Raw genomic sequence first — 135,159 nt, 5'->3', positions numbered from 1 at the left:
GGGAGGGGTGAAATAGAAGGAAAATGGGAAGGGTGAAAATAGGAGAGAAAGGAAAATGGAAGGAAAAAAGGAAAGAAGGATGGGAGTGGAAGGAAAATGGGTAGTGGGAAGGAAGGGAGAGGAAGGAAAATGGGAGGGGTGAAAATAGGAGAGAAAGGAAAATGGAAGGGAAAAAGGAAAGAAGGATGGGAGTGGAAGGAAAATGGGTAGTGGGAAGGAAGGGAGAGGAAGGAAGATGGGAGGGGTGAAAATAGGAGAGAAAGGAAAATGGAAGGGAAAAAGGAAAGAAGGATGGGAGTGGAAGGAAAATGGGTAGCGGGAAGGAAGGGAGAGGAAGGAAAATGGGAGGGGTGAAAATAGGAGAGGAAGGAAAAAAAGGAGAGAAGGATGGGAGTGGAAGGAAAATGGGTTGTGGGAAGGAAAATGGGTAGCGGGAAGGAAGGGAGAGGAAGGAAAATGGGAGCGGTGAAAATAGGAGAGGAAGGAAAAAAGGAGAGAAGGATGGGAGTGGAAGGAAAATGGGTAGTGGGAAGGAAGGGAGGAGCAGGAAAATGGGAGGGGCGAAAGAAGGGAGAGGAAGAAAAACGGGAGGGGTGAAAATAGGAGAGGAAGAAAAATGGGAGGGGTGAAATAGAAGGAAAATGGGAAGGGTGAAAATAGGAGAGAAAGGAAAATGGAAGGAAAAAAGGAAAGAAGGCTGGGAGTGGAAGGAAAATGGGTAGCGGGAAGGAAGGGAGGAGCAGGAAAATGGGAGAGGTAGATAGAAGGAAAAAAAGAGAGAAGGATGGGAGGGGAAAAAGAAGGGAGAGGAAGGAAAACAGGAGAGGAAGATGGAAGGAAAAAAAGGAGAGAAGGATGGGAGGGGAAGGAAAATGGGAGGGGTGAAGGAAGGGGAGGAGGGGTTGAGCCAGGGGAGAGATGGAGGAGGGGTCGAGCCGGGCATGGAGCCGGAGTGGGGGAGGAAGCGGGGGAGAGGGGAGGGGGCAGGAGAGGGAGAGGGGAGGGGGGAGCCATGGGGGGGGGAAACAGAACAGGAGAAGGGGGAGGGGGGAGCGGGGGAGAGACAGAGGGGGGCGAGCGGGGGGGGGGTGGGGGCGAGCCTGAGGGGAGGCGAGCAGGGGAGAGACGTAACAGGCGAGCCGGGGAGGGTGGGAGCGGGGGAAGGGGGGCTGCCAGCGAGGGAGTGAGGGGAAAGGGGGGGCTCCCCGAATCTCGGCTCTGGTCCCCCACACACACGCCGCCTCCCCCCCCGCCCCCGGTCCCCGGTCCGGCTCACCTGCAGCCCAGGAAGATGTGGTTGGTCCATGCGGACGAGAGAGCCAGCAGCTGGTCGAGCGCGGCCCCGGGGTACTTGTGCAGGTGGCGGCAGATAAAGGTGCGCCGCAGCCCCCACTGCCAGTCGCTTTCGTGGCTGTAGCGCCACTGGCTCACCACAGCCTCGGGCGGCATCACCGAAGAGGAGGGCGGCGGCAACAAGTCGCCCTCCCGCAGCAGCCCATCGCCACCCTGCGCCATCGCCAACTCGGGTCTCCGCGGCCACCCGCGCAGCTGCCAACGACCGAAGCGGGGGTGGCTGGCTGGATGGAAGGCGGGGCTCGAGGGCTGCGGCGCCGGGGCGGTCCCCAGAGACCACTCTCAGGGCGGGGAGCACAAGCCGGCGAGCCGAAGTCGCGGGACGAGACGACGACTGTGGCACATGGGGAGAGGAGCGGAGATGTGGGGAGACGGCGAGCAAGGGAGCTTGGGAGCAGGGGGCGGGGGGAGAGAGGGGCGGGGCGCTGGGGAGACAGGGGCGCGTGCGCCGGAAGAGGGCCGACTGGGCTGAGTGCCTCCCCCCTCCTTGCCTCACGCAAACTCACACACTACGCGAGACCATCCGCTTTCCTTCACTCTCCTCGGCATGCGGCCCGAGAGCCCCGCTGCGCACGCGCCTCTTCCTCCCCACCTTTCTAAACTCCCAATCAAGAGTCTCGCGACACTAGAACCAAACCAAATGGGACAGAATAATGGCTGGTCACTCCCCGCTGTGACGCCGCTATACTGCAAACAGGGGGGCTCGAGGAACTTGGGAGAATGTTCTAGAGAGGAGCAAACCCCCCCCGCCCCCCCGCCCAGCCCTGGAAAGGAGTCGACTGATGTCCCTCCCGCGGTGGGTGGTGGTGGTGGTCACAGACGGCCATGGGCGCGAGATCCCTAGATCTCCGCAGTCACGTGGGCGACTCGGCCCTCCAGCGGGGCGGGGCTTAAGGCTCTCAAGCTTCATTTTGACACTTGCCGCAGTGTATGTTGCGAAATGCGACAGAAAGAAAGAGACCTCATTGATCTTCTCCCCGCCCCCAACCACCCCCAGGAAAGAGGTGCTGCAGGGATTATAAACCCCATTTTATAAACGAGGAAGCGGGCTTAGAGTGCAGGAGGACCGAGGATAGCTCTTGAACCCAAATCTACGTGATTCCCAAAACCAGCACTCCAACAACACCACACCCTTCGCTCCCTAGAAATCAAACAAACATTTATCAAACACCCACTATGTGCCAGGCCCTGGAGATACAAAGACACAAATGAAAATGGATTCTGTTCCAGGAGAGACAACATGAACACAAGTATACACAGAATGTATAGAACCTGACCCTGCAATTTCACTAAGAGAGGGAATATCTCTACCAATGGAGGTCAATAAACATTTATTAAATGCCTACTATGTGCCAGGCACTGTGCTAAACTCTGGGGATACAAAAAGGGAAAAGAGACCCTGTCCTCATCGAGGTCAGTCTAATGGGGGAGACGACATCCAAATAAATATATACAAAGCAAACCATATGCAGGATAAATGGGAAATAATTGAGAGAGCTGGCTCTAGAATTAAGAAGGGCTGGGAAAGGCTTTCTGCAGAAAACAGGATTTTAGTTGGGACTTGCATTGTACATAAATAGGTGCCTGAAAGATACATGCAGAGTAGATGGATGCTAACCTTAAAGGAGAAGGCTTCAGCATCTGAAGGGACTGGGAATGGCTTCCTGAAGAAGGTGGCATTTGGAATGAGTCTTGATGGAAGCCAGAGATTCTAAGAGGTGGAGATGAAGGAGAGCCTTCCAGCCATGGAAGAAAGCCAGGCACAGAGATGGGTGATGGTCTGTGTATGAAGGATCAGCAAATAGGTCATGACAGTTATCCAGTATTGACATGTTCTTTCTCAAAGGAATGGGAGATTTGATTACTGTATCCAGAAAAGGGGTGGGGGATAGAAGGAAGATAGTATTAAAGCCTGGTGGAGGTGGAGGGGACAAAATATATGGGAAACTCTCCCTAATCCAGCCAGCATGACCATGACTGGAAGGCAGGAGCTGGGGTTGTGGTTGGAAGGGCACAGGTTTTCATCACCAAGCCAATCCCAACCCCATGGTGGCCAGCCAGAGTCAGAGCCACTTCACCAATCAATCAGACAGCTAATAAGCACTTGTTCTCTGCCTAATTACTACCAGTCAGGCACTGTGTGAAGTACTGGGAATACAAAGAAAGTCAAAAGACGGTCTCTGCTCTTAAGTAGCTTGGCAGAGACAACATGGAAACAGCTATGTACAAACAAGATACATACAGGGTAAATTGGTGATAACCAGGGAAATCAGGAAAGACGTTTCCTGGAAGGCAGGATTTTAGCTGAGACTTGAAGGGAGCCTAGGAAGCCAGGAGGTGGAAATGAGGAGGCAGAGAATTTCAGACATGGGAAACAACCAGTGAAAATTCCTGGAGTAGGGAGAGGGATTGTCCTGTTCAAGGAACAGCTAGGAGGCCATTATCACTGGACCTCAGAGTATGTAGAGGTGAGTAAGATAGAAGAAAACTGGAGGGGGGGGCAGGTTGTGGAGAGCTGTAAAAGCCAAAAAGAGGATTATATATTTAATCCTGAAGATGATAGAAAACCATTGGAGTTTATTGAGTAGGGGAAGATATGGCCAGACCTGTACTTTAAGAAGATCACTTTGACAACTAAGTGGAGGGGTGAGAAGATTAGACTTCAGGCAAAGCGATGCAACCAGCAGGGTATTGCGATTGATCAGGCCTAAGGTGATGAGAACCTGCACCAGAGTGATGACAATGCCAGAAGAGAGAAAAGGACCTGTACAAGAGATTTTATGAAGAGAAAATAATCAAGGCTTGGCAAGATTGGATATTGGGGGGGGCGGGGTGAGAGTGAAGGAGGAGCTGAGGATTACAATGAGGGTGGGAGCCTGGGTGACTGGGAGGTTGGTAGTGCCATCAACAGTAATGAGGAAATTAGGATGAGAGGAAGGTTTGGGCAGGGAGGCAAGAGAAACATAATGGATCAATTGGGACAAACTGAGTTTAAGATATCTACAACATTGTTTTCTAGAAATTATCAAGGGAAAGTTGTAATTCCTTAAACCTATTGTTCTTTAATCTCAAGGACATTCCCCTAGGCACTGGAAAATCTAGACAAAAAGAAAATTTATACTTTGTTTTCAGCTTATCTGGGTAATAAAGTTGTAATGTAATTTCACTGCTTTGTCTAATCTGAGAAGATTCTTCTATCTTTCCCAAAGCATGACCATGCTATTTTCTGCCCAAATTTTTTTTTTAGCACTTCATCCGAAACATATTTTCCCATCCTAAGCTGAAATAAGAAAATGAGCCTTTAGATTCCAAGTTGGCTATCCCGTCCAGCTAACCACTACTTTAGAATCTCTGGGAACTAGAAAAACAAACCATTCCAAATGTGTGTCAGAATTGGGACCATTTTCTAGTACAAAGAGAGGGAAAGCAGATATGCCATTTGGTGCCAGTACCTGGATGTAACACTAGGAACTGCTTATCCCTGTTCTTCTCCCTCCCCCATAGATCTGAGGCCTTAGCTTTGGCTGAATGGTGGTAGAAAGCCAGCCACTTTGGGTGCCCCAAACTTCAGACCCCTCCTCCTCCTCCCGCCTCTGAAGTTTCCACTGAATTCTTTACTAGCCATTTGGGGGACTGTCACCCCTCTCACTGCCTTCTCCACTAAGAAATCTGGGATCCCAGACCTCTGCTCAGAGAGCCGGTGGAACTAATTGTAGGCACAGACCTGAGGACCCTGTCTTTTTTCCTAGTTCCCCTACTGGCTTCAAAGAATATCCTTCAACAAACCTCATTAGGTTTAGTGCCTATGGCCTGTTTCCCTGTGAATGGTGGTTAGTTGATCACAAAGATCACTGAATCAAAAAATCATTTAGTGGCAATTGTCCATGAAAGTAACAAAGAATTGCTGTCAGAGTACACTATTGCCTAGATCAAAACAAACAAACAAAAAGCTCTGCCTGCATCACACAGTTCTTGGAAAAGTACATGAGAATCTGAGGGAGGGAAGCTTCAGTCTAGCAGAAAATACAGCACCTGGGTAATGTCCCTTAACAAAACAGAATCATTGGACCTCTCTGGGTACATTTGCATGTCTGGATACAAGTTATAAATACTTGCCCTGAGGCTTGTTAGAAACTTGAAACCAGAGTATTAAGAAGTCATTTCCCATAGAAAGAGGGAGTAATCTGAAAGAAAGGCCTTGCTGGTGGTGTAAAGTAAATCAGTGGAGATCAGAGCTGGGAAAGGCCTCCACTTTCACCTCATTTTGCATATGAAGAAATGGAGACCCAGAAAAGTGAAGTGAAATGCCCTAAGTTACATGGGTAGAGAGTAACAAGAGGTAGAATCCGAACTCAAGACTTGGGAAGCTAAGGCTCCACTCCATGTGCCACTATTCCCTCCTGCCATGAAGCTAGATAAAGAAAGCAAGACAGTCCCTACCCTCTTACATTCAAATGGGAGAAATGGTTTATAGCTATTACATCTTTATATTGATTCTATTGCATCCTTTATACTTTCTTATACTGGAGTTTGGGGCATATTGTGCAGAGAAGACTAAGAAGGCCTAAGAGTGTTCACATAGATGCCCTTCCCCCTCCACTCCTCAATTTTGTACTAACTTCACTCCTCCCACTGGTTTAAGGCACATCTGGCCCCCATTAGACTATTCCGGACTATTCCAAGAGCTAAAGTGATTGACACACCCTAGTCACTGGAGGCAAGAAGAGGCTAAATTTGATTGGTTTTCGAGAAGGGCTAATTACCTCTCTCCAGCTGGGTCTCTTGATAGTTTCCAGAGCCTTCTTTAAGGAGGGGAGAGAGGGAGGCTCATAGGAAGACGAGGGAAAAGATAGAACAGGGATGGGACCTTCCCCCCTACTTCATGCTCCAATTCTTTCCACCTTTATATAGCTTGATTGCACTCCACTAATTGTTCTTCCTTTCCCTAGATGAGATCCAGTGGGGTTGACAGTGTTGAGGGGGTATGGAGAAAATGGTCTGTGCTCTCCTACCCACCCAACACCACTGTGCTGCCCCCTCTCCCCATTTAAAATTTCCTTGACCTTATTCCAGTGGGTTTAATAGCCAAGCCTGTGATGGGCCAGGTAGAATGCCCCTTCTTTGAGGGAGAAAAATCAGTGAATCTTCGAGGAATATTGCCTCCTGTTTATTCAGTCCAAAAAAAGATTTCTTAAGCATTTACTATGTATCCAGCTCTGTGCTGAGACCAGAGATACAAAATAAGTCCAACTCTCAAGAAGTTTACATTCTATTGGGTGAGCCAATGTTTCAACAACTAGGTAAATACAAAGTGTACCTAGTGTTGAGGGAAAGTAATCTGAGAGGCAAAGGGATTAGCTACTGGGAGAACCCCAAAAAGCCTACGGAACGTGGGCTTTGAGTGGAGTCTAGAAGGAAGCTGCCAAAAGCAAGAGGTAGGGGTGAGGGGGCAGAGCATCCTCAGCGTGGGGGACAGTGTTTGCAAAAGCAGGGAGATGGGAAATGGAGTGTCCTGTGTGAGGAAGGACTGTGGAATGAATGGAGAGGCATAAGATGTTAGAAAATTGGAAAGAAAGAACAGCCCAAGTTGTGAAGAGCTGTAAATGCCAAACAAAGACTTTTATATTTGGATTAGAATGGGGAGAGCTGAGGCAGGGAGTCTTAAAAGTCTGCTTCAGTAGGCCAGGCCATAGAAGACCTATTGGGGGAGGGGGGGAGAGAGGAGAGAGAGGGGGGAGAAAGGGGGGAGACAGTGGGAAGAAGAGTAGGGGGAAGAGGGGGAGAGAAAGGGGAGGAGGGGAGAAGAGAGGGAGAGAGGGGAAGAGAGAGGGGAAAAGAGGGGGGAAAGAGAGAGGGAGGGGGGAGGAGAGAGGGGGAGAGAGATCAAGGGTATAATACTTAAGATCTAAGCCTGGGTGACTGGGAAGGATGTGGAGGTATCCTCAACAGTAACTGGCAGTTTAGGAAAAGGAGAGGCTGGGAGGAGGATGAGTTCTGTTTTGGATATTATTGAGGCTGAGATGCCTACAGGACAATCTGTTTCAAACTATCCAAAAGCAGTTGGTGATTCAGGACTAGAGCTTAGGAGAAAGGTTAGTTTTGGATGCATAGAGGCAAACATCATCTGCATAGAGATAACTGAATTCATGGGAGCTGATGAGATCACTCAGGGAGAGAATATATAATGAAAAGAGAAGAGAATCCAGGACAGAGCTTTGGGTTTTTCTAAAATTAGCGGGCAAGACATAGATAAAGAACCAGTCTAGGAGATTGAGAAGGAATGGTCAGACAGCTAGGAGGAAAAGCAGGGAAGAGCAGTGTCACCAAAACCTAGGAGTTTTTCTCCCCTAGAAGGGAGACTCTATAGGAGAGGAGGTTGATCAGTAGTGTCAAAGATGGCAGAGAGGTCATGAAGAATAAGGGTTGAGAAAAGACCATCGGATTGGACAAACTCCACTTAGACAGCTTCTCCTGAATTCCATCTAGGACTTTGTTCTGTTTCCCTTTGGTGAAAGTCCCTAGGACTTTAGCTTGTTTCCCCAGTGGGCCCCCCATTGAGTGGGTGGCATACAAGGAATCATTAACTAGTTCTCCATGTAGTCCTGGAAATGCCAAAAGGGGGGCTGGGGTTGGAGTCAGAAGATCTGGGTTCAAAGCTCTATCACTTACAAGTCATTTCACCTCTGCCTCAGTTTCCTCATCAGCAAAATGAAAGGTCTTGGATCTGATGGTCTTTTAGGTCCCATCTAGATCTAGGAGCCTACAGTCCTTCAAAAACAACATAATCACAGCTGATCTTGCCAACCTTCTTAAACACCCAGGACACTGGTAGATAATAATCGTAGCTACATTTATTTAGCACTTGAAGGTTTGCAAAGCAAATCTCCTGCCAACAACTCTGGGAGATAGGTGTTATTCTTATCCCCATTTTCCAAATAAAAAAACTGAGGCTTAGAGAGGTTAACTGGCCTCTGACCTAGGATTTAAACTCATCTTCCTGATTTGAGGTCTGGCACTATTAGTACCATGCCAAAATTGCCTCTCAGTACTGGCTGAAGGATGGTTTGTGCTTCTTAGTGCTGTTCTCCTCCAGGCTCATACATGTAGAGCTTGCAAATGAGAGGCCATTGGATCCAACCCCTTGTACCTCCCCCCATCTTACAGATGGGGGAACTGAGGTCCAGAGGGAGATTAAGCGACTTACCCCATAGGATCCTAGGTCTGAAGCTGGAAGAAACTTTGGAGGCCAACCCCTCCCCCAACCCCGCCACCCTGTGTTACAGGGTAGTGAAGAGATAATAAATGCTCAACGGGATTCAAACCCGACCCTCTAACTTCAGGGTCAGTGCTCTTTCCACTGTACTAAGCTACCTCCCTTATCTGATGATGTTTGTGCTGCATCTTCACTCTTCCCATTTTTCTAAGCTGTACTCTGTTTTTATCCCTCAGGGGCCAACAGGACTGTTGTGGAGTCTGTTGCTGGGCTTTAAAGGGGTGTCACAAAAGAATTAGACATTAGTGTTGAAAGTAACATTCCCTTTTATTTGGCTTGTTTAAAGAGAGGCTTAACTGGAGATATCCAGGGTGAGAGATATAAGTATGGGGCAGGGGTAACAAGAGAAGATCCGAGGGCACTAACTTCCCACAGTAGGGAATGATGGGCCAAGACCTCCAAAGTAGGACAGGGAAGGGATACACCCAGGGATCTTCCCAGGCCAATTTGGCTCCACAGTCTTCAGGCCTTGGCCTGAAGGAGGAGGGGCCCCATGATAGTGTTGGGAGCACACAGCTCCCCACATCCATAAGTAGGATTCCTGGCTCTGAGATCACCTCATGCTGCAGAGGTGCTCAAGGGAGCTAAACAGAGCCAGGTTGTGGAGGAGAGAGGGGGAAGGGTTTCTCTTAGGTTCAGCTGATTGGTTTCCCATCTTTGACGTCACAGACAAGGAGATGCCAATTAGCTAGGAAACTGGAATTTTCTAGCTTGGAAGGTTCCAGACATAGGCGATTTCAGAAACTGAGCAGAGAAGGAGGGAGGGGACATGTCTATGGAGGGGTTAGACTGTGCAAATCAGGGTTGGTTTGTTTTTCAAACTACAAGGATTTTGTACATAGCAGACACTGACATGTTCTATCCTATAGTGAACAATGGCTGATCCCCCTACACTCCACACTAGCACTGGAGCACTCGAGCGCACACACACACACACACATACACACACACACACACACACACACACACACACACACATACATACACACACCTTGAGTAAAATACGAAAAGTCACAAATAGGGTCTGGCTTCCTTTTGCCTTGTGGCCTCTTGCTGTTCTGTACTTTTGTTTCATAAAAAAAGACACTAGGTAGAGAACTATATTTTTTAAAAGTTTTATTGATGCCTTTTAAAAAATATTACAGTTATTTCTAGATATCTGCCTTCCCACCCCCACCCCAGAAGCCCTGGCTTGTGACAAAGAAAACCAGTTAAGGAAAACCAACTAATAACTATGTCAATGCCTGACAGCATATTCAACATTTTGTACCACTAGTTCCCGCCTCTCTGCCAAAAGGAGAGAAATTTCAGCATCTATTCATCTGTTGTCAAGAGCCAAGATTGGTCATTACCAGTGGCAGGATTCAAATTAACAACTGGTTCTCCACAGAATCTCTGAGGCACTGCTGCCGCCGATGGCATGAAGGGCGCAGGCCTCGCCCCTGCTAACAGCTGGTTCACTGAACTCAACCTAAAATTAGGTATTGGTTCTACCAAACTGGTTTGAACTGGCTGAATCCCACCACTGGACCATTTCAATTGGCTACTACCATCATTCAGTTTCTCCAGGTTTATTGCTGTCTCTATAGTCTCCCTCTCACCAAACTGAAGCCTACCTGACCTTTGCCTCATTCCTTCCAGCTGAAGCTCTCTTGACTTTTAGCTAAATTCAGCCACACTAATGCGAGAAGGGCCCAGGAAGCACCCTTCCCACCCCCAAACAGCTGTGACCTTGGCTACAAGCTGGATATGGGTCAACGATGTGGCATGTCAGTCATGAAAGTTAATGCAATCTTGGGCTGCCTTCCAAGAGGCACAGTGTGAGGACTAGCAGCCCATCTTACCCTTCCTGGGGCACCTCACATCTGCAGTGTTACATTTGTTTCTGGGTGCTCCATTTAATAAAGATAATAGATAGTACTACTAGATAGTAGCCAGGATGCCAAGTGGCCTGAAGCCCAGGTCATTCAAGAAGTAGTACTAGGGGTGTTTAGCCTAAGGAAGAAGAGACTTGCAGAGATAAGATGGCATTCTTTGAGTATATGAAGGGCTAGATAGATGGAAAACATATTAGAATTGCTTTAGGCCAGAGGTTCCCAAACTTATTTGGCCTACTGCCCCCTTTAAAAAAATTACTCAGTGGCCCCCTGGAAATCTGCTTTCTTTAGCCTTTTAATGTTTTTTTTTAATTTGTGTAATTTCAAAAAAATATAAAATATTTTTAAAATGACACATCTTAAATTTAATAATTTATTGTAAATTTGTGGGCTTTTTTCCTGCATTGACATTTTGATGACACAGTATTGCTTATAGTATTGTATTGTAAAATAAGTCATCACACACATATTCCTGCTGACGCATGCTGGATTTCCCATCAATGTGAGACACACTCACTTGCCAACACTCGCTTGTTAAGAACTGTAGTCGGACTTGACCATTGATCAATGGTCTTGCATTTTGTGTGTTTAGTTAGAAAATAATGTAATGACTATGACTTTAACTCTGCTATACAACAGATAAAACATGTATGAATGGTTTTTCAAAATTTTCTTCTCTTCTTTCCTTGTGCTTCCACTGTCCCCTTATTTTTATTCAATGCCCCCCAATTGAACCCGAGGCTAATATAGCAGCCCTGCCTCCCATTGTTCCAGTGCCCCACAGGGGGTGGTATTGCTCACTTTGGAAACCTCTGGATTAGGCAAACCAATCTAGAAGAAGCAGCAAGGTACCTGGAGGAGGAGACAGGAGGTAGCATGGCAGTCTGTCAAAAAGCACTTATTATGATGTCAGGTACTATGCTAAGTGCTGGGGATACAAAGAAAGGCAAAAGAAATCCCTGCTCCCAATGGAATGGAGGAGATAGCATGCAAAAACTAACTGCAGAGAAATGATATACAGCATATATTGGAGATAAGCAATAGAGGGAAGGCACTAGCATTAAGGTGGATTGGAAATGCTTCCTGGAGAAGGTGGGATTTAGTTGGAAGGAACCAGCTTGGCCAGCTTTAACTTAAGAGAAGCCAGGTGGCAGAGATGAGGAGGGAGCGAATTCCAGGCATGGTGGAAACAGCCAGTGAAAACACCCCAAGTCAGGCATGATGGAAATGCCTTGTTTGAAGAATAGCAAGGAGGCTGGGGTCATTGGATCACAGAATAACTGGGGAGAATGGGAAGGTAGGAGGGGGCCAGGTTGAGAAAGGCAATTTTTAAGGACAAACAAAAGATTTTATATTTGATCCTGGAGGTAAGCTACTGGAGTTTTTTGAGCAGGGGGAGGTGGTGGTGATATGGCTATATCTGAACTATAGGAAGATGAATTTGACAATTGAGTGAAGGATAGACTCGAGTGCAGAGAGACTTGAAGTAGAGAGACCAATCAGAAAGCTACTACAATAGTCCAATAGAGTTGTGTGAGTGGAGAGTAGGGGTCGGATAGGAGAAATGTTACGAAGGTAGAAATGACAAATCATGGCAACAGATTGGGTATGTACAGTAAGTGAGAGTGAAGAGTTGAGAATGACACAGATTTTGAAGAGTCAGCCATCACCAGAGCTTCCCCACAGGTCCAATAAAGACAGCTTAGGACCCTGAAAGCAAGGGCCCCTTCCAGACTGGCCTTCCAAAACCATCATTGAGGGAAGCAATCCTTGTAGTAAAGGGGCCCACTTTCCTCGATACCACCAACACCAACCACTGATCAACTACCAGCAGTGGGCAGGTAAGCTCAAGAGCCCCAGGAACAGCAGTGCGCCACAGACCCAGAGACTTAAACCACCACCACCACCACCATCTCAATCACCAGCCCTGCTTCCAACTTTGGCCTCTGAGCCATCAACCCAGGAACCAGCCCCCAAGGAGATGAAATCTGGGGACTGCTTATGGAGGTGCTGGATCCCCACCCCCCTCTCATCAGCAACCTCAGCTGCTAAAGCCCTGGAAAAGAAAGCTCTCACCACCAGAGTCCTTGGCATTGTCAAACAGTTCGATATCAGGAACAGATATGATTTTATCAATGGAAACATTATAGAAGAGACATTACCATCTGTTTTGCTGCTGCACCTTCAGGACCATGGGACCATTCCATCTGACTTGAGGCTGAAACTGCATTTCTATTGTCTCCCCCATTAGAATTTGAGCTCCTTGGGAGCAGGGACTGTCTTACTTTCCTACTTCTATTTGGATCGGTTTGCTCACTGCTTTGCACATAGTAAGTGCTTAATAAATCCTCGTTCATTCATTTGTTCTGCTTTGCCCCAGAGGACAGAACAGGATTAGTGGCTGAGAGTTAGAGGCAGAATTGGGCTCTACATAAAGGAAAAATAAATAAACAAATAAATGATATGATATAGCTAGCATTTCTATAGTACTTTATGATTCACAAAGTGTTTTATGTGTCGTCTCATTTAATACTCTGAATAGCCCTGTGAGGCTGGTGTGCTTATTATCCCCAAGACCATTAAAGATATCCCCAAGTGTCTAAGCTGGTACTGGTATTCCCCTCACCAGTAATCTTCCAGAATTGGCTGGACCATCATTTATCGAAGGATATTACAGAGTAGAAGTTCTTGTCTTTGAAGATATTGGAGTGGTGGGGCGATTAGGGAGGCTCACCTTTCAAAACTCCTCAAATGCTATATACCCTGCCACTTGAAATCTGGCCTTGACACAGATCCTTCCTCAGGATTCTGGGGTAGCTGCTCATTCTTACCTCACATCCCTCGAATTTGTTTTCTTTCTTTTTGTCTGTCCCACTCAACATGGTATTTATGGTTACATTAACTTGGGCTACACTCAGCTCATCTTGGAGTGGATAGCATCGTTCCCCTGCTGTTTGACCAGATGAACCCAGGCTGGCAAAATTGCCTCTGTTCCCATGGGGTCACCCACCCTCCTTTCCTAGCAGATGCCAATTATGGGTGACAGTGGATGCAACATGCCCTTTGTCTGTAGGGCAGATTATCTTCCTGATGGACTGGGCCTTTCCAAACAGCTAGAAGGGGAGGGTGAGGCCATGGCGGGGCATTGAGGGAGATGTTAGAAGGGTGGGGGTACCATAACAATGCCCCATCAAATCACACACCCTGTATGTGGCCTCTCAATTTGCTTGACCACTTCATTTGAAAGCCCATCTTGAGCCCTGGGACATTAGCTTACCCTGTGCCTCCCCCAACCAAAATCTCTTCCTCAAATAGAAACTGGCAATTCAGAAGGCCATAACTCAGGTATGCTGTACAAGTTAGAATTGATCACCATAACTGACTAATCTCATTCCCCAGGCAAGAATTTAAATTGCCTCTTCCCTGGTAATCCTAATGGCATGGTGTGCTTGAGATAGCAGGTGAATTTTTCTTCTATTTTTCTAAGCTTTGCATCCCCAAGTGTCTCACTCGCCTTGCCCTTGTTACAGCTCTGCTCTCCATCATGGACACAGCCCTGGGAGCACTGTCTCTCAAACCAGCCTCTTCATCTCCGAGTCGTCCAGCACCATCTCTGAAGTTACCACTCACCAGTCTAGACTCTCAAGTTGGCCCGGTGATTTATCTTGTCACCCCTAGGGGTGACATTTGTCCCCTTTCCTCCCTCTAACCCACAGAAAGACAAACTCCTGAGAGATGAGATGGATCAGATCACACCACTATTTTGCGCATTTTATTTTATTGAAAATTGACATGGATTGTAGAAAGGCTTTGAGCTAAACAGTGCTGGTTCGGAGGTGTTTCTTTTGGCCATGGAGGGCCCTTTGAGCAGTGACACCTTTGAGCAAAAAGGGCAAAGGAGAAGAGGAGGATAAGGAAGAGCCTGGAAAACATGCAGAGGGGGGGTCCCTCAAGAGACAGCAGAACAGTGGCAAAGGATGGGGTGAGGGTGGGGGTGCATGAAACTAAGCACACATGTCATCTAGGTGTAAGTGAATCCAAGAATTCAGGACAGATTGACCACATATGGCTAGCTCTTCCTCCTGGCTCCTGGTCTGAGCAGAAACCCTCTCTTAGGATCCCAAAGGGTCCAGAAGCTTGTATTAAGGGGGTATCTTTACTCCTATTTGATTGCACCCTCCTGTCTCTCCCGCCACCTGGGTTTAGCTGGTTGATCCATTTTTCCTCACTTGTTGAAGGACAGATGATGTCTCTTGAATTTCTCTTCCGTGTTTAAGAATGTAGGATATCGGCCGAAGACAAAAACCCTTAAACTGGCTTTAAAAAAATCCAACCCAAACCAACCCATTTCTACCACACCCACGTGTGGTCACAGATTGGCCATGAGCCCAATTGGCCCATATGGTCTTTGAGACCATGACCCGGTCTCAGATCGACCCTTCGTTGCCTCTGGGCACTTATGAGGTGGGCAAGGCTGGCATTGGGCTGAGGCTGGGTGAGTGCTGCAGCTGTCTCTGCATGACTGACGTTTGGTCCCCATCAAAGCTGGTTCTCTCGTGCCTTGTTAGGTAATTGACAAGGCACTTGCATATCAGAAGATGGCCTCTTGCCCGGCTTAGGGACACAGGACCATTGGTAATACTTGTGGGAGGGGGGGACACTGGGGCTGTGTTGTGAGACAATATAGGACCCTAACTCTTCTACAGTGACAGTCTTCTCCTTTTCACTTAGTGCAGCTGCCGAAGACAAGATTAAAAAAAGCTAGAGAGGTAGAGAAAGAAAACATGAAATTAGCCAAAGAAGTGCATTAAAAGCAAGAAAGTGGGGGAGGGTGAGAGGAGAAGATCCCAGCACACCATGAGTGTTGGACTCTGGAAATCAGGGCTCTCCAGAGAGCCCCAGGAAATCCGCTGAAAGGGGCTTGTAAGAAGACCACACGCAAGTGAAAATCAGTTTGTTTTAATCAGAACATGCAAGCACTTTCAAATCAGCATTTAATATCAAAATGATCCCAAGCAATGGTTGGCAACCCAAGAGCCAACTTCTTGGCTCTACTGAGGGAGGGGGGGAGCTGTCCAAGGTACACATAGAAAAGCACTGGCCATGATGCGGCTGCCTTTTGCTTTATATCAGAGCAACTACCAAAATTTAGAAAGCTTTTTAAAGGAAAAAAGACATTCCTTTTGTCTTTACAGTAAGATTTGGTTACCTGAGAGAGTAAATATGTTCATCAATAGTTTAATAGCTTGGGTCAGAATTTACTTTCACACATGGGTTATAAGGGAATAAAGAGAAGAGAATCTTTTATTCTCCCCAGTGCTCACTGGAAACACCAAGGGACCCCTGACACTGGATATCCATCCCCATCTGTCAAATGAGTTGGGTTTGGCCTACAGAGACACTGAGGCCCCTTTTCAGCTCTGACAGTCTTTGGCTCTATAATGCCTAGGGAATTTATGGAAAGTTCTACAGAGAGGTCAAGTATTGACATGAAAATAGAGAGTTGTGAATAAGGTTGTCCATTTTTAGAATCATGGCAAAGACAAAGGACCCTGTTTTATGGAGAAGCAAACGAAGGTCCTGGGAGGGAAAGGGACTTCTCAGGAGCAAAGAATATCTGAGCTAGAAGGGGCTCGAAAAGTCATCTGGTCTAATGATCTCATCTGACAGAGGGGGAAACCAAGGCTCACAAAAGGAAAGGGATTTGGCCAGGATCATGTGGATAGTTGAATGAAAGAGATGGGACTGGAAAACAAGTCAATCGGGTTCCACTGCTGCTGTGTTAATCATATATCTAGAGAAGATGCAGTTTGACATGGTGGCAAGAATGCTGGCTTTGGAATCAAGGGACCTGGGTTCAAATCTCAGCTCTAAATGAGAGAGCTAGGACAAATCTCTGAATCTCAGCCAGCTCTGCAGTAAATCAGGGATTCTTCCCTCCTAAGGTTCAGGTAAGGATCAAATGAGGGCGATTCTCTGCAGCTCACTACACTATAGGGGGATTTTTTTTTCAATGCAAATAGCCAACCATCAGTGGGAGTCATCATTGCAGAATACACTCCTTAGGTTTCTTTGGGGATATTAGGAAGAGTAGAGATTTTCTATGTTAAATGGCGAACAATGCAGCTTCCCTGGGACCAGAAGCCACAAAGACTGCCAAGTATTTGGCTGTTTGGGAGGGGAGCACCACTAGCTGTTCACTGGGGCCATATGAAGTATCTTTGCCCATAGACCACTGGCCCATTGGCCAATCAAGGCAAAGATATTTCAACTCCCCAGTGAATACACCATGCCCAAACAGAATTGGCATTTGGTTGGCAAAAAAGGGAAATGTCTGCTGGTATCTGATTTTCACTTTCCCTCGCTTTAGGGGGAAAATCCTCTAATACTAGCTGTTCTAAAGACTAAGGGGGCCTCCCTCAACCTCCCCACTAAAAACTCAAAGCAAATCCATACACCTGTGTATGAACTAAATAAATGAGCAGTGGAAGCTGCTGGCTGCGCTATGGGATGGGGGCAGGGGAGACAGTGAGGGGCTGATTATTGCAGGGGGACCATAGCTGGCATGCTAGAAGAAGCTCTCAAAGAGGGAACCTCAGCTTAAAAGGCCAAGTGTGGGTCCATTCCAGCTGTAGCAGGGAAAACTATTCCGTACACAGCCACGGGTTACTGCAAAGGAAGGTCAAAAAGACGGCATGTTAGCTGCAACATCATTGCCACAGGACTCCTTTTCTTTCAATCCCCAAAGATTCTTCCAAACTCAGAAGCTGCCTGGCACATCTAAGAAACTGGCTATACCCTTCTTATGTGGAAATGGACCACTAATTTTAAAAAACTTCTCGAAGCCCCTGTTACGTGGCAGCCATATGAAAATAAGTCTCTAGTTGTCAACATTTTTAAAAAATCCAAACTTTTGACCAGAGGTCAAGTTCAGGACCTTCCTTTGTATTTCCAATATTTTTTTCATATGACTAGAGATAGCTTTAATTTCTTCATCTGAAAACTGCCTGTTCACATCCTTTGACCACTTATCAACTGGAGAATGACTTGTATTCTTATAAATTTGACTCACTTCTCTATATATTCGAGAAAAGAGGCCTTTATCAGAGACACTAGCTGTAAAGATTGTTTCTTGGGTTTCTGCGTTCCTTCTAATCTTGGTTGCATTGGTTTTGTTTGTGCAAACCCTTTTTAATTTAGTGCAATCAAAATGATCCATTTTGCATATCATAATGTTGCATTGGTTTTGTTTGTGTAAAATCTTTTTAACATAATATAATCAAAATTATCCATTTTGTATTTTATAATGTTCTCTCTCTCGGTTGGTCATAAATTCTTCCCTTCTCCATAGATCTGCTCTCCTTATGGTATCACCTTTTATGTCTAAATCATGCTTTGTATCTCCAGTAGATACTGCTATTTGCCCTGAGCACTTCATGTTTTATGTGCTTGACATTTTAAAATTGGCAATGATGTGTCAAGAAAATAAATGATGAGGTGATGAGAGTCACCAAGGTAGACCTGAATACCGAAATATTTTGTGAGATCAGTTTTTGAGTCTGCAGAAGGGAATAGCCACCCCTGGCCCTGGCCAGGCCTCATGGGCCTTCATAAGCCAAGTGCTCCAACATCTCCAAAGAGAGAAGTATCAGCACTCTATTTGTTACTATTGATAACATAGAGCCCCGTTCTCCCTCTGGGCCCCAGAGGAGAGTAACAACATCCCCTTTGGACCTCACAGAAGAGAAAGCTGTCCTTCCCCTCCTATCCCAGCTGTGGAGGGAAATGCTCTGGTATCCAGAAGTTCACCATGCTCCCAAACTAAACTTGCAGAGAGGTTTATACCAACCTAACTTTCAACCTGCAATTCAGAGAAATGGGACAATTGGATAGACTACAGACCTGTCTTTCACATGGCCTGCCAAAGCCTGGAATTTGGCCTTTCAGACGAGGGGGTTATTACTGGAATTACCAAAGGGACCTTCCTTGGTATCCCTCCCAGTCTCACAACAAGGCCATGAGGACACATGTGACAGGGAAGGGTCATGGTGATAGGTATTTCATAAGAGTAGTTATGTGACATTCACATAGAGGGACTCAGGACTGAAAAGGGGTGAAGGAGTCAGGTTAATGAGGAGGTGAATGAATTTACCAAAAGTCTTCAAAGCAGCAGATGAAAACCGTAAAAGTCACGGTCCCCAGTGAATAAGCAAGTTAGAAAATTATTATATTAGGCAGAAGAGTCTGGAGCCAAGTCAGAACTAGGGGGAGGCAAGGGAGGCAGCCTTCTAGGGGAGAACACGTGGAGGCAGAAGAATCTGAGAATACTTTTTATGTATGTGTTGTGGATGCCAGAAAACATCTGAAGTGCTGCTTTTGTGACTGTCAGCAGAGTGGGAGCTCCGGTGAATGGTGAGGTCTGGAGGCACTGCTCTCAGCCCTAGCCAGGGCATACAAGGAGAGTGGCCTGGCTCTGGCCTGGAGGTTGAGGGCAGGACTGCAGCATCATGAGCTAGAGGAGAGCAGTCATACCCAGGGATGCTTGTCCAGTATTGGCAAATTCAAACCTCTGAGAGGTGAGCGGCACTAGCCAGGAGGAAAATGATAGGAGCCAGCCTTCTAGGAGTGATACCCTGCTGGCTGATGGCAACACAGAGGTTTGCTGTATCCAAGATGTGACAGAGAACCTCCCAAGATTTGTCAAACCGGATGACTACTACCCACTTTTGGTGATTCACACGGGTGTAAATGAAATTGCCAGAAGGAACCTAGAAAGCATGGCTAAAGATTATAAAAAGTCTTAAGAAGAAGACACAAGGGATGCAGGTGGTAGGTGTGAGTGGTTTTTTAAAAATTAAATTAAAAATTTTTTTTAAATCATGGCTGTCCAGTGAAGGCAAGGGATTCTGAAAGGAAAAAAGTAGATATGGGAAGTGAATTGCTGTTTGAGAGTATGCTGTATGAGAATGGTGATTTGCATTTGTGGCCCACGGCTTAAATAAAGGAATGACAGGGTCAAGGCAGGAATAGAATACACGTGACAAGACTTGGTAAGAATAGATTTGCCTGGAGTCTTACAAGATGATCGAGAGGTCCTGATGTAAGGAGGCAAATAGGACCTCATGAGTGTCATGGAGATTGGTAGCATGACAACCATACCAGCAATATGGTTCTGGTAGTGTGTATCTACTTTATCTTGAAGAACCAGGATAGATAAAGGTGGGCAAAGGCCCATTGTATATTATGAAGATCCACTCATACAGAAATCCAGTAGCCATAGTGAGGGAAGCATGGTGGAGAGTATTTGAGTTATGAGCAACTGAGACAGGAACAGAAGTGATGTTAACATCAGAGGATAGCTAGGGAAATTTAGGAGACAGAACACAAGCTGGGCCCAGAACCAGCCCAGGATAGATTCATAGAAATGACCAAGATGGCGACTGATGTTCTCTCTGGGAAAGGCAAAGCCACAAGAATTTCCTGACTTGTCTTAGTGATCATTTCACTCTTCCACAGGTCAAGTGAACAGCAAGGGTAAATTCTCTTCTGGATCTGATTCTCACCAACAGAAAGGACTCATTGTTGGTGCAAAAATGATGTGAACTCTGAGGAGAAGTGTCCACTCCGTACTAGCTTGTGATAGAGAAGAGAGGAAAGCTGGGTCTGCAGAGCCAGAGACATAGCCTAGATCTGGTGAAAGTCAGAACAAAGGAGTCAGAACAAAGCTAGGTAGGACCCCATGGCTTATAATTTACAGGAGCAGTAAGCCCAGGAAGGATGGGAAGTCCTCAAAAATGGAATTCTGAAGATACAAACAGAAACAATTCTGATGAGGAAAAGGGGGAGCTGTCTCCACTATCAATGTCGAACTCATAAAGAAACAGGAGCCACTAAATCAGATACAAGGATGTCTGCTGGCTGTATATTGACTTCAAAAGCCACATATTCACATTATCTGTATTCTATTGTATTTTTATTTTTGTCAAATATTTCCCAATGACAATTTAAGCTGGTTGGGCTACAGCTGGTGGGCTGCCACTTGTTGGACACCTCTGGTCCAGAGAGATCACTTTGGATGCAGAAAGAACTTGCCAACCAATGGAGGCTTTACAACCCTATGTACTAAAGATGGAATCAAGGGGATAAAAAGGAAGATGAATTCGAAAGCTTCGCACAGTCCAGCCAAAACAGAAGGAAATGAGGATAGCAAGGAAAGTTAAGGACAATAAAGAGGAGTTTGTGTGTGTATGTGTATGTATGGTATACATGTGCGTATACATATGTACACACATATATTGTGCACGTGCATGTGTATATGTGTGAACATGTGAACTACATGAATTTGTATTGTGCATTCATATGTATATGTGTTCGCATGTGGGCATATAGGTACCGTATTGTGCATACATGTATGTGCACATGTATGTGTAATGAATGTGTATATGCATATGCATCCATCCATGCATACCCACTGTGTGTCCATATGTATAGTACACACACGCACATATGTGCACATATGTAGTATGTGCTGGTATATATTACTACGTGTGCATACATGTGTGTTCACTGCATATGTGTGTACATGCATGTGTACCTGTGTGTTTTAAAAGATATACTGGGGAAAACAGAAGGATCAAAGAAGCGTCAGAATGGCTGCTCAGGGTGTGGGAGATGATGGCTGATGACAAAGAGAAGACGTCACTCAACTCTTTTGGTGGGGCACTTTGGTTTTCTCTGCTAAGGAAAATGTCCTTGGTTTGGAAGAGACAGGAGCAAAAATGATAAGAGCAAGCTTCTAAATAAGGGAACAGGAAGAGCCTTCCCAGCTGCCCTTGAGGAGCCTGGGTCATCTGATCTGGATGAACATGGACAAGAGTCTAAGGGGATGAAAAATTTGGAAGAAATTTTCTTTTCTAACAGGACCACAGACTCATCCATAGAATGGGAGGGTGTTCTATAGTGTGACATGGCCTAATGCTAGTCCTGTGGACAAGATGGAATAACGTAGGCTAGAAGCTAGTAGGCCCCTGTGCCTGGCTCTGTGCTGGTGAACATGTGTATCGACAATCAGCATAAAGGCAAAGATGGACTGGCCATCACCTTGGCTGATGATATAAACCTGGGAGGGCTAGCTAACTGAGAGACAGTGTAACAGAAGCAGGATTCCAAGAGACCTTGACAGGCTCATAGCAGATAACATGAAATATAATAAGTCTAAATTCTTACACTTGTATTAAGAAAAATCAACGTCACAGGAACAAGAGAGGGGACCCTTGGCTAGACACTAGTTCTGGTGAAAAGGATTGGGAGGATCAACAGCATGGTACAGCACCAAGAAAGCACCAGTTTCTCAGTCTGCATGAAGAGAAGGCTGTTTCATGCAGGGTGCCACATTTTAGGTAGGGCCCTGATGAACCGGAGGGCATCAGGCCTTGATTCAATGCCATCTGGGAATCAATTGAAAGAATTGGGCATTTAACCTGGAGAAGACTGGAGAAGAGGCGCAGAATCTCATAACTTTTCAAGTATCTTAAGGGATGTCACATGGGAAGAAGGCTTGTTCACTCGGAGTTCCCCTTTATTGGAACCCTACAAGCAAAAGCTGGATATCATTCCCTTGTTGGGGGGTGGGTGCTATAAAGGGCCTTCCTGTCCAGGTATCTGTTGGTCTAGATGGTTTTTTAGGCCCCTTGTAACTCCAAAAATCAGAGGTTCTTTACCAGAAGCTAAGTGTACTCTTCAGGCCCTACAGAATTCTATAACCCTATATAGAAAGGAAGAGGGGATGGCTCACTGTGTGGCACGTGACTCTGGGGAGGGGGAGCCTCCAGGAAAGCTGTCTACCGGAAGTCCAGACTGAAAGTTCCATTTTGGGGGGAAGGGGGGAGAACATTTTCAAAGTGCCTAATGAATAAACAAATTCAAATGTAGTGGGCAGTTTTACTGTGTGAGTTACTGGGAACATGTTTTTAGTAACCCTCACACACATATGCAAACTTCCCCCTCTGCAGCCCCGGAATGAGCCAGCAGCCTCATTTAACGCCCCCCCCCACCCCCGATTACTTTCCCTTCTTCCTCAGCACTGGCTCTGAAACTCACTATAGCCCTTCACAATAAGGAGGCTGGACAAATTCTCAGGAGGCCTTGGCTCAGTGTTTAGGTGTTTAGGCCCCTATTTCTCCCTTCTTACTGGGGAAATCAGAAAGTTCAGGTTTCCCCATAGGCCTCCTTGTCCCCTCAGGGTAAGCCTATTTAGGCCCTGCTTTTTCTTTCTTTTTTTTTTAAAGAAAAAAGAAAAGAAAGAAAAGAGTTTTCTAGATGCTTTTCATCTTTATAGCACGGACCTTTCTCCACTGTCCACCCCGAGATTGATCCTTCTCTTGTAGCAAAAGCAATTAAATAAAAACTTCTGATGAAGTGATTGGATCTGACAAGGCACACACCATTCTCTCCTGGTCGTCCTCTGCTTCTCTGCTGTGAGGAGGAGGGAGGGAGCTGTTGTCATCGATTGGTTCTACGGGACCACAGTTAGTTTGGGTTTTTTTTTTTTAATTAAAAAATTGCATTTCTTTTTAGTGCCTGATGCTTTGGGGGGAAGCTAGGTAACTGAAGTTCCCTGCTTTCTGCCCTAGGTGGAGAAGCTACTGCAGTAACCTGGGGGCCTGGAACAGAGATACTAGGACAGCCAGAGGAATCGTGCAGATACTGCTTGAAGCTTTAACATAGATTTCATCTTATTTGAGCTTCAAGGTCCTGGTAGGTAGGCAGGGCAGGCAGCCCCATCCCCATCTAATGGATGAGTACCAGAGAAGGCAAATGACTAGCCTAGAACTGGAGCCCAGTGCTCCTGCTTTCCCAGTTCTTTCCAATGGGCTACACTGCCCCCTCCCTGCCTGCCCACCCCCCACACTGTGGATCTGTCAGCTATGGAATTTCTCCAGCCTTTTAAACTCTTATTAGTAGCAATTTTAGGGACAATCTTAGATACGTATATAAGTGTCATAACTGCAAATGGATGTATTCATTAGGCTTACCCACCAGTAATAATAACTCATTTTTCCAGAGCTTTAAGGCTTAAGTAAGCACTTTGTACACAACAATCATGGAAGGTAAGGACTACAGGCATTACCATCCCCATTTCATGTCTCAGGAAACTGAGGCTCAAAGAGGGGAAGTCTTACCAAATGTCAGTCAAGACACAGCTTGCCAATATCAGCCAGGATTAGAACCCAGGTCTGTTCTGACTCCTGGCACTTTATACAATGCCGGAGAGAGGATCGGATTAAGTTGGCCAGCATCTCAGAGCCATAGTTTCTCTATCTGCTTTTTTTTAAAGGTGGGGGTGAAGAGGATGATGACTGCTCCCCTATCAACTCCAGGGCACTGTTGTAAGGATCCAGTGGGGTGCAAAATTTTGTTGTTGTTTCAGTCTTGTCCTACTCTCTGTGACCCCATATGGGATTTTCTTGGCAAAGACACTGGAGGGGTTTGCTATTTCCTTCTCCAGCTCATTTTACAGATGAGGAAACTGAGGCAAACTGGGTGAAATGACTTGCCCAGGGTCTCACAGCTAGTGTCTGAGGCCAGATTTGAACTCAGGTTTTCCTGACTCCAGGCTTGACGCTGTGACACTGTTGCTACCTAGATACCCCATGCAAGATGTTACTGTCATAAAAATCTGCAGAGGCAGTAGCAATGAGAGACCAGTCCTGGCTGCAGGTATATGCTTGCTGGGAACAAAGGCACTCTCTTTGATGGTGAACCTGGCACACAACCCACCTAGTCCCAAGGAAGGGGTGTATCAAGCCATCCTGAGAGCAGGTAGCAGCAGCAGGAGGGAAAGCTTTGTGCTAGGCCTATGGCAGTGAGTGTTTTTGGGCTTGGCTGACCACAGGCCGCAGGAAGGACTCATGGGTCGGTCACCAACATAACCTCCCATAACCTGAGAAAGGAGGCCAAAGTTTCCAATGAACTGGGGTTTGGTTTGGCTTCCAGTTACACCAAAACCATTTGACTTAACAAGCTCTAATTTGATCCTAGTTTGCCCGGGGTTATTTCCAATAGTGGCCAGAGAAGGGTTTGCTCTGAGAAGCCTAAAGGCATCAGTGACCAACCAAGTGCAGAGAAACCTTGATGATCTGGAACCCAGCTGAGCAGCCCCTCCTTTGCTCCTCTCCACTTTCTTTAGGAGGAGCCAAGCCCAAGGCCAGCAGATCAAGGATCTAGGACAAAGAACATCATGTAGGGCCTGGCTTAGACTCTAGCCACACTCAGCTCCATCTCTAGGACTGGGCAGGGAGCAGGTGCTCTCAGAACAATGATGCCAAAGCCTTTGCTGAGAGGTGGATTGGGATCTGGATTTGGAATCAAGGAACTGGGTTCAAATCCCAGCTCTGCCACTAACTACTGTGTCACCTTGGGCAAGTCACGTCCCTGTTCTGAACCTTGGTTTCCTCAAATGTAAAATGGGAGTTATAATACTCACAGAGAGGTTGTAAGGACCCCTAAGGTGCTACGAAAACTAAGAGTGAGTAGTATCAGGAAACCTGAACTCAGTGAGGGTTGCCATACTCTATTTACTGAGATGGGAAAGTAGACTTAGACATTTTAGAAAAAACTTTCCATTCAACTTAAACATTCATTTAAGTACCTACCAAGAGAATACTGTGCTAGGTACCAAGCATGAGACCAAGTTTCAAGAGGGGAAAATTTTTTTTTCTCACTAATTAGTCAATTTTTCCATTACCTAGAATACCCCATTCCATAAATATCCCAGGGAAATGAGGTTTGATCAAATTACACAAAGGAGTCGGTGTACACTAGAGGAAAGCTCCCCCACGATGAAATTCTTGCCTCTTCCCTAGGCTTTGAGAAGAGTCGATGAGGCCACATGCAGGTGAGTGAGAAGGTACCTTCTGAAAAGACTGGCTCTGCTTAATGTCTTAAGGTGCCAGGAGGTGACCGGCCTTTCAAGCCAGGCCTTAGCACGTCCTCATCTAGTGGCTCCTGGGCTGCCCCCACCATCTGGGCTGCTCAGCAGCAATGCTACCTGCCTGATGAAAGCACCAGCATGCCAGCCACAGAAGCGGGCTTGGCCACTGCCAACACTGCCTCCGTCTACGCTAGGACTTGGTCACTGACAGGGCCTGTATCTCCCAATTACTCTGGCTTTCCCCATAGAGTCTAGTTCATGACCCCAAATGCAATGAGTGCTTAATAAATTGATGAATGAATAGTCTGAGGGTCTCCTGAGCTCCAATAAACCCAATATGGAATTGAGTAGAGGGAATCCCCTTCCATCTCCAGACATTCCCTCTCCCCTCTACTCCCCACCAACCCCCAACCAGGCTACAGAGAGGACAGGTTTTCCTTGGCCTTAGCGCCAAAGGGAGCTTCTTTTCCATCTTCCTTTGAGGCCTGTTCTGACCTGAGAAGCATCTCTCTGAAGGAGCTGGGGAATTCCAACGACTAGAATGACTAGTGCCCAAGAAAAAGCTGCATCGAAAGGCAGAAGAGGAGACTGGTCCACTTTGAAATTAATCAAAGGTGCAAGGAGGCCTTTCAGGACTTGTACTTGGGGAAGCCCCGGGTTTATACTCCAAACACTGAACCGGGACCACAAGGGTTAGAGGAAGCCACTCACTGGTTGGCTAAGCCCCCAAAGGCCTCGGGAGTTGGAGTAAGGATGATTGTGCACCCCTCCCCTCCAAGCTACCTGGGCTACTCTTGCCAAGCTCAGAAAGGCTCACCAGTCAAACCTGGATCCTCATAGTGCCTATAGTATAAGACTGGGCATAGAGAAGGTACTCAGTCAATATGTTCTGAATGGTTAAGGGCAATTTGTCTTTCGGGTGGCCCGATGTCCTCAGAATTGAGGCCCTTTGCACCTGGTGGATGATGGGGTCTTGCCCCCTGGCCACCAAAGTCTAAACATTTTCCCTTTGCGAATTTCCCATCTTTGGCAGTCATTAGGATGCTGGCCTGTGCCAAGGGGGAGCCCCCGGCAGACCTGTAGCTATATTAGGCTACTTCTTCATTCGAGGAAAGTCCAAGACAACCAGGAAGGTGGCTCTTTTTTAAATGGAGGAATGAAGGGCCCCAGAACCCACTGCCAGGTCTATTTGAATTAAGGAATCACAGAATCTTACCAGGGCCCTCGCGCTCACGCGGCATGCAGCAAACAGCAGAGTTAACTGTAAAACAGTGAGAACTGATGAAGGTGGAGTGAGGAAGGGAGGGGGCAATCAATACATCATGCAGGTTAGAGGGCAGAGAGAAGACAGGTGGGGATGGTGGGAGGCTCAGGGTCACAGTCCCTCCTGCCAACCTGCCAGCAAACATCTCGCTGTGCAAAGTACACCTTACCTGAACCCAACCCTCAGAGCCTAGAGGAGACAGCCCTAGCCACCCCAGCCTGCTCTCCTGAGCTTCGGGCAGTAGAAGGGCCACACACACAGCCTGCAGGAGCTCAAAACCCAGGGCAGAGGGGTGGGGCATGGCAGGCAAGTGGCCTGGCTCTCATACTGGAGTTGCTCTGAGCTTCAGCCTGCCCATCAGTAAAATGGACCTACCAACCTCACAGGACAACTGAGGAAATGAGATCATACACAAGAAAAGGCATGGGGCCTGGACCTGGGATTTTAATGACACAGGGAACTTCCAGATTGAGAAATTCCCTCCACCAGTGCAGCTCAGGACCTCCTTGGTAAACATTTTAGGCTTAGAGTTGCTTAGAACACTGAAAGGGGAAGAAGCTTGCCCAGGGTCACACAGCCAGTTTGAGTCAGAAAGCGGATTTTAACTCAGGGCTTCCTGACTCCAAGGCTGGCTCTATCCACCATGCAACACTGCCTCTTTTCAAGAAAAAAAAACTCATTAAATTGAGTCAGTTCAGGTTATAATCCCGGCTCTGCCACTAACTTGCTGGGTGACCTTGGGCACATTCCTTCCTCTCTCTGAGCCTCAGTGTTCTCATGTGTAACATGAGAGCACAGAAATCAATCTCCTCTGAGTTCCCTTCCAGTTCTGACATGAAACACACATGTACTGTAAAATACGACATGCATGTGGGATTGCTTTTATTCTTCAGGTATGAAAGCAGCCCATAGCAATGTGGAAGTGGACAGCCTCTACGCTCTTAGGACCTCACCTTCCTACCTTCTTGAACGACCCCTATGACTCAAGCCCAGATTTGAAGAATATTTTCTTTAGCTCTTCCCAGTGCTTAGTAATCTCCCTCCCAGTGTCCTGCCAGCAGGGGCTCTTAACCCTTTTTTGTGTCCTGGACCCCTTAGGCACTCTGGTGAAGGCTACAGGTCCCCTCTTGGAATGAGGTTTTTACATGTAGAAAATCAAATACATGGAATCACGAAGGAAACCAGTTATATTGAAACAAAGTTATCAAAATATTAAGCAAGTTTGTGGATCCCCAGGTTAGGACCCCCTGGGCTTGAGACAGACGTTTCCCTAGGTAGTTCTCATGCCTGGGGGCCTAGAAACCTGAAGAAACTCAGGGAAACACTGAAGGGCCAGGAGAAACCTCACTTTTCTGGACAATCTCTAAGAGTCCTACTCCTGGCTCAGTCTTGATAGTAACAGGAAAGTGGGTGAGTCAAGGTGACCTCCCAGAGTAGGTACTGAATGGCCCTAGGGATTTTGCCACCAGAGAGTGAACAGGATGCCACTGAATACCAACAGGGCATGCAGAGACTTTTCCTAGCTCACAAATAAGGTTCCATCCCATTGCTTTATCTCATTTAGACCAACAAATTACCTCCCACTGTCTGTTGAAAGAAGAATCCGGGCACACTCTGTAGGCCAAGGACTCATAGGCCCCAAATGGCCCATGCAGGGTGCGTGTGGAAACAGCTGTCTCCTAGAACCTGTCCACCACACTGGACATGTGTATGCACAAAGGTACATCTGTATGCATGCATGTACACGATAAAGAGTGGCCTCTCCCAGGATTCAAGTTGATTCCACAAGGCACATCTGCTAGTTTTCAAGGATTCATGTTGTGGATGGCTTCACTATACTGGGTTACCAATTCACTAAAAAAAAAATAGTTCCTAAAGTGATCACTGGAAAAAAAAAAGAAAACTCTGGAAATCATTAACCCTTCTAAACGGGCCCTGGGGACAAGGTGAAGGTGGCTTATCTGGGAAATTGAAATCACTCTCTTGTTGCACAAACTCCACTGAAGTTTTTTGCTAAGTGGAGAAAGGAGGCTGGGTCTCCACTGCCGGATGCCTGGGGATCTAACCCAGGACTAAAGGGCTAATGAGAACAGCAGCTTATGTTCCATTGGGCTTTACAGTTCAAAGTGTGGACCTGCCCTGGGAGGTAGGGAAGGCAAATAACATTAGCCCCATTTTTCATGTGAGGAAACTGAGGCTGAGAGAGAAGAAATGACTTCCTCAATGTTACACATACACACACACCCCATACCATGTATACATACCACACACACATACCAGGTATACACACACACGTAAACAGACATATAACCCCATATCAGGTATACACACCACACACATACCAGGTACACGCAGACACACGTAGACACATACACACAGAGACATACACACAGACACACACCCCACACACACATACCAGGTACACACATACAAACAGACATACAACCCCACACCATGTATATGTACCACACACACATACTAGGTACACACACACACACAGACATACAACCCCTCACCATGTATACATACCACACACGCATACCAGGTACACAGACACACACGCCCCACACCATGTATACACACCACACACACACCAGGTACACACAGATACACACACAGACACAGACACACACACAGAGACACATACAGAGACACACACCCCATACCATGTACACACACCACACACACATACCAGGTACACCCACCCACCCATACACTCACTCCAACAAAGAAGTTGCAGAACCATAGTCCAAAGTCCCAAGCCTAATGCTCTTTCTCCTATCCTATGGGGCCTCTTTCAATCTGTCCCCTGTCTCCCCGGTCTCCTCTGGGGGTTGAACAAACACAGTTAAAAGCACCTTTTTCTTCTTCTGACTCTGGGAGAAAGGGCTGAGGATGCTCTAGTCTCACCCAGCTGGAAGTCCACAAAGGAAGCACAATTAGGCTCTCCTGCTAGCTTGATGATATGTAAATCAGCCTCTTAAAAGCTGAAAAAATCTCCCCCCAACTTGGGACCAAGTTCTAGACCAGGTGAATAAGCTACAGCAGCCAAGGGGTCTATTGTGGAAGCAGCTAATGAGGGCTGGGTGGGGGGCAGGGAGGGGCAGGGGCAATGGGGAGGCTGGGGCAGAGGCAATGGGGAGGCTGGGGCAGGGAGGGGCGGGGGCAATGGGGCAATGGAAGAGGGACCCAGCAGGCCTTGTTTGGGTAAGCTCCTCCATTCAGTGTTAAGCCGTGTTGGCCACAGCTGCTGATAGCAGCATCTGGATGAGAGCTGAGTTAAACAGCAAGCATGGGCAACCTAGTTGGCTACGGAAGAATTCCAGCTGACCTAGATGCTGAGCTCACCCTAAAGCCTGGACAATATGGTTCCCATTTTGGTCTCCTCTCTCTCTCCCACTGCCTTTGGCTTTTCCTTCTGGCCCGTCCTGGTTGTCCTCCTGGCTGCTCCTCCTCTTGCACTCTCTCTCTCCTTTTTCTTTGCCTTACCCTGCCAGCAGGTGATCACTGAAAGGGCCACCCCTCCTGGAGAGGCAGAGCCCCTGGGGTCACATTTCTCCATGCCCTCCAGGCTTCCACCTGGAGAACCTCGAAGCAGCAAGGCTATCCTGGCACAAGGCCTGATCTTCAGTAGGCTCAAGGTGAGAATTCCGGGGAGTCACACAGACAAGACCCCAACAGCATCCTCCCTCCCCCAAAAGGCCTGTTGATACCTGAACCTGCCCTGGGGGGAGCAGGAAGAGGAAGCTAAACCCAAACCCCAATTAGCCACTTACTTCTTCTTCTCCTTGTCTCTTTTGAGAGTCTGGGAGCTCCCTGCCTGCTGTCCCTGGGACAGCTCAGCGGCTGACTTCCTCTGTTTAAAGGCATTCATTTCTTCATCCAGAGTCTTCTTTTTGTCCTCCAGCTTCTTCTTCTCCTCCTGGTGTATCTTCTTCAGACGGTCAAATTTCTCATGCAGCTATAAAAAAGAATGAGGAACAAAAAGCAATTTCATTTTTAAAAAATCTGCACAAACAAAATCAATGCAGCTCAGACAAGGAAAAAACCTGTCAATGTGGCAGGGAGGAAGGGAAATCTGAATTAAATATCTCTGATGAAAGTCTTATAGTCAAGAAATTTAGGGAACTGATACAAATCTATAGTGCAAGAGGCAGCACGGCAGTTGGGTCAAACTCAAATAGAAAGGGAGACCATAAGGATCCCTGTCAGTGCATAGCAACTTAGAAAACCACACATTAACACTATTCCTATTGCATTTTTATTTTGTTAAATATTTCCCAATCTGGTCCCCTTCCACCTCAACTCAGGAGTGTTGCTGGCCAGAATGTGGACACCAGCTAAAAGTCTGACACCTCTACTGTAGTAGAAAGAGAGCTGATCTTGGTCCACAGGGCAACCAGGGTTCAAGTCCTGCCTCTTACATGTACTATCTATGTGATTCTGGGCAGATCACTTAGCCTCTCAGTGCCTGGGGCAATTCTCTAAGACCAGATATGGTAGAGAAGGGGCCAATCTGAGTGGGTAGAAGGATTTTCTCATCTGGGAGTTTCCTAGACCGATGAAATCCCAGGTCTAGTGCCCATCCCTATAAAACACCAGTTTTCAAAAGCAGAATTGCAAACTATCAACAATCACATGATGACTGTCCCAAATTTCTGATAAGGCACTGTACTGGATATACAAAGACCAAAACTGGAAATCTATGGAATGACAGGCTAGGGGAGATTGGGCAGAACAATCTAGAAAGTACCTATTTCTTTGCCCCTGGTTTCACAAGAAGAGGGAGAAGAATTTGGACTACAGGTTCTTAACCTAAGGTCCAATACCTTGTTTATAAAAAATACTTGGACAACTATCTTTTGATATGATTGATATCCTTTGTATTTCATCTTATACATTTAAAAACATGATTCTAAGGAGTCCAGAGGCTTTACTAGTCTGCCCAAGGGTCCCAGAACATACAAAAGCTGGACTGTCCCCAACTTGTAAGGCCACATTAGGACCTTGACCTTTCAAAACTGAGAAAAGACTGGTTCAGAGAATAGTCAGGCCCGCAGGTTGAGGGCTGAGGGCCCAATGAGCATACGGTCTTGTCTATCCAGGTGAAGGATACATGCGCTGGACCCCAGCTGCTGTCCTCCATGTCCTATAGGGATGAAGGGATCTCATCAATTTCTCTGGGCATAGAAGCTCCACTCTAGCTCAGCCCTTGGCTTTTTCCTTCCCTTCACTGTTAGAGATAAGCCAGGGCTGGGCCTCAACTTACCTCTTTCTCAGCTTCTTTGAGCTCTGCTTCTTTCTCTTTGACTCTCTGGACAAACATTTGCCTCATTTCCTCCTCCTTTCTCTGTAGTTCTCCAAGGAACTCATTCCTCTTGGCTTCATAGGTCTCCTGCAAACTACAGAGAAGACCAGTTCATTAGCACATTTCTCCAAATAGCTTCTGTTTGGCAGAAGGAAAAAAAAGGCCCCTGATAATAATACCTGCTTCTTACTGGCTCCTCTGAGGCTCTGTCCCACCCCACAGGACTGGAGGTGATTGAAATACTGGGTCACAATGCTGCAGCCAGACCACCTACCCAAGCATGGGGGAACTCCAAGATCCCAGTCCCCTCTGACCCTGACCTGCCCACCCTCTTAGAGGACTGAACCACCTTTTTCTTCAAGCTAGGTCTTGAGTGCTCCTTTGTCCCCCAAAGTATCTCCTGGACCTGCTCAGTGATGCAACCAAGACTTTTCATCCCACAATGAGAAATAAAAGGTCGTTAGCAGATTGTTTTCAACTTTGGGCAAAGGTGGGGGGAGGGCTGGATGCCAATGGACAAGAGCACTGTCTCCATCTCCGGATTCAGAGGACTCAGGGTCAAAACCACCTCTGACACTTTCTGACGCTGGCCGAGTCACTTCACTTAAGAGAACGTGCTCCAGCTCTAGCTAGAGCTTTGATCTGTGTGACTGTGGAGAAGACCTTTCATCCCTCTGGGCCTCAGTTTGCTGTAAAATGGGGGTTGGGGGGGGCTAGGTGGTCTCTGAGGTCCCTTCCAGTGAGGACTGTGTTTGGGCCAGCTCAAATTGCCTTTCAGCGTTGAAAGGGAAATTTTCACTGAGCATTTATGCCCCAGAGATTGTCAAATGCTACAGATCAAGGATGGATTTCTTTTTTGTTGTTTGTCTAGATCAGAGCTGTCAAGCGAGCAGCCCCCTGGGCCACAACACTCCCCAGTGCAGCCAGAACCAGATTCAAATATGATTGGGAAATATTGAATAAAATGAGTGAAAATACAAGAGGGAGTAACATTACATTTTAAAACGAAGTCAATATGGGGAGGGGGGCGGGCAATAAAGTGATGGAAAAAATGTTAATGTGAAGATTAAACTTAAAAGTGTGTCCTGAGTAGATTTTTTCCCCCAGAGAATCAATTGTTAAACATTTCCCAGCAAAGCCCTGCTTCCAGCTCTAGGTGTGACTTTGGACAATTCACTCCATCTCCCTGGGCCAAAGTTTCCTCTTCTGTAAAATGAGGGGTCTAGGACACAAAAGAGGTTAAGAAACTCTGCTTGTAAAAGCCAACCTTCTAGAAAGCTCTTGACTAAAGTGAATCTAACGCCCTCTGGTGGTAGCCAAGGCGCAAACCTTGCTAGGTTTTCTGCATGTTGACTCTTTCAGTGGCCTTAGCTCTCTCTCCCTAACAGCAAGCTTCAGGAATGGGCCCCAAAGCCTTCCTCGACCCCAGCTAACCAGATGTAGAAGCTAGCTAGTGTATTTGGCCATATGGTCATGCCTGGAGTCCCAGGTCTCCCTCTGGGGCGGCTACACGGGCTAAGCCGTACCTAAAAGGTTTGTTGTCTGGGTCGGTGTCCTGGAAGCCCATCTCTTCCAGCTTGCAGCGACGGTATAGCTCATAGTGCCGGCTGTGGGTCTGCTCCCGGAGGTCCTCCATGTTGACTCGGATCAGCATCTCCCGGAGCTTCACAAAATCACAGTGGGCCTCATTCTCGACTGCACAGTTAGCATGGCCCGGTTTGGAAAAAGGTGGAGCCCAGCGATGGAAATCAAAGGAATTTTTGTTAGTGAATCTCATCACAACGATTAATAACAAGCCCCATTTGTATTTTCCATTGCGTTCGACAAAGCTAAGCAGAACACATCAGAACGAGGAGAGAGCCCAGAGGTCATGTCCTCTAACCCGTGGGCCCTTTTAGAGAAGGGGAAACCCAAGAAGTCAAGATGACATCAAGGTGGCGGGCATCCAAGGCTGGTGCCAAGGGCATTTCACTTCTAAGTCAGTGTTCTTCATAGCACACCCTGCAGATCTTACTTCACAACTGCAACGTTTTAATATGAACAATTAAAACACAAATTCCAAGCCACCAAATCTTTAATACTGTGCTGTCTAATGAGTAATATAGCAGCATCTCTACTATGCAAAACCCAACTAACCTTAATCATCACTCTATTAGGAGCCTTTGGCCAAACCCCACTTTGAGGACCAAGGGGCCAACTGTAAGAAAACAAGATGATGGCTGGGGCTGAGGCAAAAAGAGCAACTTCCAGGGAATGGTCTAGAAATGAGAGGTTCTTAACCTTTGTGGGGTCACAGACCCCTTTGGCCTGAGTCTGGTGAAGCCCACGGACCCTTTCTCAGAATCATGTTTTCCCATGATTGATGGAAATGCCAAATTTGCAGTCAGAGGTTAGCGAAAATGAAGACGTGACTTTCTCCCCATCCAAGTACATGACCCCTTGAAATCCATCTACAAAGCCCTGGTAAAGAACCCCTGGTTCCTAATTGGCCTGGCCTCCTGAACCTTCCCTATCACCATCTCCCAGGCATGGATGAGGATCAGAATCCTCAGCCAAGAGATGTTCAATCATGCTCACTAGACTCTGCTTACTGAGGTGGAGAAATAAGTGGACTCAGGAATTTTAGGTAGATTTCTTAAAAACCAAAGAGGGAAAAAATCCTTACTTAACCAGAAAATTCAAGCTTCTAGCTGCTGCCTAGCTCTCTGGGGCACCAGCTGGAAGAGGAGTGGGCAGCCAGGATGGATGGGAGTGCTGTGACTTGGTGACAAAGGATGTAGAAGGAAAGTCAATGTAGATGGCTCCTTCATTCTAACACCTGCCCTAAAGACTCCCCCATGCTATGCTATGCCCCATGGGTACGGTCTTGTAGACTCCCTCTCTCACCCAGCATGATGCCCATGATGCCCACGATGTCATGGGTACTTCCCTGCAGACTCCCTCACTCACCCTGCATGATGCCCATGATGCCCATGATGTCATGGGTACTTCCCTGCAGACTCCCTCACTCACCCTGCATGATGCCCATGATGCCATGGGTACTTCCCTGCAGATTCCCTCACTCACCCTGCATGATGCCCATGATGTCATGAGTACTTCCCTGCAGACTCCCTCTCTCACCTAGCATGATGCCCATGATGCCATGGGTACTTCCCTGCAGACTCCCTCTCTCACCCTGCATGATGCCCATGATGCCATGGGTACTTCCCTGCAGACTCCCTCACTCACCCTGCATGATGCCCATGATGCCTATGATGTCATGGGTACTTCCCTGCAGACTCCCTCTCTCACCCTACATGGTGTCCATGATGCCCATGATGCCATGGGTACTTCCCTGCAGACTCCCTCTCTCACCCAGCATGATGCCCATGATGCCATGGGTACTTCCCTGCAGACTCCCTCTCTCACCCTGCATGATGCCCATGATGCCACGGGTACTTCCCTGCAGACTCCCTCACTCACCCTGCATGATGCCCATGATGCCTATGATGTCATGGGTACTTCCCTGCAGACTCCCTCTCTCACCCTACATGGTGTCCATGATGCCCATGATGCCATGGGTACTTCCCTGCAGACTCCCTCTCTCACCCAGCATGATGCCCATGATGCCATGGGTACTTCCCTGCAGACTCCCTCTTTCACCCTGCATGATGCCCATGATGCCTATGATGTCATGGGTACTTCCCTGCAGACTCCCTCTCTCACCCTACATGGTGTCCATGATGCCCATGATGCCATGGGTACTTCCCTGCAGACTCCCTCTCTCACCCAGCATGATGCCCATGATGCCATGGGTACTTCCCTGCAGACTCCCTCTTTCACCCTGCATGAAGCCCATGATGCCATGGGTACTTCCCTGCAGACTCCCTCACTCACCCTGTACAGTGCCCCATGGGTACTGGCGGGCCTTCACCATCTTGTTGCCAATCTTCAATTCTTCTGTGCTGCCAACAACCGCAAATGGCAGGTGGCCCTGGAATGAAATGCACGTGCTCAGGAATGCAGGGAAGCTGCCACTGGTTTCATCATCCCTGTCACCAGAATGAGTCACTGACTTCTGTGCATCATTACTGTGCTCACTCGGGCTCTGCCCCTGAAGGCTTTACAAGCAAAGACAATGCCCACACAGACAGAGAGACAGAGAGGACAGAGCGATCCATAGGGCAAACAAATTCACACCATGAGACGGAGGGGAAGGCTAAGTTTGACCCTACCAAGCTTTACAAAATGCCTCCAAGGCCAAGAACTGGGGTTAACAGTCGAAATAAAAAGATGGTGGCAGCCCTCAAGAAGCTCCCACTTTATAAGGCAGGGAATCCTTATTTCTAGGGGAAGTGCCCTTCTTCTCTTCACTGCAGAGCTGGTGAACTATGGCTGAGGAACACTGGATAGACCGGCAGACCCAGCTGATGTGTCAGTTGGTTTGGCTAACCTGGTTTTCCCCTCTTTCCCTTGTAATCTTCGTTATGAAGGAGGGCCCAAATGGAAGTGGGGGGGGTGATTAGAGATGGATTTGGAAGGGGAGGTGATTTAGTGACCAAAGGCAGCAACAAAGTTTTTTTTAAAAGAACCCATCAAAAAAAGAAAAGAAGGGTCGCTGTCCGGCCTTGTGGGATGTAGCTTCTCTTCGCACCTTCCAGCCCACAGGTTCCTGTTCCCAGCCTTTCTTCTGGCCTGCAGGAAGCTAAGGAAGGATTCCAGAGCCCTGATGAGCTGTGTGATACCAGGCATCGAGCTTGGCTACAGCCTCCCCTGCCAGCCAGCAGCAGATAAAGTCGGGAGCTCCTCCAATCCTGAGGAACGCTTTTACCCCACTGAAGATGCCCCTCTCCCAGGACCTGGCTCCCCCTCGCCCTGCGGCCCATCTGCCCCTATACTAGTCCAGGCAGCATCTTCCAGCAAAGGGCACAGCACACAGAGGCCTCAAGCCACTTTAGCAGGCTGGGAAGGGGGAAGGAGCAGTTTTATCCCTGGGGAGAAAGGGAAGGCACTATGGGAGACTTAATCCAGGGTTCTGGGACCACTGGGATGGGTATTTAAGCCAGACCATCCATGGAGGCTATTGAAGGCCCCACCACGACAGGTTGGACTGGGCAGAGTGCAGAGGCTGACAGGCCTGTCTGGGCTGTTCCTGGATGTAGTCATCAGCAAGAGGGACACAGAGGAACAGAAGTGACAATTGGGAGCAATCTCCTTGTGCTCAAAAATCCCAGGAAGATAATGAAGACAAGAAGATTCAAAGTTCCCTGGAGAGTGGCTTCGTGATTGCCAGTGTCAGGGTCACTCCAACCTCCTCTCCCGAGTGTGGCATTTCATGCCTGTGACTCCCTCCCCACCAAGGCTGCTTTGGAAATGTCACAAGACTTCCCAGGGCGCACTCCCTTTAAATTGACTTCAGAGTCTGTTCTAATAATAATTCCTATGGTGTTTGCTTACTTCAAAATGCTTTCACATCTCAGACCTTATTCCATCCTAACACATGCCAGTGAGTCAGACTGGGCCAGTATTCTTTGTTAATCCTGATCTGATAGTTGGGGAAACTGAGGCACAGGGGAGTTAAGTGACTGCCCAAGTTACAAAGCCAGTACCCGTTGTTAATCCCCATTTGATAGTTGGGGAAACTGAGGCACAGGGGAGTTAAGTGACTGCCCAAGTCACAAAGCCAGTACCCGTTGTTAATCCCCATTTGATAGTTGGGGAAACTGAGGTAGAGGGGAGTTAAGTGACTGCCCAAGTCATAAAGCCAGTACCTGTTGTTAATCTCCATTTGATAGTTGGGGAAACTGAGGCACAGGGGAGTTAAATGATTGCCCAAGTCATAAAGCCAGTACCTGTTGTTAATCCCCATTTGATAGTTGGGGAAACTGAGGCACAGAGGAGTTAGGTGACTGCTCAAATCACCACACCAGGTAACGTCAAAGCAAGGAAGAAAAGGCAGCCTGCCAACTCTCAGCCTAATGGCTTTTCATTGCTTGGTTTTCCTCTCCTGTCCCATGATGCTCCAGCAGTCAATCACACTTTCTTTTTCCATGACAGAGGGGCCCTAGAATAAGTCTCAGGATTTGGGGGGACTGAGGCGCCTGGGTTCTGCCCTCAGAGGCTGTGCACACCGACTGTTGCCTGCTCCAATGACCATCATACCCTTGCCCAGGGCTTTGAACGCTGGCACTGGGGAGCGCTTGGCAGAACCCAGCTGCCCCATGTCCCCAGGGCAGCAGGAAGGATACAGTAGGCCCAGCTGCTCTTCCCACTGAGGGGAGAGCAGCATCTGATCTGCCTCCCAGTTAAATGACAACCGATGAAAGTCAGCTAACTGTGCAGGGGAGGAAATGCAGAGGAACCCTGGCCCTGACCCTCTTCCCCAATGTTTTAGAAAGCTGCCTATCCATCCAAAAACAAACCCCAGCATTGAGGAGCGCAGAGTGGAACAGGTACACGCACACACTCGTTCACGCACATGCTCGTGCAGACACACACACACACAACACATGCCATACAACACGCCCCAAACATACATACACACCACCCCGCTTAGGAGATAGGAATCCCAATTCCATTCTTCCAATAGGAAGAATCTTCCAGGTTCCCATGAACTGGTTCACATCTCTGTAGGCCTGGGCCTCAAGACATTACCAACTTGGGGGGAAATTTATAATTAAACAAGGGACAGAGGAGATCACTTCCCAAAAGATGAGTTGGATTACACAACATTAAATAGTTTTTGCACAAACAACATAAATAGAACTAAAATGAGAAGAGAAATCTGACTGCGGAAAATGTTTTCATAGAAAATCTCTCCTAAAAGTCTGATAGCCACCAGCCCTGGAGTCAGGAGGAACCAAGTTCAAATCCAGCCTCAGATACTTACTAGCTGCATGACCCAGGGTAATTCATTTAACCCCAGCTGCCTCCAAAAGAAATAAAAATAAAGGTCTGCTAGCTAAGATATATAGGGAATTAACAAACATTCATAAGATCAAGAAAGGTAACATTGCATGGTGGGCAGAGCGCCAGCCTGAGAGCCAGGAAGACCCGGGTTCAAGTGTTATTTCTCATATATATTGTGTGACCCTCTCATAGGCCCCAGGATGCTCTCTAAGACTGTGTTTGCAGAGAAGGAAGGCAACTTGCTTTGGTGGAGGGAGTTTCCTAATCTGAGAGGTCCCAATCCAAAAGCAATCCCAGCTCTAGCTCCTATCTATCCCTATAGAAGACCAAGAGCCATTCCCCAATAGTTAAGTGATGAAGGTTATGAACAGTAGCAATAAAACATTCTTTATAAATCCAATGACTAACCGAAAGGCAAAACAAGACAAAAGGGAGTCAGCAAGTCACCTGGCCTGCCTTCACATAGCACTGTACCAATGTCTTCCAAAGACTGTGGATCATCTCTCATCTCACAGATCTCCACCAAAAGAAACTGTCAAACTCCTCTGTTTGCAGTCGAAAACCTTTCCCAGTCTGCTTGCAATCTACCCTTCCAGAATAATTTCCCACAATGCCCTCTCATGCACCTTAAGGCCCAGCCAAGTTGGTCTACTAGCTGTTCTTCATCCATGATATTTTATCTCCTGCCTCTCTACCTTTGCCTAGGCTGTGTCCCTATACCTGGACTTCACGATTTCCTTATCTCCTCCTCAGAATTACTAGCTGCTCTCAAGGCTCAATTCAGGCACCTCCTTAAGAAGCCTTTCAGGATATATCTAAGTACTGCTTTCTTGGTCCTCAAATTCTATTGTATTTATCTGTTTACTATCTCCCCCTCTCCTCCTCTCCCAAGAGACTATAAAACTCCTCGAGGTAACTGCATCCACACTAATAGGCCCTTAATAACTTCGCAAGAACAACAGAAACAACTCTAGCTCATTTCGGGGGATGAGGATAACCTTATATCTCCAGGCTTTCTGAGTTAGTGAGGGCTACAGGATCCATCACAGTGTCCCAGGGGCAAGCTTTGGCCCCCTGGTAATCTAACTGGTGCTATGGGATAGTCAGTCACTTCCAAATCCCACTAACATTATGTGAGTTCATTCTCTCCTGGACCAACCTTGCTTCTGACACTCTCAGGGCCAGGGGCCATTTGTTTGCCCAGTTTGGTGCAATGGAGGCTTCTGGGACCCTCCTTCCCCTGTTCTGACAGACTACTCAGACTAGACTTGGCTTTCTCTCAATTCAGCCATTAGCTCCCATAAGCCCTGTCCATTAGGAGCTCCCTCCATTCAAAGAGCATTCTGCTGAGGCCATGAAGAAGCTCTCTCCCTGTCCATCTCTCTCATTAGTCACTGGTCATTTCCAGGAAATGTAGGTGTTATCTATGGAAATTATATCACTGACCCATCATGCATTTAGACTTGTGGGCTCCTGGCTCTCACCTCACACAGGAAGCCAAGGTGAAGGTAAGCTAGACAGAACACAAGTATTCTCTTCCCTGAGGGAGCAGGAGGCTCCCTGAGAAGCATTGGGAAGGGGCTTCAAGGCTGAGCTGAACTCCTGTGCCCTAGAGGTGGGAATCTCTGGCATTCAAGCATGGAAGGGGTCGATGGGATCCAGTGTCCCAAAGACACTGGGCTTCTTCTTGCTCTTGGCCAGTGCAAGACTGACTCTATTTCCCTGAATTCAGGTTCTCCTTCTTCAATATCCCATGAAGCCCTTCTAGTCTTTCTGTTCATAGCTAAGCTTTGTTTTACTCCATAAACCACCAATCAAGGGCGAGGGAGGAATGCTGCCACTATCACAATCTGTTCTCTAACCACCAGGCAATATTACCCCCTTACTGGGTGCTGGACAGCATAGAATGAGCCAGGACCAAGAGCACAACTGGGAGATTGTGCCAGCGGACTGGGGGATGGCAATCGCTCAACCAACACTCACTTCCGAAGCGCCTACTGTGTGCCAGGAGGGCCAGCCAAACTCACAGAGACTCAATTCTCGGCTCTACTCATTTGTTGGCCACCTCACCAGCACTACCGTGAACATATGGACAAAAGGAACAGCAGACCGCTGTCTCAAAAGGGCTTTTATTATGAGGTCTTTCCTGAGCTTGGATCCATGAGCCCATGATGTCATTATGAAAACTGATGCCTCTCAGGAGAGGGCGAGAAAGCCTTTCCCCGAACAGAACTCTTCTGGAAGCCATTAGCTCCGCCAAGGCCCAACACTGGGGATTGTGTTGGGGCCTGATGAACTGGTGGGCTCTCTGCCGTGTACATTACTCATTCCTCCGGAAAGGAGGGAGGCATCTGGCAAACTTCGGGCTTCATTCATATTTCCTCTAAAGTGAAACAAAGCCTTGGGCAGGAGGAAATAAAAGAAAGGAAAAAAATGGCTCCCCAGCCAGAAGTCGGTCCTGTGCACCCCAAGTTTCATTCTGTGACCCCTCCCATGCCTGGCCTGGACCCTCTGTAATCTGAGTGGGAGCATGCCAGGGCTCCCTGAGCCAGCTGCCTGACCCACCGATGGCAATTTCCTTGTGCCTTGGGTTGTACTTGCTTCCTCAGCAAGGCCACTGCTCTGTTGGGGTTAGACAGAGTAGGTGGCAAAGGGGGTGGAAGGAGAAGACTGGCCTCCCCCTCCAGACTCTTCCCAGGGTCTGCCTTTCCCCATCTCTCTCTTGCTCATGTCTAGAGGAATTGGCCTAATAACCGGCACATTCCAGGGGGCTGAAATAGGGGCATTCCAGTGGCTACCCTAAGGCTACAGCTGTCTGCCTGTTTCCTGGTAGTCCTCTGCCACACCAGGTATGCATCACCCCTAGACTCCTGGAGTCCCCTCACTATGATGCCCTTCTTGTACCTCTGGAGGCCGGCATGGTCCGACTATCCCCAAACCCAGGGTGACTGGACATGAGACCCCTTGCCACCTCCACTTCCCAGCCTGGGCTTCCTCTCATTTGTTCCCCTGTCATGATAAAGGTCCCCCCTGCTACTTGGACATGGTGCAGAGGGACCTCAGTAGCCAAACCGTTTAGTCCAACCCATAATCCCCCCAAGTGGGCAGCCAACCTTTGCAGAAAGCCTCCAGGGAGAAGGGCATTCCCTACCTCCTAAGGCGGCCTATTCCCCTTCAGATTTCTCCTGCCTCAGGCTCAAGCTGCCCCTCAGCCAGCTCCCCGCAGGGTTCTGGGTTAGTTTGCCCCCTCCAGCCAAACTGAACAAGGGCTGGCCCTCAGGATGCCAGAAGAGTACAACTGCCCAGGCTTTGCTGTGACTTTGGCCAAGTAACCCTATCCTGCAACTGTTCTTACAACTGATTAAAATCTTTCTAGCTACGACTCTGCAACGAGCTAACATATGCAACTGGGGTCTGCAATGATTGAACCCAGACCTAGAGCTGGAAAGGACTGCTGAAGGACCTAGTCCAACTCCCTCATTTGTATACAGGAGGAAACTGAGGCCCAGGGAAGCAAAGTGTGTGTCTAAGGTCATACACCTAGTAAGTGTCTGAGGCAGGATTTGAATCCGGGTCTTCTTGCCCACCCCTATCTCCACAATACTACTTTTGTTCAGTCATTTCAGTCATGTCCAACTCTTCAGTGGGGTATTCTTGCCAAAGGTACTGGAGTGGTTTGCCATTTCCTTCTCCAGAGCATCTTACAGATGAGGAAATTGAGGCAAACAGGAGTAAGCGACTTGCCCAGGGTCACACAGCTAGTAAGTGCCTGAGGTTGGATTTGAACTCATGGAGTCTTCCTGATCCCAAGCCCAGGGCTATATCCACTGCAGCACCACCTAGTGGCCCCTCTAGGCCTGGCACTCTGTTCACTATAGCACCACCTAGCTGCCTCTCCAAAGGTCAAGCTCATGCCAGGCTCTGGCCATACGGAAGCTCCTACAGTCGGCAGAATATTGTTGGCCTAACCTGCTGGCCTGCCTTTGTGCTAGCCACACTCCCTGACCTCGGACTGCCAAGAGCTGCCCCGCTGCTCCCACAATACGTTGGCTCAACTGCAGCTCTCCCTTTTGAAGCTGGCCCCAAATCCCTCAAGCTGACTCACATTCATGGTCCCGTTGAGCTCAGCCACCGACTCATCATCAGTAGGGAACTGGTAGATCTGTACGCCATTGCTCACCAGCTCGCTGGTGATTTTGATTTTGAACTTGGTTAATTCACTCTTGGCAATAGCATCAGATTTGGCAATGATGGGGATGATGTTGACCTGTGGGAAAGAAAGCGGTGAGAAGCCAGTCTGTGGTCGGTGATCTGGAGCTTCGGGACGCCCGAATTCTAAGTAATCGAGGTAAGAAGCTCAGGTCACATCTATGAGTCATATCAGGAGAGCAGACTCCTGGCTGGGATAATAGAAAGCAGCTATCAACTCCTGGAGAGGAGACGAGGGCTAGAGGGGCTGGAAGATGGCAGGTGCCAAGGACCATGGAGGGGAGACAGGCCTCCTGCCTCCCTCTCTCACTTCCAGGACAATGAGGGCTGGACTCAGGTGACAGTCAACACCTACCAACTGGGGACTTTTATCAAAGGGGACTTTGAGTAGCTAGCGAGCTAGGACCAACTGTCCAGGATAGAGAGAGAGAGGCCACACCTCGAGTGTGGTGATTTGTGGGTGACGGGGTAGTGTCCCTTCTGCTCCCTCTCCCCAACCCACTCCCATCTACTCTCTGGTGCTTAAGGCAAACCCTTTCCTTCCAGTGTTAGAGAGGAGGTTCAAATGTAACCTCCTCCCCACAAAGAGAGGGCCCTCCCTGACTCACTTTCATCCCTATGTGGAAATGAATGAGCAGAGCCTTCCCTGACAGCAAGTGGTCATAGGGGAGGAGAAAGGAGGGAGTTTAGGGCCAGTGACAAATGCTGAAGGCCCAGTGCCTTGCTTCCAGGGCCCAGCCAGCTGCCACCTCATGCAGGGTGTCCCTGTCCCCTGAGGGACCCAGCCTCACAAGTGGGAAAACAAGTCAAAGGTCCAGTCTCACTGGCAGGGAGTGGATGAGGGGCATCATTTTGCTAGATGAGGCTATGGTTGTCCCACATCACTGAGGGGGACGTGGGGGCCATGACCAAGCTCAGGGAAGCTGCCAGGTTGGCCTATGGCTGGTGGAGTGGCCAGCTGCCTTCCAGCTCGTTACCTTGCTATCCAGCTTCTTCATGGTCACCAGGTCCAGAGACTTCAGCGAGTGGCCCGTGGGTGCAATGAAGTACAAGCAGACGTGAATGCGGGAGTCATGATAGCTGTGCAGTACCCTTCGGATCTTCAGCTCCTCCTGCAGGTACGCCTCGAACTGGGCATCGATGAACTCCACAATGGGCTTGTAGCTAGAAGTGAAGAAGAGAAAACACGGCCCCCGGGTGGATGACAACGACCTTAGAGAGGCCCCAGCTGGCCTCTTCCCAATCTTCGTGACAAGAGCTAGCACTGCATAGTGCTGGAAGACTCGCAAAATCCTTCATAACCTCATTTGATCTTTACAACAGTCCCATGAGGTAGGTGCTATCAATATCCCCATTTTATAGATATGGAAAATTAAGGCCAGAACTTCAGTGATTTGTCCAGCGTCACAGAGCTAGTGTTTGAGGTGAGCCTTGAACTCAGTTCTTCCAGACTCTACCACACCACAGGTATCAGATCTTGCACACTCCTAAAGCCACCTATATCACCTTAGTTTCCATTCTTCTCAGACAGACCAATGACCTTCCAGTCAAGTTATTCCAATCTTTTCCTTGGTGGCTTTAATGTACAGGACCATTACTATTACTTTTGCTCACAGGCTCCTAGATCTAGTGTTGGAAGGGACCTCACAGGCCTTCTTGTCCAAACCACTCCCCCCATTTTACAGGTGAGGAAACTGAGGCTGAGAGAGGTACAGTGATTTCCCTGGGGTCACACAGCTAGTAAGCATCAAAGGTAGGATTTGAACCCAAGTTTTCCTAGATCCAAAACCAGCAGTAGAAAGAAGGGGAAGGGAATAAGCATTTATATAGTACTATGTGCCAGGTCCTGTGCTAAGCATTTTACAAATATTATCTCATTTGATCCTCACAACAACTCTTCGAGGGAGGTGCCATTATTTTAGAGTTGAGGAAACCAAGGCAGACAGAGGTTAAATGACTTGCTCAGGGTCACACAGCTAGTGTCTGAGGTTGGATTTGAACTCAGGTCTTCCTGACTCCAGGCCCGGCACTCTAACCATCGAACTCCTTAGCTGTCACTACACCAAAACCTTAAAAAGGGGCAAGAGGATGGAGGTTAGTCCATTATTCCTTCAATCTGGTAAGAGGAAAAAGGGCCCTGGCCTGGTAGTCAAGTGGCCTAGAACCTAGGGCCAGGGTGAATCACTTGACTCTCAGGAGCCCTGGCTTCTCAGTAAGAGGAGGAGGTTAGACTAGATACCAAGTCATCTTGACTTAGAAAAGCACAAATTAACATCATCTATGTTATGTTGTATTTTTGTTAATTTTGTTAAACATCTCCCAATCATATTTTAATCTGGTTTGGGCTGCCCTTGGGAGTTCTGACACCTCTACCCTAAGTGACTTTCAAGCTCCCCCAATCTATAACTCAATGATTCCAGGAGAGAAGGAATGGTTTCTGGGGAAAGAAAGGCTAGACTCCATAGAGGAAGATTTGGGGAAAGGGGTAGGTAGTGTCTGATCTGCAGAAGCACATCTAAAAATACCTTTTCTTTCCTCTAATACCCCCTTGGGAGGAACACAAAAGGAAAGAAACAGGAAGAGAAGCGAAAGTGTTTCCTGTTCCAGCAGACTCTATATTATTCATATGTGTGCATGGAGGGGGTGGGGGGAAGAGATGGAGCACATAATCCCAAAGCCCCACTAAAACAAAAATCTCTTCTATGTAGCTTTGGAATGCACTTCCCCCCTCCCTAATTGTAGGGGGGGATTCAGGATATTAAAATGTACATGACCTGGGGCCAGGGATATAGCTGGGGAAAGGAGCAGGCCTGAGTTTGCATAGTGTGGGGGAAGAATTCCTGCTGGGATGACAGAGGTCTGGGGAAAGACGGAAAAGGACATGAGGAAGCCAGGAGTAGGGCCGGGATGGATGGCCCAGTATCTGAATGGAGGGCAAAGGAATAGGTGACTAGGGAGACCCAGACGACCCATTGGCTCCTCTCCCCAAGGCAGCCCCGTCCTGCCTTCAGGGCCCAGTGAGGCTAGGCCAGGCCTAGCACAGCCCCTCCTCTTCCTCACCTATCCTCCTTGTTGATCTGGTCTCCAAAGCCCACAGTGCTCACCACAGTGAGCTTCAGCCCCACATTACTCTCCTGGAGGTCATAGGTATTGGAACGGAGCTGGACGCCAGGCAGGTAGTGGGTGGTTGTCTCGCCTTCCAGCTTGGTGTTGAACAGTGTGTCCATTAGGGTGGACTTGCCCACACCCGTCTCCCCTGAAAAATCAAAAAGCCAAGAGGCCTTCCGTTACTGCCATAGGCCTTTCATGACCTCTTTACTGCCACCTCTGAAGAGAGCAGTGTTCGGCAGGCTCCCCCCAGCTCTCACCCCCCATTACCACCTCCTGGTTTCCCTCTTTCCACTTCCTTCAGGTCCCAGCTAAAATCCCACCTTCTACAGGAAGCCTTCCCAGATTTCCCTTGGTGCAATGGCCTTCCCTCTATTGACCCCCCAATTTATCCTGTACAGGGCTCGTTGGTGAGTATCTCTTAGCTCGTCATCCACATTAGATTCGGATCTCTTTGAGGACAAGACCTGCCTTTTGGCTTTCCTTGTAAAGCAACATCAAGCTCAAAGAGATACGGAGGGCCCCCAAACCAGACATAAGCATCACTGATGTACCATTTTCATTTTTGTTCTTCAGCCTTTGTGACCCCATTTGGGGTTTTCTTGGCAAAAATACTGGAGTGATTTGTCATTTCCTTCTCCAGTTTATTTTACAGAAGAAGAAACTGAGGCCAACAGGGTAAAGCAACTTGTCCAGGGTCATACAGCCAGTAAATGTGTGAGGCTGGATTTGAACTCAGGTCTCCTTTACTCTAGACCCAGTGCTCTATCCACTGCACCACCTAGCTGCCCCAATGGCAGCAGCCTGACAGTTTTAATGTGTAATGTTATCTGTGTTTTATTGGACTTTTGTTTGTTTTGTTAAATATTTCCCAATTACGTTTTAATCTGCTTTGGGTGCACAGGGAGTGTTGGGTGCCCCCTGAAGCCATGAGTTTGACACCTCTGGACTAAAGAGATCTTCCTAAAACACACAACTGACCACATCTCTGTCACTCTCCTCCATTTAAAAATCCCACTGACTTCAGGGTGAACTTCAAACTCCTCCCACTGGAATTTCAAGTCTCCTAATGTGGTTCCCACCTATTTTTCCAGCCTTATTTCAGAGAATTTCCCTTCACAAGCTAGCCACTGCAGTCACAGTGACCAGCTAGCTATTCCAGTCTCAATGCATCATGTCCCTGCACAATAAGCTCTTCCCACACTGACATAAACATTGCCCAGAATTTTTCTCTCTCAATCTCTTGCACCCCTCTCTTTCTCCCCTTCCTCCCCTCCCTCTCTCTCTTCTCCCTCCTTCCTCTATCCCTTTCTGTCTCTCTCCTCTTCTCTCTTGTGTCTTTCTCCCTCTCTCTCTTCTTTCTTTCTTTCCTTTCTCCTCTCCTCTTTCTCCTCTTTTCTCTCCCTTTCTCCCTCCTTCCTCTCTTTCCTCCCCTCCCTCTCTCTTCTCTCTCCCTCCTCTTTCCTTTCCCCTTCTCCTTTCCCCCTCTCTTCTTCTCTTCCTTTTCTCTCCTCTCCTCTTTCTCCTCTTTTCTCTCCCTTTCTCCCTCCTTCCTCTCTTTCCTCCCCTCCCTCTCTCTCTTCTCCCTCCTTCCTCTATCCCTTTCTGTCTCTCTCCTCTTCTCTCTTGTGTCTTTCTCCCTCTCTCTCTTCTTTCTTTCTTTCCTCTCTCCTCTCCTCTTTCTCCTCTTTTCTCTCCCTTTCTCCCTCCTTCCTCTCTTTCCTCCCCTCCCTCTCTCTTCTCTCTCCCTCCTCTTTCCTTTCCCCTTCTCCTTTCTCCCTCTCTCTCTTCTTTCTTTCTTTCCTCTCTCCTCTCCTCTTTCTCCTCTTTTCTCTCCCTTTCTCCCTCCTTCCTCTCTTTCCTCCCCTCCCTCTCTCTTCTCTCTCCCTCCTCTTTCCTTTCCCCTTCTCCTTTCCCCCTCTCTTCTTCTCTTCCTTTTCTCTCCTCTCCTCTTTCCCCTTTTGTCTCTCCCTTTCTCTCTCTATTTCTGCCCCCCCCCCGTGGCATACATGTTATATACCCAAATACAAAATAACTCCTTAAAGACAGAAATTGCCCAAACATACTAATAAATGCCTATTGAATGGAATTAGAAGGCGTCTTCAAGATTCTTAAGCCACCCAACCCCCTCATTTTACAGAGAAGGGAACTGAGGCCCCAGAGGCGTGAAGCATTGACCTAATAATGTCATTCTGATTTTGGGTGATGCCCAAGGCAGCTGGGTGGCTCAGTGGATAGAGCACTGGGCCTGGAGTCAGGAAGACCTGAGTTCAAATGCAGTGTGAGGCACTTACTAGGTGACCCTGGGCAAGTCACTTAATCTCTGTCTGCCTTAGTCTTCACAAATGTGAAATGGGCACAATAGTAGTACCTAGCTGGCAGGATTGTTGTGAGGCTCAATGAGATAATATTGGGAAAGTCAGTGCCTTAATAAATGTATATTCCCTTCTCTTATCCCCCAGGGTCCTCAGCTAGTGGGCTAAGTGGCAAGCTGGGACCCCGGCTTTTCCACTCCTAATCCAGCGTTCTTTGTGCTCCGTCCCACCCCCCAGTGCCCACTCCTCCCAATCAAGTCAGGGGATGCCCATGACAGCCAGCTGACTGTGCAGGTCCTCTGTGCTCCTCTGCTTGCTCTTGGACCTTCGCATTTTGCTTCTGGGGAAGGGGAGACAATTAGCAATCTAGAATATCCCAATGATACCATTAACAAATTGTATAGAAGAAATGAAAACGCACTTCAATTTGGCAGGTCATTTCCTGTCAGTCAACAAACATTTATCAAGTGTTTACTATGTGCCAGGCACTGTGCTAAGCCCCAGAGATACAAAAAAGTCCCCCATATCTGCCTTCAAGGAGCTTACATTCTAATGTGAGAGGGTAAGAAGGAAAGTAGGTGGGAGTGCAGTGGGACAATCTTTGGATGGCGCAGGCAGGGGAGGGCATAGCTGCCAAGCACCCGGGTCTTTCAGGAATGGGAATCTGGTGGGGGGAGGGGGAGCAAATAGGGGTGAGAGCTATTGAAGAGAACAATAAGCTGAGATGGGCACTCCTGCCAGCCCTCCTTCCAAGCCAGGGTACCCAAGATCCAGGCCTTAGACCAGGGATGCACACTTGGATAAGTGCAATTGAAGTTGTTTTCCCAGGAATGAAGCCTCTACCCTTCCTTTGCCTAGTGCCCTCGGGCCCAGCGGTAAACCCTGGGAGGTGGCTGCTCGGAGTTAAGGGGCAATATGTGGCTGTGCAAGAGGCTAGGACCAGTATTTTCTCTCCCCTTCAAATACAAAGTTAGGGGCCACTAGGTGGCGCTGCAGGGGATGGAGCACTGGGTGATGAAGACTCATCTTCCTGAGTTCAAATCTGGCCTCAGACGCTTCCTAGCTGTGTGACACTGGACAAGTCACTTAACCCTGCTTGCCTCAGTTTCCTCATCTGTCAAATGAGCTGCAGAAGGAAATGGCAAACCACTCTAGTATCTTTGCCAAGAAAACCCCAAATGGAGTCATGAAGAGTCAGGCATGACTGAAATGACTAGACAACAACAAAAGAGGTTATCAGCCAGCCCTGGGTATGGGTGAGTCTGTGTGCGTATGTGTATGTGCACATGTGCAAACATGAGAGAGGAGGGGAGAGAAGGGCAGGGGAGGGGAGGGGAGGGGAAGAGAAGGGGAGGCAAGGGAAGGAGACAGAGATAAAGAAAGATAGAGAGTCCTTGAACTTGTTCCCACCCCCTACTCTCCCATTTCATGCTGGAGCCAGGCAGCCTTGAGCAGGGGGCTGGCCTTCCCATCCTCTCTGAAGCTGGAGCTGCAGCTCCAAAGCCCCATGTCCTTCCTCCTCCACGCCCACCTGGCCCCCTCCTGCCCCACTGGGCCAGGCTGCTAATGTGCTTAGCAGACAGGGTGCGTAGGAACGATGCCAGGCAGATCGTGTTTCCATCCTGGGTCTGCAAAACCCATTAGCAGAAAAAACCCACCAACATTAGCCATTCCCCCCGCTCCAGAGCAAGGGGAAGTATTTGGCCCCTGGAAAAAGTTTGTTAAGGGCCACCTGCCTAGTGTATGTGAGAGGTGGCAGACTTGGCTGGTTGGTTGGAATGAGTCACCCCCAAAACTGGGAGAAAAGGAAGTCAGCCCAGACAGTAAGTGGGGACCAGGGCCCCTAAGTAGGAGATCACATTTCCAGTACCAAAACCATGGCCTCACCCAAGATTTTTTTTTCCTGACTTGTTAGTACCTATGGATTTTTGGACCTAAAGGAGTGTGGGCCAGCCTCCCCACCACCCTATGTGAAATACTCTGCCATTCCTGCCCACGCCAGAAATCCAACAGCCACAGCTACAGAGGGATGTTGTACCAGCTCAGATTTTCCTAAGCAAGAACCATGCTTCTGGAGGACTTGCTCTCCATCACCCATGGCTCTAGATCTTGTATCCTTTTTGTGTGTTTCTGAAGACTCACAGAATCTCCGAACAAGAAGGGGGCTCAAAGGTTCAGACCTGGCCAAGAATACACACACACACACACACACCCTTGACAAACAATGATTTTGCCCTTCCTTGGGCTGATTCTTCTCCCAGTAGCTCTTTCTACTTTTAGGAGCTTTTTCTGACATCAAGCCCAAATCTGGCTGTTGGTATTTGACATCTGTTGCTCTACAGGTCTGCCCTTTAAAGTCAAGTTGAATAACTGAGAGACAACTTGGAGCCAAGAAGGCCTGGCTTCAAATCCTGCCTTCGATGGATTGTGTGACTCCAGGGGAATAATTTCACCCCTTTAAAACTCAGTTTCCTCTTCTGTCAAATAAAGAGGTTGGACTAGTGACTTACCCAGGGTCACACAGCTAGCTAGTGCCTGAGGCCAGATTTGAACTTAGGAAGATGAGTCTTCTTGACTCTAGCACTCTATCCACTGCAGCGCCACCTAGCAGCCCTTAACTTTGTATTTGAAGGGGAAAGAAAATACTGGTAATAGCCCTAGCTCTAAATCTATCGCCCTTTGCTAAATCTAAACTCTTTTCCATGATACAGCTCTCCATGATACATTTGAAATGAGCTATCACGTTCCCTCTCAAGGCTTGTCTCCTCCAGGCTAAACACCTCCAGTTTCTTCCATCACTTCTCATGTATTTGACATTGGAGCCGTCCCAACATATGGATGCTATAAATCTGAGTCCTGCTCAAAGCAGGGGAGACAAACAGCTCAGCTCCTTGGTCTCTGTGAGGTTTCGGCTTGGCTCTCCATGGTCTGGACGGTATGTACCTTCTCTACACTTCACACGTGCATCTTGCATTATGGGCAAAGACCCAGACACTGCGACTTTTCCACTGGATGGAGAGTCTATCCAAGGGGGCAGATTGTATTTCTATCCATCAGACAGGAAGCTACCCAGAATGTGAGGGCCCCGAGAGTCAGTAATGGGCCTCCTTAGAGTGAGAGATTCTTAAGAGTTGCAATGAAGTCGCCCCCACTAGACTCATGTTTTTCTCCCTGTCATCTTCCTCTCCCTTCTCTTTTTTTCCCTTTCTCTATTCCTCCTGCCTCCATCTTGTCAGGCCTGGAGAAGTTTCTTAGCTTGTCATCAGTATGAAAGTCAAGCATCCATGGAATCCCTGAAGTTCTGAGGTGGATGGGCCCCCTCTCCCGCTATGGCCCTGTGACCTAGGGCATCCCGGAGCAAGAATGCCCTCAGTGACATCTTGGACAAGTGGGCATCCAGCCTCTGCTTGGAGACCTCCAGGAAAGGGGAGCTCACTACCTTCCTGCCTCTGTTATTTATGACCCCCAGTGGGACTAGTCACTTCATTTCTCTCTGAGCCTCAGTTTCCTCATCCGTGAGGTTATGGGGTTGGATCGTGTGATCCCTAAGGCCTCTGGGGCCAAGCAGAACCAATCTAATCTTTCTTTCACAAATACTCGAAGACAGCGATGACATTTTTGCTATCGATGTCCCCGGTAAGGTTTTTTCTTCCCCACATCCAACACCCCCAGTTCCTCTCACTGTTCCTCATGGGTCACAATGTCAAGGCCATTCACCATTCTGGTCACCCTCCTCTGGACATTCCTCAGCTTACCAATGCCTTTCCTAAAATGTGCTGTCCAGAACATAATACTCCAGATGTAGTTTGATTGGGACAGAGGAGGGCAAGACAACCAGATACTATGCCTCCCTGTGGTAGCCTAAGCTCAAAACAGCCTTAGGTTTTTTTGACTGTCATATCACAGTTGACATATATCAAGTTTGTAGTCCACTAGGACCCCCAGATCTTTCTCAGACAAATTGCTGCTTAGTCTTGCCTTCACCATCTTATACTTGTGAAGTGACTGGGACTCAAGTGTGAGACTTCATTTTGGGGAGGTCAGACCTATAATTCCATTGGTGTAGGGAATTCCCTCTGCTAATGCAGACAGGCATCTGCTCTGTAACTTCTCAGTCCTAGACTGGTGTTTGGGGCACTGAAAGGGTTAAGTGGCAAAGTGCCCAAGGTCACACGGCCAGGACAGTTCAGTACCTCTACCCATGATACCACACTGCCTCTAAGACTTTACACACATCCCTGGCAAGCAGGAGTTTTGATGACGCTCAGCCCAACGTTTGAGCCTTTCCAGATCTTCTGAGATCCTGAATCTGTCAGCCTGTGGTATTAACCAGCCCTCCTCACAGTGAGGAGTCCTCATTAACCCCTACAGCTCTTTGTCACCTTGGGCAAGTCACTCACTCCTCTGGGCCTCATTTCCTCCCTCCCCCTCTCCTCATTTTATGAGTGGGTTGGATCGAAGGCCCTTTCTTCCCCAGCCAGCTCCAGATCCCACAGTTCTTCACTTTGGGACTAGAAGGACAATGTAGCCCTTTGCCCCAACTTCCCATCAGTCCCCTTCCATCTGCCTGAGGCTCAACCAACATTCCATTCCATCCAAAAGGCTGGTTAAGTCCTTGCGAGAGGTCCTGGACTATTTCACCAGACTTTTGTCCTGTCAAGTCTGGCTCAAAAAAGCAGATCACCTCCTGGGTGTTAGAGCTCAGCTTCCCTGGGACAGGACCCGATTTGGAAAAGATCCTCAGTGCCTCTGGTGACCCAGCCGGATCCACAGAACCAGAGTGCAGCAAAGGTGGCAGGGACCTCACGGACCCTGAGTTCTAGCACTTTTTAACATGGGAGGAGACCAAGGCTCAGAGAGGGGAAGGGGCCTTCTTTGAGATCTCATTCTTATTAGTACTTAGCGGTCTGCTGCTTGGTGATGTGAATGGTGATAAGTGGGCTAACAGGAGAGAGAATGATGGGAAATGATGCACATAATATGAGAAGCAATTACTGTACTTTGTGCACAGGCCTACACTCAGCTCCCCGGGGAGAAACAAAAGACAGATGAGACAATGTCCTAGGATGGTAGGATGCTCCATCTGGAGCTAGAAGGGGCCAACCCCCTCATTTTACAGATGAGGAAACTGAGGCCCAGGGGTTAACTGACTCACTCAGAAATAGTAGGAATCCTTGATCATTTTACAGATGTGAAAAGTGAGGCCCAGGGGTCAACTGACTTGCTCAGGATTAAATAGTAGGAATCCTCCATCTAGAGCTGGAAGGGGCCTCAGAAGCCATGTTACAGATGAGGAAACTGAGCCCTAGGAGGCTAAGACCCTGCCTTCACACTGCTAGCGACAGTCTGAGCCGAGGGCTCCTGACTCCGAGGCCAGCACTGTTCCCACTATAGGAAGTTACAACCACATGTGTCTGTGGTCCCAAATATCCACCCCCTTATGGCCAACCTAGTGCTGAGCCTCTGTGATTTTAGCTGGCTTGTTCCCCAACCAGAGGCAGCCAATCCAGTACTGGTTCTCCCCTCAATGCCTTTGCCAGGCTTTGCAGTGTGTAGGATCCAGGAGCCATGAGGAGTCCCAGCAGTCCTTTAGTGGAGGACAACAAGGGCAGCTCCCACTGGCACAGCACTGCCAGGCTAGTACTAAGGGATGCACGTGCACATTCACAGATGACTATGACACGGAATGATAGGTGGGGATCCTGTAAGTACAAGCAAAAGAAGCATTTGGGGAGCAATCAGGGAAGACTTCATGGAGCAGAGGAGGTACAGATGAGTGTGTGTGCTGAGCAGGCTGCTAGACACAGGAACAGCAGAAGCAAAGGCAGGGTGGTGGGACAACATGGAGAGGGGATGAAATGTAAGTAAGCCAGTTCTGCCCATGGAGGCAAGGAAGGAAACAAGCATTTACTGAGTGCCTACTATGTGCCAGGCATTGTGTTAAGCCCTTAACAAGCATGATCTTACTTGGTCTCCACAGCAACCCTGCAAGGTAGGTGCTCCCATTATCCCCATTTTACAGGTGAGGAAACTGAGGCAGACAGAAAGTGACTTACCCAAGGTCATACAGCTAGCAAGTGTCTGAGGCCACATATGAACAACACAGGTGTTCCTGACTCCAAGCTCAGTGCTCTGTGTCACTCAGCTGCCTCTAAAGGATTATGAGATACTACTCAGAAAGTAGGGTGGTGCCAGATGGTGGAGGGCCTTGAATGCCAAGTAAGGATCTGGTAGGCAATGGGTTTTAAAGAGAGGAGGGACATGGTCAGGATGACAAATAAGGGAGAGAAACAGTGTGGCATAATGGAAAAAGTGTTGAAATTGGAGTCAGGAAAACCTGGGTTCAAATCTTGCCCCTTTCACCGATTAGCTGCATGCCCCTGGACCAATCACATAACTTCTCTGAACCTCATATTCTTCATCTGTAAAATGAGGGCACTGGGCTCCAGAGCTTCAAAGGTCTCTTCTGGCTCTAAAGCTCTGATCCTCTGAGTCAGACGTCCTTGTGAGAGACAGGACGGAAGGGAAGAAACTGGAGACTGGGAGACCCCTATTGGGACCCCATTGCCATGGCCCAGGCACCGGGTGAGAAAGGCCTTTACTGGGCAGTGACCATGGGGAGAAAGATGAAGGGCCAGAAGTGGGAGTCCCATGAGGACCTTGCATTCCAATTTATAAGGAGAGGCTCTCTCTCTGTGTCTCTCTCTTTCCCTCTTTTTTTCTCCCCACTTCCCCTTCTTTCTCAACACCACAGGCTGACAGATTTAGGATCTCAAAAGATCTGGACAGGCTTGAATGTTGTAAAATTACATTTATCCAGGATTTGTGTAAAGTCTTTAGAGGCAGTGTGGTATCATGGTAGAGGTACCAGCCTGAGAGTCACAAAGCCCTGGGTTCAAATCCTGACTCCCTGCTTCTGACTCATTTTCTCTCTCTCCCTGTCTGTCTGTCTGTCTGTCTTTCCCCCTCTTTCCCTGTCTCTCTCTGTCTCTATTTCTGTCTCTCTCTCTCCCCCTCTCTCTCCCTGTCTGTCTGTCTGTGTCTGTCTCTCTCTACCTGTCTGTCTCTCTCCCTCTCCCTGTCTCTCTCTCCCCCTCCTTCCCTCCCTCTGTCTTTGTCTCTCTCTCTCTGTCTCTCCTCTCCTCCCTCCCTTTCCCTCTCCCCCCATCTCCCTCTGTCTCTGTCTCTCTCTGTGTCTCTCCTCTGTCTCTGTCTCTCCTCTCTCCCTCCCTCTCCTCTGTCCTCTCTCTCTCTGTGTCTCTGTCTCTGTCTCTCTCTCCCCCTCCCTCCCTCTGTCTTTGTCTCTGTCTCTCTCCTCTCTCCCTCCCTCCGTCTTTGTCTCTCTGTGTCTCTCCTCTCTGTCTCTGTCTCTCCCCCTCCCTCTGTCTTTGTCTCTCTCTCTGTGTCTCTCCTCTCTGTGTCTCTCCTCTCTTCTCCTCCCTCCCTCCCTCTCTCTCTCTCTCTCCCTCCCTCCCCCCCCTCTCCACATACACATATGTATGGAGAGAAAGAGATTATTCATTTATATATACAGATATACATATATGTGTGTGTATGTTTCCCTTTTACAATGGAAGCTCTCTGAGGCCAGGGACTGCTGAATTTTTGGCTCTGTGTGGCCTGGCGGCACAGAGTAGGTGCTTCAGAAATGCTTACTGATTCCTGGAGCTTGTGGAGGCAGGCTAAGCAGACCCCAATAACGGGCTGAGCCAGGTTAGACTGCTCCGCTGAAGATGCTGAAACAGGCCTCGGCTCAGAAAGCAGCTGTGCCGTCCCCCAGCATGGCAGGGTCCCAGAGCTGGGGGGGCATCCAGGCCTGGGGTTGGGGGGACAGCCAGGCCTGGGGGGGCAGCGAGGCCAACAGGACTCACCCCACTGCCCCCAGCTCATAGACGAGCAAGGTTTCTTAGTGTTGAGGTAAGAGGCTTAAGCCAATGAACTCCCTCCCAATCCTGTGCTGGCTCCTGTTTGCTGTTAAGGAGAGCTTTGGTAAAAATAAACTCGACAGCACAGTGCTGAGCCTGCCAGCCCTATGCAGAATTTCCATGGGGTCTCATGCAGTGCTGTCCCACATGGCTCAGCCCCATACTCTCCTTCTTCCTTGGCCACGACAACCGTCAAGTGCAGCCAAGCCAAGAGCGGCTGCCTGCAAAAACAATTGTGGAGAGAAGAAGCTACAAAAAGCATCACAATAAGGCCATCCGAATGAGATGGGGCCGACACATCATTTAACCTAATTACCTACAAAGCTTCAGCCCTCCATGAAAAATCCCTATTCCGTAATAGAATTTCCTGATATGGAAATACTCACCCACACACAGGATGTTGAAACAGAAACCCTGGCTGACCGATTTATTCACCAGCTGGTCGGGCAGGCTGTCAAACCCCACATGGCCGGTGAGGGGGATTGTCCGGCAATTTTCATCCTGATTTGAGCAGGGGGGAGGTTGGAGGGGGGAGGAAAGAGAGGGGGGAGAGAATAAAAATGATGACATTTGGAAAAAAGAGATCTGGGTTTCACTTCTCCATTCAAACATTCTCCACCCTAGGAAGTAACACCCACCCAAGCAGACTGTGTCATCCCTTCCCTCTGCTGCCCCCATCCCAAAACAGCTCAATAGTCACAGAAGAAAGTTCAGCTCCCCCTTCTCCTATTCACGAAAACCCTTCCCGGCAGCTCCAGGTGGCAACTCGAGGTGGGGAAGGTGGCGGCCTCAAGGAGTGGCCACTCGTCCAGTGAGCTCTGACTTGCCCTGAGCCCTCACAGATGTGACCCGAGGATGACGGCAAGGATGCACCTTGCCCCTCTGGCGTTCAGTGGGTTCTGTTCTCTCCTCTTGGAGCTAGCCACACTCCTGGAAAACACACTCCCCTGACCTCAATGGTTATTAACGTTAATAGTATGATGAGCACCCAAAGTCTGAGGCAAGCGGATGGGGGGTGTATGTGTGTGTGTGTGTGTGTGTGTGTGTGTGTGCGCACGTGTTTGTGCATGTGCATGTGTTCATTAGGATGGCACATGTCAGAAGGACTGAGAGAAAATGGCACAATGAGACACAGAGCTGTGAATTGGCCCAGCCATTCTGGAAAGCGATTTCAAACTGTGCCCCCAAAGTTCCCAAACTGGACAACCTCTTAGACCCTGTGAGTGAGACCAGGACTGGGCCCATATCCCAAAGGGATCCAGAAAAGAGGGAAAAGGACCCAAACATACAAAGAAAGGTTTCTAGGGGCTCTTTTCAAACTGGGACTGAAGGGGACGCCCACCCATTGGGGAATGGTGGGACAGATTATGGTATGGGAACGTGACGGAATGTCACTGTGCCAAGAGAAACCACGAAATGCACAGTTTCAGAGGAAACTAGGCCTACCTTGAAGTGATGCCAAGTGAAGTGAGAATGGGGGGAGCCATTTAGAAAATGCCAACAGCACTATAAAGAAAGGAAACTCGGAAGGACTTTAGAACTCTGATCAATGCCATGAGGAGGTGTGAGACCAGAGGACTAAGGGGGGCGTGTGCCCCTCCCCCACTTCCCACCCCTACCTCGCCAGGCATTTTGAGATATGGCCAATAAGGGACTTTGTTTTGTTGGACGAGGCATATTCGTTAGAAGGGATTCGTTTTTCTTTTTGCCTTGTTCAGTGAGGGTTTGGGAGAAAGGGGAAGGAAAGGGAAGAAGCATTTATATAGTACCTACTGTGTGCCATGCAGTGTGCTAAGCACTTTATAAAATATTATCTCATTTGGTCCTCACAATAACCCTGTGAGGTAAATACTATTGTAAACCCATTTTACAGTCGAGGGAATTGAGGCAAATAAATGACTTGCCCAGAGTCACACACTAATGAGCTTCTGAGGGGGGGAGGGCAATAGAAAGGAGAGATAATAATGAATGCTGGTAAAACGTTCATTCTTTTTTTAAGGATGTGAGCTTCTCCATTAAAATGAGAGCTCTTTGAGAGATTAAGGACTGTTTCGCTTCTGGCATTCTATCCCCTGTGCCCAGAACAGCACTCAGAACACAGTGAGTGCTTAATAAATGTTTGTCGATTGGCTGATCGATTGTGTGGCTCTGTAGAAAGAGAGCACACATGAACATCGATCAGGATAGACAATTCACTCCACATTAACAAAAGGTCGGGGTGGGGCTGGGGGTGCGCCAGAGGAGAAAGGAAAGGGAAAATTGGGGTTTGCCAATAACAGGACCAGACAAGAGAGGAAGCTGTAGAACAGGACAAAACTTCCCAAGCTGGGTTTGGTATGAGTGAGGTTTGAGCTGCTGACAGCAGGAAGCCCAAGGCAGCATCCTGGGCTGGGTGAACTGGCTGCTCCCACGCTCTGGGGGACCTGGGTCTCTGCTAGAAAGGGAGGGCCTCTCTCTCGAGGCTGCCCTGCTACTTTCTTCCCCCCGTGAGCTGGCACTGACAGTCACCGTTCAGCACAATCGGTGCCCCCAGATCCCCTAGCCAAGAGATGCCAGTAACACATTTCCCACAGTTCCTGTGGGCCGCTTCCCCCAAAAGTCTCCTCTCCCCTCACATGCTTCCACTCGGTGGTGCTGGCCCAGGCCTCCCTGGCCCAGGGTAGAGGCTCCAGATAGTGGAGGATCAGGCTGCCCACCACCTCCTCCATGAGAAGGGCTTTGTTCTTCACAGGGCAGGAGATCCTGGGAAGCTTCCTACACCAGGCTTGCTCTGGCTATTAGCAGTGAGGACTGCTTCCCAGCAGGGCCCTCAGCTATCCTTCATTTCCCAACACTTGTTGTTTCTATTCAAAGAAACAAAGAATGATGTGAAATCTCCCACTGCCAGGCCCTCGCTCGTGGGGATGAGGCAGGGCCTTAGGAGCAAATGCACTTAGGACTTTGCTCCACAGCGGCATCCCACACTGGGACAGCCCCAGCCCTGGGGTTTCCGGAGCTGTTTTATCATCTCCGACTGCTCTTCCTGTCTCTTTAGCCAGCCAGCATCCCTGGTACAGGAAAACCAATGCAAGCCCAGAGAAGATTCCAGCCCAGCAGGTGGGAGGCACCAATAACTTCGGGGCCGTGTTTTTAATCAGTCACTTAATAAGAATGTATCCAGTTTGCCCAGCCCTGAAAGAGGGGCTTGCAGTCAAGTTGGGGAGACAAGACAGGCAAAAATGAAACAAGGAGACAGGAAAACAAGACAGTCCAGAGTCAAGGGCCAAACTGCATGGTGCGGGCTGCGAATATTATAGGTCGGAGGTCAGAGCAGGAAGATCAGGGTGGGATGGGGTGGTTTGGAAACTACGGATAAGGGGAACAGCCCAAGCAAGGGCCGGAAAGGCAGAATAAGAATGACATTCAAGAGGACAGTGAGGAGACCATCCTGGTGGGAAGGTAAGGCCTATCCAGAGAAATAGTGGGAAATAAGGTTGGTTAGACAAGGTGGGGGGTCAGATTATGTATGGGCAGTTAGGTGGCACAGAGCTCTGGAACCAAAGTCAGGATAGATCTGAGTTCAAATCCTGCCTCAGACACTTACTAGCTATAGGGCCCTGGCCAAGTCACTTAACCACTGTCTACCTCAGTGTCTAATCTGTAAAATGAGAAATTATTATAATAGTACCTACCTCTCAGGTTTATTATGAGGATAAAGTTAGATAAAATTTGTAAAGCGCCTTGCAAAAGCTCAAAGCACTATATAAATTCTAGCTCTTACTGTTACTATGTTTGGCTTTGAATGCAGAATCAAAGCATTTAGTTTACAGGGGTGGGGAACTCCTGCAGGTTCCCCACCCCTGATTTAGTAGTAACAAAAGCAAGAGTGAGACAGCCTGTGCACATGTATGATCCATATCAAATTACTTGCCTTCTCAAGGAGTGGGGAGGGAAGGGAGAGAATTTGCAACTCAAAATTAAAAAAAAAAACAACCAAATCTTTAAATAGCAATTATGTGTAATTGGGAAAAAATAAAATAAAAATTTGTACTTGAAAAAAAAGATAATGTACGAATCCTGGGCATCATCCAACTGTAAATGTGTGATAGGAGCCAGTACTTGACAAACAATAAAACTGAGGGTAAAAATAAAACAAAAAAGGAGGCAGTCTGGGTGTGAGTACCAGTTGTGTGTGCCAGTGAGCAGGTCACTTTCTTCCCCTCTCTTGGCTTCAATTTCCTCATGTGTGAACTGGGAACAATGATAATAGCTGTCCTGCCTCTGTCACAGGGAGTAAAGCAGTTTCTGACCCTTAAGGTGCTATGCGTGTACAAATGGAAGCCCGAATTGTGCAGCCTCTTGGCTAGGACAGTGATATGATGGAAGCAGACAAAGGGAAGATCATTTTGCCAGGGAAACTGCTCTCCTCCTAGGTCAGCCCTTGTCTTTCCAGACAACTTCAAAGTCATTCATATCAGTAAGAGTAATAATTAAAAAACCCAGTAATGATAGCTGACATCTCTATAGCATATGCATGGCTTGCCAAGCACCTTCCATAAGTGGTCTCCTTTGAGCTTCATGAAAGCCCTGGAAGGCAGATGCTATAGAAATGATTAACCTCATTTTACAGATGAGGAAACTGAGGCTCAGAAGAGTGAAGGACTTGGCCACCTCACTGAGGTGGGACGTGGGATTCGAACCCAGTTCTCTCCTGACACTGATTCCTGCGGTCTTTCCATTATGGACCTCCTAATAAAAGCTTAATGAATACTGTCATGTTTTTCAAAGCCTACTTGTCCATTCACCCTCCAGAGGCAGGGCAGGTCACCAAGTTGGGTACCAGGCTTCCAGAGCCCTTTGTCCACAACAACGCTGGGAGGCAGGAAGTGAAAGGATGGCCACTATTCCCATTTTATACAAGAAGAGGCTAAAGGACTTGCCTTCTTGGGTCCCGCAGGCCTGACGTGCCAGATGGAGCCGGGAGGAGGCTCCAGCTCTCTCAACTTTCAGGTCAGTACTCTTTTCCACTATCCCTCATGACCCCTAAGGCAGAGCCCAACCTCGAACTAGCAGATTGGGCTCCTTGGCTTGGCTGGAAAGACTAATTAAGGGTAATTAGCTTGCACAAAGTCAGCCAGTTAGCCAACAAACAATTAGTGAAGGGGAAAACACGAAGAGATTTTGTAAAAGCTGGTATCAATTAGCCTACTATGCGCCAGGCACTGGGCTAAACACTAGGGAGACAAAGAAATGAAGATAACAGTCCCTGCTCTAGAGAAGCTCTTGGTGGTAATGGCAGAGGAGATGTGCAGAGAACTCCCTCCAAACAAGGTGTGTCCGGGATAGCTTGGGAATAGTCTCAGAGGGAAAGGACTAAGATGAAAGAGAACTGGGAAAGGCTTCATGCCAAAGGTGGGATTTGAGGGAGGCCAGGAGGCCGAGATGAGGCGGAAGAGAGGGCCCAGCGTAAAGGCCAGCCGGTGAAAATGTTCTGAATCAGGAGATGATGGAGTGTCCACCTGCGAATCACACCAAAAGTATGGGGAACTCCAGGTGTGCAAATTCACTCCAAAGATATTAAATGTATTTTTCATGTTAACTGAGGGTTGAAAGTAGAGCCTCCCCTCCCCACCTTGGATATATCTGCACACTTTTTTGTCTTAATAAGTTAAAGCTGAGTCTTGCCTTGAGTCTAATAGGAAGTAATATATGTAAATGAGATCAAATATTCGACACCCTGAGATAATGAAGGCAAATGAGATGATATACATAAAGAGCTTTGCAAACTTTGAAGCAGTATGCACCGTTAGCTATTATTAGTGTCACTGCTACTTCTTTGATAACCGAGGATTCCGAAGAACATCAGTCACGCTGCCGAATAGCAATTTTGATTGTTCAGGGCAGTTGTTGGAAGAAGTCGCAGTTGGACTGACACCACCTTTGAAAAAAAATCTCTCCTTTGGGTCACATCCACTGTAGATAATGAAAGGCCCCCATTAGTGGGGTTCTGGTTCCTTGACATCTCACTGAACCACTAACAGCACACAGTAGGTACTTGACTAATGCCACCTACCGACTATAGAAAGCCAGCTCTGGGCGAACTGATAATGCTCACCAGGTCCAGTGATGGCGATATTATGTGCCCAGAGGCCATCTTTGATGACAGGCGACACCATACTGGTACACAATGAGGCCACACAAAGTTTCCTCATCTTGGCCCACACTGGGCTGGGCCCCAGGACACAAGCCTCTCCATTCCCTAGCCAAGTCTTCGGACCAGCAAAAGTCATAGCAATGCTGTCAGCAGAGCTAAAGGGCAGGCATAGGAGAAGAGACCTTTTCTTTGAGAGCCACCCCCTCACCCCCATCCCCACCCCCACCACTACCTCTCCAGCGCCATTTCCTGTTTTCTCCTCGCCTACAGGCACCTCCACTTTCACAGGATGGTTATCTATCATATTTCATTTCATAGGCAGATACAGCCATCTCCTCCGCCTTGCTCTTCATTAAAGACACACCAATTTAGTTTCTGATCGAACACCATCAGGTTCATTCTCCAAAGAGGGAGGAGCCAGGTCTCCAAGCTGGACCTCTCTTAAACTGCTGCTGCTCTGAAATATGGACAGAGCCTGCAGAAAGCCCAATGCAGCTAATACAGCTAGTGAGCGAGCAGGATTCAAGGCCTCCGGGGACTGACAGTCTCGAGCCGGCATTTCCCACGTCCCTCTGAAGCTGTGTTCCCCAAACCAGTGACATTCATTCTAAACGATCTCTCTCTCTCCCTCTCTCTCTCTCTCTCTCTCTCTCACACACACACACACACACACACACGTATATACACACAAGTTTGGAGTTTATGGAAATTCCCCTTGGGCTTCCTGCACTCAAACACCCAAAAAGAAGGGGAGAAAACCTGGTATGCATTTAACTTCCCCAGCCAGGTACCTTGGATGGCAGCCATCTTGAATGAGACAGAAGGCATCATGCTGAATTATGGTCCTACTTGGGTGTTGAGAAGTAAGGCATATCAGGGATGGGGAACCTGTGGCCTTCTAGGTCCTCAAGTGTGGCCCACTGAGTGACAGGCCACACTTGAGGACCTAGAGGGCCACATGTGGCCTTGAGGCTGCAAGTTCCTCACCCATGGCCTCAACTATATCTTTGAGGCTGTTTTATTTGTCTGGAGAAAAAGAAGGAAGCTACTTGAAGGCAGGAACCATATACTTGTAGATTCTCCCCCCAAAAAATATGTCATCCTTCCCCATATACCTATGACCCTATAAACTCGGATTCACTAAAACCCTAAATTGAACAGATTTTTTTTTGGTTTCTCTGTTCCACAAAAGCTACATCATAAGAACCCAAACTAACCTTAGGGATTTAGTCAAAAGCATAACTTCCAAGAGATGTTCATCCCAACTCCAGTAGAATGGAAGCTTTTTGAAGGCAGGAAAGATTCTCCTTTTGCCTCCATATCTCCCCACAGCTTGTGGATGAATGAATGAATGAATGAATGCATGGATGCTTGTGGATGGATGAATGAATGAATGCTTGTGAATGGATGAATGAATGAATGAATGCTTGTAGATGGATGGATGAATGAATGAATGAATGAATGCTTGTAGATGGATGGATGAATGAATGAATGAATGAATGCTTGTGGACTTAAGCTCCTGGACCTTCTCTCTCTCCAATCTAGGACAGTAACCACTGGGGTTCTGAATGAAACCCTGTGTGACTCTCAGGCTGCAAACAATGACTGAAAGATGGTCACTAGCCTCTGCTTATAGAACAGGCAGAAAAGTGGACTCCAGCTGTTTCAAAGCCTTTCAGAAGTAAGACAAGAGACAAGAATGGGTTGTTGCTTCGTACCTATCTGACCAGAAAATAAAATTAACCAGAATGTCCTAAACTCACCCCCTTCTTCACCTGTTTTACTATATAAAAAACATGGTGCATTGTACTGAAATACAGGAAAATCCTTGAATAACACACCACGGCGCACTGAGAGATAGGCCCAGATTTCGGCTGAGTCCTTTCACTGATCAGCAAACACAAGTACAAACACTAAAAATGTTGGGTCGGCCTCATTCACTTAGCACACAGCATGGCTTAATGGGAAGAGCACTGTGTTTGAAGTCAGAGTTCTTGGCTTTGAATTCCAGCTCTTCCCAATGGCTAGCTGTGTGACCTTGGGCAAGTCACTTGCCCTCTACAGGGCCTCTATTTCCTCCTCTGTCAAACAAAGGAAGGGGGTAAGATTAGATGGCCTCTGATTAGATGACAGGTTCGGAGACACAGAGAAATAAATTCTGAATACAGGCTGAGCAGTTTTGAGAAAGAGGAAGGTACAAACATGGGAAGCATTAATATCAGGAGATGCCTCATGGAGGAGAGGACAGTCAAGCCATGCCTGAAATGGAGGCAAGGATTCCAAGAGGACTAGGTGAGAGCATTCCAGGCCTGGGAGACAGCCTCTGCAAAGGTACCTGGAAAAAGGGATGGAACATTGTGTACAGGGAACAACAAGCAAGTCAGCGGGCTGGAACGTGGCCTGGGTGAGAAGGAGCAAGAGAGAATCAGTGAGGAAAGGGAGGGTAGAGCCAGACTGAGAAGGGCTTGAAGTGGCAGGGGACTGACAGAGCAGCAGACCTATGCCTTAGGATGAACAGTGTGGTGACTGCATGGGGCAGGGGGCAGACTGGAGAAGGGGAAGGTTGGATTCCAGGAGACCAACTGGAGGCTACGGCCTCCAGGAGATCACTGATGAGGGCCTGAACTAGGCTAGACAGAGAGGAGGAGGACAGATGTGAGGAACATAAAAAAAGAATCAATGTGACACGGCAACTGACCAGACATGGCGGATTAAGGGAAGAGTGAAGAATCATGGGTGACTGCAAAGCTGAAAACCTGGCTGACTAGAAGGATGGCTGGATCCTCAGGAGGAACTATGGAAGAAGTTAGGAGGGGGTGAAGCGTAGGGAACAACATCTAATAAGTGCCTACTGTGTGCCAGGCACTGTCTGTGCTAAGTGAGTTACAAATAGTACCTCATTTGATCCTAGGAGGAGGGTGGATTTTGGAGAGAAGAGATGGAGTTCTGTTTTGGATGTGTTTGAGGTGCCTGTGTGCCATTCTGATGGATGAGGCCAAGAAGCAGCTGGAGATTCGGGACTGGAACTCAGGAAAAAGCCTAAGGCTAGATGATGGACCTGGGAGTCATCTACAAAGAAGTGATCATTAAACCTGAGAAAGCTGATGATACTACCAAGAGAGAAGGCCCAAGACAGAGAAGGTTTGGGGATATACTCACACATGGGGGGAAGAACATGGATACACTCTTACATGGCGGGAAGGACATGGCCACGCTCCTACATGGCGGGAAGAATGTGGCCACACTCGTACACAGAGGGAAGGACGTACCATCAGGAGCAAAGGACACAGAGAAAAAGAGGTCAGAGAGGGAGGAGGAGAATCAGGAGGGAAGAAAAGTTACAAAAGCTCATTGAGGAAAGAGTATCCAGGAGAAGGGGGAGACCAACAGTATCAAATGCTCCAGAGGGGTCAAGAAGTATGAAGACTGACAAAAAGCCGTTGGATTTAGCACTAAAAGGATCGTGGTAATTAACCTGGGCGGGGAGCGGTTCCAGGTCAGGGGTGGAGTAGAAAAGCTTGATTACAAGTGGTCAAAGAGACAGTGAGGGGACCATAGCATCTTTTAAGTCCTTTTGGTACTTGGGATGTATTTCCTCTGGGCCTAGAATCTTAAACTCATTTACAGCAACTAAATGCTCTCATTTCCTCATCTCTCTTGGGTTTCATTTCCTTCTTTTCAAAACTGGGGAAGCAATATGGTGCAGTGGGAAGAGCTGGATTTGGGGTCCCAGGACCCTAACTCTGCTGCTTCCTATGTGCAAGTCACTCTACTTTGATATGCCTCAGTTTCTTCATCTGTAAAATGAGGTTGGCCTAGATGGCCTGGAAGGTCCCTTCAAATTCTAAATCTGGGACCCTAAGGCAGCACCAGTCCTATCTCCTGACACCAGCTTTTTCAAAGGTGGCAGAAGGCTCCAGTATAATTAATGAGGAGAGACCTCCAGCTCCCCTCAAATAGCAAACATTGAGATCAGAGGGGCACTGGAAAGGAAAACAGGGCTGATGGTGGTGAGAAACTTAGTAGTGAGAAACAAGGCCCCCAAAACTGCCACTGCCTGTATGTGCTGTGTCCTTACGGCAGACTGGAAGCTCCTGGAGGGCAGGGACTGCCTCAAGGTTTGGTCCATGTATCCCCAGCAGGAGGCACAGTACTTAATGCTTGCCTGCTGAATGAGAAATGTCAGGGGAACTGTTTCCCTTCGTGAAAGGCTTTACTCCAGGATTCCTTTAGGGAGGCAGCCCTTATGGTACATTTCCAAGATGATGCCATTTATGGATATCAAACTTTCCAGACCACACCAACGGCTAAAGCAAGGCATACCTATGGAGCCCAAACCTAATGGATCACTTGTGTTTCCCCCCTTTCCTTCCCCAGATAATCAACCAACTGACAAGCATTGCTAAGTGCCTACTGTGTGCCAAGAACTGTGTTGGGTACAGGAGTCTCTAAAGGAAAAAAAAGAAAACAGATCATTCCTGCTGGCAGGGAGCTTACAGTTTATCAGAGTCATCTGGTGGCACAGTGGACAGAATGCTATGCCGGGAGTCAGAAAGAACTGAGTTCAAATCCAGCCTCGGACACTTGGCTGTGCAACCCTGGGCAAGTTACATAACCTCTCTTTGCCTCAGTTTCTTCAACTGTAAGATGGAGATAATAATAGCACTTATCCCAAAGGATCCCTGTGAGGATCAAATGAAATGATGATTGTAAAGGGCTTGGCGCAGTGCCTGGCACACAGTAAGCACTAGTACATGCTTGTTCCCTTTTCTATCAAGGGAAACAACATGTATACAGGTATATGTAGGCAAAATCAAAGATGACTTGGGATGGGGAGGCCCTGTGAGCTAGGTGGAGGGAGCCCCTCACATGGGGGCACCACCTGAGCTGTACTTTGGAGGATGCTAAGGGTCCGAGAATGGCATGAAAATGCCTTCTCTAAATCTCTGAGTCCCCCCCAGAGCTGCTTAGAGCATTGGGCTTAAGTGATCCAGGGCCATACGGCCATGAGCCATCATCCTGGGGCCACAAGTGGGGCCGAATACATTATACAGTTAGGAAACACCTACTGTGTGCCAGGCACTGAGCTAGGGATAAGGAAGGGACTTTAGAGATAGGTGGTTAGTCTGAGCATCAGAGCAGGGAAGGGGTGGAAATGGATTCTGTCATCCAGGTAAACAAGAGGCTGGAAAGAAAGAATTATACCTGAAATGAATCAGCCAGAGGACAAAAGGAAGGAAGGCTCACACATCAGACGGCTCTGGAAGGGTCTGACTGAGAATGGGCAGGGATGAGAGGCCTGAGGCCCACACACACACACACACACACACACACACACACACACACACACACACACAAACACACACACACACACACACCCTTGGGCTGCCCAGTGTTTTATTGAAGAGGCCTCAGGGTCTGAGAGGTCACAAGGCTTGAAAATCAAGCCAGATTCTAGGTAAGATATCTTCCTCAGGCCAAGGATGCCCTCCCTGCTCAGTGCTGGGTCACCCGGAAGCAGTCTCCCCACAGGAGTCACTATACATCCACCTGGAAAAATGCAGAAAGGCCAGGTCATCCCCACCCCCACCCACCTGCCCAGGTGCAAATGCTCAACTGCCCTTTGAGGGAAGCTCCAGCCTCCACCAGGGAGACAGCATTGTACAGTGGCAGGAGCACTGGACTTAAAGCCATGGGCCCACACATCCGGGGCGGGCCTCCATTTTACGGAGGAGACGCACCTGTAGGAACCTACATCAAGAACTGGAAGGGACCTCAGGGGTCATCTAGTCCCACCTCCTCAGATTACAGGGGGGAAAAACTGAGACCCAGGGAGCAGTCAGGAGACTCCTAAGTAGCTGTGTGACACTTGCTGGAGCCTCACTTTCCTCTTCTGTAAAATGGGGATGATAATAATACCCACAAATCACCCAGAGTTGTTGTGAGACTACATGACAGTGTGATAAGGCACTGTCATCATCATCATCATCGATACACTAGGAATCTGAAAAGAAACCTGTTCTCTCCTGTCTGAGCTGCCTGGTGACCTCTCCAGGGCCCGAGAGGTCAAGGTACAGGAGGGATATCCACCCCGCCTCAGCCCTGACCCCTGGCGGCTTCTTTCCCATGCACTCCCTTAAGGCCCTGGCCCCTATGAACCAGCTCTGGCCAGGCCTCTCTCCTCCAGCTGAGGGCTCTGTATAATTCAGCAGATGGCTGATTGTCTCTAACAAGAAGGCAGTGACGGAGAGGGGAACAGCATTTCTCACCCTCCCGAGCGTGTGCTCCCCCCCATCCGTGTGCAGGCGGTAAAGAAACCCAGTTTCAAGCCCCTGCGGCAGACACCTCCTCCTGCCAAACTCAGGAGGAAGGGGCTGGCTTTCTAATTTATCCCCCCCCTCCACACCAGTTGTTCCTTAAAATAATCTCTCATTACTTGGATGGTGGCTCCAAGATGTTTATTTAAAGCAGTATGGTGGGGGGGGGGGGTGGAGAACCAAGACAAAATAGCCCGAAATCCATGACTGAGTTATCTCACAGTTAACTAAGCTTTCTATTGCTTTATGGGAGCAAAAGGGGAGTGGGGGTGGGGAGAGGGGACACCTGGGCTCTTGGGATGCTTTCCTAGAAATACAACTGAAGGGAAGTATTCTTAAAAGCTTGGACTGTCCCAAGGGGCGCCTCAGTTTCCCCATCCTTAAAGTGAGGAGACAAATACTACTCCATCAGGCCAGGGGGCGGTGCTGTCAGGGGTAAATGACATCACATGGCTAGGAGCCCTTTAAGCTGTTAGAAAGAAGCAAGCCATATTAAACTAAGGTATTATTTTTATTACATAATCCTATTATATAATATAGTCAAGTTGGTTATCCATAGCCATGATATTTCTGTGGGTCATCCATCCACTGAGATATTCCTACATCCCTTAAGAGTCTGGACAGCACGAATCAACTGAAAGGTTGGTTGGAATACAGGGGAAACGGTGCTGGATGGAGGTAGGGAGGGGTGTCAGGGGATTGGGGTCAGAGCCTCAGCATTTCCTCTCTGACTGAGAGAGAGACTTTGGACAAGTCATTTCATCACTCTGGGTATCAGTTCCCCACCCCCTCCCCAAATGGATTGAGAAACAGGAACACAGATGTCAAGCTGAAAGGGAACTGCCTCATTTTACAGATAAGGAAACTGAGAGACAAAGAGGTCACATGCTAGGGAGTCAGGGATGAGACAGGATTCAAATTCAGGTCTTCCTAATTCTGAGTGCAGCAATTCTATCCCCTATCTAGCCGCCCTACTGACATCACAGTATTATTCTGAGATTCAAAGAGACGAATAAATGTGAAAGGCAGAAAGCCCTAAAAAAAACCATGAGGTATTCTTCCTGTCTGGTTTCTCCACATGTTGAAGTCTTCCCTTCTCGACAAGCCCCTGAGCTCTACAAGGAAACGGGTTTCCTAGTCCCTCTGCGTGCCCCACCATGTCTGGCACTGGGGCCTCACCAAAATTGTTGACTTAACCGGGGTTCTTAACCTTGGTTCTGTGAATCTGAGAGATTCTTTTAGGGTTTGATAAGTATATTTTAATGTAATTGGCTTCCTTTGAAATATTTTCTTTTCTGCATTTAAAGCCCTTGTTCTGAGAAGGTCCATAGGTTTCCCCAGAGTGACTGCCCAAGGGGCCCATGGTACAAAGAAGGCTAAGAGCTGCTGGGGCCTGGAAACAATGACACTGCCCAGGACTCTGCCTGGTGCGATTCATCATCACAGGACTTCGGTTATAGCCATGAGTTAACCTCCCCTCTTTCCCAGCTTCCCATCATCCTTCTATTTACCCCTGGTCCCCAAGCATGGAGGCATCCTCAGTGCTTCACCTCTCACCTGCACGTCCAACCAGCTGTCAAATCCTGCCAATTCTACCATCACAAATAACCCCTCTCCCATGTGCCCCCTTCTGCCTGCTCGTCCAACTGCCACCTACATGGCCCAGCCCCTTATTGCCTCTCCCTTGGACTACTGCCACCAGATTGGTCTCCATTTCCCCTCTCTTTGACTCATCTTACACACAACTGACAAACTGATCTCCCAAAAATTAGCCCTGGTCTGGCCATGTCGCTCCCCTACTCAAGAAGCTGCAAGGACTCCCTATCTAAGGTAAGCTACCTTAAGATACCCTCCTGGCATCTAAAGCCCTTCACAGTGAGGCTCTAGTCTCCCTTTCTAGGCTCATTACACATTATTCCCTTCACACACTCTACCTTCTAGCCAAAGTGACCTACTTGATGTTCCTCATCCACAGCATCTCCCATCTGGGTGTCTTTACTCCAGGCAGTCCCCTACACTTGAAATTCATTGCCTCCTCACCTCTGCCTCTTAGAATCCCATGCTGTTGTTCAGTCATATCTGACTCTCTGTGTCATTTGGGTTTGGGGTTTTTTTTTGCCAAAGGTACTGGAGTGGTTTGTCATTTCCTTCTCCAGCTTGCTTGACAGATGAGGAAACTGAGGCAAACAGGGTGAAGTGACTTGCCAGGATCACACAGCTAGGAAGTGTCTGAGGCTGGATTTGAATCCAGGAAGTTGAGCTTCTTAGGATCCCTAGCTTCCTTCAAAGCTTGGCCCAGGTGCCACCTCCTATTTGAGCCTTTTCTGATCTCTGCCCCTTCCCCCCAGCAGGCAATGGTGCTTACCCACTCCCAACCCTGGCCAAAATGGCCCTGGGCTTACTTTCTATACATTTTATTATATTTCTTTATCTGGGCACATGTTTTCCTCCCCACCTTTACCCCATAAGGGAAGATCCTGGAGGGAAAGGATAGTCTTCCTTTTGCATGTATAGGCCCAGCACCTAGCACCAAGCCTGGCATGGTGTATGTGCTTAATAAAAGGTGCTTATTGATCCTAAACCACCCTAAATTGTGGCTCTGGGTTCTCTTTACATTTTAGTGATGGGCTACCCTTTCCATACCCCTCTGCCCTGATTTGGGTCAAGGCTTCCCGTTGGCCATCAGGGCATCTTGCCCACACTTAAGAAACCCCACCATTCTGCCCTTGTTCTTAGTAAGGAACAGCCTGCAACCACATAGCTGGGCTTTCCCCCACTATTAGACCCAGTTCTGGCCAAAGGGCATATAGCACCACTTCCCCTGATCAGGGGCTCAGTTATAACCTTGAGGATACATCAAGGAGAGAGGCTAATGATCCATAAACAAAAGGCTGACCTATAGCTGCAGAGGAAATAGGGGTAAAGGGAATAAGGAGTGATACAAATATTTCCAGAAAGCCATATAACATTGTAGCAAGGGCTGGAGCACATTGCTTCTTGGTATTCAGAGCTGAAAGCGAATTGGGTGATCTTGTCCAATACCCTCACTTTTTTTAGATGGATAAAGTGAGGTGGAGGTGTAGGGTGGGGGGGGGAGCAGAGTTCCTGCTAGCTGTGACTTCCCTCTAGAAGTAAAATTTGAACTCAGATCCTCTGATCCCAAGACTAGGGCTCCTTCCATCACACTATGCTCTGTAGCTTCTCCTAATACAGTAGGGTCTGGGAAGATGGGACCCAGCCAGAGGGAAAACAATGATATATAGGCCAAACAGGGTGTTTGCAATCCTTGAATTTGGGATTTTCTTAAGGGGAATGGAACTTGGTGATGACACCCCCCTCCCCCGAGTTTGGAGCATGTGACCCACAGCCAGTTATCCAGAGGGCCTTGGCCAGCGAGTACAAGTAGTTAAGACAGGCTTCTCCCTCCCTCCCGTCTTGTCAGAGGTAGGGGACTATGGGTTCAGAATATCATATATACTGAAAGACACCAGTCTCTGTGTGCATTGGTTTAACTGAACTGCTTTTTCCCCCTAGTTCTTTTAAAATATTTATTGGAAGAAATGGCCCCCTGGGGAAGGGAGAGGAGAGGGCTCCACTCCAAAATGAATGTGATATAAAAACAAAAGGCATTAATAAAAACATTTAAACACACAATAGAGTGGTGCTAATGACGTCAAATTCACAGATTCCTACCCCAAGGTGGCCAGTCAGCTTTACTAGAGAAAACATTGTTCCCAGGCTTTTCCTCTTGGCCAGGTTGGGTGGGGATCGCTGCTTACCACCTGTGTGACCTTGAATAAGTCATTTTCTTTCTCTTGGCCTTAGTTTCTTCCTCTGTAGGCTGAAGGCTTGAACTAGATGATATCCAATGACCCTACCAGCCCTAAATCTTATGAAGCCCTTGAATATGTAAGTGGTGAGATATGTCGAAGAGAGTGCCTAACTGGAAGTCAGAAGCCCTGGGTTGGAGTCCCTGATCATCTGTTTCTTTGCTTCTAGACTTTAGGCCCCTCTCTGTAAAATGAGGGACTCAGACGATCTCCAAGAGTTCTTCTGGCTTTTACTCTGACAGTCCTAATTGCTAGCTGTGTGACCATGGCTGAGTCCCTTTCCCTTTCTGGGCCTCAGCTTCCCCCTTCTGTAAAATGAGGGTGTTGGAGGAGATGATTTCCAAGGTGCCTCCCTTGTACATTACAGGTCTATGAAACACACAGACAAGACAGAAAGACCAACTCCAAGGCCCATGGAAATGTTGGAATGTGTGGCATCAAGTATTTCAGTTAAATGTGTGCCATTAGCCAGAGCTTGGACTTGGTATCTCTTCTCGGCATTGCCACTGGCTAGCTTATGTGACTTGAGCAAATCTCTTCACTTTTTGATGTGTATTTTCCCCATTTAGATCCTAGATTTAGATCCCCATTTAGAACTAGAGCTGGCAGGGACCTCAGAAACCATCTAGCCCAACCCTTTCCTTTTACAGAGAAAGAAACTGAGGCCCAGGGCGATTAATGGACATATACAGAAGTGGAGATCTGGAGCAGAAAGAGTCTTCGGAGGTCTCGTCCCTAAGCGACTTAAGCACACAGAGCCCATCTTAAATCACAACTGTCAAGAGCTTTGCCAACCATAATTCAGTATATACACTCGAAAAAGCCCTGATTTTGTGAGTGTGGGTGTCTCTTCCACTAACTCTTCCTAGGCATGATAGATGGTGTTTGAGTTATTATTATTTACTATTCTCTCAAATGTGCTTGTGGTCTGCAAAGCAGGAATGGAAGGTCCTAGGTCACTGTTATGTGATGCTGGGCACCTCCCAGGCTGGAAAACTTGAGGTTTAAAAATGGACATTTTTCCAGAGTCAGCTGCCAACCCAAAGAGATGCAGTTTGAGATCCTGACCCTTTTGCCTGCATCCCCATTGAGCTGGTCTGGCTCCCCAGGTTTGGGCGGCGGAGCACAGTTACTCACAAGAGAGGGCCATGGCCAAAAAAGCCCCGGGCCGCACCAGAACGCAGGCAAGGTCAGGGCAAAGGTAGAGGGGTACAGCCAGGCTGGCCACCCAGCAGCACCCCACGCGCCCCACCCCCCGACCCTGAAGCACAGCCGGACCTACCCAAACGCTGAGCCGCGGGGACACTGGTCCACCCCGGGTGCTGCGCGAGCGCGCTCACACTCCCTCCCCCCGCGCTCTCCAAGGGGCCCGCATGCGGACCCGCACCCCGCTACACGTGCGGGCAAACAGGCAGAACCACAAAGACGGCGGAGTAGGGAGCGCCCCAGAGCCGCCGCCACCGCGCGCACCAAGGGGCGCGGGACGCGGGGCGCAGGACACTGCCCCGGCTCGCGCCCTCAGCCTCGGCCCCGCGCACCGCCCCGGGGGGGCAGAGCATGCCTGGGCGCGGGGGCCAAGCAAGATGCTCTAGGGGCGCGGCGGGGGTCCCCGAGGCGGCCACGCGTCCGCCGGCAACGCCCCGGCAGCCGGCGAGTACTGCGGCTCCTAGGGTGCCCGGGCAGGGGTGGGCTGGGGGCCCGGCGGGCGCTGCGCTGCGGGGCCATCCGGCCGTCACTCACCACCTGGCGCGCCACATCGGCCGTCGCCATCGCCCCCTCCCCACGGAGGAGCTCGCGCTCCGGGGCTGCCACTGTGCCGGCTGCTGCCGCCGCCGCCGCCGCCGCCGTTGCTGCTCGGGCTGCTGCCGCCGCCGCCGCCGCCGCTGCCGCTGCTGGGACTCTGCCTCCGCTGCCTTCGCCGCCTCTCCAGCTACTGCACAGGAAGCCGGGGCGCTTCTCCGACAAAGAGAAAGTGTTACACTTTGGGCGCGACCAAGTCAGGCGGGGGGGGGGGGCAGCGCCAAGGGGACGCCCCCTCCCTCCCCCGCCCCTGCCCCCTCTCTCTTCTCCCCTCCTCCTCTCCCCGCCAAACTCAGCCTGCCTTAGATCTTCCACCTCCTCCGAGGGGCCAGCGGGCCGAGAGCGGCCTTCAGGGCCGGCCCTTCCCTGCCTCAGGCTCCTCCTCCCTCGCTTCCCCTGCCACCCGGGCCCGCGACCTCACTCCGAGGGCGGCGGGGGCTCAGGCTCCCCTCTAGGGCCTGGCCATGCCACCTTCCCCCTCCTCCCCCCCCACTGGGCTCCGTGGTACGTCCCGAGCTTGGCCCAATGGTCACACACACACACACACACGCACACACACACACGCACACACACACCACTACCCCCCTCCTCCCATCCCTGAATCCCTAGTCCTGGGGTTGCGGGATAGGGAGCCCCCACCCCCACCCCCGAGCCCCATGCCCTGCTCTGTCCCGGTTGCCCGCTGCAGTCCGCATCCAAACCCCGTGGGCGCGCGCGCATACATACACACACATACACACACCCCCAAACACGCTTACACGGACACACGCTTACACACACTTACCAGCTTACCATTAACACACACACGCGAGCGCACAGAGATATAGTCACACTCACATACATGCTTACACACGCGCTAACAAACTCACACTCCCGAGAGCGCACACACAAACACTTAAACACAGACATACGTACTTGCTCGAACCAATACACACGAGCACACAAGCCCCTCCACCTCCCAGCCCAGGACTCCAGCTGTCCCCAAGGGCCAGCAGGGATCCAGCCCTGGGGCTGCGGCACCTGCCATCACCGAAACCAAGTGCTGAGGGTTATGGGGGAGGGGGAGTAGAAAGTAAGGCGGGTACAATTCAGCCGCTCAGGGTCCAGCCCTGAGTCCCTGGAAAATTCCTTCTCCTCTAACCTAGGACATTGTAGGAGCGAGGTGTTCTTTTATACTCCTAAGGGAGCCCCAGTTCAGGGCGCCAATCTCTCAGAGCCATGGGGTCTTCTGGCTGCTCCAGGCTTTGGGCTCGGAGTGTGTACCCCCTTTTGTGTGGGCATCAGGGCTGCCAAGGGAGAAAGAGACCGGTAGGGGGGAGGGGGAGGAGGGGGGAGAAAGAGAAATGAGTAACCTCAAGCTCTCCTGTCTCTACAATTTGATTTCCTCTTATCCCTCACTCCCGATTTGGCAGGCTGGACCACGCAATGGGATATGATGAAGCTTGGCCCAGGGGCTTCCACTTCCCTTCCCCATCATCTTGTCCTCTCTTCTCTTTGCCTCTCCACTCCTCCCCACCCACCCACCCACCATCCATCCCCCTTTTCACACTCTCTTCTCCCACCTATTTGTTCTTCCTTCCTCTCTGTTATGAGCAGTGCCTTGAATGTCTACCCGAGTGATGCAAGCTAGAAACCCAACTCCTTAGTTATTCCTAAACTAGGAAAGTGTTAGACAAGCCTTGGATAGTGAGGGTAAAGGGAAAAGGGGATGAGGGACTAGGAACAGGGGAACAAGCTGAGATTGAGAGAGGTAAAGGAGAAGGGAAGACAGAAAAGAAGGGGAGAAAGAAAAGAAACAGGAGGGGAAAGGCTAGAGAACAAGATGTGAGACAATGTGATATATTGGAAAGGGCACTCACATCCAGAATCAGACAGCCTGAGTCCAAATCCCAGCCTGCTCTGTTATTTATTGCCTGTATGAGCTTGGGCAAGTCATTTATCTTTGGGTTTCACTTTCCACATAGGTAAATTGAGAGCTGGCCTCTGAGATCCTTTCTAAGTATACAATCCTAAAGGCGACAGAGGAAATCATAGATTTAGAGCTGGAGAGGACTTTTTAGGCCCTTGAGTCCTACTCCTTAGCTGTACAAATGAGGATACTGAGGCCCAGAATAGTCAGATGACTTGCCCAGCATGACACAGCTATTGTGTCTCGGTTGGGGCTTGAACCTAGGTCTTCCTGACTCCCAGCCCATCATCTTACCGGCTACCTCATACTGTCTCCCATGGGAATGAATACTCTCTCATGGTAATGAATATGGGAGATGCCTCCCAAATGTACACTACTTGGAAGAGAAAGAGAATGGGGGGAGGGAGGAGAGAAAAAGAGAAGGATCTATCAATCAATGAATATTTACTGTATACCTAGCACTATGCTGTGTGCTGTGGAAATTGCAAGGGTGGGGTGATATGGAAAAAGATGAACACTGTTAGCTCTCTGTGCTTTGATAGTGGTGATTAGAGAGTGTTGTATAATGACTCAGGGAGCTAATTGTAGTTATAGTAGGGTGCTGGGCCTGGAGTCAGGAAGACCTGAGTGCAAATCCCACCTCCCACACTTAGTGGCTGTGTGACCCTGGGCAAGTCACTTAACCCTGTTTGCCTCAGTTTCCTCATCTGTAAAATAAGCTGGAGAAGGAAATGGCAAACCATTTCAGAATCTTTGCCAAGAAAACCTCAAATGGGGTCACAAAGAGTTGGACATGACTGAACAACAAAAATTTGAGGTGATAAGGGATAGGAACTGGATGTGGGATTCCAGCGGCATAGGGAACTCCTGCAATGCAAATTGGCACCTTTTCTTCATTTATAGTTTTAGGGAGTTGCCTGGGTTCTGAAAAAGTTAAGCAGCTGTTCAGGGTCATATAGCCGGTATGTGTCAGAGACAGAACTTGAACCCTGGCTTTCCTGGCTCCTGAGGCTAACTCTATCCATTATAACAGACTGCTTCAATTGAGATGATGGTGAAAAATAGTCCTAGTCAGTCGGTCAAGCAAATAATTCACAAGCATTAATTTTATTATTATTTGGGGGGGGGGAGGCAATCAGGGTTCAGCAACTTTCCCAGGGTCACACAGCTAGTAAGTGTCTGAGGGCAGATTTGAACTCAGGTCCTTCAGAATCGGGGGCTGGCACTCTATCCACTTCACCACCTAGCTACCCCCACAAGCATTTATTAACTTCCTACTATGAGCCAGGCACTGTCATAGAGTCTTGGAGTTGAGAGGGATATTGGAAATAATCTGGTGTAACCCTGATATTTTATGCCTTGGGGTATTTACAAACAGTAAATTACTTGCTAAGGTCACTCAGCAAGGTAGGGAAAGAGTCCAAACTAGTTGCGGAGTAGGGGGCGGGGTGGTCCATTTAGAGATACAGCTCTGAAGCTAGAGCAAAAGGCCAGAACTGAAGACAGATCTAGAAATCATCAGATTGCCACTTGTCCCCACCCCCCCCACATGCCTCCTGCTTCCTTAGTCCCTTTTATCCAAAACTATTGCTCTGAGTACTTGCCCTTCCCCCTTACTACCTCCTTCCTCCTTACCTAATTTAGCCCAGCCTTGCTGCCCTTTCTCCATCAACCAACCAACCAATCAATCAACAAGTATTTGTTAAGCTCCTACTTTGTGCCAGGTGCTGTTCTAGGTGCTGGAGATGCGAAGATAAAAATGAGACAGTCTCTGACCTCGATGCCTTCACAGGGGCACAGTGGAGGGGGCAGAGACACTATTAAGTGTATATGAAATATAGACAAAAAGAAATCCAAGGTCAGTTGGAAGGGGGTAAGAGAGGACTAGCAAGTGAAGGGATCAGGAAAGGCTTCATGTAGGAGGCGTCACTTGAGCAGAGTTTTGAAGGAAAAGAGATTTTAGGAGGCAGAGGTAAATATGTTCCAGGCATGGGATACACCAATGCAAAAACCATCTCTGAAAGCTCCATGTTGAATTATATATATACACACATATATACATACACATAAGTGTATATACATATATACATACATATACATACATATATACATATATATATGTAAAATGTATCTGCATATTTAAAAGCTAGCTGCTTGGTTGCATGTCCAATCCTTTATTTCTGTTCTATAATGTATATGGAAAAGCTCATTTTATTTTGGTGCTTGCTAATTTTTAAAAGTAAAAAGAGAAGCTAGGAGTCCAGTTTGACTGAAAGTGGAGTGCAGCAGGGGCAGTGATGGTTAAAAAGGTAGGTTAGGGCCAAGTTGTAAAGAGCTCTGAAAGCCAGAAGAACTTAGATCCTAGAAGAAATAGGGAGTCATTTAGAGTTTATTGTGTAGGGATGAAAATAAACATGGTAAAACCAATACTTTTTTTTTAAAAGATGTTTTTGTTATTAATTTGATGAACACAAATATTTCCATATACAAGAAGAACAGAAAAAGACTATATCTATTACATACAGCTTGTTTTCTTAAGTATATATTCAATCTAATATGGCAGTACCCACTCTGTTCATCTTGGCAGACCTACTAGAAAAAAAATCATTCAACCCTTCCCTGTTCTGACTTCACTTTCCACCATTCAGAGTCATATAGATTTAGATCTAGAAGGTACCCCCAGATTATCTAGTATAGTTAAGGAAACTGAGACCTAGGGAAGTGAGGTGATTTCCCAAGGTCTCTGGGGTAGCAAGCGTCAGAGGTGTGATGTGAACTCATGTTCTCTGGGACTCCAGAACCAGTGTTCTTTCCACAATAGCATGACCCTTTAGTCCTTCCTCTACCCATGAATACCTCACTGCCATTTCGCCCTACTAATCCTTACATAGGGCCACTAGGTGGCGCTGCAGTGGATAGGGTGCCAGGCCCGGAGTCAGGAAGACTCCTTTTCCTGAGTTCAAATGTGGCCTCAGACACTTCCTAGCTGTGTGACCCTGGGCAAGTCACTTCACCCTGTTTGCCTCAGTCCCCTCATCTGTCAAATGAGCTGGAGAAGGAAATACCAAACCACTCCAGTATCTTTGCCAAGAAAACCCCAAATGGGGTCACGAAGAGTCAGATAGGAATGAAAATGACTAAACAACAATCCTTGGATAACCCCCACTATCCACCTTTTCTCTCCCAAAGGAAGTTATGAAACTGTGCTGATGAGGTCCATTTACACCATCTCCTGAGCCCTTAGTGCTATGTGGCAATCATGTCTTAGTGACTCCTTGTCATGTCCTCCACAGCAACTGTCCCAAACTTTCTTCACCCTCCTCAAGCTCCTCAATTCACACCCACCGTGCTCACTGGCAGCAAATGACCTCAAAACCTACTTTGCAGAGATCAAGGCCATCTGACACGAGTTTCCTTCAACTCCCCTCCTCCCCTTTTCCTCTGTCCTCTTTTACCCTCATGTCTTTCCCTTCCAGCCTAAGAAGGAGCAGAAGTCTCCCTTGTAAAGGTCGACCCCTCCACCAATGCCCTTGATGCCATCTAGTGTCATTTCTTCCAGGAGCCTGCTCCATTAAACATCCCCTTGCTTTCGTCTTCAATGTCTCCCTGGCCCTCTGATTTCAGTCCTTCTACATAGCAATCTCTTTTTATGTTTAGGTTGTCCCTACCCTTGCAAGAAATCTCTCTGACTCTGCTACCCCAGGAAGTTATCTTATCTCTCTTCTTCACAGCCAGATTTCTACAAAGAGTAGTGACTACCATTCCCCCCACCTACTCATTCCTCAACTCCTTCTAATCTGGCTTTTCATTGCTGTCCTTCTACTGACACCACTTTCCCCAAGGTCAGCAATGCCTTTCTTATCATCTAGCTCAATGTATTTGTTCTCAGTCCTTAGGCTCCTTGATAACGCTGCAATATTTACGACTATTGACCTCTCCTTTCTTATCACAGGACCAGAGATCTGCTCTGGGAAAGGACCTTAGAGGCTATTGAGTCCAACCCCTTTGTTATACAGAGGAGGAAACCGAGGCACACAGGAATGAACTTACTCTCCCAGAATCGTACAACTAGTAAGTATCTAAGGTTGGATTTGAACTCAGGTCATCCAGACCCTAAATCTAGTGTTCTATTCATCATACCACACTGCTTCTTTTCTTAGTACTCTCTCTTGCTTTGATATTAGTCTGCCAGGCATTGTGCTAAGCACTAAGGATACAAAGAAAGGGAGAAAATGTTCCTGCCCTCAAAGGAGATTACCTTCTAATCTGGGAGACAGGAAGTAAATAATTAGGTACAGACAAGATGTATACAGAATTGATGGGAGGTAATTTCAGAGGAGAAGACATCAGTAGTTGGGAAGATGGGGAAAGGCCTCTGCTGAAGATGGACTTTGAGTAGAGTCTGGAATGAAGCCAGGGAAAATAAAAGGCATAAGTGAGAGGGGGAGCATTCCAAGCATGGGAGAAGCCAGGAGATGAAATGTTGTGTGTGAGGAACAGCAAGCAGGACAATGTAGATGGATCATAAAGTTCATGGAGGAGCGTAACATGGAACAAGACCAGGAAGGTAGGAAGGAACTAGGTTCTGAAGAGCTCTATGTGCCAATCAGAGATACTTATACTTGATCCTGAAAGTAGTAAGGAGCCATTGGAACTCGTTAAGGAGGGGAAGGTGGCATGGTCAGAATTTTGTCATTGTTCAGTCGTTTCAATCATGTCAGACTCTTTGTGACCCCGTTTGGGGGTTTTCTCGGCAGAGATACTGGAGTTGTTTGCCATATCCTTCTCCGGCTCATTTTTCAGATGAGAAACTGAGGCAAATGGAGTTAAATGACTTTCTCAGGGTCACACAGCTAGTAGGTGTCTGAGGCCAGATTTGAGCTCAGGAAGATGAATCTATCCACTGCACCACCTAACAGCCCATGGTCATAATTATGCTTTAGAAAAATCACCTTGGCAGCTGAGTGGATGATGTATTGTGATAGAGAGACAGAGACTTGAGCCAGGGAAACTAAGAGGTGATGAGGGCCTGAACTAGGGTTGTGGCTGTATGAGTGGAGGCAAGGGAATCTTTATGAAAGCTGTTGTGACTGGAGAAATGATAAGGTTAGATAATAGATTGGATAAAGGGGGGTTGAGAGAGGGTGATACTAAGGTTGAGGACATGTCCAGGTGACTAGGAGTATGGTGTAACCTTTAACAGTAATGGGGAAATTCTGGAAAGCAATTTGAAACTATGCTCAAAAAGCTGTTAAAATGTACATACCATTTGACCCAGAGATACTGCAACTAGGTCTATTCCCCAGAGAGATCAAAGAAGGAAAAAAAATTGACCTATGTGTACAAAAATATTTGTAGCAATTCTTTTTTTGTGGTGGCAAAGAATTGGAAACTGAGAAGGGCGCCATCCATTAACTGGGGAGTGGCTGAAAAAGTTACAGCACACAGATGTGATGGAACATAAACATGCTATAAGAAATGATGAGGGGGATAGTTTTAAAAGACCTGGAACACTTGCATGAACTGATACAGAATGAAGTGAGTAGAACCAGGAAAACACTGTGTACAGTAACAGCAATATTGTCAATGTTGACAATCAACTGTAAAAGACTTAGGAACTCTGATCAACACAGTGACCAAACACAATTCCAGAGGACTCATGATGAGATATGCTGCCTACCTCCAGACAAAGAACTATTGGACACAGAGAGCAGACTGAAACATATTTTTTTCCTTTTCTTGCTTTTTTTGTTTGAAGGTGGCTAATGCAGAGATTTGTCTTGCATAACTATACGAATTTGTAATGGGTTTTGTTTTTCTTGCCTCCTCAGTGAGTGGGAGAGGGGGAGGGAAGAGGAAGAGAATTTGGTACTGAAACTAAAACAAAACTGAATTTAAAGAAACTATAATAAGAAAGCTCAGAAGGTAGGGAGTATTGAGGAAAGGGAAGATATTGAATTCTGTTTTGGACATGTTGAATTAGAGATGCTTATCAAGTTTATCAAGCATTAAGTCAAGGAGGCAGTTGGAAATGTGTGATAATAATTCAGGAGAGAGGCTAGGGCTAGTTTTACAGCTCTGGGAATCAAGTGCAGAGAGATGCTAATTGAACCTATGGGAGTTGTTGAAGTCACCAAGAAAGAGAGTACAGGACAGAGGCTTGGCGAATGCCCACATTTAGATGTGGATGAAAAGCCAGCAAAGGAAACTGGCGATCAGTAGGACACATGGGAAGAAAACCAGGGGAGACCAGATTGTCAGTGTTAAAAGCTATAGAGAAGTCAAGAGGGGTCAGGATTGAGAAAAGCCTATTTTCAAAGTCTTGAGAGGAGGGGAGACCAACCAGCAAGCTATTGCGACAGTCCAGGTGTGAGGTGATGAAGACCTACCTCAAAGGAGAGGTTAATGAGTGATGGCGGTAGAGAGAGATTTGGAAAATCGAGTTGAGGAGCAAGGAATATTCTAACTCCCCAACCTGGACCAAAAAGGCCAAGATCGTCCACACTGACAATTGTCTTGACCTTTGTCTTGTCACTGGACTCCAATGACTGGAGGAGAGATGGAGGCTGATGACTTTGTGCAGGTCACCTCACTCGGATCCAGTTCACATGCAAGTCAAGACATCACACTTGTGATGTCATTGGACCTCTGAGAGCAAAGGACAAACAACAGCAATCTCAGTGTGATGGCTGTGTGAGTGGAGGAGACATATAGGAGAAATGTAGGGAAGGTAGAAGTGGTGAGGGACTTGGTGGGGGAACTGAGGCGATTAGGACAGCAAGTGGTTAATTGTGGGAACTGAGTGAACCACACTGACTCCTTGTGACTCAGTCCTGGAGCTAGCTCAGTTCCCTTTCTTTTCAATTACAGATCTAATCCAAATTCTATCTTGTGAGAAAACTTTATCCAATTATGGGAACTGGGAGAAAACCTTATTGTATTGTTTGAAACTAGCCCTGCATTGCCGGGAAGCTGGACCACCTCTCCCTGCTGCTTAGAGACCCTTAACCAGAGACGTAGGTTATGGTGACCAAAAACCCAGTCAGAGCCAAAGACTGATGCAAGGACTTTTCTCACAATTGTACATCTCAAGCAACTCATATGTCTTCTCTGAAAACTGGTCCCAAACAGATCGATCGTGTTCCTTCCATTATTACAGACACTTGGGAGGAGTGGGACACCTCTTTTTCCAATTTCAGGGAACTACACCTATTCACTCCCCCCCCCCAACTTGGAAAGTCCCAAATCTTTCCTCTAATTAGAAATCAGATTACCTAATTTTGTATCCTGGTTAATTGTTTCCTTTTAATTCATTGGTCTTATTTATTAATTGTTTTTAATACATAAAAGTCTGTCTCTCCCTGTATTTGGGGTCTGGTTCTAAGCTGAAGAAGGGGCCTGGTCATGATCTGTTGGGGAGTTGAGATGCTCAGAAGCTCAAACCTTTGTTTCTTGGTATTCACCTTTCACCCTCCACATCGTCAACAGATTGGAAGTGTGGAGTGAGTGCAAGGGAGGAGCTAATCAGAGGTAGGGGACTTAAGAGAGTTAGGGCTTCTGATGCTCCCTTCCCTTGTGGAGAAGGATGTAGCCTGCGGCCTGAGGGAGCAGCCCCTCAGCTCCAAGCACCACTGTCTTGCATCAGCGGCTTGTCAGAGTCCCAGAGGAGAGAACAGGGAAGCTGGTGTCGAGAAATCAGCAGCAGCTCAGTGCTCAGGCTGGAGTACAAACTCCTCTCTTCCACCATCTTTCTTCTGCCTAGAATTCTCTCCCACAATTTCCATCACCAAAAGGCTTGTTCTGGGAAAAAGTCTGCTTGCTATAGTCATTTCCAGAGTTTGTTTTCTCTTATGGGGGGGGAGGGGAAGGGAACAAGTTTGTATTAAGCACCTACTATATGCCAGGCCCTGTCCTAAGTGCTTTTACAAATATTATGTGATTTGATTTTCTTAGTCACTCCAGAAGGGAGGTGCTATTCTTATCCGCATTTTATAGCCGAGCAAACTGAGACCGACTATGGTTAAGTGACTTGCCCAGTCACACAGCTAGGAGGCCAGGTTTGAACTCAAGTCTTCCTGATTCCAAGCCCAGAGCTCTTCCACTGCACCATCGAGCCGCATAGCTGATGGCTATGTCTCATCCTTAAACTCAGGTCGTCCTGCCTTCAGGCTACTACCATATCCAGTACTCCAAGTAGCTATCACATAAGTAATGATAATACAAATGATATCATACTAACTCCAAAGGAGAGGTTCAGGGTGGAGGGAGGGCCTGCTAGCTGGAAGAGGGGTGGCTGTGGAGATCATGGAAGACTTCATGGAAGACATGGGGCCTAAGCTGAGCTGCCAGTGTTGTTAAAGCTATGAAAATGAATGAGCTCTTTGAGGGAGAAGAAAAGGAGAGAATGGAGAAGAGGCAGAGATTGGAAGGGTTCCTGTTTTAAACACCCCCTAGCATCCTGTTGCTTATGCAAACTACACTGAGTCCTCATAGTGGGTGATTCCAAATGCCATGACAATTCCCAGATTCAACATTGACTTCCTTCTCTTTGTTTAGTGTTTTCTGAAGGAAGGCAGGCAGGCATATCGTAGGATCATAGAGCTGAAGCTGAAAGGGACCTCAGAGGCCATCTGGTCCAACATCTCACTCTTCTAGCACTCAGTTTCCTCCCCTGTAAAAAGAGGGGGTTGAATTCTGAGATCTCTTCCAGACCTAGACTTATGATTCTAAGCCTCGGTCCACGGGAGGTACCAGTTGTTCCAATAAGGGTGGGCCCAAAGCCTAGTGAGATGGAAGGAGTGGAGGAAGAAGAGGAAGGAAGCCATTTTGTCACTTGCTGTGGAGATACAAAAGTAGTAGCTGTAAGAATCCTGGGGGAGGGGTCAAAAAGACCCCTTTCTCACTCAAAAATTCCTATATTTCTCACTTTGTAGCATTTGAAGTTGTAATATAAGGAATAATTGACTCTGAGCCCATTTCTTGGATGAGACCTGGTGAGCAAGGCCAGAGACGGGGCAGGTAGGGTTGGATGGCCTTGCTATCACCACTAACTTAATCGAGTCTTCTGTCTGACACCTGGAGTGGGGAACGATGATCTAGGTCAATGCCTCACTTCAACAGCCATGAAAGCATCAGTCCTCTTTGCCAAGTCTGCCCCGGAATGGCTTCCCAGATTGACAATCTAGTTGGGGAGAGGGGAAATTCCTAACACTACAAGCTTTGTAATCCCATCCTATAATGAATGCTATAGAAAAGAAATAAGGCACACTCATTGTACCGCTGGTGCTTATGGTAGAGAAGCTAGGAAAATGAGCCTCCTACCAGCTGAGGACTCAGTACCCATCTCAGACCCAGCGGACATGTTACATACACTGAAATACAGGAAAATAGGAATTTGAAGTCTCCAAAGATAACATGATACATAGATCCAAGAATTCCCGCAATTAGGAAGAGGAGTCCAAAGAAAAGAGTAAGGGGCATTAGCCAGCTGGGAGGACCAGGATCTTTGTTCTAAGGAGCTTGTCCCCTACAGTTAAGAATATTGTGCCGGGGAGATGAGAGGCTTTAGCAGCCAAGGCTCTCCTGGCACCAGCAGGGCAGGCTTTTCGCTGGTTCCTAGGGCAAGAGTTTTCTATTTCTTCGAAAGGAGCTGGCGATGGGGGGAGAGAAGGGAGGGGGACTCTGACTGTGAGCTTTAAGCTAAAGAAAATATGGCAATGTGGCCTCTTCCCTGAGGAAGGGCCAGCTGAGGATTTCAGCTAAGACAGAGGCTGTTCCTTCCATTTGTATGTGGCATGGTGCTTGATACTGCCCGGGGCTATTGAATTTGTGAAGTGGTCTGTTGCAAGGCTTTTTCAGAATAATTAGATGGGTGAGCAATGTAAAGCAATGGGCCTTTTTCCTTGGAGGCGATTTCTAGCCTCACAAAGGGGGAATCTAACCCTGATAAATATATTTATAGACTGATATTTTCTACATGTCAAGAGTTAATTTGGGAGACAGAGAGCAAGGAGGTGGGGCTAGCCTTGGGTCCAACTATGGCCCATGGGAAGTCTGGATTTGAAAACTTCTGGTTTCATTTCCAACCCCAACTAGGTGGTTTTGTTGAAAGTGGGGAGGAGCAAGGTAGGTGAGTTACACACTCTGCAGCTGCCAGTTTTGGGGGGCAGTTGGACTCTGTGCATGTTGATTAGAGAGGGACACTGCTTTGGATCTGGGACCAGGAATCCTGACTCTAACAGCATTTATTAGCCAGGTGTATATGGGCAAGTCATTTCCACCTCAGTTTACCCCCCCCCCCGTCAAAATGGGGGCAATAATCTTAGCTAACTTCAGCATAGATTTTTACATACATATTATCTCATTTGAGCCTTAGAAATACCACATTACCCCCTACCCCCACACCCCTCACCCCGACATATTTCCTTCAAGGTAGAAACTGAGATTCAGAGAGGCTAAGTAATTGGCCAGTGGTCACACAGCTAGTGCTAGTCAGCATCAGAGTAAGGTCTTAACTAACTACCATTCCAGCATACGTAACAAAATTATATCCTATCTTTTGGTTTTTGATTGTCACCATTTCTATCCATATTCTTTCCCCCTCCCCTACTTCCTTTGCAACAAAGGTTAAAAGGGGGGGCAGCTAGGTGGCTCAGTGAGTAGAGCACCAGCCCTGGAGTCAGGAGGACCTGAGTTCAAATCTGACCTCAGACACTTGACACACTTACTAGCTGTGTGACCTTGGGCAAGTCACTTAACCCCAATTGCCCTGCCTTCCTCCCTCCAAAAAAAAGAGAGAAAAAAAAATCAGCAAAATCAACCTGTACCTCAACCGAATCTGATGGTATATGTAATATTCCACTTCCATTGTCCCCCACATCTTTGAAGGAGGGAAGGAAGCCATCATATTTTCTTCCCGTAAAAGTGTTTCATCAATGATCTTTCCTCTTATGATATCATTATCATTTCCCAATGACTCCTCCCTACCACCACCAGTAGAACCCACCCTCAAACAAATAAATTCAGTACAATTAAGCAAAAGAAATCATCATACTGGTCAGGTATCTGACAACGTCTGCCTCGTTCTGCACCTGTAGTCCGCCACCTCTCTATTGAGGTATGCTTTACCATCAGCCCTCAGAATTCAAGATTGATCACCTCTGCATTGATCAGAGTTTTAATCTTTTAACGATGTTCCTTTGCATTTCTGCCAGGTACATTTTCATGACATGAATTTGCATAATTACCTCTGCTCTGCCTACTAGCCAGAGTATCTCAAGGATCAAAAGAGCTGGTAAGTATAAAACACTATAGAAATATCACCTCCAGGGATTATTAGAAGTAGAGGGAACCAAAGTGTAGATTTCACCCCTAGGAACTAGGAAACATTTCCCAGGGTCTACCTTGGAGATAAATAAATCTTGAAGATATTGCTGTTGTTGTTTGTCTTTCATTTTCGAAGAGGACTCATAACCCAGAGTGATATCTTGATTCCTGCAGGAATTGGATTTACGTGAGGCGGAGTTGTGCAAAGCTGTCAGCCTCACTCTCTACTCCAGAGTCATCAAAGCCTGGTGGTAAGACAAAAGTTAGGATGACTGGCAACGGCCGGAGATGCAATGGACGACCTTGGCGTCTTTGATGTCTGACCGAGCTGTAAGCGCTCCACAGTACTTGCTTCAGCTGCCTTATCTTGAAGATAATATAGAAGTTGAAGCAGCAATAACAACTCAAAAGCAAAGGTTTAGTATCATTGAAAATTGATGGGATGGGTCTTGTAATAGTAGGATGGAATATGACTATTATGAGAAATGATTCATTTGGATCTCTATTCTAATCATCAGTTTGATACTTTACATAAATCATATGGGGATAATTAGATGAGATAGGTTCTCATAGTAGGCCCTTATAGCAGGCCTCAGACTTTAACATAATGTTCACTACTTATTTACCAGTTAGAAAGCTCACTTGTGCAACCACAAAAATGCTGACAAAGATATCTCCATCCTGTTTTACTCAAATTCCATGTCCAAGCCCAGCACGGGAGGGATACCCCCAACTTCTTTTTGTACCTCCACACCACTCTCTCGCCCAATATGAGCAGGTGACTATCTTATGACGACTTGGTCAACAGAGATGACTCTCGCCTTGGCTATCTTAATTTTTAGCCCTTGAAACAAGGTCTATCAACCAATGGGATTTTGTACTTTGTATAGCCCCTCTTGAGTGACCAGGTATCAAACCCTACAAAAATAAGATCCTGTAGGAAGGGGGCATCTCTGATTGTGAAGAAGATCTGAGGTCCACTTCATCAGAGGGGACCATCGACCCTTTAATAAAGTGCCATTGGCTCAGAGCTCTTCCTTAGTTTCTTTTATTGTTGATTGGACAATTTCAAACTCCGCAATATGGAAGGACGTACAAAGGGAACAGAGTAGATAAAAGAGGGGGCAGAATGGCATTGATTAATAAGAAAATATACTTGTGTTAGGAAATTGAAGAGGGGGGAAAGATGGATGGAAGTATTTGGGTGAAGACTGACAGAGAGGGAAAAGAGAAGCATTATTATTGTAGGAGCATACTACAGAACACCTGAACAGGAGATAAAAGATGGGGAGCTTGGGAAGCAGACAACCCCCTGCTATGGAGTCATGAGAAGACAGCGGTGAGAGCCTTCAATCATCCAGACATCTGCTGAAACTCCCCCTCCACATAAAGTAGAACAGCTGATAAAATCTTGCCTCGCCTTAATGATAATTACAGCCTTCAAAAGATGGAGGAAGTGCAAATTAGCAAAGATGACAAAATCCAGAAACAGTCATGGGGGGAGGGGGGCGCTGAGAATGTAGGCTAATCCACCATCAGAGGAGCTGACTTGGTCCAACCGTTCAGGAAAACAATTGAGAATTATGGGAGAAAAGCGTCCATATTGTTCATACCCTTTAACCCGTTAATCTCCCTACAGGGCATAGACCCCAAAGAGGTCAAAGACAGAAACAAAGATTCGATAGAGAGCAGAATATTTATAGCAGCACTTTTTGTGGAGGTCAGAAGAGCTGGAAGCAAAGTGGGGGCCCATCCATCGGGGAATGGCTGAACAAACTAGGACATGTGTGTGCCTGTGATCGAACATTACCGTGCAGTGAGAGATGACAAATGTGAGGAATTTAGAGAAACGAGGAAAGATTTGTAGGAGCTTCTAAGCAATGAGGTAAGTAGTGCCAGAGAACGAGGGCTGTGATGGAAATGAAAAGGTCACTAAAGAGAAGCCAGATTCTGAGTAATTGAAAAACCGATAATGATCCCAGAGAAGAGGAGATGCAGCCTACCTCCCTGTTTTCTGCAGAGAAGCGGGGGAATCTGAAGGCAGAACATTGTAGACATTGTCAGATGTGGTCACTGTATCTGTTGTTTTTGCTTAACTGGTTTTCTTTGTTACAAGGGAGGGTTCGATCCCGGGGATGGGGGAGGGGTGGGAAATGGGCCTGGGAGGTATATCCAGCAAAAGCTGGGATCGCAAAACAAAAGGCATCAGTTAAAAACAAAATTAATAGACCTTGAAGGACAGGACTGTGCCAAGTGCTACTCTGGGTCTGGTTCTGATTCAAAAGGAGGAGCAAAATTAGGGAAAAAAGGCAGCTTAGTGAGCTGGACAGGGCACTGGACCAGCAACTTCAAACCCCACCTCAGACATTTACTAGCTGTGTGACCTTGGACAAGTTTAACTTGTCTGTGTCACCGTTTGCAAATCTGTAAATGAAGGGGTTGGACGCAGGTTTCTAACATCTCTTCCAGCTCTAGAATCTGAGGCAGAATAAAGCACTAGGCCTAGAGTCAAGAGAGCAGCTAGGTGGCTCAGTGGATAGAGCACTGGGCTGGGAGTCAGGAAGACTCATCTCCTTGAGTTTAAATCTAGCCTCAGACACATACTTTCTAGCTGTGTGACCCTGGGCAAGTCACTTCACCCTGTTGGCCTCAGTCTCCTCATTTGTAAAATGAGCTGGAGAAGGAAATCACAAACCACTGTAGGATCTTTGCCAAGAAAACCCCCAATGTGGTGATGAAGAGTCAGACATGACTGAAAAAGAACTGGAGTCAAGCAGACCTGAATTTGAATCTGGCCTGAGACATATCCTAGTCACTTAACTTTTGTTTGCCTCAATTTCCTCATGTGTGAAATGGAGATGATAAGAGCACCTGCCTCCTTGAGAGGATCAAAAGAAAGGCTATTTGTAAATCCCTTAGCACCATGCCTAGCACATAATAAATGCTTGTTTCCTTCCTATCAGCCTATAAAACTTGGGGTGGGGGAGGTGGAGAAGAGAGGAATCATGGCTCCATCTTCCAATTGGGGATTGAGAAGACGTTGAACATTCAATGGGCTGATAGCATCCCATGGCTTAAAATCCAGGGCAAATCTGTCCAAGGGGATGGAAACATGTCAAGGGGGAAATTCACAAAATGCAAACAGAAATGATTCTGAAGGGAAAGAGAAAAGGGAGCTACCCAGAGGGACCAGTGTAGACACACGGAGGGCCTATGGTGCAACTTGGACTTTTAAAAGATGTGTCTAGAAAGAGGAGACCGGGAGGATAATGAAGGATGAATAATGTGGCATGGTCCTGTAATGATAGTCTCAGGATCACTGACACTCAGAATGAACAAGGGCTCGCGATGTGAGCCGAGGACAACAAAGCTGTGGCGGTGGTTCAGTCGTGTCTGACTCTCTGTGACCCCATTGGGGGTTTTCTTGGCAAAGATACTAGCTTAGTTTGCCATTTGTTTCTCCAGCTCATTTTACAGATGAGGAAACTGAGGCAAGTAGGGCTAAGTGACTTGCCCAGGGCCACACAGCTAGGATATGTCAGAGCCTGGATTTGAACTCAGGACGATGAGTCTTCTTGACTCCAGGCCTAGCACTCTATCCACTGAGCCACCCAGCTGCCTGGCACATACATTTTGTTGTTGTTCAGTCATTTCAGTAGTGTCCTACTCTTCATGAGCCCATTTGGGGTTTTCTTGGCAAAGATCCTAGAGTGGTTTGCCATTTCCTTCTCCAGCTCATTTGACAGATGAGGAAAGTGAGACAAACAGGGCTAAGTAACTTGCCCAGGGTCACACAGCTAGGAAGTATCTGAGGCCCGAGTTGAACTCGGGAAGATTGGTGGCTGGGCCTGGAACTCTACCCACTGAACCACAAACAAAATGGACTTCTTTTTAAGCTAACTTTGTGTCAAAGTGAGAGCAATGTGGCATGGTGGACTGAGAGCTGACCTTGGCACCAGGAAGACCTGGGTTCGAGTCCTGCCTCTGACACATACGGGCAGGCTATGTGACCCTGGGCTAGTCTCTGAGGGCTCTGGTTAACTCTCCAAGACTATAAGTTTCAGAGAAGGTACCTGACCCCCATCAGTAGAAGAAATTTCCTCACCCGGGAGTTCTCCACACCAATGAAATCATAGATTCTGCCGCTATCCTGAAAACTGATGATTAAGACAGGCTCAGAAGAGTAGGAGGGCTGTTCAGAGTGCACAAGGCAAGAAGAGACAGTGAAATCAATTGAACCCTGATCAACTCTCATTTCACTCCTGATTTCTCTGCCAATGAGAATGGTCTCCTGACTAGGAAGAAAACAAAACTGTTTAACAGTAAAGTTGGAGCCCCAATAAGAGTCCCCAGGTCCCCTCAACGAGTTCCAGGAGCTAGACATGAACGAACTATGCCCAGTGGTATTGAAAGAACTCACCGATGTGATTGTTGGCCTACTGTTCACAGAATCGTTGAAGAGCAAATGTTTTGTGATGTTTAAAAAAGACAAGAGAGTGAAATCTGAAAACTAAAGGCCTGTGAGCAGTGGGTGGGGAGACAGGAAGACCTGAGTTCAAATCCCACCTCAGACACAGGAGAAGGAAATGGCAAACCACAATGGTATCTTTGCCAAGAAACCCCATGGACAGTGTTGAACTACTAGGTCCACGGGGTCACAAAGAGTGGAACATGACTAAATGACTGAACAATGTGAGCTTGACTTCTATTCCTGGCAAAATTGCTGGTTGTATTATTAAGGGTCTGTTTTGTGAGTACTTAAAAAGGGAAGCAGTCATTGTCACTAAGAGTGGTTCGTCAGAGGAAGTAGACTGAACATGGAGCATTAATTAAGCACCTAAGCCCAGAGCAAAGACTTCCCAACATTTACAATGTGAATAAATCTATCACTGCAAATTAACATCAGAATGATTGCCTGAGGGATGGGGAGGAGGGAGGTAGGCATGGGGACAGGCAGGCATGGAAAGGATGGAAGTTGGGTGGGCTCCACCAGGAAAGGTTTCCTGAGGAGCAAAGGTTTGGAAGACAGCCAGTGACGTGGATGGGCCAAGGCAGAGCAGAAGGTTTTGGGGAATATGGCCCTCTGAGATCATTTTGTATGCTGAAAAATTGAGTGGAGGAACATGGCTTCTTCAGCTTAAGACTGAATAGTCACTCATGCTCCTTCCTCAGCCTTGAAAGCTGGGCTCCTTAAGGACAGAGACCATGTCTTTAAAGTATATTGGCTCAGGAGTCAGATGACCTGGGTTCAAATCCTGCCTCTGACACCACTTCTGTGACCCTGGAAAAACCACTGAACCTTCTTGGGTCTCAGTCCCTTCATCTGCAAAATCAGGGAGTGGAACTAGACAGCCTCTGGGGGGCCCTTCCAGCTCTAACTCTGATCCTGTATGTGACCTTGGGCAAGTCCCTTCACCGCCCTTGGCCTAAGTCTCTCTATCTGGAAAATGAGAGGTATTGCACTAACTGGTCCTTGGGAGTCACACCAACATAGGGCACTGTGCACAAGTTGGGTGCTATTAGTGTTACAATAGCTTCAGAAGATGACCATGATTTAGGGAAGTGAGTAGAGTGGTGATCATGTTGACTTCCTTGTGTAAATAGAAAACCATGAATGCCAAGAGGTGCTGTAGGTGCCACCAGAGGCTATAAAGTCATCAGAGTGGTCAGAATCAGCTGGATGGACCTGCACACCTGGCCACTACTCCCCTGGAATGAGTGTCCCTAGGACCAGAACTTGGATGGGGCAAGCAGCAGGGACAGAATTTAAAGGATGCCCAACCATCCTTGGAAGCTTGGGGGGAGTGGCTATGGGGCTTCCACTGGAGGTTGATAGGGGAGGGTGCTATCTACCATTGAGACTCTGGGCTTCTAAGGAGAATGGGCTTTGCCCACTGGTAACTCCCCTCCATCAGTGTCTAGGGAAGTCTGAGTCAGGCACCTCCTTTTCCCTGGGCCTCCAACAGCTCTCACATCCTGTGTGCTTCAGACCCAAGCTTCCAGATGGGATCAGTGTTTCACCAACTATCAGGCTTGTGGTGGGGGGTCATGGAGTATCTCCAGTTGTCCTAATGTGAATCTGGCCAATGGACCCAGATGGCTCCAGAGGAGAAAGTGAGGCTGGTGACTTTGCACAGCCCTCCCTCACTTAAATCCAATTCATTTGCAAGCGATAGCATCTCCTTGATGTCATGGTACTCTTTGAGAACCCAGGGCAAACAAGGCTAGAGAGCAAGGCTGATCTATCGACTTCTCTAGTACTGAGGCCCTCCTAAGATCTCTCACTGTGGTGAGTAGGGGGCTCAGATATTGGGGGGGGGAGGATGGACTAGGATTGGAGGGCACTCAGAGAAACTGCTCCCTCAGGGCCCCGGGGCAGCCTCCATCAGGAAGCTCCCAGCCTTCCTTGCCTTGTGAGGGCCCCAGTCCTTTTCTCCTGTGCTCAGGACTTCCTAAGATTGAGAGGAGATGGGTGCCCTCCTGGGGCGGGGGACCATTCATGACCTTCAAAGATGTCTACTCTTCTGCCCCCCCATTCTCTCTTTCCCTACCCAGTAAGGGCAGCTAGCCCTTTGCTATCCCCAGCCTAAGGCAGGACCTCACTCAGCATCAATCTGAAGACGGGTGCCTGATGTCCCACTTGGATAAAGTTGGCAGTTTAAGAGAGGAGAGACAAGTGGATGGAGAAGGGGATTGGGCCCCCCTCCATCCCTATGGTCTAACTAGCATCTAGTTATCCAGAATAGTTAGTTAAAAAATGAATCCGGCTCCCCTAGCTCTCCTCCCTTTCACCACCAAACTCCTATAAAAAGCTGTCTACACTCACTACCCCCACTTCCTTTCCACCCACTCTTCAGCCTCTTACATTTTGGTTTCCACCTCACCATTCAGCTGAAGCTGTTCTCTCCAAGGTGAGTAATCAGGATTTCTTTGGTGCTAAACCCAATGGGTTTTTTTTCAGTCTTCATATTTCTTGACCCCTCCCCCATCCCCACTCCCACCTCCACCCCTCCTCGGCCCCCAAGCATTTGATGCTATGTCTGGGTCATCCCTTTCTCTTGTATAGTCTCTCCTTCCTGAGTTTTTGTTTCACTCTTCCCTCCTGGTTCTCCTCCTCCGTGTCTAACAGCTCCTACTCCATCTCCTTTGCTGGATCATCAGCCAGCCCCCCCCCCTTCAGACTCCCAACCAAGGTTCTGTACTAGGCTTTGCTCTCTCAACATCCTCCCTCTCTGTGATCTCATCGGCTCCCATGGATTCAATTACCTTCTCCCAGATCCATTTATCGAGCCTTAGTCTCTCTCCTGACCTCCAGTCCTGAATCACCAACTGCCTGCTCATCATCTCCGCCTGATGTCCAGTAGGCATTTCAAATTCATGTTCAAAACAGACTTCATGCTGTTTCTTCCCTACTCCCCCTCCCCACGCTTCTAAACTTCCCCACAAGGTACCAGTCACCCTCACTGCCTGTATCTTGTCAGTTACCAAATCTTGTCAATTCTACCTCTGTGAATCTCTGCCAGACATCGCCTCTACACTCACAACCACCATGCTAGTTCAGGCCCCCATCACTTCTCACCTGGACTGTAGCAACAGCCTCCTAACTGGTCTCCTTTCTCTGCCCCCCACCCAATCTCTCCTCTTTCTAATACAAACTACTGCAAAAAATGACCTTCCTAAGACCATATGAACTGATACAGAATGAGATAGAACCAGGAAAAATAAGCATAATGATGACAATGTAAATGCTAAGTGGTACCATGGATAGAGCATTGGCCTGGCCTCAGATACTTCCTAGCTGTGGGACCCTGGGCAAGCCACTTCACCTCCATCTACCTTAGTTTCTCCATCTGTAAAATGGGAATCATAATAGCATCTACCTCCCAAGGTCATTTTGAGGATCAAATGAGGTAACACATATAAATGCTATTATTTTTAAGGAAAATAATAAAAAAAGAAACTGGATTCTGAGTAATTTTATTGGCCAGATTTGGCCCCAGAGAAGAGTTGATAAAATGCACCTCTCAGTTCTTTGCAGAAGTAGGGGTCTATGGCTGCAAAACGCTGCATATGCTGCCAGACATGCTCAATGTATTGGTTATTTTTGTTGAATTGCTTTTTTCTCCTTTTTCTTTTTAAATCTGTGTTACAAAGGATGACTCACTTGGTAAAGGAGGAGGAAGAGATATTTTCAGAAATAAGGTGGTGTAAAAACAAAAATTCCCAATAAAAATGACATCAAAATAAATAAAATAATCTTCCAATGCATGTTCAGCCACGTTACTCCCTTGCTCAGGAAGCTTCATGGCTCCCTGTTACCCCTGGGATAAAATCTAAATTTCTCAGCTAGGTATTTAAAGCCTTTCACAATCTGATTCTAGCCTACCTCTCTAAGTTTATTGTATATTACTCTCCTTCACACCATCTATATTCCACCCAAACCGACCTGCTCAATTTTCCCCGAACTCAGCAGTTCATCTCCCACTTCCATGCTTTTTATGCCGGAAAAGCCCTCTCTCATCACCTCTGTCTCTTAGAATCTCCAGTTTCCTCAAAGGCTCAGTTCATGTACCACCTGATACATGTACCACCCTGTTCCTAAAGGAAAACTTTCCAGATCCCCGTAGCTGTATGTGCCCTCCCGCTCCTCAAATAATCTTGTGTACCCTTACATGTTTATATGTAAATATGTATGCTCCTTGAGAGGTTTTTTTTGTCTTCGTGTCTTTAGTCCAGGGGTATATAGCCTGGAGTCTGGGGACAGATTTTAGGTGGGCAGGTCTGTGAACTTAGATGAGGAGAAATTATATCTTTATTTCACTCACCTCTAACCAAAATATAACATTTCCTTCCATCATGAATGGAGGCAACAAATCCAGTGGTATTGAACTTTGCCAGGATACCAGAGAAGCCAATGCCTCAAAAAAAGGTCCAAATCTCTGCTCTGGGGCCTGGCAGAGGGCATTGCACACAAGAGGTGTTTCATAATTGTTGGATTGCATTGGCTTAGATTGGGTGGAATTGGAAGCTGCAAGCTGCTCAGCTTCAGCGGGAGAACTCTTCCCTCCCACCCTTAGACTGGTGTTCCACGGTCTTGGTCCCAGCCTCTCCTTTCCCCTCCCCACCCTCTAAGTAAACATCAGCATCATGGACTTGCTTGATTTCTGTGTTCGCTAATTCCTGGGAACCCTGAGAAACAAGGGGAGACTCAAGAAGCAGCTTGGAACCTTCATTATGCTTTAAATGCATACTGAAGGGAGAGACTGACTCTGCTTTTGCCCCTTGGCTCCACTCAGACTATGTGGGGCATCTCTGTCCCTAGAAGCTCCCATTAAGGAATGAAACCATGGCAAGTGATCCTACCACCATGATTTTACAGCTGCTCTGAGCGTTTGGAGACAGGCCAAGGAACAACAGCAACAGCCAACCCACTCTAGCTAAGCTGGCAAAAGAGACCCTGGAAGTGTCTCGTCTCTCCCAGGGATGCCAGCTGCTTAAGTGTAATGGGAACATGCTAAGCTTGGACAAGGTAGACCTGTTCATATAATGAATCTTTAGAGATAAGCACAGTCCCTAAAAGGATCAAAATTATCCTGTCACATCTGGGCCTGAGAATGGGCTTCAGGGTTAAACTAGGCCACCTGGGCATGGAACCCTCAGGCAATCCATGCAGAGCAAGTTGGTGTTCTTCTCCATATAGAACAGGGAGTAACAAGCCGTGGCATGAAGACCGATGTTTGGTGGACTGGCAACTGGTTTTTGTCCATGCCTTTTAGTCAATCCTCCACAGAGGGCCCCCCAGACATACTGGAGGCCTTCCTCTGGAACTTTGAATCTTTCACAGAGACCAGTGCTCACGATGACCATCTCTTCCCTCTTGCTCCCAATGTGTGACCAGTCCTCTTCCCTTTGCTAGCCTGAATTCTACAGTATGAGAGCGAGTGGATGGAGTAGGACCTGCCCCTTTAAGGAGGTGACAACTTGATTAAAATAGTGGCTGGTGGCCAGGTTGCTGAGGGGCCTTGGGCCCATACAATACAAATGTAGCAGAGGTTATGCCCCACAGAGCATGCATAAGAACAGGCATCTAGGGGTCAAACCACTGAATCTCCCCTCTAAACTTCCAGGGACTCCAAGGAATATGTGTGATTCAATACTGAAAGGACCTAGTGCTTTGAGATGATAAAGTAGTCCCCTTATTGGCCATGGAGCAAAAAGAGGTACTGACTCAGTGGACCTTTAAAAATGAGTGACTCTGCCCTTGGTCTTTCTTCTTTACTCCTGTGCAGATCATGTCAGAACTAGTCAAGTCTCATCGCTGGAAGAGTGGTGGTGGTAGTGGTGATGGTTCCATTTCCCCACTCTGGCTCCATGGTGGCCTATGAGCACATGGCAGCCACAGCACATATCCTACCTGAGTGAGCCTGAGACTGGATCTCTAGCTTCTTTGCACCCTAGCTTCCTCTTTAGTTTTGTGTTCCTTTCTCAAGCATAGGTAACTAAACCAGTCACCTTTCACACTATGTCATTTCCATTTTGGCCATTATCCCTATCTTCTCCTCTGGACTCCACCCCTAGAACCAACCTGGGCTCTGATGGGTGAGCTTCCACCTTATCTTACCCCATACTCAGGCTTCCACACCTCCTCACTGGCATGCCATTTGATAAGCCACATGCCGCCTCTCTCACTCTCCTTTCTACCTCTCCTTTATGTGCTGTCTTCTCTCATTAGAATGTAACCTAGGAGAGATTGTTTTGACAGTACAAAGATGAGGTGAAATGTAAAATGTTTATTCAGCAGTCCCATAAATTGCTTCATGTTTAGATGTTTAAGTTTTAGCCTCCAGGGAGAGGATAATCACAGTTATGTTGCTGTTACTGCTTGCTTAAATTACTGCACTCTTATAAGGTCTTAGATGTGTTAAACATTTCTTTTGTGTAGAAGAAATATCAATCTTATACTTGACTGCTACTGTTAGAATACCTTTCTAGTCCCCATTTTGAGAAGACCCTAGATATGAGCCAAACTTAAATCTTAAGTAATGTTCCCTAGGATTCTGGGTGGGGAGGGGAACGGGGGGCTGAAAAGAACCAAGGAGTGAGAGACAAATAACTTGACCCTTCTTTTGGGTGGTCAGGCTCTCCCAAGAGCAAGGTGTGTGCCTGGCTCCAGAGCTGGTAATGGAGAGGGAGCATCATCCCAACCCCCTGAGCCCAGCAGTCATTCTTATTGGGAAACACAGTTCCTTGGTCTCTTAAGGTCCAGGAAGTGAATGTATCTGCCCCGTGCACTGGAGCCAGGGAGCGTTGCCAGGGATCAGCTCTGTGCAGCTTGGCTCTGGGTGGCTGAATAAGGAACAACTGGTGAAAGGTGAACCGAAGCACATTTAGGCTCACTGTCAAGGAGACCTTTGCAACTGTTGTTGTTCAGCCATTTTTGGTCATATCCAACTCTTTGTGACCCCTTTTGGGGATTTTCTTGGCAAAGATACTGGAGTGGTTTGCCATTTCCTTCTCTAGCTTATTTTACAGATGAGGAAACCGAGACAAATGGGGTTAAGTGACTTACCCAGGGTCACACAGCTAGTAAATGTCTGGGGCTGGATTTGAACTCAGGTCTTCCTGACTCCAGGCTTGATGCTCTATCCACTGTACCACCTAGAATTATTCAAAATGAAGTGAGTTGTTGGTTCATTCATTCAATAAATATATATTAAACATGCTACTGGGGGCGGCAGGGAGGATACAATACACACGCACAAGATAAATGTGATTCAAGATGAGGAGTGCCTGAGTTAAAGATGGAATATTCTAGGAAAAAATGATTGGGGGAGGGGGAGAGAAATCCCTTTTAGCTGTGGGAAACATCCCAAGTGCCTAGCATAGTGACTTATGTAGGGCAGTTTATGAATATTTGTTCATTTGAATGAAATTTTGGGTGTAAAGGCAGAGCTAGTATCTTTCTCTTCTCTTGCCTCTCACTGTCTACATATCTCTGTCTTCCTTTGTCTCTGTGTCTGTCTATGTTTCCTGGGTTTGATGCCTCTAGGCTTGGAGACAGCCTCATCAGGAGAATTTTGTAGAGATAAAGATTCAAGTGCCTTCTGGGAATAGAAAAAAAAAGGATTTTAGTTTTAAAGAAAAAAGTGTAGAAAGGGTAGGGTTCCCCTCTCTGGAAGTTAAGGCTGACTCAGAATTTGCTGGAGTGGCTGTAGTTCTTGTTTAGACATGAGATTGGCCAGGTGGCTGCTGAGGCCCCTCCTAGCTCTGGGATTCTGGGCATTACAGTCCCCTGCCCACTTGCTGAAGCTAGGTATCGCTGCAGTGGATAGAATGCCAGACAGTGCCATCTTTGTAAGTTCAAATCTGCCCTCAAACACTCAGTAGCTGTGTGACCCTGGGCAAGTCACTTCACCTTGTTTGCCTCAGTTTCCCCATCTATAAAATTAGCTGGAGAAAGAAATGGCAAACCACTCGAGGATCTCTGCCAAGAAAACCCCAAATGGGGTCACAGAGAGTGAGACAGGACTGAAGGTGAACAACAGTAACCAAGCACCCTGGCTGTACTAGTACCGGGTGTGAGTAATCACAAAGGGCATCTGCCAATTAGGGACTGGAAGGCACTCCAAATGTGGGAGCAGCCTCAACAAAGGCACAGGGGCAGGACTAAATGTGGCCAATGTAGGGAGCAGTGAAGAAACTAGCCCTGGCTTAGGTGCTAGGGAAGGTCCCTGCCCTCATGGAGCTCCCAATCTAAAGAGAAGGAGAAGACACCAAGACAGATAACTAATGGGCACAATATTATGCAATAAGTGGAAGGGGGGAGGAAACGGCTTCTTGAGGGGAAAGAAATCAGGGAGGACTTCCTGGAAGAATACAGAAGCAAAAGCACTTCCCTCATTTCATTGATGAAGTGGGGGCCTACAGGTGCGGTATGGTGTATATGTTGCAACGCATAGTTGATGTCCCTGAATTGGTAACTAGCTTCTTTGGTTTGATCTTTTATCTTTTTACAAGGATAGGATTGATATTAAGGGGGATAGAGAGAAATATTCCAAAATAAAGATGATATAAAAACAAAAGGAATTCATTGAATTTATTTTAAAAAAGGATGAATAGTTTAACAAGTGAAGCTGGGTATAGCATTCCAGGAGCTGAAAGCCAAGAAAGGTAGTTAGGACTTGGTAGAATGGGAAAGCTAGCCAGGAAGGCCTGAGTTTAAGTCACACCTCTGCCACACACTGGTTGTTTGGTTCTGGGCAGGCCATGAGTGGCTTGTCAATGACCCTGACAATTCTCAAAGGCTCCAAGTTGCTGAAGAGTTTCAGACCTGCCTTAGGAGAGGGAGTTTCCTTCCTGGGAGCTCTCTACACATGTCTGAGAAAACAACAACCAACCCACCTATCAAAAGCCAGCCTTGGAGTCAGGACGACCCGGGTTCTAGTCCTGTGTGAGCCTGGGCTCTAAGACTCTAAGTTGTACAAGCAGGGGCCTACTTTAAATGCGTAGAGTTTCTTTTTGAAAATATATTTTTATTTATTTCATTAAATATTTCCCAATTATGTGTAAGAAAATTTATAACATTTTTAAATGTCCCCATTTTTCCACATCTCCTCCAGTATCTGTCATTTTCTTTTTTTTTTTTGTCATCTTAGCCAATGTGATAGATATGAGGTGGTACCTCAGAGTTGTTTTAGATTTCATTTCTCTAACCAATAGTGATTTAGAGCATTTTTTTTCTTTTTCTTTTTTTCATTTTGAGGAGGGGAAGGCAGGGCAATTGGGGTTAAGTGACTTGCCCAAGGTTACACAGCTAGTAAGTGTGTCAAGTGTCTGAGGCTGGATTTGAACTCAGGTCCTCCTGACTCCAGGGCCAGTGCTCTACTCACTGCTCCACCTAGCTGCCTCAGATTTAGAGCATTTTTAATGTGACTATTGATAGCTTTGATTTCTTCTGAAAATTACCTGTTCATATCCTTTGACCATTTATCAATTAAAGAATGGCTTATATTTTTATAAATTTGGCTCAGTTCCCTATATACATATATTCCATACATATATTTACGTATATAGATATATAATATATTTATATATTATGTGTGTTATATAATTATATAAATATAATATTATATAACTATATATATATAATGGGGTCTTTATTAAAGAAATTTGCTGTAAAAAATTTTCCCCAGTTCTCTGTTTTCCTTCTAATTTTGGCTGCATTGGTTTTGTTTGTGTAAAACCTTTTTAATTTCATGCAATCAAAATTAGCCATTTTGTTTTCCATGATCTTGTTTGGTCATAAACTTTCATAGAGGGAATTTCTTCATCTCAAGCTCCTTATGCCAATAAAATCACAGGTCCAAATGTTTTTGAAATCTTATTTTTGTTAATATGTTTTATGATTATATCACCTGCATTTCTGAATATATCCCTCCTCTCTCCTCTCCCCAACAAGCCATTCATCCCTTATAACAAAGAATTTTTCAAGAGCTAAAAAAGCAGTTCAGCCAAACCAGTCAACTCAGTCATGTCCAATGGTGTATAAAAGATTCCACACCCATAATTCCCCACCTCTATTGATTTCCTTTTTTAGTTGAATAAATTTGTATTTATTTCATTAAATACTTCCTGATTACATGTAAAAAAATTTTAACATTCATTTTTTAAGATTTTTGAGTTTAAATTCTCCCTCTCGGTTGGTCCTCCCCCCACCCTTTGAGGAGACATGCAATATAATACCAATTCTACACGTGAAGTCACGCAAAACATATTTCCATATTAGCCATGTTGCAAAAGAAAACACACACACACACACACACACACAAGACAACTAAATAAAGTAAAAAGAGTGCTTTAGTTTACACCCCTGAGTTCTTACTGATTTCATTTTTAAGTATCATTAGCCTTTACAAAGACCACTGTTATTTCTACAGGACCCTTCCCCAGAAGGAAAGTCAATGTGACAGGAGTCACACTATGATTTCTGTCTCCTTTGGCAGGTGAGCAGAGGCAGGCTGACTGCTGCTTAAAGATCCACTTAGTCAGTGCCCTGCCCTGCTTGGTGGCCAGTAAGGGGAGTACTTGATCATCTCAAAGCTCTAAATTTTATTTCTCTTCAAGTTGGTTGAAGAGTGAACAAGACAGTAAGAGGAAAAGTTGACCTTTCCTTGGCTCAGCTCTGAGGTGGGTTGGACCCAACGTGCATTCAGAAAGGAAAGATTTTGCTGTGGGAGCCAGGGCTGAGTGGGCAGCAGGACCTGGGAAGGTCCCACCAGTGGACAGGTACTAAGGAGTCAAACAGGATGGGTAGCTGGAATGTCAGGGGACTCTGACATTTCTGGAGTAGCCCCTAGTCCAGGGGTAGGGAACCTGCGGCCTTGAGGCCACATGTGGCCCTCTAGGTCCTCAAGGGTGGCCCTTTGACTGAATCCCAGCTTCACAGAACAAATCCCCTCTAAGTCCTCAAGGGTGGCCCTTTGACTGAATCCCAACTTCACAGAACAAATCCCCTTAATCAAAGGACTTGTTCTGTCAGACTTGGACTCAGTCAAAAACCCACAGCCAAGGACCTAGTCAGAAGAAGCAGCTCCTGGACTTGGAGTCATAAGACCTGAGTTCACATTCTGCTTCAGACACTTATCAGCTGAGTCGCCCTCGGCAAGTCATTGATCTGGCTCAGTTTCCTCATCTGTCAAATGAGAGGATTGGACTCCATAGTCTCTAAGGTTCCTTCCTGTTCTAAATCTATGATTGACTAATCCTCTAAAGTCCAGAAAAACAGGTGACTAGTATGAAGGTTCAGCAGCAGTGAGCAGTTAGTCAGACTGTGGTTTGGGGCCAGGACTCTGATCTCTGTCAGGCCTTGGGGGAATAAGGCAGGGCCCTAGTCTCAGAGGAAAAGATTGGGCAGGAAACCAAAGCAGGGCCTCAGGCTCAGGGTGCTGGACCCCTACGCACACCTGCACCCTCTTTTATTCATGCTTCAGATCCCACCTGTACCCCTGTCTGTGGCTCCACCTCTTGAATCCCCAGAGTCTAACACACAGAAGATAAGACTGGATGCCACAGAATGGAGATGGGGCCTCAGGGAATGAGGCAATAGCCTAGTTGTTGGAGCTGGTTCCAAGGTCGCAGGGCAATGGGCAGCAAGCCTGCCCTTGGCGAGGTCTGGAGCCTTTGTGGAGGGGCCAGGTCAGCCCAGAAGCCAGGGTGGGGCTGATTCTGTGGGTGGGGATTGTGGTCCCAGCAATGGGGACAAAGGCATTGGGAGGTCAGGAAGCCAGGCCATTCATGGCACCTCCTTTGTGCTGCTTCCCCCAGCCCCCTCAAGCAGGAACTTGGCTCAGAAGCCATCTGGGCCCCCCTTGCCGAGCTCCCTAAGGAGCCCTGCCAACCCACAGACCCTGCCAGGGTCCTCCTTTCTCCTTAGGAACTGATATCCCTACAGCACAGAGGTGCCCATGCCAGCTCCCTACTCTGTCCTGAATCTTCTCTTTCAGAACAGTCACATCAGACAATAAAACCTGGTCTAGATAAAGAAATCCAGCATAGCCCTTTTGGACATGGTCAGTGGGAGGATCTGTTTCCTTTGACTCATACATATTTGTTATAAGGCACTTCTTTAAACAAAATCGTTCAATTGATAGGAACTAAGAGAAATAGAAAAATAAAGACCTGAACTCTGAGAGACTTAGGAATTCTGATCACTGCAATATGTTGTTGTCTTTCAGTCATGTCCAACTCTTTGTGACCCTATTTGGGGTTTTCTTGGCAAAGATAACTGGAATAGTTTGTCATTTCCTTCTCTAACTCATTTCACCAATGAGGAAACTGAGGCAAACAGGGTTAAGTGACTTGCCCAGGGTCACATAGCTAGGAAGTGTCTGAGGCTATGTTTGAACTCAGGAAGAGGAGTCTTTCTGACTCCAGGCAGGGCACTCTAACTACTGCCTGACCTAGCTGCCCCAACACAATAACCAACCACAGTTCCAGAGAACACCTGACGAGATATGCTGTCTTTTCCCAGACAGAGTCGATGGACTCAGAGAGCGAATTGAAATCTGAGTTTGGAGGGGGTTTTGGTTTTTCGTTTTTGGTGTTTGGACACAGCCAATGCAGGACCATATGTGTTCGTAATGGGTTTTGTTTCTCTTGCCTTTTTAAGGACTTTTGAGGGTAGGTGAGAGGGAAAGAATTTGGACATGAAAATAAAATAAAATTGAACTTTTAAAATAAAAATAAAGAAAAAGTAAAAATGTTTTTCATCAGAAAAAAACTGTATAGGAAGTTTTAAAAAATGCCCATGTAGAAAACCTTTGTCTTTGCTAGTTGTTTGGAGCGCCCTCGTGTGATCATTAGAATTATTGCAGAGAACATATTAATTTTAAGTTCAGCATTCATTTAATTTGCAATGATAATTCCCTTCTTCCCTTCCCCCCCCCCAACGTATGAAGTTCTCAGGAGTCATTAATTAGGCTTTGGCAGGTCTCCTGTCTCCACTCCGCAGAGTGACACTTTGTCTCTGACACCATTATTCTCCAGCCAGATACTCTGAACACAGTGTTCATGGAGTTTACCTGACTCTGAAAACCAAGCCATACCTTTGAAAGTAGGGAATGGCATCCAAGTGTTCTGATCTCTCTTGAGTGGGATCCAGGACAAGGGGCTAGATCAGAGCTTGACCCCTTTGGGGAGTGTGCCCCCCAGATATTTGGGATCTCATCAATTCATTTGGGTAAAGAGCATTCTACCTAGTAGCTGCTATGTCATCAAGGCTGAGGTCTTATGTGACCATGGGCAAGTCTCTTCATCTCTTTGGGACTCAGTTTCTTCATCTGTAAAATTGGAGGACAGTAGTTGTACTAGTTGTGTTCTAGGTCTATTATTACTCTAGGTCTAGTATTTTATGGGATAATATATAGAAAGTACTTTGTAAATATTAAATATAATACATTTAATAATAGTAAACAATAATATAAATAAATAATAATAAATAAATGTTTGTTTATTTATTAGAATTACCCTACAGTAAGAAGGGAACTTCAGAATCAGAGTTTCATTGCCAGTCCCTCAACTATTCCTGGAATTCTCTGCTTCCTCCTCTCCACCCCTTGGTTTCCTTCAAGTCCCAGCTAAAATCCCACCTCCTACAGGATGCCTATGCTGGTCCTCCTTAGCTAGGGCCTTCCCTCTGGTGAGTATCTCCAATGTCTCCTGTTTCTAGCTTGTTTGCACAATATGTTGTTTGCAATGTTGTCTCCCACATCAGACTGTGAGCTCCTTGAGAGAAGGTAGTGCTTTTACCTTTCTTTGTATCCTGTGTCTGACACAAAGTATGTATTTAACAAAGAAATTCTTGTTGACTTGTCCCTTGCACTCATCCTCCTCTTTCTCATTTCCTTTCTGTATAAGAATGTTTCCTCCCCATAGACACCTCTTGAAATTCTCCCCCTCAAGGTCCAGTTCAGGGGCCACTCCCTCCATTCAGAACTTCCCTGGTCCTCTCAGCTGGAAAGATGCTCTCCCTCCTCAGATTTCTCATAGCACTTTGGACCTCTCCATCACATTTGCACCATGAACACAGGATTTGGGGCTGAAAGAGAAGTGAATCTTAAAATCATAGATTTAGGGCTGGAAAAGACCTTAGAGGTCATTTAGTCTAAACCCTTCATCTTTCCTTCTCAAAGAGGCCTAATGACATCAGCAGGGTGATGTCTTGACTCGAAAGTGAATTGGATCTAAGTGAGGTAGAGCTGTGCAGAGTCATCAGCTTCACTCTCTCCTCCAGGGTTATCGGAGTCCAGTGGTAGGCAAGACATAAGTCAAGAACACTTATTTTACGTATGAGGAAACTGAGGCCCAGGGAGGGTAAGTGACTTGTCTCAAATCACACAGCTAATAAGTAGCAGAGTCAGTATTTGTACCTAGTCCCCTGACTCCAGATCCAGAGCATTTTAACCACACTACATTGCCTCTCTTGTAATCTTCCCTCTGACTGTAAGTACCAGGAGGGAGAGGGAGAGGGAGAGAGAGAGGGAAAAGGAGAAGGAGAGGGAGGGAGAGGGAGAGGAAGAGGGAGGGTACTGCAGTCGACTTTGAGTGAAGGAGGGCTGTGCAAGGTCACCAGCCTCACTTTCTCCTCCAGAGACTTCTGGGTCCAGTGGCCAGATATTCACCAGGATGACTGAAGATGGCCCAGGATGCATTGGGAGACCCTGGCCCTTTTAGGCTCAGGCCTTTTCAGGTTCTCATTTTGAGTGAGGTAATGCCCATTCTGTGACTAGGCCCCTCGAAGAAGTGAGTCAAGGGATGGACCCTTTAATGAAAAAAAAAGCAAACTGGGTTGGGGAAGACCCTCAGTGGTGCTGAGAGAAAGACAAACAGTTGCTACTTACTATTTACTTTCACTCTGTGCTAGGAGGGCAGGGACCTATTGTTGTCCAATCAATGAGCTCCAGAGTGAATTAGGTTTAAGGCTTTGTGTTTGAGAAAGAAATCTAGCCAGTAAACCCCAAATTAAGGAGGCAGCTTTCAGTCAACAAAATGTACCTTCTTTTGGGCAGAGTACCCTCAGGTAGAGAGGGGGAGAAGGAGAGGGAGAAGGAGGGGAGAGGGGAGGGGGAAGGAAAGGGGAACGGGGAGGGAGGAGGGGCGAGGGGGCAGGGGAGAGGGAGGAGACTACTCCCAGGTTGTGTTGGTCCTTTGTTCTCGAAGAGGACCATGACATCAGGGAATGATGACATGACTTGCAGTTGACTTGGATTTGAGTGAGGGACGGCTGTTTTCCATCTCCCCCTTATTCATCCCTCTCTCCTCCACAGTTCAGGCACTGGAACCCTACTCTGTTAAACTGAAATCAGAATTATGAGAAATTCCCTCCTCAGTCAACCTCATTGTCTAAACTCTTTAGCTCAGGATTCCCCAAGGGTTGTACGAGGCTTTGCCTCTATAAGAGAAGCCTTCACGGACTAGGGAGTATTCCCAAATTCCTAACTTCCCTGGCATAGCCCATTTAGCTCTTTTCAGCCATGATAGACTCCCTAACTTCCTTCCCAGTTCCTTGGCCAAGCTATTTCCCATTAGACGGTTTTCTAGATCCCTGAAGGGGCTAGTGCCCCACCGTACCACCAATTATTTCCTATATTTTTTATTTACTGAGGTTAGGGGGAGCTCAAAGCCTACTTAAGTTTTGCTGGCTCTATACATCTGAAAGCCCAGAAATGTGGCTAGGCCTCTGGAAGAGACTGTGACTTTGCCCACTGAACTTAGCTTTGTGTCCCTGCCTTTTCTGAATCCAGTCATCAAATGGGGACACTTGAAGAGACTTGAGGTTGAAACCTGGGAAAACTCAGAGTCCTGAACTGTTTGGTAGTTAGTATGTAAATAGCCCTTACTGGTATAATTACTTTGTGTAGGCTTCAGAGATTGAAATCCCAGAGGCCTTAATCATGCTCACCATAACCTAGGGGAAGGTCACTTTTTTCCTGCCCTAGTGATGTCACTGGTCCTATGATCCAAAGGTAGCCAACTTTTTTTTTCTTTATTTTTATATTTATTTTATATAGAAATATATTTATAATATTTATATTTGTTTTATTTTTTATTTATTTTAATATTCTTTTTTTTTTAAATTTTGAGGTTTAAATTCTCTCCCTTCCTCCAGTCTCTCCCCCACTCATTGAGAAGGCAAGCAATATGATATCAATTATATATGTGAAGTTGTGCAAAACTTATATCCGTACTACCCATGTCGCCAAAAAAAAAGTAAGAAAAAGTGAAAAAAGTATGCTTCAGTGTGTACTCAGAATTCATCCGTTCTCTCTCTGGAAGCAGATAGCATTTTTCATCATGAGTCTTTTGGAGTTGTCTTGCGTCATTGTCTTGATCAGAGTAGCTAAGTTTTTCACAGTTGACCATTGTTACAATGTTGCTGTTACTGTGTACAATGATCTCGTAGTTTTGTTCACTTCACTTTCCATCAGTTCATATAAGTCTTCCCAGGTTTTTCTGAAACCATCCTGCTCATTGTTTCTTGCAGCGCGATAAAGTTCTGTCACTATAATATACTACAACTTGTTCAGCCATTCCCCAATTGATGGGCATCCCTTCAATTTCCAATTCTTTGCCACCACAAAAAGAGCTGCTATAAATATTTTTGTACAAATAGGTCCTTTTCCCTTTTCTTTGATCTCTTTGGGAAACACACCTCCTAATGGTGAAAGGGTATGCACAACTTCATAGCCCTTTGGGCATAGTTCCAATTGTTTAGATCTGACTTTGTGTGAAAAGTATTTTGTAATCGCATTCCCGGGTTTGTCTTGCCAGGTAAACTCCCAAGTTTTTTATATTGTCTATGGTTATTTTAAATGGAATTTCTCTTTCTAATTCTTTGTTGGTAATATATAGAAATGCTGATTATTTATGTGGGTTTATTTTATTATCCTGCAGCTTTGCTAAAGTTAATTATTTCGACTAGTATTTTTAGCTGATTCTCCAGGATTCTCCAAGTATACTATCATATCATGTGCAAAGAGTAATAGTTTTGTTTCCTCATTATCTATTCTAATTCTTTTGATTTCTTTTTTTTTAATTCTCTTATAGCTATAGCTAGCATTTCTAGTACAATATTGAATAATAGTAGTGATGATGGGCATCCTTACAAGCTTCACCTCTGATCTTATTAGGAAGGCTTCTAGTTTATCCCCATTACAGATAATAGGGCATGGATCTACATTGTTCTCCAGAATGGTTGGACCAGTTCATAACTCTACGAATAGTACATTTGTGCCCCTGTTTTTCCACATTCCCTCCAGCATTTGTTATTTTTCTTTTCTGTCATTTTAGCTAATCTGATAGGTGTGGGATGGTATGTCAGAGTTGTTTTAGATTGTATTTCTCTAACCAATAGTGATTTAGAAGACTTTTTTATATGACTATTGATAGCTTTATTTTTTTCTGAAAAAATGCCTGTTTATATCCTTTGACCATTTGTCAATTGGGGAATGGCTACTATATTTATAAGTTTGGCTCAGCTCCCTATATATTTGAGAAATGGGACCTTTATCAGAGAAATTTGCTGTAAAATTTTCCTGTTTTCCTTCTAATTTTGCCTGCATTGGTTTTGTTTGTGCAAAACCTTTTTAATTTCATGTAATCAAAATTACCCATTTCACTTCCTGTGATCCCCTCTATCTCTTGTTTGGTCATAAACTTTTCCCTTATCTGGCAGGTACATTGTTCTATAATTTACTTATGATCTCTCCTAATTTGTTTATGATCTTTATATCTAAATCATGTACCCATTTTGACCTTATCTTGGTATATGGTGTGAGATGTTGGTCTATACCTAGTTTCTACCAAACTGCTTTCTAGTTTTCTCAGAAATTTTTGTCAAATAACGAGTTCCTGCCCCAAAAGCTTAGATCTTTCAGTTTAACAAACACTAGACTATTGTAGTCATTTACTACTATATTATTGTGACCTAATCTGAGCCACCCCACATTTCTGAATCAGTACCATATTGTTTTGTAATATAGATTGAAATCTGGTACTACTAGGTTGCTTTCCTTCACATTTTTTCCATTAATTCCCTTGATATTCTTGATCTTTCATTCTTTGAGATGAATGTTGTTATTTTTTCAGATCTATAAAATAATTCCTTAGTAGTTTGATTAGCATACTAGTGAATAAGTAAATTATTTTTGGTAGAATTGTCATTTTATTGTATCGGTTTGGCATACCTATCAGCAAATAATATTTCTCCAGTTGCTTATTTGGGTGAAGTGTTTGGTAATTGTGTACATAGAGTTCCTGTGTTTGTCTTGACAGATAGACTCCCAAGTAGTTAATATTTTCTGCCATTATTTTAAATGGAATTTCTCTTTCTACCTTTTCCTGCTGGGTTTTGCTGATGTAGGTTTCTTTTATCTTCCTGCAACTTTGATAAAGTTGTTAATTGTTGCAAATAGTTTTTCAGTTTATTCTCTAGGGTTCCCTAAGCATATAATCATATCATCTGCAAAGAAATGATAGGTTTGTTTCCTTGTTACCTGTTCTTATTCCTTCAGTTTCTTTTTGTCTTATTGCTATAGCTAACATCTCTAGTACAATATGGAATAATACTGATAATAATTGGCATTTTTGCTTCACCCCTGATCTTATTGGGAAGGCTTCTTTCTAGTTTATCTCCATTACAGATAATGCTTGCTCTTGGTTTTAGATAGATAATACGTATAATTTTAAGAAAAACTCCATTTATTCCTATATTTTTTAGTGTTTTTAATAAGAAAGGCTGTTGTTATTTTGTGAAGGCTTTTTCTGCATCTATTGATATAGTTATGTGATTTTTGTTGGTGATGTGGTCAATTATGCTTATAATTTTCCTAATATTGAGCCAACCCTGCATCCCTTGTATAAATCCCACCTCGTCGTGGTGTATGATATTTGCAATATAGTGCAAATCTCCTTGTTTGTACTTTATTAAAAAAATTTGCTAATATTTTATTTAAAATGTTTGCATCTACATTTATTAGTGAAATTGGTCTATAATTTTCTTGTCTGCTTTGGCTCTTCCTGGTTTAGGTATCAGTACCGTATTTGTATCATAAAAAAGAATGTGGTAGGACTCCTTCACCAATTTCCCCAAATAGTCTATATATTGAATTTAATTGTTCTTTAAATGTTTGATAGAATTCGCTTGTGAATCCATCTGGTCCTGGTGATTTTTTCTTAAGGAGCTCATTGATGGCTTGTTCAATTTCTTTTTCTAAGATAGGGTTATTTAAGTATTCTGTATCCTCTTCTGTTAATCTGGCCAATTTATTTTTTGTAAATATTCATCCATTTCACTTAGATTGTCCATTTTAACAGCATATAACTGGGCAAAATAGCTCCTAATAATTGTTTTAATTTCATCTCCATTAGTAGTGTGCTCATCCTTTTCATTTTTGATACTGGTAAATTTGGTAATCTTTTTTTAATCAAATTAACCAATGTTTATCTATTTTATTACCTTTTTCTCCATAAAACCAGCTCCTACTCTTATTTATTAGTTCAATGGTTATTCTACTTTCAATTTTATTAATCTCTTTTGATTTTCAGGATTTCTATTTCGGTGCTTAATTGAAAATTTTTAATTTGTTCTTTTTCTAGTTTTTTTAGTTGCACGTCCAGTTCATTGATCTGCTCTTTCTTGTTTTTTATTGATGTAAGCATTTAGAGATATAAATTTTCCCCTGAGTACTACTTTGCCTGCATCCGACGAATTTGTCTCATTGTTGTCATTCTCTTTAATGAAACTATTGATTTTTTCTATTATTTGTTCTTTGACCAATTCATTCCTTAGGATTAAATTAGTTCCCAATTAATCTTTAATCTATGCTTCCAAAGCCCTTTATTGAATGTAATTTTGTTGCCTTATGGTCCAAAAGGGGTACATTTAATATTTCTGCTTTTCTGCATTTGTTTGTGAAGATTTTATGCCCCAAGATAAGACTAATATTTGTGAATGTGCCATGTACAGGTGAGAAAAAGATATACTCTTTTCCATTCCCATTCAATTTTCTCCAGAGGGTCTATCATAGCTAACTTTTCTAAAATTCTATTCATCTCCTTAATGTCTTTCTTCTTTATTTTATGGTTAGATTTATGTAGTTCTGAGGGGGAAAGTTGAGGTCCACTAGCATAGTTTTACTGTCTATTTCTTCCTATAACTCATTTAATTATTCTTTTAAGAATTTGGATGCTCTGTCATTTGGTGCATATAAGTTTAATATTGATATTACTTTATTGTCTATGGTTACCTCAGTTTCCTCAACTGTAAAAGGGGACAATAATAGCACCTACCTCCCAGGGTTGTTGTGAGGATCAACTGAGATAGTATTTGTAAAGCTCTTCACAAAGCTTTAAAGTGCTATATACCTTCTAGTTATTGTTGCTGTTATCTGGAAATAGGGAGAAACTCCACCACTACATTTCAGTAGGGATGTGACCAGAAACATCCAGCAGAGACTGTGCATGTATCCATGGAAGCAATGACCAGAAGTATCTTTATTCTTTTTTCTGTTTGTTTGGTTTTTTTTTGAAGGGAGAAGGCAGGGCAATTGGGGTTGAGTGACTTGCCCAAGGTCACACAGCTGGTAAGTGTGTCAAGTGTCTGAGGCTAGATTTGAACTCAGGTCCTCCTGACTCCAGGGCCGGTGCTCTACTCACTGCGCCACCTAGCTGCCCAATGACCAGAAGTATCAATGAAGACTCTGTGTCCCATGGAGATAAGGGGGCAGCAGGCTGGGTAAGAGAAGAATGATGGCATCACTAGCTGACCTCAGTGCCTGTGAAGCATCAGAGGCATAAGTTGACCTTTTGCTAGTCAATCAACAAGCTTTTACTAAGCAATCACAACATACCAGGCACTGAGCTAAGCTCTGGGAATAGAAATACAAGCAAAAAGAAAGACAATCCCTTGCCCTCAAGGAGCTTACATTCTAATGGGAGAAGACAACACTTAACAAGGAAGCCAAAGGGGGAGGGGAAGGGGTACCCACATAGGGGCATAGTGGCTGAATCTAGAGAATGAGAGGTACTGGTCTGGGCTCTTTCCCAAAAAGGTTATACAAATAACTCATCAATGGGAGAAGTGGCTCACAGGAGCCAAGTTAGGAGAAAGGTGGCTAAGTCTAAAGAATTAGAGAAGGTTATTCTGGAGCTCTTCCCCAAAATAGAAGTTCCGAGGGAAATGCACTTTCTGTGCATGTGCCCTGGTCACATATGTTGCTTACATGCATGCCTTCCAGTCATCCTTGCTTCCTAAGTGTGTGCCTTTCCATGTGTGTAGCAGGCTCATTCTCTTTCCTTGTATGTGTATCTTTTTCACATGTGTTTCCTATGTGTGTTCACTCTTCTCGCTAATAGTGTGTATATTCATGGGAAAGTGTGCCTCATTTTATGTGGGAAATATTTTATTGTTACCTTTACTTAGAATGAATTATGTCCTCCTCTGGCTGACTACTAAAAAGAAACACATCTCTGGGGGCTTGTGAGCTGTGGTTTTAGTGGATGAAGGATTCACATAGAGTGCCTTGAACCTGTGATAGCTGTCTGTGAGGGGAGGCACTTCCCTGTGAGTTGTGGGAGGCAGTCACTACATTTATATGTGAACATGTTGCTTCCTCCAATAGAACAGGAGTTCCTTAAAGACTGTTTCCTTTTTGTCTCTGTATCTCCAGTGCCTAGCACAATGCCTGGCATATAGAAGGTACTTAATGCTTATTGAATGACTGAATATATGAATGATATATATCATATATTGTCCTAGAGCCATAGAGTTGAAGAGTTGGAAGGCACTTTGTAACTCAAAGAAGAGATCATAGTAGAGCTGGAAGGGTCCTCAGAGGTATCCTAGTCCAATCCTCTCATTCTATAGAGGAGAAACCTGAGAGGCCCAGGGAAGTAAAATAATTTGCCCAAGGTCATTTATAAGTTTCTAAATCTAGAACAGAAAGAACTCATATAGTCAAGCAATAAGTATTTATTGGCCCTAGCTCTATGATCCTATGTGTGACCTTGAGCTAATAAGTCACCTATCTCCCCTCTTGGAGCCTCAGTTTCTGCATCTATAAAATGGGGTATATGGAAGATCATTGAATCAGAAAGTTGGAAGGGAACTCGGCAGCCTTCTGGTCCAAACCATCCAGGAAAGAAATCCCTGCCATAACATGTCCAAAATGTGGCTCTCCATCCTCTGCTGGAGGATCCTTCCCCCTCCTTCCCCCTCTCATTTCTTTGTATCCCTAGTGCTTAGCACAGTGATTGGTACATAGTAAGAGCTTAATAAGTGCTTGTTGACTTGCCTCCTGCTTCACCTCCATCTGGATAAAACTTTCTATGAGATCGTCCCACTTTGGCTTTTCTCTGTTGGTGGCCCTGCCGCCATCGGATATGAAGACCCAGAAAGACCTTTGAGGCCCTTCCCTCATCTTATATTCTATAATTTGTTGTTGTTCAGTCATGTCTGACTCTCCATGACCCCATTTGGGGTTTTCTTGGCAAAGATACTAGAGGGGCTTGCCATTTTACAGATGAAGAAACTGAGGCAAACAAGGTTAAGTGACTTGCCCAGGGTCATATAGCTGGTAAGTGTCTGAGCTCCTATTTGAACTCTGATCTTCCTGACTCCAGGCCTGGTGATCTATCCATGGCGCCATCTAGCTGCCAGTCCTTTAATTCACTGACCCTCGCTAGCTTTTAATGAGTCCTTGTAGTGAGTTAGTAATCCTCCCTTATCAGATACTTGCTAAGTGGGGGACCACTCAACACCACAGGGATTTTTCAACCCATATGGATCACATAGCACGTTGGTGACAGTTAGGACAAGAGGGGAGCAAATGCTTGCACTTAGTTTCGTTGGTTTTCTGTTCCCTAAATCAGACTAACGGCATGTCACAGACTCACTGAAATAGGTAAAGAGCTGTGGTCTGGTGGAGGGTGGCCAGTGGGCAAGGCCAGGCAGGAGAGAAGGCCTGGAAGCAGCTTCCACTCTAGCCTCGGGCACCGGAGGAGAGAAAGAGAGAGGGCAGGGAGGCAGCCAGCCCTGGCTCTGTGGAGCTGGTTAAGCAGGTGCCTTTGCATTCCTTGGCGTGGAACTCCAGATAGCATTAGTACTGATAGGGCTGGGGAGGTGGGGGTGCTTTGGCCTTCATTCTCCACACTGGCATTTGACTGGAAACAAAATAGAAAACCAAACAAATTGAGGCAGCAGCTGACATGGGCTGGGATTTTTCTGTGGTTTGTTGTTTACAGATCAGGGATGGAGAGGGAGGGGAGTTCCCCCGGGAAAAGGAAGTACTGTATGTCAGACCGTTTTAATTTCTTCTTCTTTTTTTGGCTTAGAAAATGAAAGCAGGAAGGCCTTTTCACCTCTAGGCTTGAGCTGAGCTCTGGGCTCTCTGCTCTCCTGGACTCAATGGGTTGATTTTGTCTGTTGCTGACATTCTAACTGAACTGTCCGTGCCTTCAGACATTGATTGGATGCACCTTGAACCTGGGGTTTGGGAGAACCTCATGCCTCTAGTTTCAGTTCTAGACATATATGAGAAGTCTTACTGCTGAGGAAGCTTTCATCTTCCTGATTTCCAAATGAGAATGAGAGCCTTAAAATTCATCAGTGAAGGCACAGTACAGTGGAAAGAACCCAGGCTCTGAAGTGAAAAGACTTGAGTTCAAATCTTACCTCTGAATTCTAGTGTGACTTTGGAAAAAAATCATTTAACCTCCATGGAGCAAGTTATTCACTTAACTCCCTGGGCCTCAGTTTCCTCATCTGTAAAATTTGGGGCCTGGACTAGGGGGCCTCTGAGGTCTCTTTGATCTCTAGATCTATGACCTTAAGTCACTTTGCCTTTTGGGGCCTCAGTTTCCTCATCTGTAAAATGAGGCGCCTCTGAGGTCCCTTTCAGCTTTTTCATTTGTGATCCTATGCTCATTTCTTGAGGCAACAGGGTGTAGTGGATAGAGAGATTACCTCAGAATCAAGAAGACTTGGGTTCAGATTCTGCCTGACTCAAACTCATTTAACTTCAGTGCCCCTGGCATACACTTTGCAGAGGAAGTTTCCGTATATGCCCAGGTGAGTGAATTTATCTCTGCTCCTCTCCCCATCTGTAAAGTCACAGATCTGGTCCTCTTCCTTCCTCCCAAGAAATGATTATCATCAATGTTTACTGAATTAAAGTTCCAGAATCAGGAAGATAAGGTCTGTGCACATGAAAAAAAATAACTCTACTACCAGGGTAGGCAATACTGAGTGTGAATGACTGTTATAGTCAGGGCTGCAGGGGCTCAGAGGTAAGGGGGCAGGAGACTGATTTGACTTGACCTAGAAAAATGAATAAGAGGGAGGAGGGCACCTCAAGGTGGGGGTCAACATGCACCCCCAGCTTCTAGATCCTTCCCTTCAACATCTATTTATGGATTCAACTTATTTACGTGCTGTCTCCCCATTGGAATGTAAGCTCCTTGGGGCCAGGGATTGTTTTTGTCTTTCTTTGTAGCCTGGGCACTTAGGATAATGACTGGCATTTAGTAAGTGTTTAATAAATTCTCATTGACTGACCAAGTGCAAAGGTGTGAAAGTGGGAAATTGCAAACCTTGCTGAGTCAAGGGATGCAGGCAGTTTGGCTGAAGCAGATGGGGTTCTTCCAGAGTAGTGGGATATGGCGGTGAGGGCAGGCTGAGGCCAGATTGCAAAAGACCAACTGACCAGCTCAAGAGTCTAATTTAGTTTTGCCCTAGACAATGGGGAATGCCTGAAGACTTTGGACGAGGGAGAATCAAGGTCAAAGGAGAGTTATTGTGGCTGGATTTGCAGGAAGGACTGGATAGGAGTGGGGAAAGGGTTTGGAGACTAGTTAGAAATTGACTGCAGAAGTCCAAGGATAGTAAGTGCCTAGTTATGTTGCTAAGGTGGTGATGTGGTAGTGGGGGTCATAGGCTGGATGGTGCATATATTGGACCATTCTTAAGTGGTACCAAGGGGTAGAATAGAATGGCAGAGAATGGTGGGTTCCTTCCTTTGCTCTGCAAACGTAGGGACACCTCCCCAATCTGCCCACCTCCAGGTTTCCAGAAACCTGACTTGGACTTAGCCATTGGATGTTGTGAAGGCCTGAGTGAATCACCTCGAAGAAGAGCTCAGTCATGGCTTCAATGAGGAAAAGAATCTCGTTTTCTTCTAAAATCCTGGACCTGCCTATCTTCTTCACAGAAATGCAAAGGTCCCATGGGAAGAGAGCAAGGGGGAGTGGAGCCCCTTTGCAGAGGGAGAGATCTGTTGGAAGGAAGGGGAAAATACCGAGTTCTGCTCAGGGAAGGAAAGGGTACCTCCTCCTTGGTTCTCCTGGGGGTTCTCCTGGGTGGCCCTGGACAGCTCCCTGTCGGCTAGGACTGGGAGTGGGGGAAGGAAGGTGAGCCTGAGTCAAAGTCAGGCAATAGGCCAGAGAGGGAGAGGGGAAGGCTGGAGGGACACAGGCAGTCTCCTTGACTGAACGCCACCCCGGGACAAAGGCGCCTGAGGGACAAAGTTCAGAGCTCCCAGAGAGTGAGGAAGGGAGAGGAAAGGGGGCGGAGGAAGGGGCCGGGCGGGGCCCAACCGCCGGGAGCTGAGGCCGCCTGGGGAGCTTGAGGGAGGAGCTCCGTTAGGCAGCCGCAGGTTGCCCCCGCCCCTGGCAGGGGGCCGCGGGGCAAAGGCGGCCAGCTGGTCAGGACCCTGGGATGCTGAGGGCGTGTCGTGGCCGGCCTGGGCAGCCGAGGAGGCGGGGCTGCGGAGCGCACCTGGCCGCGGCCAGGGTGGAGCCGGGCTGGGCCCAGGGTGACCGCGTCAGGCCAGCCGCCTGGCAGCTCAGGGGCGGGCAGTGGGGTCCGGGGGCCAGGCCTTCCCTCTCCGTTTGCGGCTTCGGCCCGATTGCCCAAGTGCCGCTGCGTCCTACCCCAGCTCCTGGCGAGACTCGGCCAAGACTAGAACAGCCACTACTGGAGCCAGAGCCATGGCTGAACCCCGAGGGGAGACGGAGCCGCCGCCGCCGCCGCCGCCGCTGCCGCCTCTGGCCACCCGCAGCAGCCGAAGCCGGACCGGTCCCCCGAGCCTGGATAGCCGCAGCCTGGGTAGGGTCCCGAGGGAGCCCAATTGGCTAGCCTCGCTGAGGCTGTCGATGGGGATGCCAGGACGGCGGCGAGGGGCGCTGCGGGAGCTGTTGGGGCTACCGGCGGGGCTCGAGCGGGAGGACGAGCAGCCCCGCTCTGGGACGCCGGTGGCTTCGGCTGCCGGCGGCCCCGGCGGGCTCTGCCTGGAACCCCGTGAGCACGCGTGGATGCTGGCGGCCGCTGAGGGCCGTTTTGAGGCGCTTCAAGAGCTGCTGGAGGCAGAGCCCGCGCTGCTGAACCGCATCGACCCGGTAACGGGCTATAGCGCCTTACACTGGCTGGCCAAACACGGCAGCCACGAGGGGCTCATCCTGGTGCATGACTTCGCCCGGAGCCGCGGGCTGTCCCTCGACGTGAGTGCCCCCGGCAGCGGTGGTCTCACCCCGCTACACCTGGCGGCGCAACAGGGCCACGACATGGTCATCAAGGTGCTGGTGGGAGCCCTCGGAGCCGACTCCAGCCGCCGAGACCACAGTGGTCACCGGGCGTGCCACTACCTGCGGCCCGACGCACCCCCTGGCTTGCGGGAGCTGGCGGGCGCTGACGAGAGCGAAGAGCCTCAGAGAGCCGCTACCGCCGCGGTGGGGTCTGTGCGGCGCAAAGGCCCTCCCGGAAACGCCAACAACAACTGTAGCATCAGCCGCAACAGCTGGACTGCCCTGCTGCCAGACCGGACAGACGGAGGCGCCCCGGGCGGGGAGAAGGACTCCAGGATGACCCAAATTCAGGGATTTTTCCGGCAACTGTTCTCTGTTTTCCAAGACCGGTGAGGGTCTGGAAAAGCTTGGAGACGTTTTGGGCGGCGGCGGCGGTGGTGATGGGAACGGTGGCGGCGGGAGTGACTTCCCCTTCACCTCCTACTATGACTCTCCCCCACTTGGGGCTCGCGGCGGCGGGGAGGGGGACGCAGTCTGTTGGGGTTCCTTCTGAGTGACAGAGAACCCAAATCTCAGTCTAGGAGATTGAAAACTGCCTTCAGAAGTCAGGAGTTCGGAGACCAGACCCGTGTCCTTTCCTCCCACCCCCCTCACCACTCTCCAGGTCCCTGAGCTCCCTGGGGGAATTAATAGAGCTAACCTAGCTCAAGTCCTAAGGACTTGAGGGGTCTAAACTGCCCGACCCCTCCCACCTGCCACATTCAGCTCACAAAATGCCTTGGGTCAGGAGGGGAGGAAGCTGCTGTTGGGACCAGCCCTGACCTGATGGGTCTGGCCTGGGACAGAAAGATCTAAGTAACTGCGTGGGTTCTCATCTGTGTAGGAGAGCGATTGAAGATACCAGATGAGCCATTCTGGACGTTTAGTACGGAACATTTTCTGGGAGAATCAGGAATTAACACAGAAACCCCTCATGCAAGAACAGCTTCTAACTTTGTCAGGGAAGAACAGCTCCCAACTTTGTCAAGGGTGATTATAGATGAAGCAGAATGCAGCACTCAGAGTCAGTTGGGAGGGCCAGTCCTGCTAGAAGGGACTGACTGCTCCCGAACATTAAAAATGGGACTTTTCTTCTTTTACTTGCCAAGGCTGTCTTTGAAGCTAATTTTTGCTGTGCCTGCTTGTGTGTGTGTGTGTGTGTGTGTGTGTGTGTGTGTGTGTGTGTAACAGCAGGAGGAGGGTGGAGTAGCCCAGGCTCCCAGTGATGAAGAGACAGCTTCACCAGGCCTTAAGAGAAAGCCCTGGTGTTGGGGGGGGGGGGGGCTTCATCTCAGCTTTAGTATCAGAAGGGGAGCCCTCACCAATAACCATGGATCTTGGAGTGACATTCGATTTCCCCTCCCTAACTTTGGAATTGAGGGTTATTGGACCCTCAGGTGCAGACCAAGGGCACAAAAGTTGGAGAATCAGTTGAGTGGGGAGAGGAAGGATCTAAAGAGAGAACAAACTCCAGTCTCGTTTTCCGTTATATCAGTGCTGAGTCATACATTCTACCTCATGGCCACTATTGATGAAACATATCCCATGGCATTTTTTTTTGCCCAGATAGGCTTTTTTTTCTTCTCAGTGGTACTGGCCCTTCTTCTCACTCTTTGAAGTTTAACAGCTATGGTTTGAAAAAAAGTGCTTGGGTTTAGCTGCAAATGAATCCAGAGCCTGACTCAGTGTGAAAGGAGGGAACAGCAGTTGGTGGAGGCTGCATTCTGAAATATCACAGAAAGTAGGCACTGGTTTTCTCAAAAGTCATGGTAACATCCTGGGCATGAGTAGCCCTCCTAATGTCAGGCCTGTGTTTCCTAGAATTCTCATACCAAGGACTGTTTAGCAGGAAATTGACTCACTGTAAAATATGTAACACAGAGACTCAATGAAGTGCCAGGCAGAGTCAGCCGCCATGAGCCACCCAGCCTGATATTCTATCTAGGACAGTGACACCGAAGAAAGCCTTGCTTGTCTTCCTTAATGTCACCCAAACATCCTTCTTCCCTTCAGAAGGCAACAGAACTTCTAAGATTAGCCCAACGTGTCCTACGCATTTATTGTTGACTGTTGGTTCATTGTGCCAAGGGAGGGCAGAGACAGTGTGTTGGTGATCTCCAAATTCAATAATCTAAGAGTCTTTTTATGTTGAAACTTCACTATAAGGCTGTCTTCAGGAGTGTGTGTGTGTGTGTGTGTATGTGTGCATATACATATACACACACACACACACATATATACAATATACATAGACTATATGTGTGTATGTATATATGTATATATATGTGTATATATATATACATATATATATATATGTCTACACACACACACACCCCTTATGGATTAGATCAAAATGCTTTTTAGTCTTCAATTCCTAAACCCCTTTGATTGGGGTCCAAAATAGACCATATGAGACAGTGTGGCTTAATGGATAGTGTACTGCTAGTCTTAGAATCAAGAAGAGTTGGATTCAAAGTCTACCCCTGTTACTTACTATGTGTGTGACCCTGAGTAAGTCACCTCAATGTGCTACACTGAAATAAGCATTGTCCCTGGAGTCAAGGGACCTGGGTTCAAATCCCACAGTTGACACTTATTACCTGGGTGACCTGGGGAAAGTCACTTCTCTGTTTGCCTTAGTTTCCTCACTGATAAAATGAGAAGGTTAGAATAGATGGTATAGCTCTAGAGCTAGGATCCTATGTGTGACCTTGGACAAGTCCATTCCTCCCCCTCCTCAGTTTCCTCTTCTGTAAAATGCTTTGGAAGTCCCTTCCAAGTCTAAATTCCTGAGCCTATGACCTCTCAGAACCCCAGGATGGCAGCTATCTTCACGAATGGAAGTTTCATGTTGATAACGGAAATCGTTCTAGCTCACACAATACTGTCAAGGTTACAAAATACTTAACTCTCAATAACTCTGTGAGGTGGGTGGTATAAAGACTATTTCCATTTGCAGAAAAGGAAACTGAGGCTCACAGAGATGAAGTGATTTGCCCATGGCCACAGAACCAGAAAGTCTCCAAGCCCGGATTTGAACCTGGGCTCCCTAGCTCCAGAACCAGGGCTCTTTCCAGTGGACCCCACTCAAGTGACTTGCCTAGGTCCACACCTAGTAAGTACCTGAGAGAGGTAAAATTGGACCTAGACTCTTCCTGAGTCTAAGCCCAGCAACACATTATCCACTATGTTACACAATCTTATGGTCCCGTTTGGATTCTATTGAAAGGAGTTTAGTTACTGCTGGATAAAAAGTATCTCACCTATAAAGTGATACACACACATAGGCATATCTATGGATGTGTGTATACGCCGGTGTCCAAAAAGTCTGAGGGCAATTTTAAGTTTTAACAGCTTTAATAGCTTAAAATCAAGTTAAGGCATTTGGGCCACCCTGTGTATATAGTTACATGTATAAGTAACTTTAGAGTGAGGCTCCCATGTAGAAATGACTCTTGGAAGTCTGAGGATTGCTTGTGTATCCCATTTCTCTCCTCCCTTAGAGTAACTGAGTAATTCACCTAGGGCCACCCCTTAACTTACTTAGGTAAAGGAATTTACATATATCGTTTCTCTGAGTCCTGACAATGTTCATGTGAGGTAGTCAGTGTTATTATTCCACCCAGGGGAAGAAACAGACTTGTCCCTGAAGTCAAGGGACCTGGGTTCAAATCCCACTGTTGAGAGGGTTTAGCACTGTGCTCAAGGAGGTACTGAAGCCCAGGGATTCTGCCTCCAAATGCAGGTTCCTGAGTCTTACAATGATCCCTGGTGGAAATCATTTATTTTTGTTGTTGTTAACAATCATTTATTTTTTTTCCTCTCCCCCCTCAATTAAAAAGGACTTTACAAAGATGTTTTTACATCTTTGTAACATCTTTACATCTTAAACTTTTGTGACAAATGCGGATAACTGAGCAAAACAAAGTCCCACAGTGGCCACGTCCAAAAATGCACATCTCCTTCTGTACTCCGTCATCCCTCTCTGTCTGGAGGTGGGCCATCATTAGTCCTCTGAACTCAAGGTTAACCATTGCATGATCGAAGTTCCAAAATCTCTTTCAGAATTGTTTTTTCTCTAAAATGTTGTTGTCGTATAAGATGTTCTTGCTTAGCTCACTTCTCAGTTGCCTCTGAAACCACCCCTTTGTCATTTGTTATGGTGAAAAATATTCCATTAAATTTATCTACCAAAATTTGTTCAACAGTCATACAGTAGGTGGGACCCTCTTAGCTTCCAGGTATTTACCACCACAAAAATTTGCTATGAATATTTTTTTAATATTTTTTTTGCAAGGGGGAAGGCAGGGCAATTGGGGTTAAGTGACTTGCCCAAGGTCACAAAGCTAGTGTGTCAAGCGTCTGAGGCCGGATTTGAACTCAGGTCCTCCTGACTCCAGGGCCGGTGCTTTACTCACTGTGCCACCTAGCTGCCCCTGAATATTTTTTAAAATTATTTTTATTTCAGTTCCATATTCTCTCCCTCTCTCCACATCTTCACCCATTGGGAAAGCAAGACATACAATACTACCATTATACATAGACAGTCATGCAAAAATATATTTCCACATTAGCCAGGGTCCCCCAAAAAACAAGAAAAATAAAGAAAGAAAAAAAAGCTTCAATCTGCACTGTGAATCCATCATGTATGTGTATGTGTGCATGTGTGTATGTATATATGTACACACACACACACGTAGTGAGTACTTTGGAGTTGTGGTGAATCACTGTATTGATTAGTTACTGTCTTTCATAGTTGATTTTCCTTATACTATTGTTGTTATTGTGTTCAGTGTTCTCCTGGTTCTGCTCACTTCACTTTGCATCAGTTCTTATAGGTCTTCCCACATTTTTTCCAAGAGCAATCCATTCATCATTTCTTAAAGCAAAATAGTATTCCATCACATTCATATACCATAACTTGTTAAGTCATTCCCCAATTGGTGGGCATCCCCTCAGTTTCCAATTCTTTGCCATCATGAAAAGAGCTGTTACAAATATTTTTTCCTTTTTAAAAAATATTATTTATTTTTGAATTCATTTAAAAAATTTTAAATTCCAAATTCCCTCCCTCTGGCTACTCCCCTACACATTAAGAAGGCAAGAAATATGATATCAATTCTATATGTAAAGTCATGCAAAACATATTTCCAGATCATCCATGTTGCAAAAAAAGGCAAGAAAAAATAAAGTTTTAAAAGTATGCTTCATTTTTTACTGAGAATTCATTAGTTCTCTCTCTGGAAGTGGATAGCATTTTTCATCATGAGTCCTTAATTACCTTGGATCAGTGTATTGATCAGAGTAGCTAAGTCTTTCACAGGTGACCGTCATTTTAATAGTGCTGGTACTGTGTACAATGTTCTGGTTCAGCTCACTTTGCATGAGTTCAAATAAATCTATCCAGATTTTTCTGAAACCATCTCTCATCACAGTCACAGACCACAACTTGTTTAGCCATTCCCCACTATCAAGTGCCCATCAGGGCATCCTTTGAATTCCCAATTCTTTGCCACCACAAAAAGATCTTCTATAAATATTTTTGTACATACAAGTCCTTTCTCTTTTTCTTTGATCTCTTTGGTAAACAGACCCAGTAGTGGTATTTCTGGATCAAAGGATATTTGCGCAGTTTTATGTCCTTTTGGATGTAGTTTCAAATTGTTCGCCAGAATGGTTGAACCAGTTCATAACTCCAACAGTACATTAGTGTACTTATTTTTCCACATCAGCTCCAGCGCTCGTCATTTTCCTTTTCTGTCATCTTAGCCAATCTGATAGGTTTGAGGTGGCACCTCAGAGTTGTTTTAGATTGCATTTTTCTAATTAATAGTGATTTAGAGCATTTTTCTCATGTGACTATTGATAGCTTTAATTTCTTTTTTCTGAAAACTGCCTGTTCAGATCCTTTGACTATCAATTTGGGGAATGGCTTATATTTTTATAAATTTGGCTCAGTTCCCTATACATTTGAGAGATGAGGCCTTTATCAGAGAAACTTGCCTTTTTGTTTTCTTATTGCTATAACAAGCTTTTCTAGTACAATATTGTATAATAATGGTGATAATGGACACCCTTGCCTCACCCCCTGATTTTATTGGGAAGGTTTCTAGTTTATCCCCATTACAGATACTGCTTGTTCTTGGTTTTCTATAGATACTACTTATCATTTTAAGAAAAATTCAATTTATTCTTATGCTTCCTAGTGGTTTTAATAGGAATGAATGTTGTATTTTGTCAAAAGCTTCTGCTATATCTATTGATATAATAATATAATTTGTTATTTTTATTATTGATGTGGCCAATTATGCTTATAGTTTTCCTAATGTTATACCATCCCTGTATTCTTGGTATAAATCCTACCTGGTCATAGTGTATGATCTTTGTGATGTATTTCTATAATCTCCTTGCTAGTATTCTATTTACAATCATTCCATTGCTATCCATTAGGGATATTAGGCTGTAGTTTTCTTTCTCTGTTTTTGCTTTCCCCGGTTTAGGTATCAGCACCATATTTGTGTCATAGAAGGAATTGGCACCTATTTTTTTCAAACAGTTTGTATAGTATTAGAATGAATTGTTCTTTAAATATTTTGTGGAATTCACTTGCGAATCTATCTGCTCCTGGTGATTTTTTCTTAGGGAGCTCATTAATGGCTTCTTCAATTTCTTTTGCTAAGACAGAGTTATTTAAGTATTTTGTATCCTCTTCTGTAAATTTTAATCTCTGCAACTTTTTTTGTTTTGTTTTGTTTTCTTTTAAAGACCAGCCTTAACTCCAAGTTACTCTGGTCCCAGACCAAGCACTGCTTGGTCACTTTTTGGGCTCTGATTGGCTCATAATGAACATAAATAATAATTTTTTATGTTTTGGCCAGGAACCCTGAGGGTTTTCCCCTCCCAGATCTATTTTTTTAAAAAGAGGTCATTCATTCCCTCATTTTTTTTTATTAAGCCTTAATCACTGAATGGGTGCTGCCTCAATAAAATTGAGACATGTTAAAGACCTTAGCTTGAAAAGGCCAAGGTCCCCTGTTGCATCCTGGACCATCTCCAGTTATCCATATCTGGCCACTGGACCCAGATGGCTCTGGAGGAGAAAGTGAAGCTGTTGATTTTGCATAGCTCTCCCTCACTTAAATCCAATTCACTTGCATGTCATGGCATCACCTCCCTGATGTCATGGTCCTCTTAGAGAATGAAGGACAAACAGCAATCCTCTTCTGTTAATCTGAGCAATTTATTTTTTGTAAACATCCATCCATTTCACTTAGATTGTCAGTTTTAATGGCATGTAATTGGGCAAAATAGCTCCTAATAACTGCTTTAATTTCATCTTCATTAGTAGTGCATTCACCTTCTTCATTTTTTGATAGTGATAATTTGGTTTTCTTTTTAAAAAAAATAAAATTAACCAGAGATTTACCTACTTTATTACATTTTCCCATAAAACCAGCTCCTAGTTTTATTTGTTAGTTTAATGGTTTTTCTACTTTCAATTTTACTAATCTTTTGATTTGCAGGATTTCTATTTTGTGGTTTAATAGGAGATTTTAAAATTTGTTCTTTTTCTAGTTTTTTTTTTGTTTCATGAACAATTAATTGATCTGCTCTTTCTCTTTTCTACTGATGCAAGCATTTACAGATATAAAATTTTCCCTAAGTGCTGCTTTGGCTGCATCCCACAACTTTTGTATGTTTTCTCATTGTTGTCATTCTCTTTAATGAAACTTCTAATTGTTTCTATGATTTGTTCTTTAACCCACTCATTCTTTAGGATTAGATTATTTAGATTCCAATTAATTTTTAATCCATCCTTCCAGGGCCCTTTATTGAATGTAATTTTCATTGTATTTTGGTCCAAAAGGGTACATTTAATATTTTTTGCTTTTCTGCATTTGTTTGTGAGATTTTTATGCCTCAATACATGGCCAATTTTTGTGAAGGTACAGTATACTCCTTTCTATTCCCATTCAATTTTCTCCAGAAGTCTATCATATCTAATTTTTCTAAAATTTTATTCATTTCTTAATTTTTTTCTTATTTATTTTATGGTTAGATTTATCTAGTTCTAAGAGGGGAAAATTGAGGCCCCCCCCATATAGTTTTACTGTCTATTTCCTCCTACAACTCATTTAACTTTTCCTTTAAGAATTTGGATGCTCTGCCATTTAGTGCTTAAATGTTTAGTTTTGATATTACTTCATTGTCTATGATACTTTTTAGTAAGATGGAGTAACTCTGATTTTCTCTTTTAATTAGTCCTGTTTTTACTTTTGCTTGGTCTGAGATCATGATTGCTACCCCTGACTTTTAAGTTCAGCTAAAGCGTAATAGATTCTGCTCCAATCCCTTATTCTTTCTCTATATGTGCTTTCTGTTTCAAGTGTGTTTCTTGTAAACAACATATTGTTAGATTCTGATTTCTAATCCATTCTCCTATCTGCTTCCATTTTATGGATGAGTTCATCCCATTCACATTTGCAGTTATAATTATTCTGTATTTCCCTCCATCTTATTCTCTTCTCTTCTCTTTCTCTCTCTCACTCTCTCTCTCTCTCTTTCTTTCTCTCTCTCTCTCTCCCCACACACACCCACCCCATCCTCTTTAATCTGCTTTGCTTCTGACCACTGACTCCCTTAATCCACCCTCCCTTTTATCATCATTCCCCGCTCTTTTCTTTTATCCGCTCCTCTCCTACCTTCCTGTTGGATGAGATAGTGTGTGTGTGTGTGTGTGTGTGTGTGTGTGTGTGTGTGTAAAATTCTTCCCTATTTGAACCAATTTTCCCCTTCAATGTAAATGGTCTTCCTTTGCACCTTTTTTACATGAAATAATTTTCTCCATTGTTCCCCTCCCTTCCCCCTTCTTCAAGTCCATCCCTCTTTTTCACCTCTACATTTTTTTAAAGATCATCCCAACATAATCAACTTACACTCATGCCCTCTTCTATGTAGACTCCTTCTAACTGCCCTAATAATGATAAAGTTCTTAGGAGTTACATGTATCATCTTCTCATATAGAAATGCAAATAATTTAACCATATTAAGTCCCTTATGATTTCTCTTTCATGTTTACCTTTTCATGCTTCTCTTGAATTTTATGTTTGAATGTCAGATTTTCTATTCTGCTCTAGTCTTTTCATCAGGATTGCTTTAAAAGTCTTCTGCTTCATTAAATAGCTATTTTCCCCCCTGAAGGATTATATTAATTTTTGCTGGGTAGGTTATTCTTGGTTGTAATCCCAGCTCCTTTGCCTTCTGAAATGTCATATTTCAAGGCCTTTATTCCATCCGTGTGGAAGCTGCTAAATCTTATGTGATCCTGACTATGGATCCATGATATTTGAATGCTTTCTTTCTGTCTGCTGACCTGGTTGCTCCTGGTTAATATTCCTGGGAGTTTTCATTTGGGGATCTCTTTCAGGAGATAATCAGATTCTTTAATTTCCATTTTACTTTCATTCTAAGATTTTAGGGTAGTTTTTCTTTATAATTTCTTGAAATATTATATCTAAGCTCTTTTTTAAAAATCATGGCTTTCAGACAGTCCAATGATTCTTAAATTTTATCTCCTTGATCTATTTTCTAGGTCAGTTGTCTTTTTGATGAGATATTCCACATTTTCTTCTATTTTTTCATTCTTTTAACTTTGTTTTATTGTTTCTTGATGTCTCATACAATCATTAGCTTCCACTTACCCAGTTCTAATTTTTAAGGAATTATTTTCTTCTGTGAGCTTTCATATCTCTTTTTCCATTTGGCCAATTCTGCTTTTTTTAAAGTGTTATTTTTTTCAGTATTTTTTGTGCGTCTTTTACCAAGCTGTTATCTTTTCATAATTTTCTTGCATAACTCTCATTTTTCCCATTTTTCCTCTACCACTCTTATTTGATTTTTAAAATCTTTTTTTCCCCTCTTTCTTTAGCTCTTTCAGGAATTCTTGATAGGTTTGTTCCAATCTGCATTTTTCTTTGAGGTTTTGCTTATATCTGTTTTCACATTGTTGTTTTCTTCTGAGTTTGTGTCTCAATTTTCCCTGTCACCATAGCAGCTTTTTATGGTCAGTTTCTTTTGTTGTTGTTGCTGTTGTTTCCACATTTTTCCAGCCTATTTATTGACTTTGAACTTTATGTTAAAGTTGGCCTCTGCTTCTCTGGAAGGGCCAGGGGAGTGGGTAGGGTGGACAGTGACCCTGTTCCAAGATTAAGGCTTTTTCACTCTGCTTTTTTCAGAGCTAGTTTTGAGGGTTTATAAGTTTTGAGTACATCTAAGGCAGTGTTAACAGGGAACAAGTGTGGTCACTGCTCTTCTGATCAGCTTTTGGTCCTTATCCAGGAAAGGCCTCTGTTCCCCTACAGCTGCAAATGCTAGTGCTATTCTCTCCCTTGAACTGTGACACAGAACTGGGTATGGAATGCCCAGTGTGCCAAGTGCCAGCACAGGGGTCCCCTGTAATCTTTCCTGACCAATTTCCAATCCCCTTACTGGCTCTGGGCTGAGGGCTCCTGAAGCTGCTGCCTCAGCTACTCAGTAGCTGTGTGACCTTGGGCAAGTTGCTTAACCTTTCTTTGCCTCAGTTTCCTCAACTATAAAATGAAAATAATAATAGTACGTACCTCACAGGATTGTTGTGAGGATCAAATAAGATAATATTTGGGGGGTTTTCAAGTATTCAGAACAGTGCCTGGCACATAGTAGGTGCTATATAAATGCTTATTCCCTTTCCTTCCCCTCTTAGAGGTAATAGGGAGCCACTGGAGTTTACTGAGCTGGGGAGGGGGAGTGGTGACATGGCCAGACCCATGCTTTAGGAAAATCACTTTGGCGTCTGTTCTATTGCCAATGGGATACCCACGGCGACTGCTATGAATATGTCGGCATATTCTTAGGTTTGAATCACAAGATATAACAGACTCTCTTCATTAAAGACAAAACCAAAACATTTATTCAAACACCAGAAAGCCAAATCCATCATAGTAATAAAGAAGTCTATACACATTACCAATGCAGGGGGCACCACCATCCCCAAGCCTTCCCTCCATCAGGCCCCCCCACAAACAAGCTCCCTTAGGCAAAATGCACCTCTCTCCCTCAAGCTAGCTGCTCTTCTCTCTCTACCTTCTGTCTCTCTCCTAGCTCCTTCTCCGATCCACCCTTTCTGCTCCACCCATTCAGCAAGCTACTCCCACCACAGGCTCCATGTGACTCAGATTCATGAGACTCAGGCTTCCATGTGACTCAAGCAGGTCACATAGGCCTATTAATGGAAGGAAAGGTCTTCCCATTCCCATTAACATAACACCTGTACAGGACGGATTGGTATGAGGAGAGAGTTGAGGCAGGGGGTCCAATTAGGAGGCTATGGGAATTGTCCAGGAGAGAGGTGATGAGGAAACACACAGGGTCATGTGAGTGGAGAGAAGTTGAGAGATGTGAAGAAATGACAAGATTTGGCCATAGATTGGATATATGGGGTGAATGTAAGAGAGGAGTCAAGGATGGCATCTAGGTTGCAAGTCTGGGTGACTAGGACAATGGTGGTGCCCTCAAAGAGTAACAGAGAAGTTGGGAGGAGGGGAGGGGTTTGGGGGAAAAGAAAATAAATTTCTTTGAGCATGCTGAGTTTAAGATACCTATGGGACATCTAATTCAAGATGTCTGAGGAGCAAGTGGTGGTGGGGGACCAGAGCTCAGGAGAGGCTAGGGCTGGATATAGAGATCTGGTAGTCATATGCATAGAGATGATAATGGAACCCAGAGGAGCTAACAAGATCACCAAGTGACACAATATAGAGAAAAAGGAGAAGAGGGTCCAGGAAGAACCTTTAGGTACCTTTTTTGCGAGGGGGGAAGGTGAGGCAATTGGGGTTAAGTGACTTGCCCAAGGTCACATAGCTAGTAAGCATCAATTGTCTGAGGCCGGATTTGAACTCAAGTTCTCCTGAGTCCAGGGCCACCTAGCTGCCCCCTTTAGGTACCTCTTAAGGTTAGTGGGCATGACCTAAATGAAGGTTCAGCAAAGGAGATTGAGAAGGAGTTGTCAAGGAGGTAGAAGGACAACCAGGAGAGAACAGTGCCATGAAAACCTAGAAGGGATAGAGTATCCAAAGGGGAGGATGATTGAAAGTATCAAAGGTTACAGAAAGGTCCAAAAGGGTGAGGATGGAAAGAAGGTCATTAGATTTGGCAACTTTGAAGAGAGAGAGCGGTTTCAAATGAATGATGGAATCAGAAGCCGGATTGCAGGTTTAAAAGTGAGTGAGAGGGGGCAGCTAGGTGGCACAGTGAGTAGAACACCGGCCCTGGAGTCAGGAGTACCTGAGTTCAAATCCAGCCTCAGACACTTGACACGCTTACTAGCTTTGTGACCTTGGGCAAGCCACTTAACCCCAATTGCCCTGCCTTCCCCCCTGCAAAAAATAAAAAATGAAATAAAAGTGAGAAAAAAAGAGAAAAAGCAGAGGCACCTAGCATATGAGGTTTTCTCAGTGAGTTTAGCTGAGAATGGGATTGTAGCTAGTGGTAAGGGTTGGACCAAGAGAAGATTCTCCATGTCATCCTGGACTCCTCATTCAACTCACCCCACATTTCCAATCTGTTGCCAGATCTTGTCATTTCTATCTTTATGACATATCTCATATATGTCCCCTTCTCTCCACTCATACAGATGCCACCCTGGTATAGGCCCTTCATTTCATGCCTGGACTATTGGTTGGTTTCTCTGCCATGAGTCTATCCCCACACCAATCCATTTGGCACTCAGGTGACAACAAAGTGATTTTCCAAAAGCACAGGTCTAATCACCTCACTCCCATCCTTAATAAACTCCAGTGGCTCCCTATTATCTTCAGGAGCAAGTATAAAGTCATCTATTTGGTTTTTAGAGGCCTTTATGACTTGGCCCCCTCCTGATTTTCTGGTCTTCGTACTCTGCGTTCCCCTCCTCATACTCTATGACACAATGATACCAGTCAACTTGCTGTTCCTTATATCTGAAACTCCATATCTTTATTCTAGCTGTCCCTGTGCTTCGAATGCTCTCCCTCCCCATTTCTGCCTCCCGACCTGCTCAAGATTCAGCTCAAATCTCATTCCTGCAAAATGCCTTTTCCAGTGCCCAGACGATAGCGTTCTTCCCCTCTGTTGATTGTCTCCCAGTTATCCTGTCTATAGCTTTGTATGGAGTTGTTTGTATGTTGTCTCCTCTATTAGACTGTAAGCCTTTTGCCTTTCTTTGTATCCCCAGCACTTAGCACAGTGCCTGACACATAGCAGGTGTTTACTAGAAGCTTGTTTATGAAACTGTTGATGATTTAGCATTCTGGTTTATTACTGGTGCGAACTAGTTCCCAGCTTCTCTAGCTGAAGTTCATCTCACATTGGTGTGGATGGGGATCAGTTGTTATAACTGAATTGAACAGCTGGTTCAATTCAATTCATTCAATGTATTAAGTCCTACTCTACACCAGGCACTGTGCTAGGTGCAGAGGACCCAAAGACAACATTAGAAATGGTCCCTGCTCACAAAGAGCTTACATTCTCATTAAGCTTATAACTTGTTGTTCAGTGACGTCTGACTCTTTGTGACATCATTTGTGGGTTTCTAGCAGAGATACTGGGGTGGCGATTTGCCATTTCCTTCTCCAGGTCATTTTACAGATGAAGAAACTGAAGCAAACAGGGTAAAGTGACATACCCAGGGTCATACAGCCAGTGAGTGTCTGAGGCCAGAGATGAGTCTGACCTCAGGCCTGGTACTCTATCCACTGAGTGTCCATCACTTATGCTGATTATCCATTACTCCCCCTCCCACACTCTGCCCTAGCCAACCTGCTTACTGTTGCCTGCATGTGATTATCTTATCTCCCACCTCCATACATTCTTATTCTCTATTCCTCATTCAGGGGCCACTCAGTGGTGCTGCAATGGATAGAGCCCTGGGCTTGGAATCAGGAAGACTCCTCTTCAAGAATTCAAATCCAGCCTCAGACACTTACTAGCTGTGTGACCCTGGGCAAGTCACTTACTCCTGTTTGTCTCAGTTTCCTCATCTGTAAAATGAACTGGAGAAGGAAAGGGCAAACCACTTCGGTATCTTTGCCAGGAAAACCTCAAATGGGGTCATGAAGAGTTAGACACGACTGAAAATGACTAAACAACAGCAAAATTCCTCCTTCCTGGACTGTACTCTCTCTTCACCCCTACCCCTTAGAATCCATAACTTCCTTTAGAGCTCAACTCACATAGTATCTCCTACATGAGGCATTTGCTGATCTCCCCAGCTGCTAATGACACTAACATATACAAATTACATTGTGTTTATTTTGTATATATTTGTATTTGTTCATCTATGTACATATCTTATCTCCCCAGTAGAAAGTAAGATCCTTGAGGGCAGAGATAGCCCCATTGCTGATTTTATAGCCTTAGCATAGGGCCTGGTACTTAGTGGGTGCTTAATAAGTACTTTTCGAATGAATCAACAAAGGAGACGTGACAGTGAGTGGCAGAGCTAGGAATGGTAAGAGGCAAAGGTGAGGGAGGAGCCAGAGCCTTTCAGGCATGAGAGATAGAAACAGGAAAGATGGGACGTAGAGTGTCATGTGTAGTTTATTTAGCAGGAACACAGAGATCTTGAGGGGGAAGTAATGTGAAATCAATCCAGGAAGATACTTTAGACCTGTATTACAAAGAGCTTTATATGTCAGTGGATTTGTGCCCAGTGGCTGGTTCACAGGAGATGTTTAAGAAATGTTTTTCAAATTGGTCCTGTGCTTTGAGGCCAGTAAAGGGCTTGGGGGGATGGGGTGGGCAAAGATGTGTATTTCTTATTAGGGATAACCATAAATAAGGGCTGGTCCATTCTCTGTCTGCTGAGTACCAGTTGTTATCCGCCCTGAAAAGAGGCACCTCAAAGGGATACTGCCTTTCCTCCTGGAGTAACCAGAATGGTCTTTCTGGCAAGTGCTTGATGGTAGGCCTGGGGTGTTTTGAGCAAGAGAGCCCTCCCCCTGCAGCAGCTCAGCCTTGATTTTGCCTGGAGAAGTTAAGCAAGGCTGTATCACATGATGGGAGGGGAATAGCTGACTACAGAAAAAGCTACTGAAAACTGCTTCCATATCTAACCAAGTTAGAAAGTGATGACCAAATGAACTTCTATAAACTCTGAATGTGCAATCCAGGATGAAGATTTGGGCGGCGTTGATGTACAGGGGGAAGTATGCTAGATTTGGAGTGAAGAGCAGGGAGTAACTTCTGCTACTTACTGCCTCCTTTAAACACTTTATTTCTGTTGAGGATATTACCATATTTGTCATCTTTGTCTCTTCTTTCTCCCTTACCCTCATGTTCACAGCCCTGAGTCACTTAAATCCAATTCACTTGCAAGTCATGACATTACCCTCCTGATGTCATTGGTTCTCTTTGAGAATGAAGGCCCATCACCAACAAACATCTTCAATCAATTCCCATGTCCTATCCATGCTACTTAAGCACTATCTCTTGCTTTTCCATCACCACTCATACAACCATCATCTTAGTTGGAGACTTCATGATCTTTATTTTTTTTTTGGAGGGGGGAAGGCAAGGCAATTGGGGTTAAGTGACTTGCCCAAGGTCACACAGCTAGTAAGCGTGTCAAGTGTCTGAGGTCGGATTTGAACTTAGGTCCTCCTGACTCCAGGGCCAGTGCTCTACTCACTGCCCCAATCTTTAGCTTCTTAATGGGTCTTCCTGCTTCCAGGCTCTCACCTCCCCAATCCATCCAGCCACCAAAATGATCTTCCTTGAGCTCAGAAACAGTCAGTGGTTCCTGTTCCTCGTAAGCAACCTGTCACCTAAAGTCCTCCTCAAAGTACTCCAACCTCTTTTTCCACACCTATCACATATTACTCCCTGAGCTCACTCTGTATTCTAGACAAATTTTTGTTTCCCCAGACTCAACCCTCCATCTCCTGTCTCCATGCCCAGGCTTTCTCCCATGCCAAGAATATACAGCTCTGATCCTCACCTCAAGAATACATGTCTGCTTTCAAGACTCAGTCCAAGTGGCATCTCCGATTTTAATATAATATTTTAATATTAATTTAATTAATGTTATTAATTTAATATTTAATTTAATTAATTAATATTTGTTTTGTGGAAAATAACTATATTTTCCAAAACAAAAAGAAATTGAATGAGAAAGGAGGCATTATTTTGTATGTTTTTGAAAATCTTTTTAATGTCTGGTTTAATGAAAAAGACAGCTCACTTCTCATATCTGCCTCTGCATTCAT

At 46.4% G+C, this 135,159-nt stretch overlaps 3 protein-coding genes across 6 annotated transcripts in view; 1 reads left to right on the top strand and 2 right to left on the bottom strand.

Annotated features, from left to right (window-relative positions):
- The window catches only part of NKRF (NFKB repressing factor), a 17,094-nt gene extending 15,314 nt beyond the window's left edge, over positions 1–1,780 (bottom strand). Inside the window, exon 1 of one of the 2 annotated variants that reach the window (XM_036740143.1) lies at positions 1,277–1,780. In XM_036740143.1, coding sequence (XP_036596038.1) covers positions 1,277–1,515 — 239 coding nt within the window. In that variant the 5' untranslated portion in view covers positions 1,516–1,780. The remainder of the gene's footprint in view (positions 1–1,276) is intronic. The other variant, XM_036740142.1, reaches the window with a different exon arrangement.
- Positions 1,781–14,248: 12,468 nt separating this feature from the next.
- SEPTIN6 (septin 6) lies at positions 14,249–74,705 on the bottom strand. Of its 3 annotated transcripts, XM_036740006.1 has the most exons (11): positions 74,473–74,664; positions 56,839–56,953; positions 46,165–46,360; positions 44,082–44,268; positions 43,001–43,162; positions 35,884–35,980; positions 33,534–33,702; positions 31,969–32,101; positions 30,476–30,660; positions 26,652–26,696; positions 15,447–17,172 (listed from the first exon to the last, which is right to left on the bottom strand). In XM_036740006.1, the coding sequence occupies exons 1-10, from the start codon at positions 74,500–74,502 to the stop codon at positions 26,693–26,695; spliced, it is 1,278 nt and encodes a 425-aa protein (XP_036595901.1). In that variant the 5' UTR covers positions 74,503–74,664; the 3' UTR covers positions 15,447–17,172; positions 26,652–26,692. The 3 variants fall into 3 exon arrangements, with proteins under 3 accessions (XP_036595900.1, XP_036595901.1, XP_036595899.1); XM_036740005.1 differs by lacking the exons at positions 15,447–17,172; positions 26,652–26,696 and adding an exon at positions 14,249–15,264; XM_036740004.1 differs by lacking the exon at positions 26,652–26,696 and having other exon boundaries at positions 74,473–74,705.
- Positions 74,706–118,306: 43,601 nt separating this feature from the next.
- SOWAHD (sosondowah ankyrin repeat domain family member D) lies at positions 118,307–119,766 on the top strand. The gene is given in 2 exon segments (XM_036740337.1): positions 118,307–119,229; positions 119,724–119,766. Coding segments are annotated over 2 exon segments (966 nt in total).
- The last annotated feature ends 15,393 nt before the right edge of the window (positions 119,767–135,159 follow it).

Source organism: Trichosurus vulpecula, chromosome X, assembly GCF_011100635.1.
Source record: "Trichosurus vulpecula isolate mTriVul1 chromosome X, mTriVul1.pri, whole genome shotgun sequence".
Lineage (NCBI taxonomy): Eukaryota > Metazoa > Chordata > Mammalia > Diprotodontia > Phalangeridae > Trichosurus > Trichosurus vulpecula.
The sequence above is the reverse complement of the archived record's forward strand: the minus strand, read 5'-3'. Positions and strand labels throughout refer to the sequence as shown.

Coding starts and splice junctions, on each gene's coding strand:
- SEPTIN6 (XM_036740004.1), bottom strand. CDS start 74,502: ATGGCGACGGCCGATGTGGCGCGCCAGGTG. Junction 46,361..56,838: donor TTTCAACATCCTGTGTGTGG/GTGAGTATTTCC, acceptor TTGATTTTTCAG/GGGAGACGGGTGTGGGCAAG. Junction 44,269..46,164: donor CAGATCAACAAGGAGGATAG/GTGAGGAAGAGG, acceptor CTTCACTTCTAG/CTACAAGCCCATTGTGGAGT.